At 42.8% G+C, this 144,179-nt stretch overlaps 1 protein-coding gene and 5 long non-coding RNA genes across 6 annotated transcripts; 1 reads left to right on the top strand and 5 right to left on the bottom strand.

Annotated features, from left to right (window-relative positions):
• Window positions 1-83,388: 83,388 nt before the first annotated feature.
• LOC127321039 (uncharacterized) lies at window positions 83,389-86,170 on the bottom strand. Its single transcript, XR_011746751.1, has 4 exons — window positions 85,846-86,170; window positions 85,632-85,749; window positions 85,421-85,522; window positions 83,389-84,926 (listed from the first exon to the last, which is right to left on the bottom strand). It is a non-coding gene; the product is annotated as an uncharacterized lncRNA (long non-coding RNA).
• Window positions 86,171-87,892: 1,722 nt separating this feature from the next.
• LOC127321032 (uncharacterized) lies at window positions 87,893-102,883 on the bottom strand. The gene is made up of 5 exons (XM_051350081.2): window positions 102,764-102,883; window positions 102,067-102,668; window positions 101,853-101,970; window positions 101,646-101,747; window positions 87,893-89,846 (listed from the first exon to the last, which is right to left on the bottom strand). Exons 1-5 carry the CDS (start codon window positions 102,881-102,883, stop codon window positions 89,637-89,639), a joined length of 1,152 nt encoding a protein of 383 aa, XP_051206041.1. The 3' UTR covers window positions 87,893-89,636.
• On the bottom strand, window positions 91,492-93,563 carry LOC127321040 (uncharacterized). The gene is made up of 3 exons (XR_011746750.1): window positions 93,426-93,563; window positions 91,664-91,697; window positions 91,492-91,570 (listed from the first exon to the last, which is right to left on the bottom strand). It is a non-coding gene; the product is annotated as an uncharacterized lncRNA (long non-coding RNA).
• Window positions 98,517-99,607, top strand: LOC127321041 (uncharacterized). Its single transcript, XR_007863799.2, has 2 exons — window positions 98,517-98,661; window positions 99,303-99,607. It is a non-coding gene; the product is annotated as an uncharacterized lncRNA (long non-coding RNA).
• A 9,618-nt stretch (window positions 102,884-112,501) lies between the features above and the next one.
• LOC139831913 (uncharacterized) lies at window positions 112,502-114,140 on the bottom strand. The gene is made up of 3 exons (XR_011746307.1): window positions 114,070-114,140; window positions 113,928-113,974; window positions 112,502-113,105 (listed from the first exon to the last, which is right to left on the bottom strand). It is a non-coding gene; the product is annotated as an uncharacterized lncRNA (long non-coding RNA).
• Window positions 114,141-114,889: 749 nt separating this feature from the next.
• LOC127321026 (uncharacterized) lies at window positions 114,890-117,650 on the bottom strand. The gene is made up of 5 exons (XR_007863795.2): window positions 117,468-117,650; window positions 116,751-116,834; window positions 116,023-116,113; window positions 115,783-115,919; window positions 114,890-114,906 (listed from the first exon to the last, which is right to left on the bottom strand). It is a non-coding gene; the product is annotated as an uncharacterized lncRNA (long non-coding RNA).
• Window positions 117,651-144,179: the final 26,529 nt, after the last annotated feature.

Raw genomic sequence — 144,179 nt, 5'->3', positions numbered from 1 at the left:
AACAATATTCCTGGGATTGCGATGTATGGCATAACAGGCATCTGGACTTAAAAATCCGGGTGTTGACAAAGTTGGTATCAGAGCCATTGTTTGACCTTAGGAGACCCTAGTTAGAATGGACGTCTGAAAAACTTAGTTTCAAAAACCAATGAAGTGCATATTTGTGAAAACTTGTTCTTACCCTTATCCTTGAGATCCTTTTTCCAAAAAGATGAGAAATCTATACTCTACTTTCTTTGCAAGCCTACATAAAATTTTGCACCCCTGACTACTTCTCTAATTTACTCCTCCTCTCTGTTCACAGATGACGCACCAATGGGAGTCCTATCAGCTTGGTTCCGGAGGCGACCAAAGGTTCGAAAAGGAGTTGAAGCAACTAGTGGACTATCTAGGACACCCGTACCCCGAGTTCTTCGGAATACCACTCAAAGCTCAGTCAGGAGAACCACCTCAGTGGGATGTTTCTACTGATCTATGAAGGAAGCTTGATGCCCCGGTTTGGGAAACCATATGGTTGTCTGTAAAGGGAAGCACTTGGAAGGAGGGACTAGACAAAGCTATGCAAGAAGCAATTTCTCGCCTGTGTGGACAAAATGAGGACAAGATCAAGAACACTCGTTTCATCTACTACCCAAGACATGACTCCATGGGAAGACCGATGACCATGCCCCCACCACAACCAAAGATGAACCCCTATGAAGCACCTCAGGACTTCAGGCAGTACAAAACCCGCAGGGATTTGGACAACGCCCTCACCTCTCGCCAATCACCTCACCCGTGAAGAAGAAGAATCCACCCGGAAGGGTAGTATCACTCCAGCACTTAAGTAGGTGTGAGTTGTATCAGGATCCCCTTGTATCGTAGAGCGAATGAATGGTTCTTCAAACCAACGGGTGTTAGAATTGTAATGTGTGATGTTTGGTATGAATGAAAAAGTGTTGCTGGTTTTTACCCACTCAACACTACTCAAGTTTTCAAATTTTGAACTTTTGAACTTTAACTCAAACCAACCATAGAAAATTCCCTCTTATCTTATCATCTACTTCAATGTTCAGATGACCCCTCCTACCCGCAACAACTCCCGTGCCCAGGCCAATCAGATACGCACTGAACATGCCAAGATGACTGACACCATCAACATCCTTGCAATGGAGCGCAAGGCACTTCGCCATCAACACGCCAAGAAGGACTACCCAACCATGCCTCCGCGTGAAGATAGCATCACTGGAGCAGCTCATCCCAATACCCAACCATGCCCCCAGAGCCAAGTCCACTATGACTTGCTATGCATGTGGTGTTACTGGTCATTACTCAAACAAGTGCCCGATGAAAGCCGCCAACGATGCCCCAAGGACTGGAAGCAATGCTGTACCCATTGCACAAAAGGACAAGTCAACGGTAACCTGCTATGAATGTGGAACTGTGGGTCATTACTCCAATGAATGCCCCAAGAAGCTTGCCAAGATTGCCGCCAACACCGCTGCACCTGCACAGCAGCAGCGCCGCATCGCAACTAGAAGAAAGTTTGCTCCAAACTACCCGAACAACCGCAACGGTCGCTACTACAACATGACGGCCACCGAAGCGCAAGAAGCACCTCGGAATATGCCAAGTATGTTCCCTGCTACATCATATCGCCCAATCTCTCTTAGGAACCTAACTCCTCTTAAAATCTCGGGACGAGATTTGTTTAAGGGGGAAGGGTTTGTAACACCCCAAATTTCCAAATAAAGAGAAAATGAATTTCCTTTTACAAAAATGAGGACCAACAAAAACTTTTCTTAAATAGAGTGCTATGCTTAGTGCTCATACATATTACTTGTGCTTTTGCCCTGATAAGTGTTAGTATGCTTATGTGATAAGCCCTAAAACCCTAAAGTGGTCAGGTGAAGATCACAAGCCAAATAAAATTAAAAGAAAAAGAAATCAAATAAGAAAAACCCTAAACCCTAACCTTCTCAAAAATCCTTTGGATCTATTTTGAGAAACCAAAATAGAAGAAAAATACATATGTGGGCCTATAGCCCTAATATGGAGGTTTTGAACCTTACCTTTTCTTATTTTGCTAAATGGTGGTGAACCATTGCAAAACTTACTCCAACCCTAAACCTCATCCTTCTTGTCATCAATCTTTGAGAAATAAAATAAAAAGAAAAGATCTTATTTAAAGAAGAGGCATATATGCCTATGGCTATTTCATAAAACTTTACCCTAGGCTTTTCTAATTTATTTAGAGGATTGGAAAATCTTCTTAAACCTCATCTAGAACTTCGCCAACCCAGTCCAAAGTGAAACAAAAGATGGTGAAAAGAAAGTAATAATGCCATAGAGGCATATGAGAGCAAAATATCAAATTTGTGAAATTGAGGAGCTTGACCCTAAGACTTGTAATTGAATGGTTGGATCACTCCTATATACCATTTCAACTCTCAACAACATCAATTGGGTCAAGCCTAGCCAAATTAAAAATCAAATGCCACATATGCATAGAGGCATATGTGACACATAGCCATTCTCATCAATTCTTGTCCTATGCACTTCTACCCTAACCAAATGGTGTGAAACCATCTCTGAACCTAATCTAACCCTAAAGTGACCCTCAACCTTGCTCAAGTGAAGCAAGGGGAGCACCTTACAAGAATAAGAAGAATTGACATGTCACCTCGCATGCATTCTGGCCAATTTTGCAAATCTTTGAGCAAGACCATTTGAAATGGTTTCAATGGTTTGAAAATGTTTCTAAACTAATAGGAATGACATTAGAGTCAAGACAAGTCCAATCAAATGGAGAGAAATCCAATAGTGGGATAATTCCACTTTTCCCTCACATACACATAGGGCCAATTTATCAAACCTTGACCTAGGCACCAACCTTGTCTCAAAATGGTTGGACCCTTTTTCCCAACTCAATCTAACACCAAATAAACCTCACTCTTGTCAAATTGAAGCAAAGGGGACTAAAAGAATAAAAGCTAGAATTTCACCAAACCTTCACATAGGGCTTATGCCATTTTTATAAATTTTGACCCTGGACCACTTTGGCCTTCACCATTAGTTGTATAATGTTACTAAACACTTATTACAACTTTTCGAATCAAAGAAAACCAATTCAAACCAAATTCAAACTCAATTGGAGATCACATGTGATATTGGTCAAATCTGCCATTTATATTCTAGTCACTACTTTGAGCCCCTCTATTTCCAGTTTTTCAAACTAAACTTTCCCAACTCTTTGCATGTCTTCCAAGAGCACATCAAGGTGAACACTTTTTGTAAAGAGCACCATGCCAAAATCATCCTTGATCAATATCTATGCTCATGCAAAGTTGCAACCTTTAATTAAGTGGAACAATCTCCCACTTAGTGAACTTTGCAATATTTTGATTTTCTAAATTCCACCACCACACATGTTTGGCTCTGGTCTTTTGCAACTCATTCAAATACCCCATTCTCAAATTTTCGAATCAATTGCATCAAACCAAATTTGGTGAGTTACATCAAAATTCAATTATGGAACAATACCACACTATTTGAAATAGTGTCCTAGCTAACCCTACCCTGCCCCAAATCTCTCCACCTTGCTCCCTTGTCCCCTCTCTTCATCACTCCACCACAGAAACCCTAAGGGAGAGGCTAGCCGGCCATGGACATGGCCATGTCAACCCCATGCCGGCCATGTTCCTCCTCTTCTCTTCTCCTTCATCCCCAGCTCGGCCCCCCATGTCCACGAGCACCACCTCACCACCCTAGCCACGCTTAGCACCGCCACGGCCACGGACGCCGTCGACAACGCCCGCACCATGCGCGCCCAAAGCGGCCAGGACGCCGCTCGCGTCGCAAGTGTGCACGCGTGGACATGCCCTGGCCACGTGCAACGCCGACGAACGCCGCCTCCCCTGGACCCCCATGCTGCACGTTGAGCCTCACCGCCGCACCCAGAACCCTCCTGACACGGTCCCGTGTCCCCGCGCCGCCTGTCGCCGTCGACATCATCGCCATTATCCCGCGCCCGTGCCGCCAGAGCTCGACGTCGCGCGCGCCAACCAGACCGTCCCCCACCTCGTACCCTAGCTTCCTAGCACCGTCTGGACGCCGCCTAGCTAGTGCCTACCTCGCCGACCCGATTCCTTCGCCGGAGCCGCCGCGAGGTTGTCACCCTCGCCTCACCCCACACGGCCACCTCGCCATTATAAATACACCGTCTCCCGCGCCTCTGATACGTCTCCGACGTATCGATAATTTCTTATGTTCCATGCCACATTATTGATGTTATCTACATGTTTTATGCACACTTTATGTCATATTCGTGAATTTTCTGGAACTAACCTATTAACAAGATGCCGAAGTGCCAGTTGCTGTTTTCTGCTGTTTTTGGTTTCAGAAATCCTAGTAAGGAAATATTCTCGGAATTAGACGAAATCAACGCCCAGGGGCCTATTTTTCCACGTAGCTTCCAGAAGTCTGAAGATGAAACGAAGAGGGGCCACGAGGCAGCCAGAGCATAGGGCGGCGCGGCCCCTGCCCTGGCCGCGCGGCCCTATGGTCTGGGCCCCTCGCGCCGCCTCTTGACCTACCCTTCCGCCTACTTAAAGCCTCCGTGACGAAACCCCCAGTACCGAGAGCCACGATACGGAAAACCTTCCAGAGACGCCGCCGCCGCCGATCCCATCTCGGGGGATCCAGGAGATCACCTCCGGCACCCTGCCGGAGAGGGGAATCATCTCCCGGAGGACTCTATGCCGCCATGGTCGCCTCCGGTGTGATGTGTGAGTAGTCTACCCCTGGACTATGGGTCCATAGCAGTAGCTAGATGGTTGTCTTCTCCCCATTGTGCTATCATTGTCGGATCTTGTGAGCTGCCTAACATGATCAAGATCGTCTATCTGTAATTCTATATGTTGCGTTTGTTGGGATCCGATGAATAGAGAATACTTGGTATGTTGATTATCAAAGTTATATCTATGTGTTGTTTATGATCTTGCATGCTCTCCGTTACTAGTAGATGCTCTGGCCAAGTAGATGCTTGTAACTCCAAGAGGGAGTACTTATGCTCGATAGTGGGTTCATGCCTGCATTGACACCTGGGACAGTGACAGAAAGTTCTAAGGTTGTGTTGTGCTGTTGCCACTAGGGATAAAACATTAGTGCTATGTTCAAGGATGTAGTCACTAGTTACATTACGCACCATACTTAATGCAATTGTCTGTTGTTAGCAACTTCATACTGGAGGGGGTTCGGATGATAACCTGAAGGTGGACTTTTTAGGCATAGATGCAGTTGGATGACGGTCTATGTACTTTGTCGTAATGCCCAATTAAATCTCACTATACTCATCATGATATGTATGTGCATGGTCATGCTCTCTTTATTTGTCAATTGCCCAACTGTAATTTGTTCACCCAACATGCTGTTTGTCTTATGGGAGAGACACCTCTAGTGAACCTGTGGACCCCGGTCCAATTCTCTTTACCGAAATACAATCTATTGTAATCGTTTCTACTGTTCTCTGCAAACAATCATCTTCCACACAATACGGTTAACTCTTTGTTACAGCAAGCCGGTGAGATTGACAACCTCACTGTTTCGTTGGGGCAAAGTACTTTGGTTGTGTTGTGCAGGTTCCACGTTGGCGCCAGAATCCCTGGTGTTGCGCCGCACTACATCCCGCCGCCATCAACCTTCAACGTGCTTCTTGGCTCCTCCTGGTTCGATAAACCTTGGTTTCTTTCTGAGGGAAAACTTGCTGCTGTGCGCATCATACCTTCCTCTTGGGGTTGCCCAACGAACATGTGAAATACACGCCATCAAGCACATTTTCTGGCGCCGTTGCCGGGGAGATCAAGACACGCTGCAAGGGGAGTCTCCACTTCTCAATCTCTTTACTTTGTTTTTGTCTTGCTTAGTTTTATTTACTACTTTGTTTGCTGCACTAAATCAAAATACAAAAAAATTAGTTGCTAGTTTTACTTTATTTGCTATCTTGTTTGCTATATCAAAAACACAAAAAAATTAGTTTACTTGCATTTACTTTATCTAGTTTGCTTTATTTACTGTTGCTAAAATGGCCAACGCTGAAAATACTAAGTTGTGTGACTTCACAACCACAAATAATAATGATTTCTTATGCACACCTATTGCTCCACCTGCTACTATAGCAGAATTCTTTGAAATTAAACCTGCTTTACTGAATCTTGTTATGCGAGAGCAATTTTCTGGTATTAGTTCTGATGATGCTGCTGCCCATCTTAATAATTTTGTTGAATTATGTGAAATGCAAAAGTATAAAGATGTAGATGGTGATATTATTAAACTAAAATTGTTCCCTTTCTCATTAAGAGGAAGAGCTAAAGATTGGTTGCTATCTCTGCCTAAGAATAGTATTGATTCATGGACTAAATGCAAGGATGCTTTTATTGGTAGATATTATCCCCCTGCTAAAATTATATCTTTGAGGAGTAGCATAATGAATTTTAAACAATTATATACTGAACATGTTGCTCAAGCTTGGGAAAGAATGAAATCTCTGGTTAAAAATTGCCCAACCCATGGACTGACTACTTGGATGATCATCCAAATCTTCTATGCAGGACTAAATTTTTCTTCACGGAATTTATTGGATTCAGCTGCTGGAGGTACCTTTATGTCCATCACTCTTGGTGAAGCAACAAAGCTTCTTGATAATATGATGATCAACTACTCTGAATGGCACACGGAAAGAGCTCCACAAGGTAAGAAGGTAAATTCTGTCGAAGAAACCTCTTCCTTGAGTGATAAGATTGATGCTATTATGTCTATGCTTGTGAATGATAGGACTAATATTGATCCTAATAATGTTCCATTAGCTTCATTGGTTGCACAAGAAGAACATGTTGATGTAAACTTCATTAAAAATAATAATTTCAACAACAATGCTTACCGGAACAATTCTAGTAACAACTATAGGCCATATCCTTATAATAATGGCAACGGCTATGGTAATTCTTATGGGAATTCTTACAACAATAATAGGAGTTCACCCCCTGGACTTGAAGCCATGCTTAAGGAATTTATTAGTACACAAACTGCTTTTAACAAATCTGTTGAAGAAAAGCTTGGGAAAATTGATATACTTGCTTCTAAAGTCGATAGTCTTGCTGTTGATGTTGATCTTTTGAAATCAAAAGTTTTGCCTAATGAGAATCATCATAATAAAATTGTTACTACAGCAAATGCCATCCAAGTTAGAATTAATGAGAATATAAGATTAATGGCTGAACTGCGTGCTAGGTGGGATAGAGAAGAAAATGAAAAACTAGCTAAAGAGAAGAATGTAGCTAAAGTTTGGACTATTACCACCACTAGTAATGCTAATGCTACACATGTTGCTGCACCTCCTACTAATACTAATAAAAGAATTGGTGTTAGCAATGTTTCCACTTCTAATGCAAAGCGCGAAAAATTGCCTGAAACTGCTAAAACTGCTGAAACTGCCTGTGATAAAGCTGCTGAAATTTTTTCCAACATTGGGGATGATGATCCCATTGCTTTAGATTATAATGGTTTGAATTTTGATGATTGCCACATCTCTGAAGTTATAAAGTTCTTGCAAAAACTTGCTAAAAGTCCTAATGCTAGTGCTATAAATTTGGCTTTTACGCATCATATTACAAATGCTCTCATAAAAGCTAGAGAAGAGAAACTAGAGCGTGAAGCCTCTATTCCTAAAAAGCTAGAGGATGGTTGGGAGCCCATCATTAAGATGAAGGTTAAAGATTTTGATTGTAATGCTTTATGTGATCTTGGTGCAAGTATTTCTGTTATGCCTAAGAAAATTTATAATATGCTTGACTTGCCACCGCTGAAAAATTGTTATTTGGATGTTAATCTTGCTGATCATTCTACAAAGAAACCTTTGGGTAAAGTTGATAATGTTCGTATTACCGTTAACAATAACCTTGTTCCCATTGATTTTGTTGTCTTGGATATTGAATGCAATGCATCTTGTCCCATTATATTGGGAAGACCTTTTCTTCGAACTGTTGGTGCTATCATTGATATGAAGGAAGGTAATATAAAATATCAATTTCCTCTCCAGAAAGGTATGGAACACTTCCCTAGAAAGAGAATGAAGGTACCTTTTGATTCTATTATGAGAACAAATTATGATGTTGACACTTCATCTCTTGATAATACTTGATACACACTTTCTGCGCCTAGCTGAAAGGCGTTAAAGAAAAGCGCTTATGGGAGACAACCCATGTTTTTACCTACAGTACTTTGTTTTTATTTTGTGTCTTGGAAGTTGTTTACTACTGTAGCAACCTCTCCTTATCTTAGTTTTGTGTTTTGTTGTGCCAAGTTAAGCCGTTGATAGAAAAGTAAGTACTAGATTTGGATTACTGCACAGTTCCAGATTTCTTTGCTGTCACGAATCTGGGTCCACCTCCCTGTAGGTAGCTCAGAAAATTAAGCCAATTTACGTGCATGATCCTCAGATATGTACGCAACTTTCATTCAATTTGAGCATTTTCATTTGAGCAAGTCTGGTGCCATTTTAAAATTCGTCAATACGAACTGTTCTGTTTTGACAGATTCTGCCTTTTATTTCGCATTGCCTCTTTTGCTATGTTGGATGAATTTCTTTGATCCACTAATGTCCAGTAGCATTATGCAATGTCCAGAAGTGTTAAGAATGATTGTGTCACCTCTGAATATGTTAATTTTTATTGTGCACTAACCCTCTAATGAGTTGTTTCGAGTTTGGTGTGGAGGAAGTTTTCAAGGATCAAGAGAGGAGTATGATGCAACATGATCAAGGAGAGTGAAAGCTCTAAGCTTAGGGATGCCCCGGTGGTTCACCCCTGCATATATTAAGAAGACTCAAGCGTCTAAGCTTGGGGATGCCCAAGGCATCCCCTTCTTCATCGACAACATTATCAGGTTCCTCCCCTGAAACTATATTTTTATTCCATCACATCTTATGTGCTTTTTCTTGGAGCGTCGGTTTGTTTTTGTTTTTGTTTTGTTTGAATAAAATGGATCCTAGCATTCACTTTATGGGAGAGAGACACGCTCCGCTGTAGCATATGGACAAGTATGTCCTTGGTTTCTACTCATAGTATTCATGGCGAAGTTTCTCCTTCGTTAAATTGTTATATGGTTGGAATTGGAAAATGATACATGTAGTAATTGCTATTAATGTCTTGGGTAATGTGATACTTGGCAATTGTTGTGCTCATGTTTAAGCTCTTGCATCATATGCTTTGCACCCATTAATGAAGAAATACATAGAGCATGCTAAAATTTGGTTTGCATATTTGGTTTCTCTAAGGTCTAGATAATTTCTAGTATTGAGTTTGAACAACAAGGAAGACGGTGTAGAGTCTTATAATGCTTTCAATATGTCTTTTATGTGAGTTTTGCTGCACCGGTTCATCCTTGTGTTTGTTTCAAATAAGCCTTGCTAGCCTAAACCTTGTATCGAGAGGGAATACTTCTCATGCATCCAAAATACTTGAGCCAACCACTATGCCATTTGTGTCCACCATACCTACCTATGCTACATGGTATTTTCCGCCATTCCAAAGTAAATTGCTTGAGTGCTACCTTTAAAATTCCATCATTCACCTTTGCAATATATAGCTCATGGGACAAATAGCTTAAAAACTATTGTGGTATTGAATATGTAATTATGCTCTTTATCTCTTATTAAGTTGCTTGTTGTGCGATAACCATGTTTACTGGGGACGCCATCAACTATTCATTGTTGAATTTCATGTGAGTTGCTATGCATGTCCGTCTTGTCTGAAGCAAGAGAGATCTACCACCATATGGTTAAGCATGCATATGTTAGAGAAGAACATTGGGCCGCTAACTAAAGCCATGCTCCATGGTGGAAGTTTCAGTTTTGGACATATATCCTCAAATCTCAAATGAGAAAATTATTAATTGTTGTTATATGCTTATGCATAAAAGAGGAGTCCATTATCTGTTGTCTATGTTGTCCCGGTATGGATGTCTAAGTTGAAGAATAATCAATAGCGAGAAATCCAATGCGAGCTTTCTCCTTAGACCTTTGTACAGGCGGCATAGAGGTACCCCTTTGTGACACTTGGTAAAAAGAATGCATTGTGATGATCCGGTAGTCCAAGCTAATTAGGACAAGGTGCGGGCACTATTAGTATATTATGCATGAGGCTTGCAACTTATAAGATATAATTTACATGATGCATATGCTTTATTACTACCGTTGACAAAATTGTTTCATGTTTTCAAAATCAAAGCTCTAGCACAAATATAGCAATCGATGCTTTTCCTCTATGGAGGACCATTCTTTTACTTTCAATGTTGAGTCAGTTCACCTATTTCTCTCCACCTCAAGAAGCAAACACTTGTGTGAACTGTGCATTGATTCCTACATACTTGCTTATTGCACTTATTATATTACTCTATGTTGACAATATCCATGAGATATACATGTTACAAGTTGAAAGCAACCGCTGAAACTTAATCTTCTTTTGTGTTGCTTCCATGCCTTTACTTTGAATTATTGCTTTATGAGTTAACTCTTATGCAAGACTTATTGATGCTTGTCTTGAAGTGCTATTCATGAAAAGTCTTTGCTTTATGATTCACTTGTTTACTCATGTCATATACATTGTTTTGATCGCTGCATTCACTACATATGCTTTACAACTAGTATGATCAAGATTATGATGGCATGTCACTCCAGAAATTATCTGTGTTATCGTTTTACCTGCTCGGGACGAGCAGAACTAAGCTTGGGGATGCTGATACGTCTCCGACGTATCGATAATTTCTTATGTTCCATGCCACATTATTGATGTTATCTACATGTTTTATGCACACTTTATGTCATATTCGTGCATTTTCTGGAACTAACCTATTAACAAGATGCCGAAGTGCCAGTTGCTGTTTTCTGCTGTTTTTGGTTTCAGAAATCCTAGTAAGGAAATATTCTCGGAATTGGACGAAATCAACGCCCATGGGCCTATTTTTCCACGAAGCTTCCAGAAGTCCGAAGATGAAACGAAGAGGGGCCACGAGGCAGCCAGAGCATAGGGCGGCGCGGCCCCTGCCCTGGCCGCGCGGCCCTATGGTCTGGGCCCCTCGCGCCGCCTCTTGACCTACCCTTCCGCCTACTTAAAGCCTCCGTGACGAAACCGCCAGTACCGAGAGCCACGATACGGAAAACCTTCCAGAGACGCCGCCGCCGCCGATCCCATCTCGGGGGATCCAGGAGATCGCCTCCGGCACCCTACCGGAGAGGGGAATCATCTCCCGGAGGACTCTACGCCGCCATGGTCGCCTCCGGTGTGATGTGTGAGTAGTCTACCCCTGTACTATGGGTCCATAGCAGTAGCTAGATGGTTGTCTTCTCCCCATTGTGCTATCATTGTCGGATCTTGTGAGCTGCCTAACATGATCAAGATCGTCTATCTGTAATTCTATATGTTGCGTTTGTTGGGATCCGATGAATAGAGAATACTTGTTATGTTGATTATCAAAGTTATATCTATGTGTTGTTTATGATCTTGCATGCTCTCCGTTACTAGTAGATGCTCTGGCCAAGTAGATGCTTGTAACTCCAAGAGGGAGTACTTATGCTCGATAGTGGGTTCATGCTGCATTGACACAGGGACGGATGTGAGAAAGTTCTAAGGTTGTGTTGTGCTGTTGCCACTAGGGATAAAACATTTGTGCTATGTTCAAGGATGTAGTCACTAGTTACATTGCGCACCCAACTAAATGCACTTGTCTGTTGTTAGCAACTTAATCGGAGGGTTCGGATGATAACTTTGAAGGTGGACTTTTTAGGCATAGATGCAGTTGGATGACGGTCTATGTACTTTGTCGTAATGCCCAATTAAATCTCACTATACTCATCATGATATGTATGTGCATGGTCATGCTCTCTTTATTTGTCAATTGCCCAACTGTAATTTGTTCACCCAACATGCTGTTTGTCTTATGGGAGAGACACCTCTAGTGAACTGTGGACCCCGGTCCAAATCTCTTTACTGAAATACAATCTACTGCAATACTGTTCTACTGTTTTCTGCAAACAATCATCTTCCACACAATACGGTTAACTCTTTGTTACAGCAAGCCGGTGAGATTGACAACCTCACTGTTTCGTTGGGGCAAAGTACTTTGGTTGTGTTGTGCAGGTTCCACGTTGGCGCCGGAATCCCTGGTGTTGCGCCGCACTACATCCCGCCGCCATCAACCTTCAACGTGCTTCTTGGCTCCTCCTGGTTCGATAAACCTTGGTTTCTTTCTGAGGGAAAACTTGCTGCTGTGCGCATCATACCTTCCTCTTGGGGTTGCCCAACGAACGTGTGAAATACACGCCATCAGCCTCCATCTCCACACAAACCTTGATCCTCTCCCTCCTCTCGATCTCCTCGCATCCTCTCCCCTTCGAATTAGCGACCACCGCCGCCCAATTGCACGCCGGAGACCCGCACGCCGACGCAGAAGCCGCCGTCGATTTACACCGCCCCAGGAAACGCCACTGCTACCAGAAGGTTCCTCGTCATCGACAACGTCGCTGCGCACCCCTCCGATGATCGCCGGAGCTCCGACGACCGCTCCGACCCCCTACCTCCGCCGCGCCAGAGCTCCCCTCTCATCGTCGACGACGACGACGCCCAGCCGTCCGATCTGCTCCTGATCCCACGCCTCTCAGCCCCCGTACCGATTCGGTGAGTTTCACCCACTGACGGGTGGGTCCCCCTGTCAGCTGGCCCGCTGCGCACTGGACGCACTGCTGGGCCGGCCCAACTCTGCCCCCTGACATTTTTAAATCTTTGGGCCCGTTTAATTTCCCGCCGGCCCTGTTATTCAAATCCAGTTTAATAAATTGTAAATGAATTTGAATACTGCCTCCACTTTGAAAATCAATAGATTCAAATTGGCTAAACCAAATTTAGTGAATTTTATACCGTTGGAAAGCTCGTGAAAATATCTATCAAATGCCACTGGTCCCATCTCAAATTTATTTGTAGAATTAACATAGCAAAATAAACAAGACAGGGACTTTTCTGCCTTAGAATAATTCTTAAAAATCAACCAAAATCGATATTGAGTCAATTCCAACTCCAATAGCTCACTTTTGACTTACACTAATTGTTAATGCAAGAAAATGGTGTGGTCACTTTGCATGATCATGCCCTAGTTTAAGTAGTGGATAATATGGCTAGTTTAACTAGTGGGTATTGTCCAAAACTATTAAGTAATTCATATGAAGTCCTATACTTCATTTAAATCTTTGTCTCAAATGAATTCATGTGAAGTTTGGACCCTTGGCCAAACTCACTTATATGAATTACTTAGAGATTTAAATCATATGTAGTATTATTAAATGGTATGAGGTACTCTACCTCATTTAAATCTATTTCTCAAATAATGATAATGAATGGTTGACTTGAGTCAACATGATTTCATGTATGATTGTTTGAGAAATTAAATCTTAAGAAGTTGTCAATGAGAGAAAAGTATTTCTCAAACACTAGATGGAAACTATCTGTTACAAATGCTAGGAGAGGAAATTATTTTCCTCAAGCAACCCAACCATTGCATCCCAATGGTAGTATTTGTGGGAATAGAATAATTGGTGTGAGCACAAGTAAGGTTAGAATCACCAATGAATAGTTGATAATGTTAAATCACCTCAATGATAGTTGTTAACCTAGTTACAACTATGTGTTAAATCATATGAGAGGTTTCCCTCTCATTTAAATCTTGGTCTCAAACATTTTAACATGAGGTGTTGACCATGGTCTATATAATCTCATGTTGAGTATTTGGTGACATTAAATCACTACCAGGGTAGTATTAAAGTGTATGAGGTATGGAACCTCATTTAAATCATTTTCTTAAATGCTGAGTATGAAGAGGTTGACTTTGGTCAACCTAGGTCATATTTTGTTCATAAGAGAAATTAAATCTTAATAAGATAATGAGAGGAAATTTTTTTTCTTAAATAAGAGGAACACATCCACCCACTTAATAGTAGTGTGTGACGCTAGTTAAGTTGTGTAAAACTTGTGTGTGCCTAGTTTAGTATGTAAATTTTGGTATGATGATTGTGTACCCCATATTCGTATTTTAGACGCTAGTACCGGAGACCATCAGGAAGAGGAGGCCTTCTACAAGGAGAAAGGAGAAGAGAACTTGGACCCTCACTTCAACCAAGGCAAGCTAGACTATTGCAAGCTGATATTTCTGCAAGCTAACACTGATAGAAACTATCCTATCGCAAGCTATACTCTTGCAAGCTCATACCAATGCAAGTTATAATGTTGCAATATGATCTTATTGCAAGCTAATATTCTTGCCAAGTGCAAAGCCCCCTTGGGGCAAGGCACCATGCTTCTTACCTTTTCTTATATGAACCCATCCCAAGTTTTTACCTTACAAATCTTTACTTGTTTTCTAAATGAGTTACTGTTATAGTTAACTATGGTCAAAGTACAAGTTGGTTATTAGAGTAGTAAAGTTAGTCTCCCTCAAGCAAAGCAAGAGAATACTCTTGCCAAGTGCAAAGCTCACCATGAGCAAGACATTACCCCTTTTACTTTATGCTTATGATCCTATTTCCCAGTTTTACCTTACAAGCTTTTTTTTACTTTTGTTTTATCAAAGTACGTTTTGATTCATGATTCACTTGGTTAGTATTGGATTAGTACAAGAGTATCAAAGTTAGCCTAGAAGCCAAGCAAAATACTTAGCACCCCTCACACATAGATGCTAGTGCTAGATTGGAAGTGACTACTCTAGCTGAGAACTTGTGAAATAAAATGACTTTGAAAACCTTGGAATGATGAGTCATTCTATTGAATGATTTTGAAGGTGAATATGATCCGTGAATGACTCGGTGAATTTTACAAAAACACTGATGGTTGGGTTCGGATGCGATACCATTCCAATTTTACATGTACCCCCACAATACCTGAATCTGGGTAGGGCTTAACTGGAAGTTTGTGTGTCTTAGTATGGGTTCCCTCTAAACAAGCGTCATCGGGGTTATGCCAAAAGCTGCCTCTACCACAATAGAAACGATATGATATGATGCGAAAGGAGGTGAACGTCCGGCCCAAGCCCTGTGCAGTTCCCAGGCTGACTGTCTGTCTTCACTGGGAGGCCAAGCTCATGGGGAGAGGTGCCTATACTAGGGTACGTAAATGAAAGGTTATGATTGGTAGTTCGCGTACTACGTACGATAAATCAGGGCCAGTTACCCCTGACGAGCTATTGCAATTGTTGTGGCACAAGTGTACAACCTCTGCAGAGTTAAACCTATTCGAATAGCCGCGTCCTCGGTTATGGACAGTTGGAAAGGCCATACTGTTCCGTCATCAGAACTTTTCTCAAAAACTATAGATGGTAAATGGTGACTTGTGATTTTGAATTTGAAAGGTGATTCTGACTTTGAATCACAACAGAGTTGTGGGAATGACACTAATGTTCCCACTTGAGTTAGTTAGTACCTGAAGAGTTGTTTACTAAAAGGTTTGTGAACTAAAATTGGCTTTATGCAAAATAAACTAGAGCTTAGCACCCCTTACTAGAATTGTTAGCACTTACATTAGTATTAGTTTGCGAGTACTTTAAAGTACTCACAGCTGTGTCCCTGGCTATTCAAATGGCCAGACTATGAAGAGGAGCAGAACTATCAAGATGACGACCCGTAGGACGCCTACGACAACTAGGGAATCTTCTGACGTCAGACGTTGGCCTGTGGACTAGCGAGTCCCTTCTACTTTACGCTTCCGCTATGAAACCATGAACTTTGTGTATGATTGATCAATAGATCAACTCTTTGTGTAATATGGATCAGGTGATCTCTATTTGTAAGACGACTATGGTATGTAATGAATGATGACTTATGATATTCAACTGTTATGTCTCGCAACAACAATATTCCTGGGATTGCGATGTATGGCATAACAGGCATCTGGACTTAAAAATCCGGGTGTTGACAGGCGCCCTCACCACATGGCGGCGCGGCCAGGGTAGGACCCGCGCCCCCCTATGGTGTGGGTCCCCCTTGGCCCCCCTCCGGCTCTCCTTCGGTGTTCTGGAACATTCCGGGGGGAATAAGATCGTGGGCTTTTGTTTCGTCGAATTCCGAGAATATTGCCCGAACAGCCTTTGTGGAACCAAAAACAGCAGAAAACAGGAACTGGCACTTCGGCATCTTGTTAATAGGTTAGTTCCGGAAAATGCATGAAAACGATATAAAGTGTATATAAAACATGTGAGTATTGTCATAAAAATCGCATGGAACATAAGAAATTATAGATACGTTTGAGACGTATCAAGCATCCCCAAGCTTAGTTCCTACTCGCCCTCGAGTAGGTAAACGATAACAAGGATAATTTCTGAAGTGACATGCTACTATCATAATCTTGATCAATAATATTGTAAAGCATATGAGATGAATGAAGTGATTCAAAGCAATGGTAAAGATAATGACTAAACAACTGAATCATATAGCAAAGACTTTTAATGAATAGTACTTTCAAGACAAGCATCGATAAGACTTGCATAGGAGTTAACTCATAAAGCAATAGATTCTTAGTAGAAAGTTTTGAAGCAACACAAAGGAAGATATAAGTTTCAGCAGCTGCTTTCAACTTCAACATGTATATCTCATGGATAATTGTCAACACAAAGTAATATGATGAATGCAAATAAGCAAGTATGTAGGAATCAATGCACACAGTTGAAACAAGTGTTTGCTTCTAAGATAGAAAGAATTAGGTAAACCGACTCAACATAAAAGTAAAAGAAAGGCCCTTCGCAGAGGGAAGCATGGATTACTATTTTTGTGCTAGAGCTTTTATTTTGAAAACATAGAAACAATTTTGTCAACGGTAGTAATAATTCATATGTGTTATGCATAAGACATCCTATAAGTTGCAAGCCTCATGCATAGAATACCAATAGTGCTCGCACCTTGTCCTAATTAGCTTGGATTTACATGGATTATCATTGCATTACATATGTTTCAACCTAGTGTCACAAAGGGGTACCTCTATGCCGCCTGTACAAAGGTCCAAGGAGATAGATCGCATTTCATTTCTCGTTTTCGATAGATCTCAACTAAGGACATCCATACCGGGACAACATAGAAAACAGATAATGGACTCCTCTTTAATGCATAAGCATTCAACAACAGATAATATTCTCATAAGAGATTGAGGATTGATGTCCAAACTGAAACTTCCACCATGATACATGGCTTTAGTTAGTGGCCCAATGTTCTTGTCTAACAATATGCATACTCAAACCATTTGATCATGATAAATCACCCTTACTTCAGACAAGATGAACATGCATAGCAACTCACATGATATTCAACAAAGGTGTAATAGTTGATGGCGTCCCCAGAAACATGGTTACCTCTCAACAAGCAATTTATAAGAAATAAGATACATAAGCTACATATTCTTTACCACAATAGTTTTTAAGGCTATTTTCCCATGAGCTATATATTGCAAAGACAAGAAATGAAATTTTAAAGGTAGCACTCAAGCAATTTACTTTGGAATGGCAGAGAAATACCACATAGTAGGTAGGTATGGTGGACACGAATGGCATAGGTTTTGGCTCAAGGTTTTGGATGCACGAGAAGAATTCCCTCTCAGTACAAGGCTTTGTCTAGCAAGGTTGTTTGAAGCAAACACAAGTATGAACCGGTACAACAACACTTACATAAGAACATATTGCAAGCATTATAAGACTCTACAGTGTCTTCCTTGTTGTTCAAACACTTTTACCAGAAAATATCTAGACTTTTAGAGAGACCAATCATGCAAACCAAATTTCAACAAGCTCTACAGTAATTCTCCACTAATAGGTTCAAAGTACATGATGCAATAGCTTAAACATGATTTATTTGGAACTCAAAACAATTGCCAAGTATCAAATTATTCAAGACCATTTACCAATTACCACATGAAGCATTTTTTGTTTCCAACCAAATAGCAATGAACGAAGCAATTTTCAACCTTCGCCATGAACATGAAAAGCTAAGAACACCAGTGTTCATATGAACAAGCGGAGCGTGTCTCTCTCCCACACAAGCATGATAGGATCAGATTTTATTCAAACACAAAACAAAAATAAAAACATACAAACGCTCCAAGTAAAGCACATAAGATGTGACGGAATAAAAATATAGTTTCACTAGAGGTGACCTGATAAGTTGTCGATGAAGAAGGGCGTGCCTTGCACTACAAGAAAAGTTCTGATAGACAACGTCTCAAAATCGTCCGCTAAGGGGTATTTTTCGTCGCCTATGGGCCTAACCCGACGATATGGGTTCTGTTGTCGAAACTGCGTCAGGCAAAGTCCTACCACGTTTTTTTCGGTCCGTCGCGCTTGGGCGCCCTTCCGCCACGGAAAATCGGACCGTTGCAGAAGTGTTTCCGGGAGCCCGTTGACTGCTGACGTCATGCAAACTGACACGTGGCAGACGCCGTTAACTGGCAGTTAACGGCGTTAACCGCTGAAACCCCGTGGTAGATGGTAGGCCCACACGAGGCCTGCCACGTCTTAAGCGGGCCGGCCCATTAAGTTTGCGGGCCGGGCCAGCTGACTTAGTTTGACCGGTCAACTATATAGCTGGGCTGGTCCATTAGTTACGTGGGCCGGGCCTAACCTCTAAGGTTGACTGGTCAAAAGATTAATGGGCCGGCCCACTAAGCATGTGGGCCGGGCCGAATGCACTCGTTTGACCGGTCAACAGGCAAAAGGGCCGGCCCACAAAACATGTGGGACCCACTTTCATGTTATCGGGCCGGCCCATTTACCAAGTGGGGTCCACCTTAAAGCAAGTGGGCCGGCCCAAGAAGTTATTGGGCCGGCCCAATTAGCATGTGGGTCCCACTTTCCTGCTATCGGGCCGGCCCATTTAGTACGTGGGGTCCACATTAGATCAAATGGGCCGGCCCACCAAGCCAGTGGGCCGGGCTAAAAGCACAGGTGGGTCCCACTTTCCTGTTAATGGGCCAGCCCATATAGTATGTGGGGTCCACCATGTAGCAAGTGGGCCGGCCCAACAAGATAGTGGGCCGGCCCAGTAGTGGGTGGGGTCCACCTTAAAGAAAGTGGGCCAGCCCAATTAGAGTGTGGGGTCCACCGCAAATCAAGTGGGCTGGCCCAATAAGTAAGTGGGCCAGCCCGTTTAGTTGCTGTTTATATGCCGGCATAATAGGCGCTTTAGGATTTTGCGGGCCGGCACATATGTGATTTTGGTTAATTGGGTCGTTTAAGGGATGGGAATTCGTGTTTTAGATACTGAGAATATTTACGCAGCAATGATTTCTGTCGGATAGCCTCACTTACCACAAGCAACAAAGAAAAAATGCACGAAAGAACTATAAAAACTAACTAAATATTACATCAGCTGCACGGCTTTGAAAAAATATTACAGAACCCAGAGAAATTGAATGGTAATTAAACCTAGCAATACAATGAAGCGATCCGGCAATCTTTTAAGTTGTCCATGCAGCACCTATATCTGAAACAAAGACATTACAAGTTAAGACAGCAACAATGGAAAGGCAAAGACACTACAATATTGTTTGCCAAAGAATTTGGAACTCATCATTTCGTCGTTATAACAAGATCATTGTAATGCGCACAATAAGCAAACAAAGAGTGCATGCCACATACCAACAGCCAATATAACAGAGCATGTTAGAATGAAACAACAGACTTACTACTATCGAGTCTCATGCAAACCAACATGTTCAGGGAGTACAAAATTGGCATGAACAACATAGTAGCAGGCTATAAATTTTGTAACAACGACTGAGCAAGATGAAGTTATGATGGCTACATCTACAGAGCAGGGAATGTAAACCAAAAATAGAAGTTACGATGGCAAAAGCTAAAGAGGAGGGAATGTGAACCAACATGTGCCAAGTGCAATTACTTCATTTTGGCCGTGAACTAAATAATACTCCTGAACTTATAGTGAAGGGGATGCAAATCAAGATGTTTCGGGATATAAACTTGTAATGAGTAACACATAGAGGATAGTTAATGCTGGAGCTTAGGATGGACCAGATACAGAATATAGTGGGATCACCTGTGAACTTGTATAAGAGGGAATGCAAACCAATATGTTCAGCATTCCATATGTGAGCGTCATGCCAAGTCAGAGAAACAAGTCAATAATGCAGCTTTTGAAGAACAAGATGGCACGCAAAATTATTATCTAGTAGTATGACAAGTTTATTTGTACTACAGGCTAGATAGCAGAGTGATAGCATGCCAAACTAAGTCCTTACTTTGTTAGCTTACAATGAACTAGATACAAAACAATGGCATCACCTGTAGTATAGGGAATGCAAGCCAACATGTTCATGGAGTAAAAAATTGGCGCAAACAACATAGTAGCAGGCCATAAGTTTTGTAACAACGACTGAGCAAGATAAAGTTATGATGGCTAGATCTACAAAGCAGGGAATGTAAACCAAATATAGAAGTTACGATGCCAAAAGCTATAGAGCAGGGAATGCGAACCAACATGTGCAATTACTTAAAATTGGCCATGAACTAAATAATAGCAGGATGTTACTATAATACCTATAATTTTTGTAACAACGACTGAGCAAGATAGAAGTTATGATGGCTACATCTACAGAGCAGGGAATGCAAACCAAAATGTTCAATCGCTTAAAGTTAGCAATGAACTAGAAAATAGCAAGGTGTTACGGTCATAGCTAGGAATGAACTAAAAGAGCTTAAGACAAACAAGCATCTGAACCCAGAACATGGCGCTAAAACAAGGGACTTACATTAGGAGAAGCACTCTGTGGGAGTTACAGTAGATCTTCCTGGGGTTGATAGATCCGGTGATGAAGTACGCTACATGTGCTACTTGGGGTTGGAGAGACAGCCATTACACTTCATGGTTACTCATCTCGTCTGCAAAAATGTAACGGCGCGTCGTTAGCACAAACAGGTTCCCGCAAGATTAAACAAGAACTTGCAGGCAAGCAATAGAAAAGCGACAGTAGAAGAGTTTAGATCATGCACGGCGCCGGTGAAGCAGATCCGGTTCATGCACAGCGGTGTCGGTGAGCAAGATCCGATGCGGTGCATGACGGATCCGGCGAAGCGGCTCCGGTGGGGTGGACGATACCGCAGCTGAAGCGACTGCGGTAGACTGTTGGATGAGCATATGGTTTCGAGGTTCGGCGGGGATGATCCGGTCCGGTTGATGACGGCATCGATGAAGCAGCTCCGGCAGGCAGCCGGATGACGAGGATCGCGAGGGCTCGGGTAGGCCAGGGAAGTCTGGCGGGGATGTTCCGGTGCGGTGGTCGTGGAGGTGGGAGAGAGGGACTTGTGAAATTCCGGTGGGTGGTCTGAGGGAAATGAATTTTTTTTGGGAGGGTTTCCGGGCTAGGGAGGTGGTGATCCAAAAAATGACGGTCATACCCCCCCCCCCACCAAACGACTTTGCTGTCATCTCCACAGGGGTAGAATGGGAATTTGGAAGCGTGTGAAATTTTTGTATTTTGTGGGCGGGAAGTTTTGCCGCTATGAGATTTTGAATTTGGCTAAGGTCCAACTATAATGATAAAAAATTGTGAGACCGTACTAGTACCTCTGTTCAAGGCCGACTGCAAAATCAAATCATCATCACCTTGAATACCGGTTACTATCATCGTGATCTATCTTCTTATCCCATTCAAAAACCCGTCTGAAATATTTCAGGATTGGCGGGAGATTTTGCCGCCTGACTGAGATTTGATTTTGAATATGGCTATGGTCAAGTAATATAATATAATACTAATATAAAGACGGTACACCTGGTTAATTACAGTACTAATTGCTCTGCTCCGGCAGTCAAGGCCAACAGCCACATCAAGCCATCATCATTACAAAAAAATCAGTCAAATCTAGAAGCTAGTATAGGAAAAATTCACAGCAACATAATAAATCCAGAAAACTAAGTACGGAGTATAATACATAAACTGCATACAATAGCCAAAAGCAGCCAATAACAATGTTAATGTTCACGACAAACTAATCTGAAAATAATACAAGACGCAATGTATGGCCACCATGAAGATTAGGATACCCCAGGATGAATGAATCTGATCTTCATTCAGCATATATTTCTTCGTCACTCCATTCTCTGATCTGAAGGAAATATTCATTGAACTCCTTCCGTCTGCAGTGTGCAACCAATACATCCTCCAAACGGTATGGCCTTTGTTCATTTCTCATACCGTAGTTTCCTAATCTATCCACACGTATTGGTCACTCATCCTAGGCCTTTATATCATCAAAGTACTCTCTGATATAACCCAAATCTGCGTAGTAGATGCAGCCAGGTCGAAGTGTCGGGTGCACTCTGGTGTCGACGGAGATACACCGGATATAATGGACGAAGAAGGCACGACTGACAATGTTATTGACAGCATGGAGAGAGCGGCTCTCAGTGTCCACACGGTAGACCAATGATTGACCTTCCTCCAAATGCTTGTTGTCCAACAACACAAGCAGCAGAGCACCATCCGACTTCACAAGGTAGAACTTGTTATTTCCAAGTTCTAGAAATGAAAATAGTGTATCCATGTTGACTGTGCTCGCTCACTGTTCCAACTGGACATTGTTGGTGCACACTAATTTTTCGAACTCAAAATTGTTCACAGCTATTGCATACAATTCGCCATTGAACGGGGTAATGCAACGCAGAGAATGGTGCTCGGTCGAAAATCTTCCTTCTCCCCAATCTTCATCTATACCCTTAGTTGGAGTGCTCTCATCGACCCAAGCAATTTCCGCCGGGTAATCTTTGGAAACGAAGACCATAGTCGGGGACTTCATTACAGCGACTGACTTCAGAATAACATATGGCATATGCGCCTCAAACCAGTGGGTTCAGAACCCGTATCTTGTGCGGCTGGTTCTTCTGGGCAAGCACGATGACGCCACGGCAAAAGCCGACGAAATAGTATCTAAAATATATTGATGAAGATAACATTCAGCACTAAGATGTTTACGATTGAAAATAAAAATAGATTAACTCTATAGATATGGAGGAATTTGAACCTTGCATGAACTTCCGTTAGATCGATGGTGACGTAGCGGGATGTGCGGAGGTGGAGGAAGGTGAAATCAGCAGCGCGTGGAAGGGTGTGTTCTACCATGATCCATTCGTGCAGGTGCACGTCGGGCTCAGGTAAACCTGAGCGCCAATTTCTACAAACTTGCCTCAAAGCAGAGTAGGTGTCCATGTACTCCTCGTTTGCCAGTAAGCAGTCTCCGATCTTGTGAAGTGGTCCGTCAGCCCTGAGAGAGGCCCAGTCCACGGAGGCGCGGCGCTTGGATGCGCCGCCCTCGGAGGCGACGGTCTCGGGGGCGACGGCCGCCGGCGCATTCTTCTTGTCCATCGCCGGCAGGGAACGCGCGTAGGGCGGTTGGTGTTTTTTCATTCGATTTGGAGAAGTTGATGGGACGTGAGAGGCGTGGTTGCGTGCGTGAGTGAGAATGAGACTGTGTGCAGAGGGAGGGACAGAGGGGCTCTGTACAGGCAACGTGACGGTTGGTCTCGGCAGTTTCTCAAAAAAGCTAGACGTTTGGTCTCAACACGCGCACCGCCTAACCGCTGCGCACCACGACACGCGTCCGTGGTACTGCACGTCTGCACCGTTACGTGTACTCAGTTCTACTGTCGAGCCTTACACTGGAAAAATATATGTACTCAGTTTTCCCCTCGAGTACTAATACTGGCTAGTGCAATATACTCAGTTTTACCCTCAAGTGGCTGGTCAACAGAGAGTCAACAAATGGGATTAAGCTAGTATCTAATTGAGTAATTTCATGCGCAAAAAAATAAAATCATAGTGCCTCCTACTCATGGAGTCTTGTTAAGAAGAGGAGGTCTAACACGTGGAATACAGAATAGCACACCACATGTCCGAAATGATGGAAAGGGCTAGGCAATCCACTTATAGATCTCAACAAAACCACATGGAACTATATTAAACTTATGCAGTAGCCAACGCAACCAAAATTCAGAAGTGCAGGCTGAGTCCCAACACATTTGCTTCGGTGTCCCCCCTTCGTTCAAACTGTAGTGAACTAAAACATATGAATGGCAAAGATCTCTTTTTAACTCTTCGTAACCAAGGGCGTAATGATGAAAAGTGAATAAAAAGACATAAGTGTAAGCTCTCAAGTAGCCAGTACGGTCCATTTGAGTCTATATTGTTCAGTAGTCAGACACGCAGACAACATTGTACATTGAAAACCAAAACGTTCGTGGGTAAAATATTTCGCCAGCCACATTGGCTGTTAGGAACATTAAGTACACCTAGTATATCTATACGATGGTATATAGGGCTTGATATGGGTTTTTACGGGCTAAAAAAAGAAGGCACATGGCAAAAATTACCCCTTCATGTTTTGGTGAGGGGGGACACCGAAGCAAGCCTCGAGTCCCAAAGGCACAACACAATACGGAAACTTCCAAACTTACATAAAAGGGGCTATGCAACCCACTTATACACACATTAACAGCCATCCTCGTGTGTGACAAGAGAAATTCAACACTGGATTCGGAGGTAGGCACATGAAGCTTTACAAGGGCCAATGGGGCACCAACAAATTATGGATGAATTGAACCACACCGTCAACAATTCAAACTCGAGACCTTGGCTCTAATACCATTTAAGTTCAAACTGATTGAAAAGGCTAGGCAACCAATTTATAAAACATCCACAGGAACAACTACCAAGTTGATCCCAGCCACAGATAAAATGCATCCACCAACAAAATAGGAACATTGCCTCAGTCTCAGGAAAAATTTCACAATACCAAGGTACTCACATGTCAATGTCAGTGTTCATCTCCAATTATCTATGCCATTTTATTAGTCTTTGAGAGATTATAACGAACTTGATTGGCCTCCTGCAGTAGGGCATCACATGCTTCTGATCTCGATCTCAACATGTCAACTTGGTTTCTTAACACATCTGCTGCAGCTCGTTCTATTTGGAGTTGTTCCTCCAGAACTTGTGCAGAGAAAGACTTGGACTTGGACTTGGACTTGGACTTGGACTGCAAAAACCCAGCATTTCGCAGGAAAGTGTTTTTGGTGATATCTTTATTTTTAAGTACCATGGTAAATGTCTCCATACATTCTTCTAGAGTTTTTTCCATACCGTCTTTCCCGGGTTTTGCCATCTCCAATTTCATATTTGCCTGAAAAGTTTTCAGTCGTGTAAAAATTAAAGTTATTACAGAGAAACATGCAAACGGTAGATTTAATGTGTATGAACTACTTTTAATCCTACAAGTTGGTATGCCTGATTACACATCAAATGCATTTTCACAAAAACGTCTACAAGATCATATTGACATGCCCATTATTGCTCCTACAAATTAGCAAGTGTGTCGTTAAAAAATTTAAATCATAAAGAAGACTTACAATAACACTTTCTGCGAGTTCTCCTATCACATTATGTTTGTTCTTCTGGCATGCCTCGAACTGCTCTGCCAGAGTCATCTCTTTGTCTGGTTGCATGTTGTTTGCATGATCTACTTTCTGCATTTTTGTACAATCATATAGAAATCAAATAACGTGGTTGAAATGGAGGATGCAAATATAACATGCACATGGAGTTCTACACAATTTACAAGTAACATATGTAGCAGTATAGACCAGCGGGGCATTACTTTTTGCCAGAGATGCCCAACCAAGTGACGAGATCTTGTACGGCTTGGTAAACGTTGTTTCAAGCGGTTAGCCTGGTTCCTTTTAGACAACGTCTGCAAAAGGAGACTAGTGAGACACTGGCGCAAAATAAGTATTCGGAATTTAATCTGGTTTCACGGTCCTCATAAGCCATACCACATTCTTTGGATCAGACCAGTGCTTGACAAGATCTCCCCACTGCTCGTCAGTCATACAGGGTGCAGGAGACTTTGTTCGAACATTGGCAGTAATCTGGCTAGTGAAGTATGTCGCCTTAAGCTTATAGCGGTGCTGGCGCAACAATTCTTTGAATATGGAAGCGATGACAAACTTTACATCCTCATTATCCTCATCGAATTCAAACCTTAACTGCTCACAACGGTTGAATGATTGGTGAGTTATATAGCATAGAAACAACAGTAAGCTACAAGAAATGGGACAGATCAATGTGGAATAATTTATCATTACCAGGAGAAGCATGACTTACATGTAAATTATGCACTAAACTCTCGAACTGTGAAGGGGTGTCAACATGCTGCTTCCACAATGGGAAGGTAGGAAGTTCATTCCTGATAAAATAGCCAATATGTGATACAAGATATGAAGATTCATGCGGATGAAGTGGCCTTCTGCCACCTACAATAGATGTGATGCGAAATCTTGAACCCATTCCGGAAATCTTAGCTGCAAGTTTTCTTCCTACCGTTGGCCCCCTCGTTTTTATTGATCGTGGCGAACCTACCAAGTTAAGCATTACATCAAGCTATCATGGTATATAGATACATAAGGGAGCATTAAGCTACAAGTCTTTAAAAAAGTATTACCTTTTTTGGCGTGGGTCTCATCATCGGGAGAGGAGTTGTCTTTCGCAGGACTAAGGGTCGGAGGGAGATCATCACCAGTTCTTTGGTGTTGTGGCACTTGTTTGGACATTTGAGGCTGTATCATCTCGGGACTAGCATCATGTGTCCTTGGCCATTATTACCTACCACCACTCCTGATGGTGCCAATTGTTGGCTCGAATTTGCTGTGGAAACTGGTTCTGTTGGCAATTGTTGCTGAGAAACAGTATTGGCAACTGGTGGTTGTGGAATGTGTGGGCTAGTACATGCTGGGGCTACTTCTGTCTGATTCAATGGTTTGTGGTTTTTATGAGACCTTTTACTGTTATCATTCTCGACCTGTTCGCCACCTCGTGTCAGTCTTTTGTTAGACCTTGTAATAGGAGGAGCAGCACGAGCATCAGGCTTAACCCTTTTTTTATTACGCACTGTCACCCATCCTCTGGTATCAGCCTGAGGTTCCTGTTGAGTGTTCTTCCTCCTGTTCGTTCTTGAAAAGTTCTTGCCCGAATCTGCAGATGCCTGTCACACATAAATGATATTTCAATGTACAATATTATATGATCATGATATGCAGATGGAATGGAAAAACAGTAAGGCAACATATGCCAAAACATATATGATGTGTTAACTAAGCAGGAAAAATTGTAGTAATGAGATTGAACATGGCATGGGTAACATATTTGGTAGGACTGGGATACAACAAATGGAAGTTGGGACAAATAATTCAACGACAGGACAGAGAAAACTCACCTTGTTGTGTTGCAGAGGATAGTCGACCAGGGCATCTTCCTGAGTTAGCTCGCCATCACAATCAGCAGGATCAAATTGTGAATCAGAGGAATGTTCCGTATCCTTTGTGATGGAGGTGGGTGGCGTTTTTGCACTAGACCTTGTAGAAGGATGTAGTGTTAGGCTGTTGACTGCCAAAACCCACCGGCGGGCAGCGGCCTGTCAACACTAGTAGAGCCGGGAAGAGCCTAGAGCTGCGGCTGGCGGAGACCCCTCCGAGCGACGGCCCGCAATGCTCTTCTGGTCACACGCGGCGATGCGAAGTGCAAGGGCGTGCCACCTGACCTATACCTGGTCAGGAAGGTGATGGGGATGCCTCGCTTAGTTTCCTGCATGGCATACACGTAAACATTAAATACGAGCCTCGATCGGCTCTCAGGTTATCCTGTGAATCGGCTCAAAGAGCCGATCCACCCATGATTCGTACGGGGTGCACGAATACTTGGTGATCCTGCTTGATCAAGATAAAGCTAATGAGATCTACGACGATTTAGGGTTTTCACCGCATAATCGGATCATCCTACTCCAGGTTGGGCCTCGCGGCCACGCACGGTGATCGTAAGCCGATCCTAAACAAGGCCTAAAAACCAACATGAATGTTGATCCTCGGAACATCCTGTTTAGGACTTGCGAACGCCACCCCACGTGCCGTTGGATCCTCCCCCCCTTTGTAAGGCCTAACTATTGCAGATATTAAACTAATCCTTGTAGAACAAGGAGCAATCGTAACGGATCAGATCTACTAAATAAAGAACAAGCAGGGTGCCGCCCCCACACCTGAGATAGATGTGAGGGCGGCTAGACATGCAAGGGTTGCACTACGTAAGCATGTTATACGAAGAGCTATGCTAACCCTAACACATCTATGATAACTACGTTGCTCGCCATCAAAGACGCTTCAGTACGAGCAACGCATGAACAACGTGGAGCTTGTGCTGCCTAGATCGCAAGATGCGATCTAGGCAGCATGTCGCTTACCTGATAGAAACCCTCGAGACGAAGGAGTTGGCGATGCGTCGAGATTGGTTTGTTTTGGGTTGAACGTGAGTTGTTGTTTATTCCATAAACCCTAGATACATATTTATAGTCCAGCGGACTTTCTAACGTGGGAATATCCCACCGTGCACGATACAAACTCTAACTTTTGATCTACGGTATAATCTACTATAACTAAAGATACACGGGCAATCTAGCCCAAATTCTCCGTGCAAGGCCGCTTCAAAGATCTTCCACGTGTAATCTTCCAAGCCCATCTCTCTTACGGCCCACCTCTGGATTTGTCCAAAATCTGGTGATAACACATGCCCCCCGGGTTTTGGAAATAACATTTCCAAAATCATTATACTTTCCTTTCGAAGGGTCATGTCGTGGCAGAGCAGAGCTGTTGCAGTATCCGTTATCATTATGCCCTGTCTTCTCAGCTTCTCTGCAAAATTCGATAGCTCTGGCGTCATCTCCTTGGAAACTGTAATGACATTAAATTTCCACCAGGCTTCTCATTATTTAACTGTGCCGATCGATTATCTTTCTCCATCCCCTTCCTCTGTTCCAGCCATCGGCACCCAAAAAACCCTCTTCCCCCTCAGCCATGTCTTCCTCTTCCTCCTCCTTCTCAAACCTCTTCCCCCAATCCTCGCCGAAGAAAAAGAAAGAGGACAAGGTGAACCCCCTCTCCCCCGACAATGAGAAGAAAGAAGGAGAAGTTGCGAAGGCCCAGGCCTTCCCCTCCGCCAAGCTCCCGCCGAAGAAGCGCTTCCGCATGTGGGCGGACAGCGAGGATGAAGATGACGACGAAGAAGAAGAAGAGGAGGAGGAAGATGAATCTTCCTCTTCCGCCGGGTACCCGCCAACCAAGCGCTTCCGCTCCTGGGCGGACAGCGAGGACGATGATGATGACGAGGAGGAAGAGGCCCCGGTCACGGGCTGGGGTAGCAGCGACGAGGAGCTCCCTGGGAGCAGCGCCGACGACATCGACGGCGGTGACGACGAGGACAGCGACGACTAGTAGAATAAGACTAGTAATAGCAGTGCGCTAGGCACTAGATCCCTCTTTTGAGAGCCATCGGCTCTTTCTTGTAAAGCCGCTCCTCTGAATTAATGAAATTGTTCCTTTTGATTCGTCCTTTAATTGCTCCAATTTCATTCCTTCCGCCCGTCATGTTAAGACCGATAGCAATGTATCGAATTCCTCTTCTTTTGGACGCCCATGAAGCCGGACTCCCATGTCGATTAGCTTATAGGCCAAGAACTTCTCAATTTCAGGCTGCGATTTGGTGTCTGACTATAACTTTTCGCAATCCCTTAGCCGATGACCACTCATCGGCTATTTTGAGAATCTAGTCCCTTTCCTCCTCTTGTAGCAACAGGACGGTCCAAACTTGCAAAAAATCGACGGCCTCCTATCCCGATTCAGAGGAGATCACAATGCAGGGCCAGTTGACGCGACTTCAATTGGCTCTCCAAAACAGAGAAGCCATCAAGCCAGCTGCCCCCCGAGTCTCAGTCGAGGCAAGAACGGTAATGGATCAACCGAACGTGCCGCCTATGCAGAGTTAGCCGATTTCAACAAATCGGCTCCCCAAAGCAGAGAACCTTCAGGGTGAGCTGCCCCCCGAGCTTCTTCAGTCTACTTCGCGCCTTGGTCAGATCGGGTCCTTTCCTTTGGTGGAATTGATACAACCTGGTCATGATCTCATGAACTGCCCAGCTGAAGAGAGAATCCGGAGGTCCTTGAAGAGAGGATCTACCTCCTGCTCTTGGGTCGATGGCCACGTATCGGCTTCGTTCCTTAGTTCTGAAGTCGATGCCCTTGCATCGGCTAAAAATTTTTTTTTATTTGGCCGATTTTTCTTAATCGGCCCCCAATGTTCTACTGCACGTGTGTTTGCACAATGTTTGTCTGCACATGTTCATCTGACTATATGCCCCCCGAGCCGAATCTGCCAAATGACTGCAGATATCGGCTTTTATGGTTAGTCAGGGCACTGCACTTGCACGTCGGCTTCGTGAAGATTCATGCTGACTTGCATCTGCCGACGTGGCTGCTGCCCAGTAGATCATTGTTGAACACAAACAGAATATGTGCAGATGATAATTTTGGCCGATTGCTGGAATCGGCCTCCACATTGCTTGTTCGATGAAGGTTTTGTAATGTCCCTCCATAAATTTTTTGGGGCCGATCACAAGGATCAGCCTCGCCTGGTTTGCTCATTGGTTTAATCTTGCTACTCGGTTAGGCTGGATAAAACCAACCCAACCTCTGACTTGATGCGCCTGCTGTCATCCACCTTGAGTGCATCGTATAATCGTGGAGCACTAAGCTCTGTCGGCAAGACGAGCACCATGTTTGTACCAGCCGATGTTTCATCATCGGCTTTCTTTTGCTTTGGACGCCACTCCATTCTCCGTGGACGTCCTTCTTCATCCAGGGCTCGCTGAACCTTTGCAGCCAGATCAGGCCGTGCCTTCCTTAGCGTATGCAGGTATAACCTTTCGGCTTCCTCCAGGCCGCGTAAACGTTGAACCCTGCGTTTTTGTGAACGGCTGAGTCCGTCAGGGCACCACCTTGGACGGTGGTACCTGTCTTCTTCTTCTGGTCCCTCGTCTTCGGAATCCTCAAGATCTGCCCAACGAGTTGACTCAGCGCGTTTGCTTTGTGGCGGGAGAGGCCCTAAGCGCTCGAACACAGACACGTTGGCTGCCTCCTTCTTCTTCTTGTTGCATTCTGGGCAATTGCCGATTGTGGGCAATCGGCTCATTCCTGAATCCCAGCAGTGTCTGAAGAAAGGGCAGTCCCAGTGTCTGGCGTTGTCATCTTGCTCCCTTAACTTGTCCGTGGCACGGCGCTCGTGCTCCTCCTCATCGCGATCATGCCGACGATGCCTTCTGGCTTCTCTAGCCAGACGATCTCCTTCATCATCAAAGTTGGACCGTCGGCGTTGGTCGTACTGACTCACATATTTGTTGAGGAGGTGATCAGAGAGAGGTCGTTGATATCTTATGTTCTTCACTTCTCCCTCTGTGACGTAGCGCTTGCCATCATGATGGAGCCGATCGCGTGGAGCGGCCTCCTCTGTGTCCTTGCTATGAGAGCAGCTGCCCTCATCTCCATCTTTGCCAGAGTGGTTCCCAGGTCCTACCATGTTGATGCTGAACGTGGGACCTGGCTGGCAGCCCTCGGGGTAGATGACTTCTACCATGTTAACGGCGGGGAAGGGTTGGGTGTCGACCTTCATGGCGTACTGGTTGAAAATTAGACGCCCCTTCTCTATCGCCGCTTGGATGTGCTGACGCCACACCCTGCAGTCGTTGGTGGCATGGGAGAGCGAGTTGTGGAATTTGCAGTATGGCTTTCCGTTCAGCTCTTGCGCCGTGGGGAACTTGAGACCTTCAGGAATCGTCAACTGTTTCTCCTTGAGCAGGAGGTCGAAGATTTGTTCAGTCTTGGTCACGTCAAAATCAAATCCCCTGGGCGGCCCTGGTGGCTTTACCCATTTGCAGGACACGGGGGTTCCTCCCCGAGTCCACTCAGCCACTGCTACTTCTTGGTCTCCCGCAGGCACTTCACCTTCCTCTGTATCGACCATGACTACTGCACGCTTGAACTTGTCTTGGTACAGGTCTGGGTGGCGCTGTTCATATGCTGATAGTTTCTGAACCATGTGCGCCAGCGAGGGATAATCTGCTTGGGAGGCCATGTCCTTGAGCTGTGTTGCAAGGCCAGCTACTGCCAACTCGACTGCTTCCTTTTCAGTTATACGAACCGAATAACATCGGTTCCTAAGATTCCTGAAGCGCTGGATGTACTCTGTCACCGTTTCTCCGCGCTTCTGACGTAGTTGTGCTAGATCGGCAATGCTAGACTCGGAAGCTTCTGAATGGTATTGCATATGGAACTGTTCTTCCAATTGCTTCCAAGACTGGATGGAGTTTGCTGGCAAAGAGGTGTACCATCCAAAAGCCGATCCCGTGAGGGACTGTGAAAAGAGCCTCACGCGTAGCTGATCCGACACTGAAGCCGGTCCTAATTGCGCCAAATATCGGCCGACGTGCTCGATGGAGCTGGAGCCATCTGATCCACTGAATTTGGAGAAGTCAGGGAGCCGATATTTAGGTGGCAGCGGGATCATCTCGTACTCGTCGGGGTACGGCTTGGAATAGCCGATTGCCCTTCTTTTCGGCACCAGGCCGAACTGGTCTCTCAGTATGGTACTGATTTGATCCGCTGTGCTGGCTGCAGAAGTTGCACTCTGAAGATTCACCGGGGTGGCGTACTTAGCCAGCCATGTTTGCTTTTCCTGCTCTGAGCCAACTGCAGGAGCTGGGCTCTGGAGTTTCGTCGGGGTGGCGTAGTTAGTTAGCCACGTCTGCTTTTCGAGCTCTGTCGCTGACGTTTCTCCTGTTTTCGTCGGAGTCCCTGATGTTGTGGCCTGGTTTGAAAGTGCCCAGTTGCCACAATCTAGCACATACGTGCACGCGTATCCTTGAGGGATCTCCTTAGGCGCCTCGGTCAAGAACTGGTAGTCACTAGGATCTCCACCAATCTTGTAGACGACGAATGCCGGTGTAGCCGGCACTTCAGGTGGTGCTGCCAACGCATATGGCAGCGGTGGACGGGACTGGAGTGGCAACTCTCCTTGATGCGTCCCGAGAGCTGGTCCTGACGGCGAGTACTGGTGGCTCATGATCTCCTGGATCACGCGCAGAGCGAGACGCTCCAACACGTTGACCAAGTTTTCAGAGTGGCGGTGTAGCGAGTGAGCCACCAAGTAGTTGATCTCCTGCCGTAGGCCCCTGGTGCGTTCCTCCGACGGGGCAGAGAGATCTATCCCATCGAGTGCACCTTGTGGTGAGAATCCCTTCCATCTGATGCCATGGGAACGGGTTCTCTGAAAAGAGCCGATGAGGTCGGCTTCGAGGGTGACCTTGATCTCGTCATATTTCTTCTTGAGCTCGGCAGGCAGCTCCTCCTAGGTGACTGGCGTGCCGTCCGCCATCTCAGATGTAGATGGCGATGTGGTTGATGTAGACGATTGTCCCACCGGGCGTGCCAGAATGTGTTGACTGCCAAAACCCACCGGCGGGCAGCGGCCTGTCAACACTAGTAGAGCCGGGAAGAGCCTAGAGCTGCGGCTGGCTGAGACCCCTCCGAGCGACGGCCCGCAATGCTCTTCTGGTCACACGCGGCGATGCGAAGTGCAAGGGCGTGCCACCTGACCTATACCTGGTCAGGAAGGTGATGGGGATGCCTCGCTTAGTTTCCTGCATGGCATACACGTAAACATTAAATACGAGCCTCGATCGGCTCTCAGGTTATCCTGTGAATCGGCTCAAAGAGCCGATCCACCCATGATTCGTACGGGGTGCACGAATACTTGGTGATCCTGCTTGATCAAGATAAAGCTAATGAGATCTACGACGATTTAGGGTTTTCACCGCATAATCGGATCATCCTACTCCAGGTTGGGCCTCGCGGCCACGCACGGTGATCGTAAGCCGATCCTAAACAAGGCCTAAAAACCAACATGAATGTTGATCCTCGGAACATCCTGTTTAGGACTTGCGAACACCACCCCACGTGCCGCTGGATCCTCCCCCCCTTTGTAAGGCCTAACTATTGCAGATATTAAACTAATCCTTGTAGAACAAGGAGCAATCGTAACGGATCAGATCTACTAAATAAAGAACAAGCAGGGTGCCGCCCCCACACCTGAGATAGATGTGAGGGCAGCTAGACATGCAAGGGTTGCACTACGTAAGCATGTTATACGAAGAGCTATGCTAACCCTAACACATCTATGATAACTACGTTGCTCGCCATCAAAGACGCTTCAGTACGAGCAACGCATGAACAACGTGGAGCTTGTGCTGCCTAGATCGCAAGATGCGATCTAGGCAGCATGTCGCTTACCTGATAGAAACCCTCGAGACGAAGGAGTTGGCGATGCGCCGAGATTGGTTTGTTTTGGGTTGAACGTGAGTTGTTGTTTATTCCATAAACCCTAGATACATATTTATAGTCCAGCGGACTTTCTAACGTGGGAATATCCCACCGTGCACGATACAAACTCTAACTTTTGATCTACGGTATAATCTACTATAACTAAAGATACACGGGCAATCTAGCCCAAATTCTCCGTGCAAGGCCGCTTCAAAGATCTTCCACGTGTAATCTTCCAAGCCCATCTCTCTTACGGCCCACCTCTGGATTTGTCCAAAATCTGGTGATAACATAGGCCCAACGAGGCTGCAACTCGGCTATTATGCAGGATCGTTTGCCTCCGTTGCTCTTCGTACTCATTCTCGAGTGGAAGACCTAACATGCATTGGCGAGAAATGCAGATGAGATTTATCATGGAACTGTGCATATAAGAACAAATTAATAGTAGCAGTGAGACTGCTCAAAAGGTGTAATGACAAACAAACTATGGCTCAAAAATAATTGATGTTCATATTGTCAAGCTTCATGCACTAGCCAACGCAACCGGAAGTCCGGATTGATGGAAAGGGCAAACAAATTATGGCTCAAAAATAATTTATGTTGACCAACAGAGGGCAGCAGCAACAATTTTTAGGATAAGTATGAATGTCAAGCTTCATGCAGTAGCCAACGCAACCAAAAGTCCGAACTGATGGAAAGGGCTAAGCAATCCACATATAGACTCAAACACATAAGTTTCATTTCATGCCCATGGTTAACCATATGGAATGGCGTGTGCTTAATATAATTGCCTAGGGTCTTCCAAGTTCCAACAGATCGGTCTATTGGATGAACTTGCTAGAGCATGCAATTCGAAATGGTATCGGACCTACAAGGTCCTGAGTTCAAATCCTAGCAAGTAGCAACGCAGTATTCAAAATAAATACTTGCAGCCTTCCTAAAAAAATATCTAATGATACATGCCTAAGGCTCGGTCTATTGAATGAGCGGTTTTATCACTTAGCACCACAAGTTGGGAATTTTTATCACAAAACACCAACATTTGGGGAAATTATTTCACATAACACATTATTTGTCATTAGTTGGCTTGACAAGAGCATCACCCTACAGCGTGACACCAATTTACAGTACGTGAGCATGTTTGCTACAAACAAATGAATTTTGGTGTGAAATTTTGTAGACACTCTGTGGAAATGAGAATATGAGTCACACTTGTTACATATGCTACACACAAAATGAATTACCATATGACAAATATCCATTGAAATTATAACCACACAACAACATGAGATTTGGGTAATATATTCTATACCAGCATAAGGTTTTGATAATGTGTACCAATACAACTACCCTGGACATAAGATTTTTTTGAACTGTATGGACATAAGATTTAACAACTAGTGTTGACAAACAACTTTGTATTTAGCGTTTAACAGCAAATACCACAAAATAAAGTCTAATTGTCTTTCACCTGCTGTCACTCTTAAACTGACGGTGGCCTGAAGTCACTAATGGGCTATCAAACAGAGATCATGTATTATGCGAAACAATTACCCCAAATGTTGGTGTTTTGTGATACAAATTTCTAGGGTTGTGGTTCTGTGATAAAATAAAATCTCGAACTTCTGGTGTTAAGTGATATAAAACCTCATTGGATGAACTGGCTAGAGCATGCAATTCCACATGACGCACACAGAGTTGCAAATAGAAAAAAATACAGGCAGTTTAATACTATCAATAAATTGCTCTGCTAGCTTGACTGCTGATACGTCTCCGACGTATCGATAATTTCTTATGTTCCATGCCACATTATTGATGATATCTACATGTTTTATGCACACTTTATGTCATATTCGTGCATTTTCTGGAACTAACCTATTAACAAGATGCCGAAGTGCCAGTTGCTGTTTTCTGCTGTTTTTGGTTTCAGAAATCCTAGTAAGGAAATATTCTCCGAATTGGACGAAATCAACGCCCAGGGTCCTATTTTGCCACGAAGCTTCCAGAAGACCGAAGAGTCAACGAAGTGGGGCCACGAGGTGGCCAGGAGGGCAGGCAGCGCGGCCCCACCCTTGGCCGCGCCGACCTGTCTCCTGGGCCCCTCGCGACGCCCCCTGACCTACCCTTCCGCCTACAAATAGCCTTCGTCACGAAACCCCCAGTACCGAGAGCCACGATACGGAAAACCTTCCAGAGACGCCGCCGCCGCCAATCCCATCTCGGGGGATTCAGGAGATCGCCTCCGGCACCCTGTCGGAGAGGGGAATCATCTCCCGGAGGACTCTACGCCGCCATGGTCACCTCCGGAGTGATGTGTGAGTAGTCTACCCCTGGACTATGGGTCCATAGCAGTAGCTAGATGGTTTTCTTCTCCTCATTGTGCTTAATTGTCGGGTCTTGTGAGCTGCTGAACATGATCAAGATCATCTATCTGTAATTCTATATGTTGTGTTTGTTGGGATCCGATGAATAGAGAATACCATGTTATGTTGATTATCAATTTATATCTATGTGTTGTTTATGATCTTGCATGCTCTCCGTTATTAGTAGAGGCTCTGGCCAAGTTTTTGCTATTAACTCCAAGAGGGAGTATTTATGCTCGATAGTGGGTTCATGTCTCCGTGAATGCGGGAAGTGACAGAAATCTCTAAGATTATGGATGTGCTGTTGCCACTAGGGATAAAACATTGGTGCTATGTTCGAGGATGTAGTTACTGATTACATTACGCGCAATACTTAATGCAATTGTCTGTTGTTAGCAACTTAATACTGGAGGGGGTTCGGATGATAACCTGAAGGTGGACTTTTTAGGCATAGATGCATGCTGGATAGCGGTCTATGTACTTTGTCGTAATGCCCAATGAAATCTCGCTATACTCATCATAATATGTATGTGCATGGTCATGCCCTCTTTATTTGTCAATTGCCCAACTGTAATTTGTTCACCCAACATGCTGTTTATCTTATGGGAGAGACACCTCTAGTGAACTGTGGACCCCGGTCCAATTCTCTATACTGAAATACAATCTACTGCAATACTTGTTCTACTGTTTTCTGCAAACAATCATCTTCCACACTATACATCTAATCCTTAGTTACAGCAAGCCGGTGAGATTGACAACCTCGCTGTTTCGTTGGGGCAAAGTACTTGGTTTGTGCTGTGCAGGTTCCACGTTGGCGCTGGAATCCCTGGTGTTGCGCCGCACTACATCTCGCCGCCATCAACCTTCAACGTGCTTCTTGACTCCTACTGGTTCGATAAACCTTGGTTTCTACTGAGGGAAACTTGCCGTTGTGCGCATCACACCTTCCTCTTGGGGTTCCCAACGGACGCATGTTGAACGGAAAGACAATATGTCAATGATGGCGTGTAACTCACACGTTCGTTGGGAACCCCAAGAGGAAGGTATGATGCGCACAGTAGCAAGTTTTCCCTCAGAAAGAAACCAAGGTTTATCGAACCAGGAGGAGCCAAGAAGCACGTTGAAGGTTGATGGCGGCGGGATGTAGTGCAGCGCAACACCAGAGATTCCGGCGCCAACGTGGAACCTGCACAACACAACCAAAGTACTTTGCCCCAACGAAACAGTGAGGTTGTCAATCTCACCGGCTTGCTGTAACAAAGGATTAGATGTATAGTGTGGATGATGATTGTTTGCAGAAATGAGAACAAGATATTGCGATGATTGTATTTCAAGATAGAGAATTGGACCGGGTCCACGATTCACTAGAGGTGTCTCTCCCATAAGATAAACAGCATGTTGGGTGAACAAATTACAGTTGGGCAATTGACAAATAAAGAGGGCATGACCATGCACATACATATTATGATGAGTATTGTGAGATTTAGTTGGGCATTACGACAAAGTACATAGACCGCCATCCAGCATGCATCTATGCCTAAAAAGTCCACCTTCAGGTTATCATCCGAACCCCCTCCAGTATTAAGTTGCTAACAACAGACAATTGCATTAAGTATTGCGCGTAATGTAATTAGTGACAACATCCTTGAACATAGTACCAATGTTTTATCCCTAGTGGCAACAGCACATCCATAACCTTAGAGGTTCTTGTCACCCCTCCAGATTCACGGAGACATGAACCCACTATCGAGCATAAATACTCCCGCTTGGAGTTACTAGCATCAACTTGGCCAGAGCATCTACTAATAATGGAGAGCATGCAAGATCATAAACAACACATAGACATAACTTTGATAATCAACATAACAAGTATTCTCTATTCATCGGATCCCAACAAACGCAACATATAGAATTACAGATAGATGATCTTGATCATGTTAGGCAGCTCACAAGATCCGACAATGAAGCACACTGGGGAGAAGACAACCATCTAGCTACAGCTATGGACCCATAGTCCAGGGGTAGACTACTCACACATCACTCCGGAGGCGACCATGGCGGCGTAGAGTCCTCCGGGAGATGAATCCCCTCTCCGGCAGGGTGCCGGAGGCGATCTCCTGAATCCCCCGAGATGGGATTGGCGGCGGCGGTGTCTCAGTAAGGTTTTCCGTATCGTGGCTCTCGGTACTGGGGGTTTCGCGATGGAGGCTTTAAGTAGGCGGAAGGGCAAGTCAGGAGGGGGCACGAGGGCCCCACACCACAGGCCGGCGCGGCCAAGGCCTAGGCCGCGCCGCCCTAGGGTTTGGGCGCCTCGTGGCCCCACTTCGTCTCCTCTTCGGTCTTCTGGAAGCTTCGTGGCAAAATAGGACCCTGGGCGTTGATTTCGTCCAATTCCGAGAATATTTCGTTACTAGGATTTCTGAAACCAAAAACAGCAGAAAACAAAGAATCGGCACTTCGGCATCTTGTTAATAGGTTAGTTCCAGAAAATGCACGAATATGACATAAAGTGTGCATAAAACATGTAGATAACATCAATAATGTGGCATGGAACATAAGAAATTATCGATACGTTGGAGACGTATCAGCATCCCCAAGCTTAGTTCTGCTCGTCCCGAGCAGGTAAAACGATAACAAAGATAATTTCTGGAGTGACATGCCATCATAACCTTGATCATACTATTTGTAAAGCATATGTAGCGAATGCAGCGATCAAAACAATGTATATAACATGAGTAAACAAGTGAATCATAAAGCAAAGACTTTTCATGAATAGTACTTCAAGACAAGCATCAATAAGTCTTGCATAAGAGTTAACTCATAAAGCAATAATTCAAAGTAAAGGTATTGAAGCAACACAAAGGAAAATTAAGGAGAAAGCTCGCATTGGATTTCTCGCTATTGATTATTCTCAACTTAGACATCCATACCGGGACAACATAGACAACAGATAATGGACTCCTCTTTTATGCATAAGCATGTGGCAACAATTAATAATTTTCTCATATGAGATTGAGGACTTTGTCCAAAACTGAAACTTCCACCATGGATCATGGCTTTAGTTAGCGGCCCAATGTTCTTCTCTAACAATATGCATGCTTAACCATAAGGTGGTAGATCTCTCTTACTTCAGACAAGACGAACATGCATAGCAACTCACATGAAATTCAACAAAGAATAGTTGATGGCGTCCCGAGAAACATGGTTATCGCACAACGAGCAACTTAATAAGAGATAAAGTGCATAAGTACATATTCAATACCACAATAGTTTTTAAGCTATTTGTCCCATGAGCTATATATTGCAAAGGCGAATGATGGAATTTTAAAGGTAGCACTCAAGCAATTTACTTTGGAATGGCGGAGAAATACCATGTAGTAGGTAGGTATGGTGGACACAAATGGCATAGTGGTTGGCTCAAGTATTTTGGATGCATGAGAAGTATTCCCTCTCGATACAAGGTTTAGGCTAGCAAGGTTATTTGAAACAAACACAAGGATAAACGGCGCAGCAAAACTCACATAAAAGACATATTGTAAACATTATAAGAATCTACACCGTCTTCCTTGTTGTTCAAAACTCAATACTAGAAATTATCTAGACCTTAGAGAGACCAAATATGCAAACCAAATTTTAGCATGCTCTATGTATTTCTTCATTAATGGGTGCAAAGTATATGATGCAAGAGCTTAAACATGAGCACAACAATTGCCAAGTATCACATTATCCAAGACATTATAGCAATTACTACATGTATCATTTTCCAATTCCAACCATATAACAATTTAACGAAGAAGAAACTTCGCCATGAATACTATGAGTAGAGCCTAAGGACATACTTGTCCATATGCTACAGCGGAGCATGTCTCTCTCCCATAAAGTGAATGCTAGGATCCATTTTATTCAAACAAAACAAAAACAAAAACAAACCGACGCTCCAAGCAAAGCACATAAGATGTGATGGAATAAAAATATAGTTTCAGGGAGGAACCTGATAATGTTGTCGATGAAGAAGGGGATGCCTTGGGCATCCCCAAGCTTAGACGCTTGAGTCTTCTTAGAATATGCAGGGGTGAACCACCGGGGCATCCCCAAGCTTAGAGCTTTCACTCTCCTTGATCATGTTGCATCATACTCCTCTCTTGATCCTTGAAAACTTCCTCCACACCAAACTCGAAACAACTCATTAGAGGGTTAGTGCACAATAAAAATTAACATGTTCAGAGGTGACATAATCATTCTTAACACTTCTGGACACTGCATTAAGCTACTGGACATTAATGGATCAAAGAAATTCATCCAACATAGCAAAAGAGGCAATGCGAAATAAAAGGCAGAATCTGTAAAAATAGAACAGTTCGTAAAGACGAATTTTAAAATGGCACCAGACTTGCTCAAATGAAAATTCCCAAATTGAATGAAAGTTGCGTACATATCTGAGGATCACGCACGTAAATTGGCATATTTTTCTGAGCTACCTACAGAGAGGCAGGTCGGAATTCGTGACAGCAAAGAAATCTGAAACTGCGCAGTAATCCAAATCTAGTATGAACTTTTCTATCAACGACTTTACTTGGCACAACAAAACACAAAACTAAGATAAGGAGAGGTTGCTACAGTAGTAAACAACTTCCAAGACACAAAATAAAAACAAAGTACTGTAGGTAAAAACCATGGGTTGTCTCCCATAAGCGCTTTTCTTTAACGCCTTTCAGCTAGGCGCAGAAGGTGTGCATCAAGTATTATCGAAGGGTGGTACTTCTACAGCGGGGTGTGGATTTTTCTCAACCAAGCATAGTATATTGGATACATAAGTTTTAGCGTCTCCCTTTTCATTAGTCTTGGGCTTGCTACTCTCATCAAACAAATTTTCGGGAACAAGCCAAGCATAGTTACTTTCTAGTGCATCATTCATAGCTAGGAGTTTACATGGTATTGGTGCTTTGATCTCCCCTCCATCATCAATTATTAGTGTATCTTATTCTATCCATGTCCATCTTTTCAAGGAGACTAACAAAATTAGTATGAGAACCAAGCATATTAAATTTAGCAAAGACCTTTCTAGCTTCTCTTGCTAGACCACCAAATTCTCTAAGAAGGGTTTCTAAAACAAAATATTTCTTTTCCCCTTCTTCCATATCACCAAGTGTAAGGAACATGTGTTGGATTATAAGATTGAGATTAACAAATTTAGTTTCCAACAGGCGAACTAAATGTGCAGCAGCAATTTCATAAGTAGGTGCAAGGTCTACCAAGTGTCTATCTTCAAATTCTTCAATGGTACTAACATGATTGAAAAATTCTTCTATATTATTTCTCCCAACTATAGACTCACGTCCTACCGGTATGTCTTTCGTGGTAAAATTAAAAGGAAACATGATGAATCAAGTAAAGTAAATGCAAGTAACTAATTTTTTTGTGTTTTTGATATAGCAAACAAGATAGCAAATAAAGTAAAACTAGCAACTAATTTTTTTGTGTTTTGATTTAGTGCAGCAAACAAAGTAGTAAATAAAACTAAGCAAGACAAAAACAAAGTAAAGAGATTGGGAAGTGGAGACTCCCCTTGCAGCGTGTCTTGATCTCCCCGGCAACGGCGCCAGAAAATATGCTGTTGCCGTGGGAGTTGGCAATTTTCGTGGTGTAGCTTTTCTTCAGTTCCCCGGCAAAGGCGCCAGAAAATATGCTTGATGGCGTGTAACTCACACGTTCGTTGGGAACCCCAAGAGGAAGGTATGATGCGCACAGTAGCAAGTTTTCCCTCAGAAAGAAACCAAGGTTTATCGAACCAGGAGGAGCCAAGAAGCACGTTGAAGGTTGATGGCGGCGGGATGTAGTGCGGCGCAACACCAGAGATTCCGGCGCCAACGTGGAACCTGCACAACACAACCAAAGTACTTTGCCCCAACGAAACAGTGAGGTTGTCAATCTCACCGGCTTGCTGTAACAAAGGATTAGATGTATAGTGTGGATGATGATTGTTTGCAGAAAACAGTAGAACAGTATTGCAGTAGATTATATTTCAGTATAGAGAATTGGACCGGGGTCCACAGTTCACTAGAGGTGTCTCTCCCATAAGATAAACAGCATGTTGGCTGAACAAATTACAGTTGGGCAATTGACAAATAAAGAGGGCATGACCATGCACATACATATTATGATGAGTATTGTGAGATTTAGTTGGGCATTACGACAAAGTACATAGACCGCCATCCAGCATGCATCTATGCCTAAAAAGTCCACCTTCAGGTTATCATCCGAACCCCCTCCAGTATTAAGTTGCTAACAACAGACAATTGCATTAAGTATTGCGCGTAATGTAATTAGTGACTACATCCTTGAACACAGCACCAATGTTTTATCCCTAGTGGCAACAGCACATCCATAACCTTAGAGGTTCTTGTCACCCCTCCAGATTCACGGAGACATGAACCCACTATCGAGCATAAATACTCCCTCTTGGAGTTACTAGCATCAACTTGGCCAGAGCATCTACTAATAACGGAGAGCATGCAAGATCATAAACAACACATAGACATAACTTTGATAATCAACATAACAAGTATTCTCTATTCATCGGATCCCAACAAACGCAACATATAGAATTACAGATAGATGATCTTGATCATGTTAGGCAGCTCACAAGATCCGACAATGAAGCACACTGGGGAGAAGACAACCATCTAGCTACAGCTATGGACCCATAGTCCAGGGGTAGACTACTCACACATCACTCCGGAGGCGACCATGGCGGCGTAGAGTCCTCCGGGAGATGAATCCCCTCTCCGGCAGGGTGCCGGAGGCGATCTCCTGAATCCCCCGAGATGGGATTGGCGGCGGCGGTGTCTCAGTAAGGTTTTCCGTATCGTGGCTCTCGGTACTGGGGGTTTCGCGATGGAGGCTTTAAGTAGGCGGAAGGGCAAGTCAGGAGGGGGCACGAGGGCCCCACACCACAGGCCGGCGCGGCCAAGGCCTAGGCCGCGCCGCCCTAGGGTTTGGGCGCCTCGTGGCCCCACTTCGTCTCCTCTTCGGTCTTCTGGAAGCTTCGTGGCAAAATAGGACCCTGGGCGTTGATTTCGTCCAATTCCGAGAATATTTCGTTACTAGGATTTCTGAAACCAAAAACAGCAGAAAAACAGAATCGGCACTTCGGCATCTTGTTAATAGGTTAGTTCCAGAAAATGCACGAATATGACATAAAGTGTGCATAAAACATGTAGATAACATCAATAATGTGGCATGGAACATAAGAAATTATCGATACGTTGGAGACGTATCAGCATCCCCAAGCTTAGTTCTGCTCGTCCCGAGCAGGTAAAACGATAACAAAGATAATTTCTGGAGTGACATGCCATCATAACCTTGATCATACTATTTGTAAAGCATATGTAGCGAATGCAGCGATCAAAACAATGTATATAACATGAGTAAACAAGTGAATCATAAAGCAAAGACTTTTCATGAATAGTACTTCAAGACAAGCATCAATAAGTCTTGCATAAGAGTTAACTCATAAAGCAATAATTCAAAGTAAAGGTATTGAAGCAACACAAAGGAAAATTAAGGAGAAAGCTCGCATTGGATTTCTCGCTATTGATTATTCTCAACTTAGACATCCATACCGGGACAACATAGACAACAGATAATGGACTCCTCTTTTATGCATAAGCATGTGGCAACAATTAATAATTTTCTCATATGAGATTGAGGACTTTGTCCAAAACTGAAACTTCCACCATGGATCATGGCTTTAGTTAGCGGCCCAATGTTCTTCTCTAACAATATGCATGCTTAACCATAAGGTGGTAGATCTCTCTTACTTCAGACAAGACGAACATGCATAGCAACTCACATGAAATTCAACAAAGAATAGTTGATGGCGTCCCGAGAAACATGGTTATCGCACAACGAGCAACTTAATAAGAGATAAAGTGCATAAGTACATATTCAATACCACAATAGTTTTTAAGCTATTTGTCCCATGAGCTATATATTGCAAAGGCGAATGATGGAATTTTAAAGGTAGCACTCAAGCAATTTACTTTGGAATGGCGGAGAAATACCATGTAGTAGGTAGGTATGGTGGACACAAATGGCATAGTGGTTGGCTCAAGTATTTTGGATGCATGAGAAGTATTCCCTCTCGATACAAGGTTTAGGCTAGCAAGGTTATTTGAAACAAACACAAGGATAAACGGCGCAGCAAAACTCACATAAAAGACATATTGTAAACATTATAAGAATCTACACCGTCTTCCTTGTTGTTCAAAACTCAATACTAGAAATTATCTAGACCTTAGAGAGACCAAATATGCAAACCAAATTTTAGCATGCTCTATGTATTTCTTCATTAATGGGTGCAAAGTATATGATGCAAGAGCTTAAACATGAGCACAACAATTGCCAAGTATCACATTATCCAAGACATTATAGCAATTACTACATGTATCATTTTCCAATTCCAACCATATAACAATTTAACGAAGAAGAAACTTCGCCATGAATACTATGAGTAGAGCCTAAGGACATACTTGTCCATATGCTACAGCGGAGCATGTCTCTCTCCCATAAAGTGAATGCTAGGATCCATTTTATTCAAACAAAACAAAAACAAAAACAAACCGACGCTCCAAGCAAAGCACATAAGATGTGATGGAATAAAAATATAGTTTCAGGGGAGGAACCTGATAATGTTGTCGATGAAGAAGGGGATGCCTTGGGCATCCCCAAGCTTAGACGCTTGAGTCTTCTTAGAATATGCAGGGGTGAACCACCGGGGCATCCCCAAGCTTAGAGCTTTCACTCTCCTTGATCATGTTGCATCATACTCCTCTCTTGATCCTTGAAAACTTCCTCCACACCAAACTCGAAACAACTCATTAGAGGGTTAGTGCACAATAAAAATTAACATGTTCAGAGGTGACATAATCATTCTTAACACTTCTGGACACTGCATTAAGCTACTGGACATTAATGGATCAAAGAAATTCATCCAACATAGCAAAAGAGGCAATGCGAAATAAAAGGCAGAATCTGTAAAAATAGAACAGTTCGTAAAGACGAATTTTAAAATGGCACCAGACTTGCTCAAATGAAAATTCCCAAATTGAATGAAAGTTGCGTACATATCTGAGGATCACGCACGTAAATTGGCATATTTTTCTGAGCTACCTACAGAGAGGCAGGTCGGAATTCGTGACAGCAAAGAAATCTGAAACTGCGCAGTAATCCAAATCTAGTATGAACTTTTCTATCAACGACTTTACTTGGCACAACAAAACACAAAACTAAGATAAGGAGAGGTTGCTACAGTAGTAAACAACTTCCAAGACACAAAATAAAAACAAAGTACTGTAGGTAAAAACCATGGGTTGTCTCCCATAAGCGCTTTTCTTTAACGCCTTTCAGCTAGGCGCAGAAGGTGTGCATCAAGTATTATCGAAGGGTGGTACTTCTACAGCGGGGTGTGGATTTTTCTCAACCAAGCATAGTATATTGGATACATAAGTTTTAGCGTCTCCCTTTTCATTAGTCTTGGGCTTGCTACTCTCATCAAACAAATTTTCGGGAACAAGCCAAGCATAGTTACTTTCTAGTGCATCATTCATAGCTAGGAGTTTACATGGTATTGGTGCTTTGATCTCCCCTCCATCATCAATTATTAGTGTATCTTATTCTATCCATGTCCATCTTTTCAAGGAGACTAACAAAATTAGTATGAGAACCAAGCATATTAAATTTAGCAAAGACCTTTCTAGCTTCTCTTGCTAGACCACCAAATTCTCTAAGAAGGGTTTCTAAAACAAAATATTTCTTTTCCCCTTCTTCCATATCACCAAGTGTAAGGAACATGTGTTGGATTATAAGATTGAGATTAACAAATTTAGTTTCCAACAGGCGAACTAAATGTGCAGCAGCAATTTCATAAGTAGGTGCAAGGTCTACCAAGTGTCTATCTTCAAATTCTTCAATGGTACTAACATGATTGAAAAATTCTTCTATATTATTTCTCCCAACTATAGACTCACGTCCTACCGGTATGTCTTTCGTGGTAAAATTAAAAGGAAACATGATGAATCAAGTAAAGTAAATGCAAGTAACTAATTTTTTTGTGTTTTTGATATAGCAAACAAGATAGCAAATAAAGTAAAACTAGCAACTAATTTTTTTGTGTTTTGATTTAGTGCAGCAAACAAAGTAGTAAATAAAACTAAGCAAGACAAAAACAAAGTAAAGAGATTGGGAAGTGGAGACTCCCCTTGCAGCGTGTCTTGATCTCCCCGGCAACGGCGCCAGAAAATATGCTGTTGCCGTGGGAGTTGGCAATTTTCGTGGTGTAGCTTTTCTTCAGTTCCCCGGCAAAGGCGCCAGAAAATATGCTTGATGGCGTGTAACTCACACGTTCGTTGGGAACCCCAAGAGGAAGGTATGATGCGCACAGTAGCAAGTTTTCCCTCAGAAAGAAACCAAGGTTTATCGAACCAGGAGGAGCCAAGAAGCACGTTGAAGGTTGATGGCGGCGGGATGTAGTGCGGCGCAACACCAGAGATTCCGGCGCCAACGTGGAACCTGCACAACACAACCAAAGTACTTTGCCCCAACGAAACAGTGAGGTTGTCAATCTCACCGGCTTGCTGTAACAAAGGATTAGATGTATAGTGTGGATGATGATTGTTTGCGAAAACGAGAAACGATGTGCAGTAGATTATATTTCAGTATAGAGAATTGGACCGGGGTCCACAGTTCACTAGAGGTGTCTCTCCCATAAGATAAACAGCATGTTGGCTGAACAAATTACAGTTGGGCAATTGACAAATAAAGAGGGCATGACCATGCACATACATATTATGATGAGTATTGTGAGATTTAGTTGGGCATTACGACAAAGTACATAGACCGCCATCCAGCATGCATCTATGCCTAAAAAGTCCACCTTCAGGTTATCATCCGAACCCCCTCCAGTATTAAGTTGCTAACAACAGACAATTGCATTAAGTATTGCGCGTAATGTAATTAGTGACTACATCCTTGAACACAGCACCAATGTTTTATCCCTAGTGGCAACAGCACATCCATAACCTTAGAGGTTCTTGTCACCCCTCCAGATTCACGGAGACATGAACCCACTATCGAGCATAAATACTCCCTCTTGGAGTTACTAGCATCAACTTGGCCAGAGCATCTACTAATAACGGAGAGCATGCAAGATCATAAACAACACATAGACATAACTTTGATAATCAACATAACAAGTATTCTCTATTCATCGGATCCCAACAAACGCAACATATAGAATTACAGATAGATGATCTTGATCATGTTAGACAGCTCACAAGATCCGACAATGAAGCACAATGGGGAGAAGACAACCATCTAGCTACAGCTATGGACCCATAGTCCAGGGGTAGACTACTCACACATCACTCCGGAGGCGACCATGGCGGCGTAGAGTCCTCCGGGAGATGAATCCCCTCTCCGGCAGGGTGCCGGAGGCGATCTCCTGAATCCCCCGAGATGGGATTGGCGGCGGCGGCGTCTCAGTAAGGTTTTCCGTATCGTGGCTCTCGATACTGGGGGTTTCGCGACGGAGGCTTTAAGTAGGCGGAAGGGCAAGTCAGGAGGGGGCACGAGGGCCCCACACCACAGGCCGGCGCGTCCAAGGCCTGGGCCGCGCCGCCCTAGGGTTTGGGCGCCTCGTGGCCCCACTTCGTCTCCTCTTCGGTCTTCTGGAAGCTTCGTGGCAAAATAGGACCCTGGGCGTTGATTTCGTCCAATTCCGAGAATATTTCGTTACTAGGATTTCTGAAACCAAAAATAGCAGAAAACAGCAACTGGCACTTCGGCATCTTGTTAATAGGTTAGTTCCAGAAAATGCACGAATATGACATAAAGTGTGCATAAAACATGTAGATAACATCAATAATGTGGCATGGAACATAAGAAATTATCGATACGTTGGAGACGTATCAGTCAACCACACGCATCAAGCAAAATTTCTGGCGCCGTTGCCGGGGACCTGAAGAAAAGTTGCACCACAGAGATCTCTAACTCCCACGTCAACTTCGCGCCAGCAAAAAAATTTCTGGCGCCGTTGCCGGGGAGATCAAGACACGCTGCAAGGGGAGTCTCCACATCGCAATCTCTTTACTTTGTTTTTGTCTTGCTTTATTTTATTTACTACTTTGTTTGATGCACTAAATCAAAATACAAAAAAATTAGTTGCTAGTTTTACTTTACTTGCTATCTTGTTTGCTATATCAAAAACACAAAAAAATTAGTTACTTGCATTTACTTTATCTAGTTTGCTTTATTTACTATTGCTAAAATGGGTACTCCTGAAAATACTAAGTTGTGTGACTTCACAACCACAAATAATAATGATTTCTTATGCACACCTATTGCTCCACCTGCTACCACAGCGGAATTCTTTGAAATTAAACCTGCTTTACTGAATCTTGTTATGCGAGAGCAATTTTCTGGTGTTAGTTCTGATGATGCTGCTGCCCATCTCAATAATTTTGTTGAACTTTGTGAAATGCAAAAGTATAAAGATGTAGATGGTGACATTATAAAATTAAAATTGTTCCCTTTCTCATTAAGAGGAAGAGCTAAAGATTGGTTGCTATCTCTGCCTAAGAATAGTATTGATTCATGGACTAAATGCAAGGATGCTTTTATTGGTAGATATTATCCCCCTGCTAAAATTATATCTTTGAGGAGTAGCATAATGAATTTAAAACAATTGGATACTGAGCATGTTGCACAAGCATGGGAAAGAATGAAATCTTTGGTTAAAAATTGCCCAACCCATGGACTGACTACTTGGATGATCATCCAAACCTTTTATGCAGGACTGAATTTTTCTTCGCGGAACCTATTGGATTCAGCTGCTGGAGGTACCTTTATGTCCATCACTCTTGGTGAAGCAACAAAGCTTCTTGATAATATGATGATCAATTACTCTGAATGGCACACGGAAAGAGCTCCACAAGGTAAGAAGGTAAATTATGTCGAAGAAACCTCTTCCTTGAGTGATAAAATTGATGCTATTATGTCTATGCTTGTGAATGATAGGACTAATATTGATCCTAATAATGTTCCGTTAGCTTCATTGGTTGCTCAAGAAGAACATGTTGATGTAAACTTCATTAAAAATAATAATTTCAACAACAATGCTTACCGGAACAATTCTAGTAACAACTATAGGCCATATCCTTATAATAATGGCAACGGCAATGGTAATTCTTATGGGAATTCTTACAACAATAATAGGAATTCACCCCTGGACTTGAAGCCATGCTTAAAGAATTTATGAGTACACAAACTGCTTTTAACAAATATGTTGAAGAAAAGCTTGGGAAAATTGATATACTTGCTTCTAAAGTCGATAGTCTTGCTGCTGATGTTGATCTTTTGAAATCGAAAATTATGCCTAATGAATATCATCATAATAAAATTACTACTACAGCAAATGCCATCCAAGTTATAATTAATGATAATATAAGATTGATGGCCGAATTGCGTGCTAGGTGGGAAAGAGAAGAAAATGAAAAAGAAGATAATATAGCTAAAGTTTGGACTATTACCACCACTAGTAATGCTAATGCTACACATGTTGCTGCACCTCCTACTATTAATGGTAAAATAATTGGTGTTGGCAATGTTTCCACTTCTAAGGCAAAGCGCGAGAAACTGCCTGAAACTGCTAAAACTGCTGAAACTGCCTGTGATAAAACTGCTGAAATTTTTTCCAACATTGGGGATGATGATCCCATTGCTTTAGATTATAATGGTTTAAATTTTGATGATTGCCACATCTCTGAATTTATAAAGTTCTTACAAAAACTTGCTAAGATTCCTAATGCTAGTGCTATAAATTTGGCTTTCACGAAACATATTACAAATGCTCTCATAAAAGCTAGAGAAGAGAAATTAGAATGCGAAGCTTCTATTCCTAGGAAGCTCGAGGATGGTTGGGAGCCCATCATTAAGATGAAGGTCAATGACTTTGATTCTAATGCTTTATGTGATCTTGGTGCAAGTATTTCTGTTATGCCTAAGAAAATCTATAATATGCTTGACTTGCCACCATTGAAAAATTGTTATTTGGATGTTAATCTTGCTGATCATTCTACAAAGAAATCTTTGGGGAAAGTTGATAATGTTCGCATTACCGTTAACAATAACCTTGTCCCCATTGATTTTGTTGTCTTGGATATTGAATGCAATGCATCTTGTCCATTATATTGGGAAGACCTTTTCTTCGAACTGTTGGTGCTATCATTGATATGAAGGAAGGTAATATTAAATATCAATTTCCTCTCAAGAAAGGTATGGAGCACTTCCCTAGAAAGAGAATGAAGTTACCTTATGATTCTATTATTAGAACAAATTATGATGTTGACACTTCGTCTCTTGATAATACTTGATACACACTTTCTGCGCCTAGCTGAAAGGCGTTAAAGAAAAGCGCTTATGGGAGACAACCCATGTTTTTACTACAGTATTTTGTTTTTATTTTGAGTCTTGGAAGTTGTTTACTACTGTAGAAACCTCTCCTTATCTTAGTTTTGTGTTTTGTTGTGCCAAGTAAAGTCGTTGATAGTAAGGTTCATACTAGATTTGGATTACTGCGCAGAAACAGAGTTCTTTGCTGTAATGAATCTGGGCAAAATTCTCTGTAGGTAACTCAGAAAATTATGCCAATTTACGTGAGTAATCCTCAGATATGTACGCAACTTTCATTCAATTTGACCATTTTCATTTGAGCAAGTCTGGTGCCTAAATAAAATTCGTCAATACGAACTGTTCTGTTTTGACAGATTCTGCCTTTTATTTCGCATTGCCTGTTTTGTTATGTTCGATGGATATTTCGATTCTATTGACTTTCAGTAGCTTTGTGCAATGTCCAGAAGTGTTAAGAATGATTATGTCACCTCTGAACATGTATATTTTGATTGTGCACTAACTCTCTAATGAGTTGTTTTGAGTTTGGTGTGGAGGAAGTTTTCAAGGATCAAGAGAGGAAGATGATACAACATGATCAAGGAGAGTGAAAGCTCTAAGCTTGGGGATGCCCCGGTGGTTCACCCCTGCATATATCAAGAAGACTCAAGCGTCTAAGCTTGGGGATGCCCAAGGCATCCCCTTCTTCATCGACAACATTATCAGGTTCCTCCCCTGAAACTATATTTTTATTCCGTCACATCTTATGTGCTTTGCTTGGAGCGTCGGTTTGTTTTTGTTTTGTTTGAATAAAATGGATCCTAGAATTCTTTGTGTGGGAGAGAGACACGCTCCGCTGTAGCATATGGACAAGTATGTCTTTAGGCTTTACTCATAATATTCATGGCGAAAGTTTCTTCTTTGTTAAATTGTTGTATGGTTGGAAACGGGAAATGCTGCATGTGGTAGTGAATAATAAAATACTTGTAGAATATTGAGCTTTGATAACTTGATTCTTTGCAAATGTTTTGAGGTATTTAGATGGTAAGGCTTGCTGGATAAATAAGTTAAAATTAGTAGTGGATTGTTGTCTTTAAGCTTGTGCCATACTACAAACTCTATTTAAATAGTTGAAGGCGTAGTTGGACTTGATAGCTTTCCATGTCTGAGAGTTCATCGTAATAACTAAGTTGTGCTGAAGGTCGATGGAGCTAGCGGGGTACTTGTGCCACCGTGAACGGCCCTCCTTGGAGTAAATTTTAATCATGCTCTTAATGTTGAACCTGCTAGTTGTTTGCAATAAGCTTGTGAGTTCTTTTTGACTAATGTTAAGCTACGGTTTTTGGCACTTCCACCATCCAAATTTGCTAGCCTCTTTGGTACTGTGCATTGCCTTTTGCTCACATTGAGAATTGTGCATACTTCGCCAGTACATCCAAACCCGTGGGAGAACTTTCTCTTGTTCTCCTACACATAAGCCCATACATCTCCTCAAAACAGCCACCATACCTACCTACCACAGCATTTCCATAGCTGTTCCGAGATATATTGCCATGCAACATCCATTTTTACATTACATGCCATGTTGTCATTTATTATTTATATATTTCTTTGCATGATCATATACAGCTGATGTGTGGTTTACCCATGTTACGCTAGATCATTGCACATCCTACTACACTGGCAGAGGCATACAGTTTCATACATTATGTTTCATTCATTATGAGTTATTTGTACCAAAAAGTGTGTTGTCATATTAGGATGTTGCCCCTAAAAATGAAAAGAGCCGTGGAGGCCATCAAAAAAAAGAAAAAAAAAGAAGAAAGAAAAAAAATGAAAAGAAAGAAAAAAAGAAAAAAGGAAAAAAAAGAGAATAAAGAAAAAGGGGGCAGCATTACTATCTTTTATCCACACTTGTGCTCATGTTTTAGCACCCGCATTATTCATAGTCATCATTTGTGCTCATGTTTAGCACCTACATTCATATGAGAGAGTTTTCATGTTTTACTAGTATAACTATGTGGGGAATTTACACTATAGAACTTGGGTTGTATATTCCAATGATGAGCCTCCTCAAAAGTGCTCTAGGTCTTCGTGAGCAACCAAGCTGGATGCACCCCCACTAGTTCCATTGGAGAGCTTTCATACACATATAGCTCTATGTGCATCCGTTGCATGGCAATCACTACTCCTTGCATATCATCGATCATAAGGCTTCCTCTTGTCTAATGGTCATTTACAGCTTTGCAAGCCTTTCTTCCATTTGGCCTTCCAAACCCCCATTAACATTCTTTATGCCATAACATCCTGGTGCTAATACCAAATGCTTGCTCTCACCGGTTGAGTAGACTTTGAAACAGTTGATTCATGACGTTCATGTTTATGTTTACTTGACTGAATCCTTCTTATGTTGTGAAAATTTACTTGATGCTTGGAATGAAGGATAGAACTTCTATGCTGAATACTTAATACATCTTTAATGAACTTTGTACGGTTGCATGCCTTTAAAGCAATAGTTCATGAAAACTTCTAGCTTGTCTAACTCTTGCATTATCATCTCTTATATCAATATAGATACTTGCTTTGAATCATTTGATCTCAGCTCATATGCTTTACAATAGTATGATCAAGGTTATGATGGCATGTCACTCCAGAAATTATCTTTGTTATCGTTTACCTGCTCGGGACGCGCAGGAACTAAGCTTGGGGATGCTGATACGTCTCCGACGTATCGATAATTTCTTATGTTCCATGCCACATTATTGATGATATCTACATGTTTTATGCACACTTTATGTCATACTCGTGCATTTTCTGGAACTAACCTATTATCAAGATGCCGAAGTGCCAGTTGCTGTTTTCTGCTGTTTTTGGTTTCAGAAATCCTAGTAAGGAAATATTCTCGGAATTGGACGAAATCAACGCCCAGGGTCCTATTTTGCCACGAAGCTTCCAGAAGACCGAAGAGTCAACGAAGTGGGGCCACGAGGTGGCCAGGAGGGCAGGCGGCGCGGCCCCACCCTTGGCCGCGCCGACCTGTCTCTGGGCCCTCGCGACGCCCCGACCTACCCTTCCGCCTACAAATAGCCTTCGTCGCGAAACCCCCGCATCGAGAGCCACGATACGGAAAACCTTCCAGAGACGCCGCCGCCGCCAATCCCATCTCGGGGGATTCAGGAGATCGCCTCCGGCACCCTGCCGGAGAGGGGAATCATCTCCCGGAGGACTCTACGCCGCCATGGTCACCTCCAGAGTGATGTGTGAGTAGTCTGAAGGAGATATGCCCTAGAGGCAATAATAAAGTGGTTATTATTTATATCTTTATGTTTATGATAAATGTTTATATATCATGCTAGAATTGTATTAACCGAAACATTAGTACATGTGTGATATGTAGACAAACAAGAAGTCCCTAGTATGCCTCTTAAACTAGCTTGTTGATTAATAGATGATTAGTTTCATAATCATGAACATTGGATGTTATTAATAACAAGGTTATATCATTGTATGAATGATGTAATGGACACACCCAATTAAGCGTAGCATAAGATCTCGTCATTAAGTTATTTGCTATAAGCTTTCGATACATAGTTACCTAATCCTTATGACCATGAGATCATGTAAATCACTTATACCAGAAAGGTACTTTGATTACACCAAACACCACTGCGTAAATGGGTGGCTATAAAGGTGGGATTAAGTATCCGGAAAGTATGAGTTGAGGCATATGGATCAACAGTGGGATTTGTCCATCCCGATGACGGATAGATATACTCTGGGCCCTCTCGGTGGAATGTCGTCTAATGTCTTGCAAGCATATGAATGAGTTCATAAGAGACCACATACCACGGTACGAGTAAAGAGTACTTGTCAGGAGACGAGGTTGAACAAGGTATAGAGTGATACCGAAGATCAAACCTCGGACAAGTAAAATATCGCGAGACAAAGGGAATTGGTAATATATGTGAATGGTTCATTCGATCACTAAAGTCATCGTTGAATATGTGGGAGCCATTATGGATCTCCAGATCCCGCTATTGGTTATTGGTCGGAGTGAGTACTCAACCATGTCCGCATAGTTCTCGAACCGTAGGGTGACACACTTAAAGTTGGATGTTGAAATGGTAGCGCTTGAAATATGGAATGGAGTTCGAATATTTGTTCGGAGTCCCGGATGAGATCCCGGACATCACGAGGAGTTCCGGAATGGTCCGGAGAATAAGATTCATATATAGGATGACATTTTATGTGAAATAAAATGTCGCGGAAGGTTCTATGGAAGGTTCTAGAAGGTTCTAGAAAAGTCCGGAAGAAACCACCAAGGAAGGTGGAGTCCACATGGGACTCCACCACCATGGCCGGCCAGCCCTAGATGGGGTGGAGTCCCAAGTGGACTCCACCATAGGGGGCCGGCCACCCCCCCACATGGGAGGTGGAAATCCCACCCTTTGGGTGGGAGTCCTAGTTGGGCTAGGTTTCCCCTCTTATGGAAGGTTTTGGCTTCGGGTCTTATTCGAAGACTTGGACACCAACACTTGGGATCCACCTATATAATGAGGGGCCAAGGGAGGGGGCCGGCCACCCCAAGACCACAAGCTGGCCGCCCCATAGAGTGGCCGGCCACCCCTCCCAAACCCTAGCCAAGCTCCTCTCCTCCATATTGCCCGCATAGCTTAGCGAAGCTCCGCCGGACTTCTTCACCGCCACCGACACCACGCCGTCGTGCTGTCGGATTCAAGAGGAGCTACTACTTCCGCTGCCCGCTGGAACGGGGAGGTGGACGTCGTCTTCATCAACAACCGAACGTGTGACCGAGTACGGAGGTGCTGCCCGTTCGTGGCGCCGGAACCGATCGTGATCAAGATCTTCTACGCGCTTTTGCAAGCGGCAAGTGAACGTCTACCACAGCAACAAGAGCCTCCTCTTGTAGGCTTTGGAATCTCTTCAAGGGTGAGACTCGATACCCCCTCGTTGCTACCGTCTTCTAGATTGCATCTTGGCTTGGATTGCGTGTTCGCGGTAGGAAAATTTTTGTTTTCTATGCAACGTTATCCTACAGTGGTATCAGAGCCGTGTCTATGCATAGATGGTTGCACGAGTAGAACACAATGGTTTGTGGGCGTTGATGCTCTTGTTATCTTTAGTTTGAGTTCTTTGCATCTTTATGGCATAGTGGGATGAAGCGGCTCGGACTAACTTTACATGACCGCGTTCATGAGACTTGTTCCTCGTTCGACATGCAACTTGTATTGCATAAGAGGCTTTGCGGGTGTCTGTCTCTCCTACTATAGTAGAGATTCAATTTACTCTTCTATTGAAAACATTAGTATCAACGTTGTGGTTCATGTTCGTAGGTAGATTAGATCTCTCTCGAAAACCCTAAACCACGTAAAATATGCAAACCAAATTAGAGACGTCTAACTTGTTTTTGCAGGGTTTGGTGATGTGATATGGCCATAATGTGATGATGAATATGTATGAGATGATCATTATTGTATTGTGGCAACCGGCAGGAGCCTTATGGTTATCTTTAAATTTCATGTTGAGTAGTATTTCAAAGTAGTTGTAATAGTTGCTACATGGAGGACAATCATGAAGACGGCGCCATTGACCTTGACGCTACGCCGACGATGATGGAGATCATGCCCGAAGATGATGGAGATCATATCCGTGCTTTGGAGATGAAGATCAAAGGCGCAAGAACAAAAGGGCCATATCATATCACATATGAACTGCATGTGATGTTAATCCTTTTTATGCATCTTATTTTGCTTAGATCGCGACGGTAGCATTATAAGATGATCCCTCACTAAAATCTCAAGATAATAAAGTGTTCATCCTTAGTAGCACCGTTACCAAGTCTTGTCGTTTCGAAGCACCTCGTGATGATCGGGTGTGATAGATTCAATAAGTACATATGACGGGTGCAAGACAGTTTTGCACATGCAGATACTAAGGTGGCCTTGACGAGCCTAGCATGTACAGACATGGTCTCGGAACATGTGATACCGAAAGGTAGAGCATGAATCATATGGTTGATATGATGAACACTTTGAGTGTTCGCCATTGAAGTAGCACCTTTTCTCGTGATGATCGGGTTTAGGTGCGGTGGATTTGGTTCGTGTGATCACTAAGACAATGCGAGGGATATTGTTTTGAGTGGGAGTTCACTTAGGTTTTTAATTATGTTGAATTAAAATTTGAACTCAATTTGTCATAAACTTAGTCTAAACTATTGCAAATATATGTTGTAGAGATGGCGTCCCCAATCAATTTTAATCAGTTCCTAGAGAAAGAGAAACTTAAGAGCAACGGTAGCAACTTCACCGACTGGTTCCGTCATGTGAGGATCTTCCTCTCTGGCGGAAATCTGCAATTTGTGCTTGATGCACCGCTAGGTGACCCTCCTGCAGAAGATGAATCCGATGAAGTAAAAGTTGTTTACGCGACTCGGAAAACTCGGTACTCTCAAGTTCAGTGTGCCATCCTGTGCAGTCTGGAATCCGATCTTCAAAAACGTTTTGAGCACCATGATCCTCATGAGTTGATGAATGAGCTGAAAGCTATATTCGAGACTCATGCGGCCGTGGAATGCTATGAAGCATCGAAACATTTCTTCAGCTGTATGATGGAAGAAGGCAGCTCCGTTAGTGAGCACATGCTCGCCATGACCGGGCATGCGAAGAAACTCAGTGACTTGGGAATAGTGATTCCTAACAGACTGGGGATTAATCGTGTCCTTCAATCACTGCCACCAAGTTACAAGAACATTGTGATGAACTACAATATGCAGACCATGAACAAGGAGTTACCTGAACTCTTTGGCATGCTAAAAGCTGCTGAGATTGAGATCAAGAAAGAGCACCAAGTGTTGATGGTCAACAAGACCACCAGTTTCAAGAAACAGGGCAAGTCTAAGGGAAAATTCAAGAAGGGTGGCAAGAAAGCTGCCACGCCTCCTATGAAACCTAAGAACGGCCCTAAGCCTGATGCTGAGTGCTATTACTGCAAGGAGAAGGGACACTGGAAGCGTAATTGCTCCAAGTATCTGGCTGATCTGAAGAGCGGCCTTGTCAAGAAGAAGAAAGAAGGTATATTTGATATACATGTTATAGATGTTCATTTCACTGGTTCTCGTTCTAGTACAAGGGTATTTGATACTTGGTTCGGTTGCTCATATTTGTAACTCGAAACAGGAACTAAAGAATAAACGACAACAGCTGAAAGATGAAGTGACGATGCGCGTTGGAAACGGATCCAAGGTCAATGTGATCGCAGTCGGCACACTTCCTCTACATCTACCTTCGGGATTAGTTTTAAGCCTAAATAATTGCTATTATGTACCTGCGTTGAGCATGAACATTATATCTGGATCTTGTTTAATGCAAGACGGTTATTCATTCAAGTCTGAGAATAATGGTTGTTCTATTTGTATGAATAATATCTTTTATGGTCGAGCACCACAAAAGAATGGCTTATTTCTGTTAGATCTCGATAGTAGTGATACGCATATACATAACATTGATGCTAAGCGAATTAAACTTAATGATAATTCTACTTATATGTGGCACTGTCGTCTTGGTCATATTGGAGTGAAACGCATGAAGAAACTCCATACTGATGGATTACTTGAATCACTTGACTTTGAGTCACTTGATAGATGCGAAGCATGTCTAATGGGAAAAATGACAAAGACTCCATTTTCTGGTATGATGGAGCGAGCTACTGACTTATTAGAAATCATACATACCGATGTGTGTGGACCAATGAGCGTAGCATCGCGCGGTGGTTATCGTTATGTTCTAACCTTCACAGATGATCTGAGTAGATATGGGTATATCTATTTCATGAAACATAAATCCGAAACTTTCGAGAAGTTTAAGGAATTTCAAAGTGAAGTAGAAAATCAACGTAACAAGAAGATCAAATTTCTACGATCTGATCATGGAGGTGAATATCTGAGTTATGAGTTTGGCATGCATTTAAAGAAATGCGGAATACTTTCACAATTGACACCGCCGGGAACACCTCAACGTAACGGTGTGTCCGAACGTCGTAATCGAACTCTCTTAGATATGGTTCGTTCTATGATGTCTCTTACTGATTTGCCTTTATCATTTTGGAGTTATGCATTAGAGACAGCCGCATTCACTTTAAATAGAGCACCATCAAAATCCGTAGAAACGACACCGTATGAATTATGGTTTAATAAGAAACCTAAGCTATCGTTCCTGAAAGTTTGGGGTTGCGAAGCCTATGTAAAGAAGTTACAACCGGACAAGCTAGAACCCAAAGCGGAGAAATGCGTCTTCATAGGATACCCTAAGGAAACTATAGGGTACACTTTCTATCACAAATCCGAAGGCAAAATCTTTGTTGCTAAGAACGGAACCTTTCTTGAGAAAGAATTTCTCACTAAAGAAGTGACTGGAAGAAAAGTAGAACTCGATGAGATTGATGAATCTATACTCGTTGATCGAGTAGCGCGATGCGGAAGTTGTACCTGTACCGCCTACACCGGCAACAGAGGAAGCTAATGATAATGATCATGAAACTTCGAACGAGGAAACCATCGAACCTCGCAGATCGACAAGGGAACGTGCCACTCCTGATTGGTATGATCCTTGTCTAAATGTCATGATTGTGGATAACAATGATGAGGACCTGCGACGTATGAAGAAGCGATGATGAGCCCGAGATTCCAACAAATGGCAAGAAGCCATGAAATCCGAAATGGGATCCATGTATGATAACAAAGTATGGACTTTGGTAGACTTACCTGATAGCCGAAAGGCTGTCGAGAATAAATGGATCTTCAAGAGAAAAACAGATGCTGATGGTAATATTACTGTCTATAAAGCTCGACTTGTCGCAAAGGGTTTCCGACAAATTCAAGGAGTTGACTACGATGAGACTTTCTCACCTGTAGCGAAGCTAAAATCTGTGAGGATTTTGTTAGCAATAGCTGCATTTTTCGATTATGAGATTTGGCAGATGGATGTCAAAACGGCGTTCCTTAATGGAGACATTGAGGAAGAGTTGTATATGGTACAACCCAAAGGTTTTGTCGATCCTAAAAATGCGACAAAGTATGCAAACTTCAGCGTTCAATCTATGGACTGAAGCAAGCATCAAGAAGTTGGAACCGACGCTTTGATAAGGTGATCAAAGACTTCGGGTTTATACAATGTCATGGAGAGGCCTGTATTTACAAGAAAGTGAGTGGGAGCTCTGTAGCATTCCTGATATTATATGTAGATGACATATTATTGATTGGGAATGATATAGAACTATTAAGCAGTGTTAAAGGTTATTTGAATAATAGTTTTTCAATGAAAGACCTTGGTGAAGCATCATATATATTAGGCATCAAGATTTATAGAGATAGATCAAGACGCCTAATAGGGCTATCACAGAGTACATATCTGGACAAGATTCTAAAGAAGTTTAGAATGGACGAAAGTAAGAAAGGGTTCTTACCTATGTTACCAGGCAAGGTATTGAGTAAAACTCAAGGACCGGCTACGGCAGAAGAAAGAGAAAGGATGAGTAACATCCCCTATGCCTCGGCAGTAGGATCTATCATGTATGCCATGCTATGTACTAGACCGGATATAGCACATGCTGTTAGTTTGACTAGCAGATATCAAAGTGATCCAGGGATGGAACACTGGACAGCGGTCAAGAATATCCTAAAGTACTTGAAAAGAACTAAGGATATGTTTCTTTGTTATGGAGGTGACCAAGAGCTCGTTGTAAACGGTTACACCGATGCAAGTTGGAACACTGATCCTGATGACTCTAAGTCACAATCTGGGTACGTGTTTATATTGAATGGTGCTGCGATAGCTGGGCAAGCTCGAAGCGGTGCACGGTGGCGAAGTCTTCAACAGAATCAGAGTACATAGCGGCTTCAGAGGCTTCATCAGAAGCGGTATGGATGAAGAGGTTCATTGTAGAGCTCGGTGTGGTTCCTAGTGCATTGGACCCATTAATCATTTACTGTGATAACATGGGTGCCATCGCCAATGCACAAGAGCCAAGGTCACACAAGAGGCTGAAGCATATCAAGCTGCGTTACCACTCGATTCGCGAGTACATCGAAGATGGAGAAGTAAAGATTTGCAAAGTACACACTGATCTGAATGTAGCAGATCCGTTGACTAAAGCTCTCCCTAGGGCAAAGCATGACCAACAACAGAATGCCATGGGTGTTAGGTATATTACAATGTAATCTAGATTATTGACTCTAGTGCAAGTGGGAGACTGAAGGAGATATGCCCTAGAGGCAATAATAAAGTGGTTATTATTTATATCTTTATGTTTATGATAAATGTTTATATATCATGCTAGAATTGTATTAACCGAAACATTAGTACATGTGTGATATGTAGACAAACAAGAAGTCCCCAGTATGCCTCTTAAACTAGCTTGTTGATTAATAGATGATTAGTTTCATAATCATGAACATTGGATGTTATTAATAACAAGGTTATATCATTGTATGAATGATGTAATGGACACACCCAATTAAGCGTAGCATAAGATCTCGTCATTAAGTTATTTGCTATAAGCTTTCGATACATAGTTACCTAATCCTTATGACCATGAGATCATGTAAATCACTTATACCAGAAAGGTACTTTGATTACACCAAACACCACTGCGTAAATGGGTGGCTATAAAGGTGGGATTAAGTATCCGGAAAGTATGAGTTGAGGCATATGGATCAACAGTGGGATTTGTCCATCCCGATGACGGATAGATATACTCTGGGCCCTCTCGGTGGAATGTCGTCTAATGTCTTGCAAGCATATGAATGAGTTCATAAGAGACCACATACCACGGTACGAGTAAAGAGTACTTGTCAGGAGACGAGGTTGAACAAGGTATAGAGTGATACCGAAGATCAAACCTCGGACAAGTAAAATATCGCGAGACAAAGGGAATTGGTAATATATGTGAATGGTTCATTCGATCACTAAAGTCATCGTTGAATATGTGGGAGCCATTATGGATCTCCAGATCCCGCTATTGGTTATTGGTCGGAGTGAGTACTCAACCATGTCCGCATAGTTCTCGAACCGTAGGGTGACACACTTAAAGTTGGATGTTGAAATGGTAGCACTTGAAATATGGAATGGAGTTCGAATATTTGTTCGGAGTCCCGGATGAGATCCCGGACATCACGAGGAGTTCCGGAATGGTCCGGAGAATAAGATTCATATATAGGATGACATTTTATGTGAAATAAAATGTCGCGGAAGGTTCTATGGAAGGTTCTAGAAGGTTCTAGAAAAGTCCGGAAGAAACCACCAAGGAAGGTGGAGTCCACATGGGACTCCACCACCATGGCCGGCCAGCCCTAGATGGGGTGGAGTCCCAAGTGGACTCCACCATAGGGGGCCGGCCACCCCCCCACATGGGAGGTGGAAATCCCACCCTTTGGGTGGGAGTCCTAGTTGGGCTAGGTTTCCCCTCTTATGGAAGGTTTTGGCTTCGGGTCTTATTCGAAGACTTGGACACCAACACTTGGGATCCACCTATATAATGAGGGGCCAAGGGAGGGGGTCGGCCACCCCAAGACCACAAGCTGGCCGCCCCCCATAGAGTGGCCGGCCACCCCTCCCAAACCCTAGCCAAGCTCCTCTCCTCCATATTGCCCGCATAGCTTAGCGAAGCTCCGCCGGACTTCTTCACCGCCACCGACACCACGCCGTCGTGCTGTCGGATTCAAGAGGAGCTACTACTTCCGCTGCCCGCTGGAACGGGGAGGTGGACGTCGTCTTCATCAACAACCGAACGTGTGACCGAGTACGGAGGTGCTGCCCGTTCGTGGCGCCGGAACCGATCGTGATCAAGATCTTCTACGCGCTTTTGCAAGCGGCAAGTGAACGTCTACCGCAGCAACAAGAGCCTCCTCTTGTAGGCTTTGGAATCTCTTCAAGGGTGAGACTCGATACCCCCTCGTTGCTACCGTCTTCTAGATTGCATCTTGGCTTGGATTGCGTGTTCGCGGTAGGAAAAATTTTGTTTTCTATGCAACGTTATCCTACATAGTCTACCCCTGGACTATGGGTCCATAGCAGTAGCTAGATGGTTGTCTTCTCCTCATTGTGCTTAATTGTCGGGTCTTGTGAGCTGCTGAACATGATCAAGATCATCTATCTGTAATTCTATATGTTGTGTTTGTTGGGATCCGATGAATAGAGAATACCATGTTATGTTGATTATCAATTTATATCTATGTGTTGTTTATGATCTTGCATGCTCTCCGTTATTAGTAGAGGCTCTGGCCAAGTTTTTGCTATTAACTCCAAGAGGGAGTATTTATGCTCGATAGTGGGTTCATGTCTCCGTGAATGCGGGAAGTGACAGAAATCTCTAAGATTATGGATGTGCTGTTGCCACTAGGGATAAAACATTGGTGCTATGTTCGAGGATGTAGTTACTGATTACATTACGCGCAATACTTAATGCAATTGTCTGTTGTTAGCAACTTAATACTGGAGGGGGTTCGGATGATAACCTGAAGGTGGACTTTTTAGGCATAGATGCATGCTGGATAGCGGTCTATGTACTTTGTCGTAATGCCCAATTAAATCTCACTATACTCATCATAATATGTATGTGCATGGTCATGCCCTCTTTATTTGTCAATTGCCCAACTGTAATTTGTTCACCCAACATGCTGTTTATCTTATGGAGAGACACCTCTAGTGAACTGTGGACCCCGGTCCAATTCTCTATACTGAAATACAATCTACTGCAATACTTGTTCTACTGTTTTCTGCAAACAATCATCTTCCACACTATACATCTAATCCTTTGTTACAGCAAGCCGGTGAGATTGACAACCTCGCTGTTTCGTTGGGGAAAAGTACTTGGTTTGTGTTGTGCAGGTTCCACGTTGGCGCCGGAATCCCTGGTATTGCGCCGCACTACATCTCGCCGCCATCAACCTTCGACGTGCTTCTTGACTCCTACTGGTTCGATAAACCTTGGTTTCTACTGAGGGAAACTTGCCACTGTGCGCATCACACCTTCCTCTTGGGGTTCCCAACGGACGCGTGTTGAACGGAAAGACAATACGTCAACCACGCGCATCAACTGCTATCATAACCTTTGTAAAACGTACTACCACCATCCCGAAGTTTTTACCAAAAATCATTATTAACATGCAAAATACAAATTTAACATCATTAAATAGATAACGAATATATTTTCGTACGGTATCTACGAAATATTATATTTCTTGATAGATTGTTCTGAAAGTTTGGTCAAACTTTACTTGGTTTGACTTTTATAAATAAGCCTTCAGGTCTGGGTGTGTCTATGTCTCAGTCAACTGAGAAATTCTTAAGTCTCAGTCACTTCAGAAAAGTGCAACTGCAGTTCAAAAAAATGTGCAACTCGGATCAGTTGCACTTTTCTAGTAGAAAAGTGCAATTGCACTTTTTTGACAGAAAAGTGCAGCTCAAGTGCATTTTTGTGAGTGACTGAGATTTTAGAAATTCTCAGTTGACTGAGACAAGTATTCAGACCCCAAAAAAGTACCGCACAAAAGTGATATTTGGAAAAGAAAAGCATAACGAAAGCGGACATAAGCTCTGCCTCTCCATCAGCAGATGTAAGGTTACGATCAGCAGAGTTCCGAGATAAACAAAAAAAAGGCAATTTAATACGATCAACAAATTGCTCTGCTAGCTTGACTGCTATCATAACCTTTGTAAAATGCATACTTCAAACCCCCAAAACATATCACACAGAAGTGATTCTCGGTAAAGAAATGCATAGCGAAAGCGGACATAACCTCGATCTTCCTCTCGATCAGCAGATGTAAGGTTGAGATCTCATATAGCTACGCGGCAAACAACTATCTACACTGATCTAATATCAGCAAGAATGCATTGCAAGAAAGCAACGAAAACTAGTGTCAGAAATCAAATGCATATAACAAAAGCGGACATGTAAAGTATTCATCAACCTTCGTCTAAGGCCAGGGCGGATTTACTCTTTGGTTGGGGGTGGTCGACTTTGGGGCCGCGTTTTTTGCCCATCTCGATCTCCGGTGAGGTGGACTACAGAATCGGGGAAGCAGATCCGGAGCAGATATGGCGCGGTCAACGTCGGCGTCGAGGAAGCTAATCCGGCTTGCTAGACAGCAAGGGAGGTCCGCCGGTAAAAACGTGGTCGGTCACTACGGTGGCCGGTGAGGAGGCAGTGATGGTGAGGAGGGGCGGTGAGGCACTGCCGTCGTCGTGGGAGTGTGCCTGGTAGAAGCATGAGAAAGATGTGGTGTTAATATTGTGCTCTACAGGGAAATATCCTCTGTTGACCGATGTTTTATAGGCCGACGGGCAAACCGCAGGTTTTGGGGTATCTTGAAAATGGGACGCGCAAACAATTTCGGCGCGTGTTTTGCGGCAGAGATGAAAGTCACCCATAAGAAACTTTCCTCATGGAATACCTTTTGCTTGTTGGTTGGTCGTGTGGACAACATATATATGGGAGATGCCCATAGCTAGCTAGGACATTCATATCAAACTCGAGTGATTATCACTAAGTTTACAATGAATATATTTCATGACAGTTGCTATTGGCCGGATAGTAGAAAATATATTTCATTACTTCCCATATTAGTTAATTTATATTATTTCAATTGCTAAAATATTTGCATATTCTTTTAGAGTTCTAAAAAACACACTACACAATGACAATGGATATTACCACTACCTTCTAGGTCCCGGCCATCAGATTTAGGGCTCCTTTAATTCATAGGATTTGCATAGGAATTGTGTAGGATTTGGTTCCTATGGAAAAATTTCCTATACATGTTGTTTGATTCATAGGAATATATCCTATAGGAAAAATACCTATGGAAATCTTGTAGTGTAATTCCTATAGGAAAAAAACATTAGCTCATACCTCATGAAAAATTCGTTTGCTTCAATCAAACACACTTCACCTTCCTATGGGATTCAAATAGACATGCCATTCTAATCCTATGACTTTCCTATTCCTATGCTTTTTCTATCCTTTGAATCAAAGGAGCCCTTAGAGAAAAGTAGCTTAGCCAGAGATTTAGACCTTTGTGCAACAAATACATGAGTTGGTGATATGTGCAAAAGAACAGGTTAAGTGAGTGTTCTGTGCAACAATGACAACAATAAGTGGAGTTTCGTGCAAAGGATAAAAGGTGCAAAAGGGATCACAAGGAAGGAGAAAGAGAAAGGGAGAGCAGTGCCTCACGGGGCCGCTGTTATTTATGGTGAAAAGAAATGCTTCACTTTTTTCGGTGAGTGATGTTGACTGGCACACAGGGTTTCAGTTCCGTAGACCTGCAGTGCAGGCTACGCGCCCGTCTAATATTCTTTTTTTTTCAGCGACAAATGGGAGAGAGAGAGAGAGACTCTTGACGATGCGTCTTTACTTGACAAAGAAGATTGCTGGGAGTTTGCCTACCTACCGCACGTGACTTATGCTCACTGATGTGTGGGACCTACACGCATGGGAACCACACGCAAGTGACCGACCTACTTTATTCTAGGGTGCCCGTCAAGCTAATACATAGTCTGCAACATGAAACTCTATTCGCTTATAAAATCTGAGCTTTGAATCCAATTTAATTTAAGTCTATTATTGGTCATATCAAGTATAAAATTACATTCTGAAACTTGTTCAACGCTTTCTCATAAATTATTATGGTAGTTTCTGAAAATCAAATGCTAATTGATTTGAGAAAAAACATATATTATTGCACAACAATGGGATATTAAAATATCTATTTGTAAATAAAAATAAGAAGTCAATGTTGTGGTAAGTTAGGAGGTTCAAAGGGTAAACCAAATTTAATGTTTTGTTCAATCTCATAGTTAATATTACCAAGTTTGATTCACCCTGGACAGCATTGTTTGTTATAGTGTTCCCTAATTGGGCATGGTGGTGCATCTTGCCATTTCTAACACTATTGATGACTAGACTTTTCAAGTTTTCGGTATAAAAAATCATTTTTCATTTTCTAGATGATAAAAAATTGTTTATTTTGTGCATGGGGTAGATAAGATATGGGTCAAAATGGCGCATCTACATTTTTAAAATAAATTAGGCCATATTTTAATGCCAATTCCCAAATTTACGGTTTTTAGTGCTTTCTAGCTAGTCTCGCACATTTAAATGACTTTATGCTGATTTATTGAAAGTAATTCAAATTTGAATTGTAGGTGTGTTATAACTTGGTCCTACAAGTCCCCACAAATCATATTTAGATACATATTACTTACTATATATAGAAACCAGTGATAGTACTAAAATATTCAACCCCTTTGCAAAGATAATCATGTCGACCATTTTGACCTGGTTTTGAAATAAATAAATGAAAATGAAGAAAACCTAAAAAATGAAACCCTTCTACATGGAGTGTGCTTGTATGTGTTAGTTGACAGGGAAAATAATAAACATGTGATAGGGTAGTGAAAAACAAAATGTCTTCACAAAGCGGACTATCGTGTATGAAGATTCCTAGTTTGCAAGCCAAATGATATAGTTATGGCCATATTTGTGGCATAGTTTGTTACAATGTGCCCAAATTGGGAATGGTGGTGCATCTTGCCATTCCCAACAATGTTGCTGACATAGGCATCCCAAATGGGGCTACCGAAGATAGTACCCAGGGTTTACTGAAGGCCCACTACCCGAAGAATAAGAAGATTCGGAAGCCCAAGATATTATTAAGGAAAGCTAGAGTTGTAATAGGAAGTGTTATTTGTAATCTTGCGGGATGAGTTAGAAACCTTCCCGGACTCTGTAACTTGTACACCACGAATCCCTCGGCTCCGCCTCCTATATAAGGGGGAGTCGAGGGACGAAGAGATCATCGAATCATTGTTTTCCAAACCCTAGTTTCATAATCGTTGAGTACTTTTCGGCTGAAACCTTCGAGATCTACTTGCCCTCTACTTCCAACTAAACCCTAGTCTACAACCCGTAGGCATTGACAAGTTAATACCTTGTCAATTGCCGCCGTCTGTGGGAACTAGAGGCGTCAAGGATCCGATCTCGATGGCACGTTCAAGATCTTCGACTTCGTCAACCGCAAGCAACGCAATGGATCGAGGTAAACAGATCGCTACTGGTCCTGTCGATTTTGTTCCTCACCCGCCCTCCCGTTTGGATGCATATGCATATCTGGAGGAGCCTATGGAGATGACGTTCGGAAGATTTCACTTTCGCGTCGAGAAAGAAGGATCGTATCGTGTCGAAATTCCAATTTCGTCGGGATCGACGGCGGTCGATTCCGATTTTTCAAGCTATACATCGTCAACCAAATCAGGAGAAGAAGAAACTTCGTCGTCACGCTTCATCAGCACCAGGGCAAGAGAAAAACTCGCCAAGATCTTCAGCGACATGTCACTTGAGTCATCTGCGGACTCCTATATAAGCGATGGCTCAAGCAGTGTCGACAGCTACAACTTCATCGACAAATCTGCTACAGTGGGCAAGGTCTTCGCCAATCTTAATGATGGTGTCACCAAACCCAACATAGATCTGAATACAAAGTATCATCAGATTTATGTCATTGGAGAGCCAAGTCGTGACGAGAGCCAAGTCGTGACCAAGAAGAAACATCTGAGGCTTTCGATGATTTGGGAAATCCATACGTTGATCCCTCTGATTTGCGGCGAAGCGGCGGACCGTTGGATGGGAAAAGTGTGCGGCAGATGATAGCCACGTGGAGACAAGGGTAAAAAAGTATTTTAACATTGGAGAAGTTACGGTACGTGCGCCAGAAAAAGCGGAGGACGTGTGTCCCCCACTTGCACAACGTGTCAAGATAATGGATAAATTGGGCCCGCAAGGCAGCGGGAGAAGACTTCTCGCGATTTTTGACTCGCAATCATGGCTATCGTCAGCAATAACGTCACCTTGGCAGAAGAAAAAATTCGACTCAACAGCTTCATAAAAGGCGACATGGAAAAATAACGCTGAGCCTTTGACCAAATACAAGTTTTTGATCAAATGCTCGGGGGCTACTTTGAAAAAAAAGAAAAAAAAAAAGAGAAAAGATCCAGAAAGACAAAATAGAAATGGCGTGAGCCTATGATCAAATACAAATATTTGTTCATAGCCTCGGGGGCTACTCCCATGGGGAGCGCTGTTCGCGCACCCGAGAAATTATAAAACTTCGGGAGATAAAAAGAAAATATAGCGGCATAAGGCGTGGAGCCTACAACCAAGTACAAGTCCTTGGCTGTAGCCTCGGGGGCTACTCCCATCGGGAACGCTGTTCACGTGCCCGATGAAATCATAAAAAAGAAGGAAAGAAAGAGAAAAAGAAAGATAGCAGAGCAAAAGAGTATATTTCGAGTTATAAATAACTCTGCATATACTCCCATCGGGAGAGCAATATAAGTCATCTTTGACTCGATAAAATGTGCCATTCCAACAGCCGAATAAGCAATCGACAATATATTCTCAGAACGCCAAAGTTGCGATCAATTTCTGAATGCCACAAATTTGCGAAGGTAAGACCCCAGATCCGTTCTGTGTGGCGTGGCGCTGTCTCTGACGTCGGTTTGCTACTTTTATCCGTATCAACAGATACGAAGAAAAATCCTAACGGACGCGTTAGGTACCCGATAAATTTTACTGGGACTCGACAGAATGGTAAGACCTTAAGCGGCACCTGTCGAAGTTTACACCAGTATCCCGAGATCATGTCCAGGGACGTGATCTTGAAGTAGGTTTTTGCGGATTGCCACTAGAGCAGTTAACTAGTACCTGATCCGTCAGGTGAACAAGCCCCAACTACCATTATCCCTATACAATATAGAAGTTTATGTGAAGAAATATAGAAAAGTTAAAGTTGCCGAATAAAAATAAACAGTGGAGATTTTCCCTGACTCTACGATTCAAGCAAAATCTCGGGGGCTAGTGACATAGGCATCCCAAATGGGCCTGCCGAAGATAGTACCCGGGGTTTACTGAAGGCCCACTACCCGAAGAATAAGAAGATTCGGAAGCCCAAGATATTATTAAGGAAAGCTAGAGTTGTAATAGGAAGTGTTATTTGTAATCTTGCGGGATGAGTTAGAAACCTTCCCGGACTCTGTAACTTGTACAACACGAATCCCTCGGCTCCGCCTCCTATATAAGGGGGAGTCGAGGGACGAAGAGATCATCGAATCATTGTTTTCCAAACCCTAGTTTCATAATCGTCGAGTACTTTTCGGCTGAAACCTTCGAGATCTACTTGCCCTCTACTTCCAACTAAACCCTAGTCTACAACCCGTAGGCATTGACAAGTTAATACCTTGTCAGTTGCTGACTAGACTTTTCAACTTTTCGGTATATAAAACTCATTTGTCAATTTCTAGATGACAAAATAGGTTTATTTTGTGAATGGGGTACATAAGATACGGCTCAGAATGGCACCTCTATATTTTTAAGATAAATAAGGCCACATATTTGTGAAAATTCCCAACTCTTTACGTTTTTTAGTGCTTTCTAGCTAGTTTCACACATTTAAATGACTTTATGCTGATTTATTGAAAGTAATTCCAGTTTGAAATGTAGGTGTGTTATAACTTCGTCCTATAAATCCCCAAAAATCATTTTTGGATACATATTACTTACTATATACAGAAACATGTGATAGGGTAGTAAAAACAAAATGTCTTCACAAGACGGACTATCGTGTGTATGAAGATTCATGCGCTTTGGTTTTCATTTTTTGATTTTTTCTGAATGTTTATGCCCATTTGAATCTTGGTCAAATCCTAGGTTTGACCAAGATTTAAGCAAGTTTAAAACACATGAAAATGAAAAGGTAAGCTTGGATCCTTATTAGTCATTCTAGAATGAAGCTTTTGGGGGGTTCTTGAAATCTCAATGTTTGAAACCCAAAACCACTTCTCTTCATGGTTGACTTCATAAGACAGAGTTTAGGGTTAGGGGTAGATACATGATTTGTCGGGTTTGAATATGTCTAGACCTTGTTTATCAACTTGAATGCTTACTATATATATGTCGTAAGAATACTATGTGCTTTGGTTTTTCTTTTTTCTTTTTTTTCTGAATTTTTATGCTCATTTGAATCTTGTTGTTGGTCAAATCCTAGGTTTGACCATGATTTAAACAAACTTAAAACATGAAAATGAAAAGGTAAGCCTGGATCCTTCCTAGTCACTCTAAAATTAAGCTTTTGGGAAGTTTTTGAAATTTCCATTTTTGAAAGCCAAAACCACTTTCTCTTCATGCTTGACTTCATACGACAGAGTTAAGGGTTAGGGGTAGATACATGCTTTTTTCTATTTTGAATATGTCTAGACCTTGTTTATCAACTTGAAGGCTTACTATATATGACATAAGAAGGCTATGTGCTTTGGTTTTTCATTTTTCTGGTTTTTTTTTTTGAATTTTATGCCCATTTGAATCTTGGTCAAATACTAGCTAGCTAGGTTTGACCAAGATTTAAACAATTTTAAAACATGAAAATGAAAAGGCAAGCCTGGATCTTTTTTAGTCACTCTAAAATGAAGCTTTTGGGAGGTTCTTGAAATTTCAATGTTTGAAACCAATACGACTTCTCTTCATGCTAGACTTCATAAGATCGACCGAGTTTATGGTTAGGGGGTAGATACATGATTTGTCTGGTTTGAACACATGTCTAAACCTTGTTTACCAACTTGAATGCTTACTATATGACATAAGAAGACTATGTGCTTTTGTTTTTCATTCTTCTATTTTTTTGAATTTTATGCCCATTTGAATCTTGGTCAAATCCTAGGTTTGACCAGGATTTAAACAAGTATAAAATATGAAAACGAAAAGGTAAGCCTGGATCCTTCTTAGTCACCCTAATATGTACCATCTTTTGGGAAGTTTTTGAAATTTTCATGTTTGAAACCCAAAACCACTTCTCTTCATGATTGACCTCATAATTAAGACAGAGTTTAAGGTTAGGGGCAGATATATACATGATTATCTGGTTTGAATATGTCTAGACCTTGTTTATCAACTTTAATGCTTACTATATATATGACATAAGAATGCTATGTGCTTTGGTTTATCATTCTTTTGGTTTTTTCCTGAATTTTTATGCCCATTTGAATCTTGGTTAAATCCTAGGTTTGACAAAGATTTAAACAAGTTTAAAATATGAAAATGAAAAGGTAACCATGAATCCTTCTTAGTCACTCTAAAATGAATCTTTTGGGGGGTTCTTGAAATCTCAATGTTTGAAACCCAAAACCACTTCTCTTCATGGTTGACTTCATAAGACAGAGTTTAGGGTTAGGGGTTAGATACATGATTTGTCGGGTTTGGATATGTCTAGACCTTGTTTATCAACTTGAATTCTTGCTTTATGACATAAGAAAACTATGTGCTTTGGTTTTTCATTTTTCTGATTTTTTTTTGAATTTTGATGCACATTTGAATCTTGGTCAAATCCTATGTTTGACCAAGATTTAAGCAAGTATAGAACATTAAAATGAAAAGGGAAGCCTGTATCCTTCTTAGTCACCCTAAATGAAGTTTTTGGAAGGTTTTTGAAATTTCCATGTTTGAAACCCAAAACCACTTATCTTCATGCTTGACTTCATAAGACAGAGTTTAGGGTCGATAGGGGGGTAGATACATGATTTGTCTGGTTTGAATATTTCTAGACCTTGTTTATCAACTTGAATGCTTACTATATGACATAAGAGGACTATGTGCATTGGTATTTCATTTTTTGATTTCTATGCCCATTTGAATCTTGGTAAATCCTAGGTTTGAGCAAGATTTAAACAAGTTTAACATGTGAAAATGAAAAGGTAAGTCTGGATCCTTCTCTTAGAAACTCTAAAATGAAGCTTTTGGGAGGTTCTTGAAATTACCATGTTTGAAACCCAAAACCACTTATGTTCATGCTTGACTTCATAAGACAGAGTTTAGGGTTAGGGGTAGATACATGATTTTTCTGGTTTGAATATGTCTAGACCATGTTTATCAATTTGAATAATTACTATGTGACATGAGAAGGCTATGTGCTTTGGTTTTTCATTCTTTCGATTTTTTCTAAATTTTTATGCCCATTTGAATCTTGGTCAAATCCTAGGTTTGACCAAGATTTCAATAAGTTTAAACATGACAATGAAAAGGTAATTAATCATGGATCCTTCTTAATTAACCAGTCAGTCTAATTAAAATGAAGCTTTTAGGAGGTTTTTGAAATTTCCATGTTTGAAACCCAAAACCACACTTCTCTGCTTCATGCTTGACTTCATATACAATTAAGACAGAGTTTAGGGTTAGGGGGTACATGATTTGTCTGGTTTGAATATGTCTAGATCTTTTTTATGAACTTGAATGTTTACTATATGACATAAGAAGACTATGTGCTTTAGTTTTTAATTTTTTTTTGAATTTTGATGCACATTTGAATCTTGGTCAAATCCTAGGTTTGACCAAGATTTAAACAAGTTTAAAACATGAATGAAAAGGTAAGGCTGGATCCTTCTTAGTCACTCTAAAATGAAGCTTTTGGGAGGTGTTTGAAATTTCCATGTTTGAAACCAAAAACCACTTCTCTTCATGCTTGACTTCATAAGACGAAGTTTAGGGTCGATAGGGGGTAGATACATGATTTGTCTGGTTTCAATATGTCTAGACCTTATTTATCAGCTTGAATGCTTACTATATGACATAAGAAAACTATGTGCTTTGGTTTTTCATTTTTCTAATTTTTTTTGGAATTTTGATGCACATTTGAATCTTGGTCAAATCCTAGGTTTGACCAAGATTTAAACAAGTATAGAACATGAAAATGAAAAGGGAAGCCTGTATCCTTCTTAGTCGCCCTAAAATGAAGTTTTTGGGAGGTTTTTGAAATTTCCATGTTTGAAACCCAAAACCACTTATCTTCATGCTTGACTTCATAAGACAGAGTTTAGGGTCGATAGGGGGTAGATACATGATTTGTCTGGTTTGAATATGTCTAGACCTTGTTTATCAACTTGAATGCTTACTATATGACATAAGAAAACTATATGCTTTGGTTTTTCATTTTTCTGATTTTTTTTGGAATTTTGATGCACATTTGAATCTTGGTCAAATCCTAGGTTTGACCAAGATTTAAACAAGTATAGAACATGAAAATGAAAAGGGAAGCCTATATCCTTCTTAGTCGCTCTAAAATGAAGCTTTTGGGATGTTCTTGAAATTTCCATGTTTGAAACCCAAAACGATCTTTCTTCATGCTAGACTTCATAAGATCGACAGGGGGTAGATCTTTACATGATTTGTCTGGTTTGGATATATCTAGACCTTGTTTATCAACTTGAATGCTTACGACATGACATAAGAAGACTATGTGCTTTTGTTTTTCTTTTTTTATTTTATTTTTTGTGCCCATTTGTATCTTGGTCAAATCCTAGGTTTGACCAAGATTTAAACAAGTTTAAAACATCAAAATGAAAAAGGAAGCATGCATACTTCTTAGTCACTCTAAAATAAAGTTTTTGGGAGGTTTTTGAAATTTCCATGTTTGAAACAAAAACCACTTCTCTTCATGCTTGACTTCATAAGACATAGTTTAGGGGTTAGGGGGTAGATACATGATTTGTATGGTTTGAATATGTCTAGACATTGTTTATCAACTTTAATGCTTACTATATGACATACAAGACTATGTGCTTTGGTTTTTGATTTTAATTTTTTTGAATTTTCTGCCAATTTGGTTTGACCAAGATTTAGACAAGTTTTACACGTGAAAACGAATAAGTAAGCCTGGTTCCTTCTTAGTCACTCCAAATTGTACCAATTGATAGGTGTGTTAACTCTGCTTCATGGAAAAAATAATGTCATGTAAATGAGTTAACTTGGATTTCCTACCCTTGAATCCATAGGAAACTTTGTTCTCATGCACTATAATAATCAACCGAGTTTTTACACCAACAGGTCTGTCACTTACGTGTGGTGCCCATGCGTGAGGTCCCACACTTCAGTGAGCACAAGTCACGTGCAATAGGTACGCAAACTCCCAGCCATTTTCTTTGTCAAGAGAAGACGCATCAGGATTCAGGATGCGTATTGGGAGTCTGTGGATCCTTCTGGATCCTTCGGTTGTCCCTCTCACAAAAAAAACAAATCTCTCTCATTCTCAGCCTCGCTCGACTCGCTCGCTCGCTCGCTCGCACCTCCTCCTGCTCACTGACAAACCCTGCACAATAGTCAACATCGTCACCCGAAAAAGGGGAGACACCATAATGCTCTCCCTTCTTCTGTCCTTCCGAGTGATCCCTCTTCCTCCGAGTTTCACTAGCTAGACGGGCAAACACACATGTGCTGCATAGTAATAATAAAAAGGTGAGTAGAAAAATCGACCTACGAATCTATAATTAAATAGGTTAAACTAGGGTTTTGCCCAGTACTACAGATCAAGGTTCAAAAAAATCCAACTACGGGGTTCGAACAACCCCATTTCTAATCCAAGAATTTTTTCGACCTCATCCAATGGCCTCAAACTATAGGGTTAGCATCTAGTGCAGTATGTGTGAACATGTATGCACTATGTGTGCTATAACTTGTATGTCTTTCAAATTTGAACCAAATTTGAATAAGTTTGAAATATTTGAAATGGGGCTTTTGCTTTAAACGTTTGAAACCCAAAACGACTTCTCTTCATGCTAGACTTCATAAGACCGAGTTTAGGGTTAGGGGGTAGTTACATGATTTGTCTGGTTAGAATATGTCTAAACCTTGTTTATCAACTTGAATGCTTACTATATGACATAAGAAGACTATGTGCGCTTTGGGTTTTCATTTTTCTATTTTTTTATTTTATGCAGATTTGAATCTTGGTCAAGTCCTAGATTCGACCAAGATTTAAACAAGTTTAAAACATGACAATGAAAAGGTAATTAATCCTGGATCCTTCTTAATTAACCAGTCAGTCTAATTAAAATGAAGCTTTTGGGAGGTTTTTGAAATTTCCATGTTTGAAACCCAAAACCACACTTCTCTGCTTCAATTCATGCTTGACTTCATATATAATTAAGACAGAGTTTAGGGTTAGGGGGTACACGATTTGCCTGGTTAGAATATGTCTAGACCTTGTTTATGAACTTGAATGCTTACTATATATATGACATGAGAAGACTGTGTGCTTTGTTTTATTTTTTATTTTATGCCCATTTGAATATTGGTCAAATCCTAGGTTTGAGCAAGATTTAAACAAGTTTAAAACATGAAAATGAAAAGGTAAGTATGGATCCTTCTTAGTCACTCTAAAATGAAGCTTTTGGGAGGTTTTTGAAATTTCCATGTTTGTAACCAAAAACCACTTCTCTTCATGCTTGACTTCATAAGACGAAGTTTAGGGTCGATAGGGGGTAGATACATGATTTGTCCAGTTTGAATATGTCTAGACCTTGTTTATCAACTTGAATGCTTACTATATGACATAAGAAAACTATGTGCTTTGGTTTTTCATTTTTCTGATTTTTTTTTGAATTTTGATGCACATTTGAATCTTGGTCAAATCCTAGGTTTGACCAAGATTTAAACAAGTATAGAACATAAAAATGAAAAGGTAAGGCTGGATCCTTCTTAGTCACTCTAAAATGAAGCTTTTGGGAGGTTTTTGAAATTTCCATGTTTGAAACCAAAAACCACTTCTCTTCATGCTTGACTTCATAAGACGAAGTTTAGGGTCGATAGGGGGTGGATACATGATTTGTCTGGTTTGAATATGTCTAGACCTTGTTTATCAACTTGAATGCTTACTATATGACATAAGAAAATTATGTGCCTTGGTTTTTCATGTTTCTGATTTTTTTGGAATTTTGATGCACATTTGAATCTTGGTCAAATCCTAGGTTTGACCAAGATTTAAACAACTATAGAACATGAAAATGAAAAGGGAAGCCTGTATCCTTCTTAGTCACCCTAAATGAAGTTTTTGGAAGGTTTCTGAAATTTCCATGTTTGAAACCCAAAACCACTTATCTTCATGCTTGACTTCATAAGACAGAGTTTAGGGTCGATAGGGGGGTAGATACATGATTTGTCTGGTTTGAATATGTCTAGACCTTGTTTATCAACTTGAATGCTTACTATATGACATAAGAGGACTATGTGCATTGGTATTTCATTTTTTGATTTCTATGCCCATTTGAATCTTGGTAAAGCTAGGTTTGAGCAAGATTTAAACAAGTTTAACATGTGAAAATGAAAAGGTAAGTCTGGATCCTTCTCTTAGAAACTCTAAAATGATGCTTTTGGGAGGTTCTTGAAATTACATGTTTGAAACCCAAAACCACTTATGTTCATGCTTGACTTCATAAGACAGAGTTTAGGGTTAGGGGTAGATACATGATTTTTCTGGTTTGAATATGTCTAGACCATGTTTATCAATTTGAATAATTACTATATGACATGAGAAGGCTATGTGCTTTGGTTTTTCATTATTTCAATTTTTTCTAAATTTTTATGCCCATTTGAATCTTGGTCAAATCCTAGGTTTGACCAAGATTTCAATAAGTTTAAACATGACAATGAAAAGGTAATTAATCATGGATCCTTCTTAATTAACCAGTCAGTCTAATTAAAATGAAGCTTTTGGGAGGTTTTTGAAATTTCCATGTTTGAAACCCAAAACCACACTTCTCTGCTTCATGCTCGACTTCATATACAATTAAGACAGAGTTTAGGGTTCGGGGGTACATAATTTGTCTGGTTTGAATATGTCTAGATCTTGTTTATGAACTTGAATGTTTACTATATGACATAAGAAGACTATGTGCTTTGGTTTTTAAATTATTTTTTTTTGAATTTTGATGCACATTTGAATCTTGGTCAAATCCTAGGTTTGACCAAGATTTAAACAAGTTTAAAACATGAAAATGAAAAGGTAAGGCTGGATCCTTCTTAGTCACTCTAAAATGAAGCTTTTGGGAGGTTTTTGAAATTTCCATGTTTGAAACCAAAAACCACTTCTCTTCATGCTTGACTTCATAAGACGAAAATTAGGGTCGATAGGGGGTAGATACATGATTTGTCTGGTTTGAATATGTCTAGACCTTGTTTATCAACTTGAATTCTTACTATATGACATAAGAAAACTATGTGCTTTGGTTTTTCATTTTTCTGATTTTTTTTGGAATTTTGATGCACATTTGAATCTTGGTCAAATCCTAGGTTTGACCAAGATTTAAACAAGTATAGAACATGAAAATGATAAGGGAAGCCAGTATCCTTCTTAGTCACCCTAAATGAAGTTTTTGGAAGGTTTTTGAAATTTCCATGTTTGAAACCCAAAACCACTTATCTTCATGCTTGACTTCATAAGACAAAGTTTAGGGTCGATAGGGGGGTAGATACATGATTTGTCTGGTTTGAATATGTCTAGACCTTGTTTATCAACTTGAATGCTTACTATATGACATAAGAGGACTATGTGCATTGGTATTTCATTTTTTGATTTCTATGCCCATTTGAATCTTGGTAAATCCTAGGTTTGAGCAAGATTTAAACAAGTTTAACATGTGAAAATGAAAAGGTAAGTCTGGATCCTTCTCTTAGAAACTCTAAAATGAAGCTTTTGGGAGGTTCTTGAAATTACCATGTTTAAAACCCAAAACCACTTATGTTCATGCTTGACTTCATAAGACAGAGTTTAGGGTTAGGGGTAGATACATGATTTTTGTGGTTTGAATATGTCTAGACCATGTTTATCAATTTGAATAATTACTATATGACATGAGAAGGCTATGTGCTTTGGTTTTTCATTCTTTCGATTTTTTCTAAATTTTTATGCCCATTTGAATCTTGGTCAAATCCTAGGTTTGACCAAGATTTCAATAAGTTTAAACATGACAATGAAAAGGTAATTAATCATGGATCCTTCTTAATTAACCAGTCAGTCTAATTAAAATGAAGCTTTTGGGAGGTTTTTGAAATTTCCATGTTTGAAACCCAAAACCACACTTCTCTGCTTCATGCTTGACTTCATATACAATTAAGACAGAGTTTAGGGTTAGGGGGTACATGATTTGTCTGGTTTGAATATGTCTAGATCTTGTTTATGAACTTGAATGTTTACTATATGACATAAGAAGACTATGTGCTTTGGTTTTTAATTTTATTTATTTTTTTTGAATTTTGATGCACATTTGAATCTTGGTCAAATCCTAGGTTTGACCAAGATTTAAACATGTTTAAAACATGAAAATGAAAAGGTAAGGCTGGATCCTTCTTAGTCACTCTAAAATGAAGCTTTTGGGAGGTTTTTGAAATTTCCATGTTTGAAACCAAAAACCACTTCTCTTCATGCTTGACTTCATAAGACGAAGTTTAGGGTCGATAGGGGTAGATACATGATTTGTCTGGTTTGAATATGTCTAGACCTTGTTTATCAACTTGAATGCTTACTATATGACATAAGAAAACTATGTGCTTTGGTTTTTCATTTTTCTAATTTTTTTTGGAATTTTGATGCACATTTGAATCTTGGTCAAATCCTAGGTTTGACCAAGATTTAAACAAGTATAGAACATGAAAATGAAAAGGGAAGCCTATATCCTTCTTAGTCACCCTAAAATGAAGTTTTTGGGAGGTTTTTGAAATTTCCATGTTTGAAACCCAAAACCACTTCTCTTCATGCTTGACTTCATAAGACAGAGTTTACGGGTTAGGGGGTAGATACATGATTTGTCTAGTTTGAAAATGTCTAGACCTTGTTTAATTACCAACTTTAATGCTTACTATATATATGACATAAGAAGACTATGTGCGCTTTGGTTTTTCATTTTTCTTATTTTTTTTGAATTTTGATGCACATTTGAATCTTGGTCAAATCCTAGGTTTGACCAAGATTTAAACAAGTATAGAACATGAAAATGAAAAGGGAAGCCTATATCCTTCTTAGTCGCTCTAAAATGAAGCTTTTGGGATGTTCTTGAAATTTCCATGTTTGAAACCCAAAACGATCTTTCTTCATGCTAGACTTCATAAGATCGACAGGGGGTAGATCTATACATGATTTGTCTGGTTTGGATATATCTAGACCTTGTTTATCAACTTGAATGCTTACGACATGACATAAGAAGACTATGTGCTTTTGTTTTTCTTTTTTTATTTTATTTTTTGTGCCCATTTGTATCTTGGTCAAATCCTAGGTTTGACCAAGATTTAAACAAGTTTAAAACATCAAAATGAAAAAGGAAGCATGTATACTTCTTAGTCACTCTAAAATAAAGTTTTTGGGAGGTTTTTGAAATATCCATGTTTGAAACCCAAAACCACTTCTCTTCATGCTTGACTTCTTAAGACATAGTTTAGGGGTTAGGGGGTAGATACATGATTTGTATGGTTTGAAAATGTCTAGACATTGTTTATCAACTTTAATGCTTACTATATGACATACAAGACTATGTGCTTTCGTTTTTGATTTTATTTTTTTTGAATTTTCTGCCAATTTGGTTTGACAAAGATTTAGACAAGTTTTACACGTGAAAATGAATAAGTAAGCCTGGTTCCTTCTTAGTCACTCCAAAATGTACCAATTGATAGGTGTGTTAACTCTGCTTTATGGAAAAAATAATGTCATGTAAATGAGTTAACTTGGATTTCCTACCCTTGAATCCATAGGAAACTTTGTTCTAATGCACTATAATAATCAACCGAGTTTTTACACCAACGGGTCTGTCACTTACGTGTGGTGCCCATGCGTGAGGTCCCACACTTCAGTGAGCACAAGTCACATGCAATAGGTAGGCAAACTCCCAGCCATTTTCTTTGTCAAGAGAAGACGCATCAGGATTCAGGATGCGTATTGGGAGTCTGTGGGTCCTTCTGGATCCTTCGGTTGTCCCTGTCACAAAAAAAACAAATCTCTCTCATTCTCGGCCTCGCTCGACTAGCTCGCTCGCTCGCTCGCTCGCACCTCCTCCTGCTCACTGACAAACCCTGCACAATAGTCAACATCGTCACCCGAAAAAGGGGAGACACCATAATGCTCTCCCTTCTTCTGTCCTTCCGAGTGATCCCTCTTCCTCCGAGTTTCACTAGCTAGACGGGCAAACACACATGTGCTGCATAGTAATAATAAAAAGGTGAGTAGAAAAATCGACCTACGAATCTATAATTAAATAGGTTAAACTAGGGTTTTGCCCAGTACTACAGATCAAGGTTCAAAAAATTCCAACTAAGGGTTCGAACAACCCCATTTCTAATCCAAGAATTTTTTCGACCTCATCCAATGGCCTCAAACTATAGGGTTAGCATCTAGTGCAGTATGTGTGAACATGTATGCACTATGTGTGCTATAACTTGTATGTCTTTCAAATTTGAACCAAATTTGAATAAGTTTGAAATATTTGAAATGGGGCTTTTGCTTTAAACGTTTGAAACCCAAAACGACTTCTCTTCATGCTAGACTTCATAAGACCGAGTTTAGGGTTAGGGAGTAGATACTTGAATGCTTACTATATGACATAAGAAGACTATATGTGCGTTGATTTTTCATTTTTTTTGTTTTTTCTGAATTAATGTTTATGCCCATTTGAATCTTGGTCAAATCCTAGGTTTGACCAAGATTTAAACAAGTTTAAAACATAAAATGAAAAGGTAAGCCTGGATCCTTCTTAGTCATTCTAAAATGAAGCTTTTGGGGGGTTCTTAGAAATCTCAATGTTTGAAACCCAAAACCACTTCTCTTCATGGTTAACTTCATAAGACAGAGTTTAGGGTTAGGGGTACATACATGATTTGTCGGGTTAATTTGAATATGTCTAGACATGCATGCTTGTTTATCAACTTGAATGCTTACTATATGACATAATAAGACTATATGTGTGTTGGTCAAATCCTATGTTTGACCAAGATTTAAACAAGCATAAATCCTGTAAATGAAAAGGTAAGCTTGGATCCTTCTTATTCACTCTAAAATTAAGCTTTTGGGAAGTTTTTGAAATTTCCATGTTTGAAACCCAAAATCACTTCTCTTCATGCTTGACTTCATAAGACATAGTTAAGGGCTAGGGGGTAGGTACATGCTTTTTCTGTTTTGAATATGTCTAGACCTTGTTCATATCGTTCAACTTGAATGCTTAATATATATATATATAAATATGACATAAAAAGGCTATGTGCTTTGTTTTTTTTTTATTTTTCTGAATGTTTAATGCCATTTGAATCTTGGTCAAGTCCTAGGTTTGACCAAGATTTTAGCAAGTTTAAAACACATGAAAATGAAAAGGCAAGCCTGGATCCTTCTTAGTCATTCTAAAATGAAGCTATTGGGGGTTCTTGAAATCTCAATATAATGTTTGAAACCCAAAACCACTTCTCTTCATGCTTGACTTCATAAGACAGAGTTAAGGGTTAGGGGTAGATACATGCTTTTTCTATTTTGAATATGTCTAAACCTTGTTTATCAACTTGTTGAATTAATGCTTATTTTATATGACATAAGAAGGCTATATATGTGCTTTGGTTTTTCATTTTTATGTTTTTTTAATTTTATGCCCATTTGAATCTTGGTCAAATACTAGCTAGGTTTGACCAAGATTTAAACAATTTAAAAACATGAAAATGAAAAGGCAAGCCTGGATCTTTTTTAGTCACTCTAAAATGAAGCATTTGGGAGGTTCTTGAAATTTCAATGTTTGAAACCAATACGACTTCCCTTCATGCTATGCGCGCATGGCATACCTTGCATATCATTCGTGCATATATTTCAATATATATTTGAACATATTCTTGGGGATATATATATATATTTCAATCTCTCTCTCTCGATCTATATATCGTTGGTGCCCAAGAAACACACTTATATATATACGCATGCACTTTATGCGCAAAGGCGCGGGTGCCTCCAATAATGTGTGTGTGCACTCGATCGATGATCCCTAAACCTTAAACCCTAAAACCCTAATCCCTAATCCCTAATTATACCCTAAACGTACACCCTAAACACCCTAAACACTAAAACCTAAACCCTAGACCCTAAACCCTAAACACTACACCCTAAGCCCTAAACCCTAAACACTAAACCCTAAACCCTAACCCTAGACCCTAAACCCTAAACCCTTGTGACGCCCCTGAACCGGTATCCTGAGGATTCCAGCGATCCCGCCGAAATCCGCACAATATCGATTCAGAGACGCCCTCCGACACGACGTGCGCGAAGAATCACACACGTGATGCCAGAGGAATTAACACGAGCGGTAACATTACAGCAGGATTACAATAGAGCCCACAAGATACATATATTACAACAATGACTCCAACGAGTCAAGATACAAATATACAATACAAAGATCCAAATCATACATAAGATCAAATACGTCCGAGTACGGACAAGATACAAATTGGACTAAGAGTCCTGAAGATAACCAGTGGCGTCCATAACCCTGCCCAGGCCAAGACGGAAGGGTAACCTTGCTAACGTCGTCATCTTGTACCTGTCAAAGTCGGGCCATCGGTTGCCGACAAGAGGGAGGAAGCAAAAGAGAAAGGGGAAAAGGCGAGAGTAAGTACCAAGGAACGAACTCCGGCACGTACTTAGCGAGACTAGAAATGGCTATGCTCGCCGGGCGAGTATAATATATATATCGCCGGGGGCTATATGGTAGGTTTAGCGGCAGCATAACTATAACCAATAGAGACACGCTACAACATCCGTCTATTCAGATAAGATAAGAGAGCGCACAAGGTAACAGATAAATACTACACAAACATAACCCAGCCGATTACACATATCCCCTTCAAAAATTGCGAAGAGGCAATGTAAAAGGCACTCAACGGTGGATAAGTTTTATTAGGTATCGGTTGTAGTAATGCTATATTACTACGCAAGTTATTAACAAATTATTATCAACAAGAGCGGTGTAAGTTGTTCTATGATCAAGCCATACAATTCCAAGTCGTCCATAACCGCGGACACGGCTTATCGATAAGATGTACACCCTGCAGGGTTGCCCAAATGTAACCATACGCATGCTCGAACCCACTTACTACAGGTGGAGTCTCACATCAAGACCGTTCCCAATGCAAGAGAAAGTTTAATGGGAGCCACCCAACTAAGCTACCCGTGACGAAGTTCGGCCGTACTCCGATACGGACCCAGAGGTTTGCGACATAGTCCAGGCGGGCACTTACGACCAGGCACAAGATAAGTCTATCCGCGTTATGAGTACAGTACAGAAATAAACACCCGAAGGCAACAAGAAGTAAATCGTGCATATCGTGCATATGGGCAAATAAAACCAAGGTTGTGGCTCCCAATAAACAGACTCGAGGAAAGGTAGTGGGTGATGGGGGTCCCACTCCCCCACGTACGGGTAGAGCGCTCAATCTCGGAACAGATAACAAGAACTCGGGTCCTAGGGGACATTAGCAAGTCAAAGTTCCGATGCTTTCGCAAAGGGGCTCACAGATGCCTCTGCTTACAATTTTAGTTGTTAACAATTAAGTAAATCATGTGTATCTCCAACAACTGATATAGCATGTGATAACCTCCCAACAACCCAACATATCCCGATAACAGATCGAGATAAACAAAAGAGCCTAAACACGCCTACAACTCGCAAGGCTCAAACATCAAGCAACAGCTATGGGTAAGGAATGATACATATAGGATTATTATGGTAAACAAGTGGAATAGGACACGTGACTCGATAAAGAATCGCAACATAAGGATAGCAGTGCGAGGGAGAGAGTAAAATAGGTGAAGAGAGAGGGCTCGCCTGTGGAAAGCAGTAGAAGAACTTGTCGTATCTCACAACACCACTTCGTGATCCTATCCGTGAAGAAGCAAAGCGCTACAACAACGAACGGATGCACATCTTACTACTACGGCAAAAGAATCAGCATGATCATGATATGATATGCATGGCATGGCAAACATGATGCGGCGGTGCAACTTATCCATATTAATCGGAGTCGGAACCCTAGACAAACAAATCAAGGTTAGAGTTGCATTTTCTACCGACAAGGTTAAGTGTTGATTAGCATGGCATAACATGGCATTGGTGCGCTACTTTAATATTAAACGGAGCGGGGAAACCCTAGTCGGTGTCCAACATACTCCGCATATTAAGTGAGGTGAAATGCACAAACTATCACGTGAGACAACATGATGCGAGATGTAAACAAGAATATGGATGGCATATTATTGTTCCTTGCATTTTTCTGATTGAAAAACATATATAAAACATTTTATTTCTAGTTATAGTTTGGAAGATATGATTTTAGCAAGATATCCCATTTTCTGAAATTTCAGAGAAAACAGAGAAAGGGGCAAAGCTTTTCTCACCAAGGTAGCAGCTAGCCTAGGAGACTGACGAACGGGACCCAGGCTGATTGGATGCTGACTGGGATGGCGAACTGCAGAGGTGGCGCTGACGATGGGACCCGGCTGTCATTGGAACAGGAACAAAAGGAGAATATAAAAAGGATTGATTATACATTGCATGGCATGGGATTTGACCATGGGAGCTCACGGGTTGAATTCACAGGAAGAATACCAAATGAGCTACTGCAAGAATATGATAGGCAGCAGCTGCGACCCTTGATAAGCGGACCAAGAGGAAGACCCGGACCAAGTGGCCGGCCAGCCGCAACGATGAGACGACGCAGATCCGGCTGCCATTAACACAACGAACAAACAGAAGGCCTGAGGTTTCTGGCTGGAACCGAAATCGAAAACGAGCTGCAAGAATAAACGAAGAAGCAACGCACCAATGCATTGCTGATGAGCTTGTGCTGAACATGAATACGCAGGTGAAGAAAACCCACGCCTTGGACCTGGCCGACGCGGAGGAAGACCGAGGCGACGCACTTGAGGCGAGGACGTACGGAGACGGACGGTGCAGAAAGGTGCAGACGGGAACGTGCGGACGTCGGTGAGGAAGTACATGGCGAGCTGCTGGACTCGGACGGACAAGACGAGTTCGCGAACGGACGAGGCGTCGTTGGCGCGGCGCTACAGCCAGAGAGGAGCGATGGAAAACCACCGTGTTCTTGATTAGGAATGGCAACGGGTCTGCCCCGCGCGGGGACTGCCTTTTCTTCCCCGTCCCCGCGTTTGTGAAATTCACTCGTCCCCATCCCCATTCCCCACCTTGGGGACTATTTTTCCCCATCCCCATCACCCACCGGGTATAGCAGACCCACGGGTTCCCCACCCCCATCACAAGCAGTAGACAAATCATGAAAATATCGCAGAAATTCAAGCTCAAAAATAACTTAATACGTGCAGAGTCACATCACCACACACTGACACACATAAGACATAACGAGTACTTATGTTTGACTCACATAGTTCACACAACGACACCACCGAAGGGCGTGGCACACAATTTAACAGAAGGTAAGCAGGCATTAGTGACGGACATAAATGCGTGTTTAGCTGAAATTAAGCAAGACAAGCTAAATTTGTGGGATATTACTGATACATGCGGGGCTCCGCGGGGTTCGGGTATGGGGACTGCTGAAACGCCCCCGCCCCGCTCTCCACATCGGGGAGCATGTCTTGCCGTTAATACCCTCATGGGGATAAATTAGATACCACACCCGGCCCCTAATAGAGGAAAACCCCGTCGGGTTTCGGGTAAACGGTCCCCGTTGCCATCCCTATTCTTGATGGTGACAAACAGCGGAGCGAACTCGAGGCGCCGGGGCGTGCTCGGAGATGCGGAAGAGGGTGGCTTGATGTCGACAACGTCCGCGACGCGGGGATCATGCGCCGGCAGAGCTTGGTGTGGTGCTGGTGTAAGAAGATCCCGGAGATGGAGCTGCAGCGACGTGGCCGACGGGATACGGACGAACCAGAGTTCGTGCCGGCGGTCAGAAGCAAGTGAGGCGAGGTAGGGACGATGGAAAACAGAGAAGTGGCGGCGGGGATGGAAAGCAGCGGGGAGATGAAGAAAGTGGCGGCGGGGAGGAGAACTGGCAGGAGACTAGGGTTGCAGGGAGTCTTATAGGCGGCCAGAGACAAGGACGTCCATCCCATCCCCAGGTGCAAGACGTGGCACCGGTAGGATGCTTGCCGTACAGTGAAGAAGATGAACGTGAGAACAAGAGCTGGATTTTCGGGTGGTGTTGGGTTGGGCTGGTGGTCTTGAAACGTAGGTGGGCTGAAAAAGAAGCTCGCATGAAGAAGGGAGCCGATCATTTTTGAGAATAATTGGAGTCTGCCATATAGCATGAAAGAAATAGAAGAAGAAAGAAACCACGAAGAGCAGAGAGCGCGAGGGGAAAGAAAGAAAAATAAGGAAGAGTAAAATATTTGACAACTTTAATTTTGTTTAATTTAAAACAAGTTTACAAGGTATCGAAAATATTTGTTTTGGAGCTTTATTAACTAAGAAAAGAATCGATGGTGGGTTTTATAAACCATACAAGAATAAAATAAAGTAGAGTTTATAAAATAATTTTATTTTGTTAAAAGCATGGATGATATGATGCATGATGACATGACGATGCATAAAAAGAAAAGAACAAGCAAATCTAATATGGGTATTACCCGGGGCCGTTACAATCGACACCACTAATAAGGGATCGCGCCCCGAGATCCCACGTCCAGGTACGGGGGAGAGAGATGAACTATCGGATCTTCTGGCGATGTGTTGATCTCCTCGACACCACTAACAAGAATTCTTGCTCCATGCTGATCGGGCGACACCACTAATAAGAAGTCGTTGTTCCGCTGTTGATGATGCGTTTCTGTTGGATCCTCCGAAGATCGAACCTAATAGGTTAAGGCAAAGATCGTCCAACCCGCGTCGGAACCTAAGACTTGGAGAAACTCGGATAAGAGAGAAGACTCAAAACTCGCGTAGATAAGAGGAGAAAGAATATAGGTAAGGAGAAAAATCAGAGCTAATCAGATCTATCCAACGAATTTTAGAAAATAGTTTTGACACTAGACACAACAACGTCCGTTGGCAAGGTTATCCTACAGGCTGGACTAGTGGGGTACCGTCAAACCTGAGCTCTGATACCAACTTGTGACGCCCCTGAACCGGTATCCTGAGGATTCCAGCGATCCCGCCAAAATCCGCACGATATCGATTCAGAGACGCCCTCCGACACGACGTGCGCGAAGAATCACACACGTGATGCCAGAGGAATTAACACGAGCGGTAACATTACAGCAGGATTACAATAGAGCCCACAAGATACATATATTACAACAATGACTCCAACGAGTCAAGATACAAATATATAATACAAAGATCCAAATCATACATAAGATCAAATACGTCCGAGTACGGACAAGATACAAATTGGACTAAGAGTCCTGAAGATAACCAGTGGCGTCCATAACCCTGCCCAGGTCAAGCCGGAAGGGTAACCTTGCTAACGTCGTCATCTTGTACCTGTCAAAGTCGGGCCATCGGTTGCCGACAAGAGGGAGGAAGCAAAAGAGAAAGGGGAAAAGGCGAGAGTAAGTACCAAGGAACGAACTCCGGCACGTACTTAGCGAGACTAGAAATGGCTATGCTCGCCGGGCGAGTATAATATATATATCGCCGGGGGCTATATGGTAGGTTTAGCGGCAGCATAACTATAACCAATAGAGACACGCTACAACATCCGTCTATTCAGATAAGATAAGAGAGCGCACAAGGTAACAGATAAATACTACACAAACATAACCCAGCCGATTACACATATCCCCTTCAACAATTGCGAAGAGGCAATGTAAAAGGCACTCAACGGTGGACAAGTTTTATTAGGTATCGGTTGTAGTAATGCTATATTACTACGCAAGTTATTAACAAATTATTATCAACAAGAGCGGTGTAAGTTGTTCTATGATCAAGCCATACAATTCCAAGTCGTCCATAACCGCGGACACGGCTTATCGATAAGATGTACACCCTGCAGGGTTGCCCAAATGTAACCATACGCATGCTCGAACCCACTTACTACAGGTGGAGTCTCACATCAAGACCGTTCCCAATGCAAGAGAAAGTTTAATGGGAGCCACCCAATTAAGCTACCCGTGACGAAGTTCGGCCGTACTCCGATACGGACCCAGAGGTTTGCGACATAGTCCAGGCGGGCACTTACGACCAGGCACAAGATAAGTCTATCCGCGTTATGAGTACAGTACAGAAATAAACACCCGAAGGCAACAGGAAGTAAATCGTGCATATCGTGCATATGGGCAAATAAAACCAAGGTTGTGGCTCCCAATAAACAGACTCGAGGAAAGGTAGTGGGTGATGGGGGTCCCACTCCCCCACGTACGGGTAGAGCGCTCAATCTCGGAACAGATAACAAGAACTCGGGTCCTAGGGGACATTAGCAAGTCAAAGTTCCGATGCTTTCGCAAAGGGGCTCACAGATGCCTCTGCTTACAATTTTAGTTGTTAACAATTAAGTAAATCATGTGTATCTCCAACAACTGATATAGCATGTGATAACCTCCCAACAACCCAACATATCCCGATAACAGATCGAGATAAACAAAAGAGCCTAAACACGCCTACAACTCGCAAGGCTCAAACATCAAGCAACAGCTATGGGTAAGGAATGATACATATAGGATTATTATGGTAAACAAGTGGAATAGGACACGTGACTCGATAAAGAATCGCAACATAAGGATAGCAGTGCGAGGGAGAGAGTAAAATAGGTGAAGAGAGAGGGCTCGCCTGTGGAAAGCAGTAGAAGAACTTGTCGTATCTCACAACACCACTTCGTGATCCTATCCGTGAAGAAGCAAAGCGCTACAACAACGAACGGATGCACATCTTACTACTACGGCAAAAGAATCAGCATGATCATGATATGATATGCATGGCATGGCAAACATGATGCGGCGGTGCAACTTATCCATATTAATCGGAGTCGGAACCCCAGACAAACAAATCAAGGTTAGAGTTGCATTTTCTACCGACAAGGTTAAGTGTTGATTAGCATGGCATAACATGGCATTGGTGCGCTACTTTAATATTAAACGGAGCGGGGAAACCCTAGTCGGTGTCCAACATACTCCGCATATTAAGTGAGGTGAAATGCACAAACTATCACGTGAGACAACATGATGCGAGATGTAAACAAGACACTACAAGGAATCGGGTCTATTGCAACAAAAAAAATTGTCGCGATAGATACCGTTTTGTGGCAATATGCACCTATTGCCACGAAATGACGTTCGTTGGCAAGCGTTGCATTTACATGTATGGTAATAGGCTATTGCAACGAAAACGCAATTGTGGCAACAAAGCGATCTATTGCAACAACCATGTGGGAAGCTGCCACATGTTTTCCCGTCGCAGCACTCACTTGTCTCCACAATTTGGTTTGTGGAGATAGCTTGTCGCAACATGCAGCCGTGTCGTGGCGTTTGCCAGTTTGTGGCGATAGACATTTGTGGCAATAACCTATGCCAACGACCTACGTTTCGTGGCGCACTCTCTTTCGTGGCAATAGCGAGCCGTGGCGATAACCTATTGCTACATCTACTGGTTTGTAGCATTACCCATTTTGCCACGGATCGCTACGCTTGTGGTATTAACTTATGGCGACAAACATTCCATTTGAGGCGATAAAAAGGTATGGCAACGGTCAATTTCTATGTGGCGGGAAGCTAATGCGACAAAGTGAACTTTTCGTGGAGATAGTCTATTTCAACAAAATTCACCGTTGTGGCATTAAATACTTATTGCGGCGGCAGAAATATCTGTAGCAACAAGCTACTACCACAATTTGAAGTTTTTGTGGCCATACTCTATTTCAACAAAGTTTTATTCCGTGGCGCCAAATAGTTATCACAACATGCAAAAAAAATGTGGTAACAATTTATTGCAACAATATAACCGCCGTTGCTACATCCTAGCGCAACAAAGCATGTAGTCGTGGTGACTAGGATTTGACGCAACACTATATTTTCCGTGGTGCTAACCTAAGGCAACAAAAAGTGAGTTGCAGCAATAGCTTATCGCAACCATAAAAAAATACAGCCACTGAATTACAAAATTCAAATCCATAGGTATAATATGTACGTTCATACAAATCATGATTCTCATAGAAAATATCCATCAAATGCAACTCAAGTAAAATGTAGCCGTAGTTTGAGTCCATTTGCTACCATGGTGGTTGAAATCTCTAAAATATATGCGTTTTCCCAATACTTCAACCATGTCCAGCTAATTCTTTGGGTCCCGCAATCAAAAAAATGAAGAAAAAATTAGCCAACCGAATTAGAGCAAGTATCATCCTAGACTTACGCACGGTAGTGGCGAGCATGGAATGGCCATTCATCCTGTACAAGATTTAGCAATATTGAAGATTTAGCAATTTAACCCATACAAGGATTTTATGCATTATGGCAAATGCTAGGGACAGCTTAAGTGAGATAAAAAAACATTACCAGATTTGGGTTGTCCACGCTTGTTTATGTATTCTTTTATACTTTCTGTCCTTGTAAAAACAATAGAGTCTTTCCTTACTGCACAAAAAAAATCAAGGGACATAGCATTAACAAACCATGTTTGATTTGCACAATTCAGATAGGTGATCAAGAAGTAAAGATGTTGTGTACCAGCAGTATCCTCCATTGAATTCATCCTTGTGCCCTTGAGTATGTAAGATTAGAATTTGAGTCAGATTCAGCAAAAAAACACAAAACTTAAGCAGACATACTTCAACCCTTCAATATCTTGGAAACAATCTTTTAAAATGTCTTATATCATTGCTTGTGCTTAATACGCAGCCAGTTGAGTTTTTAGAATAAAAGGATGCAAGAATGAGTATGATAGTATTTATGTCCAACAAAATATTGGACAAGCTGAATGGATCACAATTTGTTTCCACCGGAGGTACCACAAAGAACATAACACGTTAGGTGTTCTTAGATTCCGCTACTAAAATTCAGTTTTTGCTAAACAGAGGGCTGATGATATTCTGTAAGAATAAGAAGACACAATGTTCAACTATAATTGAACAGTACATATCAAAACTTTCAACAGTACATATCAGCCCTAACAATCGACACAATGTTCAACTATAATTGAATAGTTTTGAAGTCCAAGCTTAATCTGATGTATAGCACGAAAATGTATTAAAAAGAAATCTAGTTTTAACTCTGGAAAACCTACAGGCAGATCACCAACGAAAGCATATCCGTATCCTACTTTATCATTCTTGCTAATCTTACTCAATAGACAGCAGCATTTTGGCAAGTGGATTGCATATATTGGATTGCTCCCATGAGTAATGTTGTGACGCAATGAACACAACGAGGTCCCAGATCACACAGTTTAAGATGATACGTTCTATCAATTCCTCATTCAGTTCCATCACCCATCTTGATCCCCATCTTATTTTTCTCTGTCGACTTTCATGTATATACCTTAGTTGGCTAGCTAGATTATCACCTAATTGTGTTTTTTCTTCGTATTTATAGCGTTGATTCCTTCTGGTGGATCCTATGGACACCTATGAATCCGCTTGGTACTGTTTGTACACTGGCATCACTTGCGGATAAAACAACCTGAAAATATTGGGTATGTTCTCTACGATTCTCTTCAACATTTCCATCCAAAAGATTACACACTATTATATTGACTATATGCCTAGAGAATATTTAGTGCATAATCATGATCGCAAGTGTACTTTTGCAGACTATACTTTCAAAATCAAACCAAATATCTGATAGGAACAATTGTAGGACTAGAATCCAATAAGTGAGTTTGTTTTCCCTCCAATATAGAAAGTTGTTTGGCCACTATTGTATCGAAAGGACACGAATTGATAATCGAAGCAGGTTGAAACTCAAAGTAATCATATATTGTGCAATCCATTAGGCTCAAAGTTCATATATACTCTGTGCATAGCTGGGATTCAGAAGTAAACTTCCTATCTTGATGATCTTATTTTTTTCATGCTTTTGCGATCAGCCATTCCTTGAAGATTATGGCTCTATTATCTTGTAGCTGATCTTGTTTTAATTTATCTTTACATGTAAACAGAAGCAGCGACGGGCGAAGTGTGAAACTGCCCGCGCTACTGCCTACTGAAGAAGTGCCACGCCGGGTCGCCGGCGCTCCGGCCAGTTGCCAACCTCCCGCACCACCTTCTCACTCGGCCCACACCCAATAGGTCAAGACCACACAGCTCAATTCCCATTCCCCTTTCTTGATGCAGCTAAATCTAGCAGATGTGCTGAGATGAATTGCAAAAGAACTAATGCAAATCTATCAGATACGTGATGCGGCTGTACTATGGGACGAAGCGCGCGGCACGGCGGCACTCGCCGATGTGGTTCTACGATGGGAGGGGATTGGGAGATTGGGAGAAATAACCTGAGATATTCTCTGTGCGGGCGTGCTTCTATGTGTTGACGCCGCGATGACACCGTGAGCACGGACGAAGACCAGAGCTCAGATCCAATCGCCACCGTGATGGTGCCGTGATTTGGTTTAGAGTACAAATCGGGAGTAGGTATGGGTGCGTTTACGGGAAGGTTAAATAGGCTATTTTTTGGTGGGAACAAAATATTTGGACGGAGAATAATTGGACGTTTAGGCGGGAGGTTAATTTTTTGGCACAAACTATATTATTAACGCTAATTAGGTGGTGGGAAAGTAAATCTTTTGGAGGGAATGTTTACAACAATGAAATAAATTAGAAAACATATTTGAGAGCAGTATGAAATATATATGCTGCTAAAAATAATATTTCAGAGCGTTATGAATTGAGAAAAACGATTCGCTCGCTCCGGGTCGTCCCCCGCGGGTGACGACCGGGGCGAAACCTAGCTGCCCGCGCCGCCCTCGGAAGTATAGGCGGCAGCCCTAGAAGGTGGACTGCACGTGTCGCTCTACGGTGGGCAACGTGTTGGTGGTGGTGGTCTCACTCTTTGGTCATGGGGACGGCGTGGAGCGGACGGTGGGAGATCATGGTGTTGGCGACGCCTCAGTCGCGTAGTCCCGATTCAACTCGGTCACGTGTCCAGGATCATGTGTTTCTTCATGTACACTTAGGTTAGCAAAACTAGTTTTGAACTAGAATTTTAGAAATCATTTGAAAAACCAAACAGAAGGTTCATGGCTCCGAAGCCCTTTCATCCGCCTCAGCGACCTTCTTTGCCTCAGCGGTCTTCGCCGATTCTGCGTCCGCAGATTTCTTGGCCTCAGCCGCCCTCGTCAATTCCGCGTTCGTGGACTTCTTGGCCTCGGCCGCCTTCACCGCCTCCTGCTCTGCGGCCTTCTTGGCTTAGGCCACTTTCATCGCCGCTGCTCCCCGTGTGGGTGCGGGCTTCTTCAGCACCTTCGCCTTGGCCCTGTCGAAATAATTCGTCCATGTTACTCGAGTCGCTCGGAACTATTTGGAAGTAAAGAGGCCGGAGAAACTTACTTGACGACCGGGACGGTCTTCACGCCAGGATGGACGCGCTCAGTCGCCTTGAGAACGTCGCCTTCGGCCTCTGGAGACTGACGTGCGTCTCTAGAGGGGTCATCTGGTGGGCCCACTTGGCCCGTTGTTCGTCTAGAGCTTCAAGAGGTCCCTTCCCCTTCGGGGGGGGGGGGGGGAGGGGGAAGTCGCTTCCTCTTCTTAGTCCTCCGTGCCCTCCTCGCGCGATGGCTGCGAGGAAGACGTCGCTCCCCTCTTCGTTCCGCTGGTGCGACCTGCTAACTCTTTTCCAGTCACCTCATAGTCCGACTACGTGACCTTGTCATCGTCGTCCTCCTCCGCGGCGACTTCCCCGTCATCTTCCCTCAGCTCTTACGACTCTTGTCCGGGAAGGGGGGAGATGGTAGTAATATTGCAGTAAGTAAAGATGCAGTAAACGAACATGTAGCAGAACAGTAAATAAACGATGATTGCAGTATTTGGAAACAAGGCCTAGGGATCATACTTTCACTAGTGGACACTCTCAACATTGCAATCATAAAGGAATATAAATATAAGCACTTCACTATGCTATTCTGAATTACTCTCCGGCAAGATAACGAACACTAATTCATCATGTAGGCAAACCTTAAAGATGTATTCCCAAGTACTAATAAACACCCCACGCTGTCACTGTGAGCATTCATAGGAGGTACTAACACACCACAATTTCATAGAGACATCCAACTCAAATCATAACTCAGTGAATAAGTATTCTGTGAAATATAGCCTAAGAGACCCACACGGTGCACACACTGTCACCTTTACACACGTGGGACAAGGAGTCTCCGGAGATCACATAAGTAAAATCCACTTGAATAGCATAACGACATCTAGATTACAAACTCATCATATGGATCTCAATCATGTAGGGCAGCTCATGAGATCATTGTATTGAAGTACATGGGAGGGAGATTAACCACATAGCTACCGGTACAGCCCTTAGCCTCGGGGGAGAACTACTCCCTCCTCATCATAGGAGACAGCGATGGCGGTGAAGATGGCGGTGGTGTCGATGGAGATGACTCCGTGGGCAATTCCCCGTCCCAGAGGTGCCGAACAGTAGACTTCGTCCCCGAATTGGAGTTTCGCGATGGCGGCGGCTCTGGAAGGTTTTCTGGTGTTTTGTCAATCTGTGTCGATGTTTTAGGTCAGGGAGCTTTAAATAGGCGAAGAGGCGGAGTCGGAGGGGCCACGGGGCCACCTCACACTAGGGGGGCGCGCCCCCCCGGCCGGGCCGCGCCGCCCACACGTGTGGGGCCCCAGGGCTCCCCTCTGGTCCCCTTTGACTTTCTAGAAGGTTCCGGAAAAATAAGATGTTGGACGTTGATTTCGTCCGATTCCGAGAATATTTCCTTTGTAAGATTTCTCGAAACCAAAATGCAGAAAACAAGAATCGGCACTTCAAAGATCTCGTCAATAGGTTAGTTCCGAAATGCATAAATATGACCGATGACCCACAAGTATAGGGGTGTATCGTAGTATCTTCGATAAGTAAGAATGTCGATCCCAACGAGGAGCGTAAGGTGTTGACAAGCAGCTTTCGATGAAGGATTCAACGTAAATGCTCACAGATAAGTATTCGTGGGGTTTTGATGTAACATTGAATAAAGTACGAGTAAGTAAAGTGCGAGAGTAACAATTACAATGAGTGGCCCAATCCTTTTTAGCACAAAGGACAAGCCGGTTTGATTACTTATAATGACCAAGCGTTCTCGAGGACACACGGGATTTTAGTCTACTGCTTTCGCTACATACAGCTAAATAATCTTCATTGTTATGATAAGTGTTGTGTAGGTGAACCTATGCTAATGTACCGTCCTTCCTAGGACTAATACATACTTGTGATTATACCCTTGCAAGCATCCGCAACTACAAGAAAGTAATTAAGAATAAATCTAACCACAGCCTTAAACTCGAGATCCTCGCGATCCCTCCCCGCATCGATATACCAACGGGGGTTTAGGTTTCGTCACTCCGCAACCCCGCAATTAGCAAACGAATACAAGATGCATTCCCTAGGCCCATAAATGGTGAAGTGTCATGTAGTCGACGTTCACATGACACCACTAGAAGAATAACACCACAACTTAAGTATCATACCATTGAATATTACTCATCCATAGTTCACTACTAACATTTAGACTTCACCCATGTTCTCAAGAACTAAACGAACTACTCACGAGACATCATATGGAACATGATCGAGGTGATATGATGATGAATAACAATCTGAACATAAACTTGGTTCAATGGTTTCACTCAATAGCAACAACAACAAGTATAGATCGATACCGGGAGAGTTTCCCCTATCAAACAATCAAGATCAAACCCAAATTGCTACGGCGGTGACGGTGTCCAGCGGTGATGACGGCGGTGATGATGGTGGAGATGATGATGATGGTGATGGCGATGATGTCCAGCTCGATGACGGTGACGATGGCGTCGATTTCCCCTCCCGGAGGGAATTTCCCAGCGGATTTCGCCGCCACGGAGAGCTCTTTTCTCTCTGGTGTTCTCCGCCCGCAGAGGCGGGCTGTAACTCTTCGCGAGGTACCCTCTCGTGGCTTAGGTCTTCGGACGAAGGGTTTCGCGAAGAAAAGGAGGCGAAAGGGGTCGTGGCCCCCAAACCACATGGCGGCGCGGCCGGGGCATGGGCCGCGCCGCCCAGGGTGTGGGCCCACCAGGGTCCTCCCGGCCCCTCCTTCCGCTTCCTTCGTCATCTTGAAAAATAGGATTTTTGGTATAATTTCCTTCAACGCTTGATCTTCCGAAATATTGCGTTCGACGGTGCTTTTTCCAGTAGAATCCTGCTCCGTGCTTGATCCTCCAATAATGATGAAACATGCAAAATAGATGAAATAACATAAGTATTGTGTCCCAATATGAAATATATCAATGAATAACAGCAAATTATGATATAAAATAGTGATGCAAATTGGACGTATCAATGACATATAATGTGTATAAAACATGTGAGTATCATCATAAAAGTAACATGGAACATAAGAAATTATAGATACGTTTGGGACGTATCAGTGGGTCAAGGGAGTATTCTCGTAATCCCTATTCCCCGCCCATTAGCGCGTCGTTATACGACCCGCACACGGGACCATTCGTTTTGGGTTGGCTCATTTTATTCCGTAGGGGTTTCTTTGGATCTTTGTTGTTTCCTTCGCCTGTGTCGGTTTTCGGTTTTTTTTCTTTTTTCTCTTTCTTTCGGTTTTTAAATAAAATTTAAATCCGAGCAAATTTGAAATTCGAGCAAATTTCAAATTTAAGCAAATTTGAAATTCGTGCAAATTTTAAGGTTGAGTTGAGGAAGAAGACCGCACGCCCTCTTTACATAGGCCGGAGGAAGACGACGGCCGCGGGACGCATGGCATCACCATTACTGTGTTGGCGGAGGTGGGCGACGACCGCTCGGCAGGCGAGGCATCGCCATTAACGTGGCACAGACTGTCGAAGCGACGCCTCGGCGCCAGTCACTGGCGCACCTGAGAAGACGCATCGACGCAGGGTCGCTGCCAGGCGGGCCCGACGAAACATCCACGAGACGCGAGCGTACACTTTGCGCGTCCGCAGAGACACATCCGAGACGCATATTTGTGCCAGGTTTGCGTCATCGCGGGCGATCCAGTCACTTTGCATCCCGTTGGAGGTGGTATCGACGCATTTTTCGATCCAAATAACGCAAACGGTCGCGACCACTAACTCCGCTTAACCGGACCTAGATTTTGTTACCAAAAGGGCCGATGGTCGACCCGCTAAAAATTAGGTCCAACGTGGATCTAACTCTTTCGTCCCTAGGGTAGAACCGCCCCTCTCCACGGCGACACAGTCACAGGAGGCGCACGCCTGCGCGCCGCGGAGGCAACGCGCCGGCATCGAATAAGCTCGTCGACGTAGAGCAAGCCGCCTCACCCTGCGGCCTCCCGCGTCCTCCTTTCGCACCTGTTTGCAAGTCGTCCAGCCGCCGCAACGGGCAAACCGTCGCCGCCGGAACGCCGCGATGCTGCGTGAGGTGCTCGCAGCCGGGGAGGGTCCAGATCTCGCGGAGCACGCCGTCCCCTACCTCCTTCACCAGTAGCAGTCCTCCGTGCCGGCATCTCCACCTCAGACTCTTCTCCCATCTGCCGAGCTGAGGTGCATTCTTCAATCGCCCAGATTGATTCTTGGTTGTAACTGAACCTGCCCAACTTCCTATTTGATTTGACATGAACTAGTGACCTGTAATTGGTACTTCTGCTTCCTATTTGATTTCAATCCATATCTGTGATCCTTATGAGAGAGAGAGGAGAGTGCAGTGTTGGTGTCGCATAGTGATAAGGACATGTTGTGTTGTCCAATTAGTATTCCAGCCACAGGATAGATGAAGAAGTGTCAATAAAGGACATGTTCTGCTGCTGCTCAAAACGTCCCTTGTTTCCTGAAAGTTCCTGCTGAAAACTTTAGCATTGCTATAGTGATAGGAAAAACTGAACAAAGTGGATGAGATACTCCAATTTTGTAACCCTTTGAATGATTATTATTTTCACAGAGCAAGCTCTGTTTCTTTCTGTATAAATGCCCCACAGGGAGATTGTGAAATTCACATAGCTACTGACTCCACCACAATATCTTGCGAAAATTTATTTGTGAAGTTGGTACTGTTATGACTGTTTTCCATATGAATTAGTTCTAACTGTTAAACAATAGCAGATATATATATATATATATATGAAAATCTACATTTACATTCACCTATCGGATAATATTTACTGATATAACACTTGTTGGTAGTGCAGGGGTCATGTACGAGTCTGAAGCTGAAGAACTGAAGTTCGTTTTAGTGAGTGGTTTGCTGCTGGGTTTTCATGTCTATATGAAGGAAGGGCTTCTGGTATTAGAGAATGGTACTTTGGTGATCTCTGTGTTATCACCTTGAGGATTGCAAGCCTCGTAGCTAGGGGCTTTGGTTCTCACATGCAGCTTCGCAACATTGTTTCTGATCATGTGTGTGAGTGTGTCGACATCTCGCTCTCTAGCTCTTAAATGTCTTTGCTGCTATGGTTTTTCCATCGCCAGTTCAATTCGAGTGTTTGATGGCCAACTGATTCAGTGTTCCCCTGAGAACTTAGTGAACTTAGTAGCAGTACTAGTTCTTTCAAAAAAGAAACAGTACTAGTAGCTGCTATTAATTATTCTTGATTGATCTCTTTTAGTTTGTGAATTCGCAAATTCATTAAGAAATTGTTTCCTTTTTTCCAACAATTTTCTAATCCAGTTTAGTACCCAATCAGTGATTTCTTGTGTGAAATTAAAGATAGAAGAGTTGTGTGTTGATTTGCTGCTCCGCTTCTAACTATGGCAGCAGCGTCATCAAGCAGCAGCCGCCATTCATCACGAGCAAAGCCACGCACGAGAGCAGCCATTCATCACGAGCAAAGCCACGCACGAGCAAAGTCACGCAGCAGTAGCTCTCAAAAGGGCTGAACCTAGGTTTACCCGCTGCCCTACTGAAATAGGTCCGGTCCAAACCTGAAACCTCAGATTAGCCTACAGGTCCACCGGTCCAGTAATAGGTCCAAACCTGATCGGACCACTTGCATCATGAATGGTTTATCGAAGCAGATGCGGCCATGGAAGAAAATCCCTCTGTACTGTATTTGTTTTGGCTATTTTCTATCGTATCAATAGTTGTGTCAGCTAAAAGAAACGAAAAATGGAAATTTTCTACTTGCTAGCAAGGTGGGTTACGGTGGGATTTCAATTGTATTTCATATCGCTGGATACCTGTTGGGCTCCTAATCTGTAGAGCACTTTCCCTAGACAATCTATTGTCATGTGATATTTGTGTACCATGTGGCTAAAATTCAGCTGCATGTTACGTTTAAAGAAAATAAAATTGGTACGCGTTTTTTCCCATTCCCACAGGTATTAGCAATCCTACTACCTCACGTACCTTAGTTTAGAGGAAATAAATCCGACTACTAAGATGCATGTCGATCACCTGGGAAGGACACCCATCGGGTGAGATTCAGTTATAGAGAAATTTGTGGGATTTGTTACTTATTAGGATAATTAAGGGGTATAATTAGATCAGGAGAGTGAGGCTGCCAAGACTTTCCTATTTGCTCTCTAGTATTACGTTGATCACGCAGGGGCACTAATGTCCAACAACAATGAAATTTGCTCTCTTAGTTTGTGCGTTAATATTCGTGCAAGAAAACTATACACCTTATATTGAGGGAGTAACATTAATCCGGTTTGACCGTGTGGGCCTTCTAAAAACATTGCAATAACATATCCAATATGGCAACAACAAACTGTTGTGGTGATTAGTGTGAAATATCACCACACCTGTATATTCTGTTGCAATATCTATTTTCCATTGCCACAACTAAATAACTTCTGGCAATGGAAAAAATTTGTGGCAATATATCTAAACGATTGCCGCAAATAGAAATTCTGTTGCAATATTTATTTTCTATCGCCACAAAGGGAGGCCCTTCTGGCAATGGAATTAAATTGTGGCCATACACCCAGAATATTGCATCGAATTGTCATTTTGTTGCAATACCTATGTTGTATTGCCACAAATAGAAATTTTGTTGCGATATCTATTTTCTATTGCCACAAAAAAGGACCTTCTGGTAATGAAAAGAAATTGTGGCGATATACCCAGAATATTGCATCGAATTGTCATTTTGTTGCAATACCTATGTTGTATTGCCACAAAAAAGGACTGTATGGCAATGGAATAAAATTGTGGCGATATATCTAGACTATTGCCACGAACTGTCATTTCGTTGCACTAACTAGCCTCTATCGCAACAATTTGTTGGGTTAATGCAACGCTGTAAAACATGTGGTAATACACGCTCCTATTACCACAAAACCAAACTTTGTGGTAATATCGTGAATTATTGCAACAAAAAATTGGTATTGCAATAAATTTTGTTGCAATAGACCGGAATTCCTGTAGTGAGAATATGGATGGCATATTATTGTTCCTTGCATTTTTCTGATTGAAAAACATATATAAAACATTTTATTTCTAGTTATAGTTTGGAAGATATGATTTTAGCAAGATATCCCATTTTCTGAAATTTCAGAGAAAACAGAGAAAGGGGCAAAGCTTTTCTCACCAAGGTAGCAGCTAGCCTAGGAGACTGACGAACGGGACCCAGGCTGATTGGATGCTGACTGGGATGGCGAACTGCAGAGGTGGTGCTGACGATGGGACCCGGCTGTCATTGGAACAGGAACAAAAGGAGAATATAAAAAGGATTATACATTGCATGGCATGGGATTTGACCATGGGAGCTCACGGGTTGAATTCACAGGAAGAATACCAAATGAGCTACTGCAAGAATATGATAGGCAGCAGCTGCGACCCTTGATAAGCGGACCAAGAGGAAGACCCGGACCAAGTGGCCGGCCAGCCGCAACGATGAGACGACGCAGATCCAGCTGCCATTAACACAACGAACAAACAGAAGGCCTGAGGTTTCTGGCTGGAACCGAAATCGAAAACGAGCTGCAAGAATAAACGAAGAAGCAACGCACCAATGCATTGCTGATGAGCTTGTGCTGAACATGAATACGCAGGTGAAGAATACCCACGCCTTGGACCTGGCCGACGCGGAGGAAGACCGAGGCGACGCACTTGAGGCGAGGACGTACGGAGACGGACGGTGCAGAAAGGTGCAGACGGGAACGTGCGGACGTCGGTGAGGAAGTACATGGCGAGCTGCTGGACTCGGACGGACAAGACGAGTTCGCGAACGGACGAGGCGTCGTTGGCGCGGCGCTACAGCCAGAGAGGAGCGATGGAAAACCACCGTGTTCTTGATGGTGACAAACAGCGGAGCGAACTCGAGGCGCCGGGGCGTGCTCGGAGATGCGGAAGAGGGTGGCTTGATGTCGACAACGTCCGCGACGCGGGGATCATGCGCCGGCAGAGCTTGGTGTGGTGCTGGTGTAAGAAGATCCCGGAGATGGAGCTGCAGCGACGTGGCCGACGGGATACGGACGAACCAGAGTTCGTGCCGGCGGTCAGAAGCAAGTGAGGCGAGGTAGGGACGATGGAAAACAGAGAAGTGGCGGCGGGGATGGAAAGCGGCGGGGAGATGAAGAAAGTGGCGGCGGGGAGGAGAACTGGCAGGAGACTAGGGTTGCAGGGAGTCTTATAGGCGGCCAGAGACAAGGACGTCCATCCCATCCCCAGGTGCAAGACGTGGCACCGGTAGGATGCTTGCCGTACAGTGAAGAAGATGAACGTGAGAACAAGAGCTGGATTTTCGGGTGGTGTTGGGTTGGGCTGGTGGTCTTGAAACGTAGGTGGGCTGAAAAAGAAGCTCGCATGAAGAAGGGAGCCGATCATTTTTGAGAATAATTGGAGTCTGCCATATAGCATGAAAGAAATAGAAGAAGAAAGAAACCACGGAGAGCAGAGAGCGCGAGGGGAAAGAAAGAAAAATAAGGAAGAGGTGGACAGATTTTATAAAATATTTGACAACTTTAATTTTGTTTAATTTAAAACAAGTTTACAAGGTATCGAAAATATTTGTTTTGGAGCTTTATTAACTAAGAAAAGAATCGATGGTGGGTTTTATAAACCATACAAGAATAAAATAAAGTAGAGTTTATAAAATAATTTTATTTTGTTAAAAGCATGGATGATATGATGCATGATGACATGACGATGCATAAAAAGAAAAGAACAAGCAAATCTAATATGGGTATTACCCGGGGCCGTTACAACCCTAAACCCTAAATATATTTCAATCTCTCTCTCTAGATCTATATATCGTTGGTGGCCAAGAAACACTTTTATATATATACGCATGCACTTTATGCGCAAAGGCGCATGTGCCTCTAATAATGTGTGTGTGCACTCGATCGATGATCCCTAAACCTTAAACCCTATGTTTGACCAAGCTTTAAACAAGTTAATTTAAAACATGAAAATGAAAAGGTAAGCATGGAACCTTCTTAGTCACTCTAAGATGAAGTTTTTGGGAGGTTTTTAAAATTTCCATGTTTGAAACCCAAAACCACTTCTCTTCATGTTTGACTTCATAAGATAGATCGAGTTTAGGGTTAGGGCCAGGGTAGATACATGATTTTTCTTGTTTTAATATGTCTAGATCATGTTTATCAACTTGAATGCTCACTATATGACATAAAAGGCTATGTGCTTTGATTTTTTTTTATGCCCATTTGAATCTTGGTCAAATCCTAGGATTGACCTAGATTTAAACAAGTTTAAAACATGAAAATGAAAAGGTAATAATGGATCCTTCTTAGTGATTCAAAAATGAAGCTTTTGGGGGTGCTTGAAATCTCAATGTTTGAAACCCAAAACCACTTCTCTTCATATGGTTGACTTCATAAGACAGAGTTTAGGGTTAGGGGGTAGATCGATACATGATTTGTCGGGTTTGAATATGTCTAGACATGCTTGTTTATCAACTTGAATGCTTACTATATGACATAAGAAGACTATATGTGCGTTGGTTTTTCATTGTTTTTTTGTTTTTTCTGAATTAATGTTTATGCCCATTTGAATCTTGGTCAAATCCTAGGTTTGACCAAGATTTAAACAAGTTTAAAACATATAATGAAAAGGTAAGCCTGGATCCTTCTTAGTCATTCTAAAATGAAGCTTTTGGGGGGTTCTTGAATCTCAATATAATGTTTGAAACCCAAAACCACTTCTCTTCATGGTTGACTTCATAAGAAATAGTTTAGGGTTAGGGGTATATACATGATTTGTCGGGTTTGAATTTGTCTAGACATGCTTGTTTATCAACTTGAATGCTTACTAGCTATATGACATAAGAAGACTATATGTGCATTGGTTTTTCATTTTTTGTTTTTCTGAATGTTTATGCCCATTTGAATCTTGGTCAAATCCTAGGTTTGACCTACATTTAAACAAGTTTAAAACATGAAAATGAAAAGGTAAGCGTGTATCCTTCTTAGTCACTCTAAAATGAAGCTTTTGTTGGGAGGTTTTTGAAATTTCCATGTTTGAAACCCAAAACCATTTCTCTTCATGCTTGACTTCATAAGACAAAGTTTAGGGTTAGGTGTAGATACATGATTTGTCTGGTTTGAATATGTCTAGACCTTGTTTATTAACTTCAATTCCTACTATATGACATAAGAAGACTATGTGTGCTTTTGGTTTTTCATTGTTTTTTGATTTTTTCTGAATGTTTATGCCCATTTGAATCTAAAGGTGAGAGAGCACGTTAATGGTTATTCTAACAAAGGTCATGCTTGGTATCTTACCTATGTATTATGCTACATCACAAATGTAAAATGAAAATATGTGCATCTCTATAAACCCTAAACCCTAACCCTAACTATATAGAAAAAGATGAACAATCCATGCTTTTTGATTGCCTTTTTTGTTTGGCTTGATTTCAAATTTAGTGGGGAGGGGGGGTAGGGGACGAGTGTGTTTCTTTCGATGCATCTCTCGTATTTTCTAGTTTTTGGGGGTCACACAAATTCAGGGTAGCATACTGCCCACCCCCTCCCTTCACGCGCGGAAAAAGTGAGTTACTAACTTGGCTTTCCTACCCTTGAATCCATACGAAACTTTGTACGGAGTTCTAATACAGTATAATGATCACTCGAATTATTACACCAACAGGTCTGTCACTTACGTGTGGTTCCCATGCGTGAGGTCCCACACTTCAGTGAGCACAAGTCACGGACAATTTTTTGCATATGTTGCAAAGGATAAAAGGTGGAAGAGGGATCACACGGAATGAGAAGAGGAAGGGAGAGCAGTCACGGCCTCGAAATGCTTCAACCTTTCCGGGAAGTGATGTTGACTGGCACGCAAGGTTTTTCGATCTGCGCAAACCTGCAGTGCGGCGATTTTGACAGAAATAACCCTTTTGGCAAAGAAAAGCACGGACTGACCCTCTGAGCAATCTATTTCACTGGACTAACCTTTTTGTGTGGCTCATTCTGTGTTTTTCTTCGCCAAAAGGGTTACTTTGTCAAAATCGCCCCCCTGTAGTGCAGGCTAGGCCCCCGTCTAATATTCTTTTTTTTTCAATGACAAAAGGGGGGAGATAGAGAGAGAGAGTCTTGACGACGTGTCTTCACTTGACAAAGAAAATTGTTGGAAGTTTGCCTACCTACCGCACATGACTTGTGCTCACTAAAGTGTGGGACCTGCATGCATGGGACCCTCCAGCCCTCTTAGGGCAGACGTGTGAGACGCAAAATATGGTTTTTAGTTTAGTAAGGCAAAAAAATAAGCCTTGGAGGGCCGAGGCGGGGCGGCCGTCCGCCATTTTATACCTTTACGCCCCCCACACCTCGTTTCATTTGTCATGTCTACCAAGGAAGAGCTCAGAGGAGAAGATGCAGTCCTAGCTTCTCGACCCCCTGGCGCCCCACGCATAAATACTACTACCAGAAGTACACTATCTCTAACAATCCTGCTTGCGAAGGGAGATCTCGGAGGAGACGATGCAGGCTCAGCGTCCCCACCGTTGATGAGCCAGGACACAAGGGTTACTACGCCTCTTTTAATTACCTTCGTTTTGCTGGTAATACTCGGACTTATATCTGTTATCTTCTGCAGGAGAGGGTCGATATCGCCGGAGAAGATGATGTGAGGCAGATGATCAAGCTCGCAGGAGAAGATGATGTAAAGGAGATGGTCAAGCTCGGAGCAGAAGATGATGTAAAGAAGATGGTCAAGCTCGGAGAAGATGATGTAAAGGAGTTAGTCAATCTCGGAAAAGATGTGGTGGCATTGGACCAACCGCGGTCGTTGGGCGAGATCCCGGAGATTCACTTACCTCGTTTGCACTGGTAATGATATGCCTGATCTATAACATTTTGAACATTTTTCGTCGGCTTACACATGAGCTATCTCGGCTTAGGGTCAACAAGGCCCCGGAAGCGGAACTTCCGCATCTCGGCGCCGAGAACTCCGAGTTACGCCAGAAGCGCCCTGGGGAATCGCACGCGCAGGCGCAGCACATCCGTTCGCATGATCTCTCATCCTTCGACGTCAGGTTCCAGCGAGAGGTCGTAGAAGAAGATAAGTTGCCAGCTTCCCCGCCGTTCAAGAGGATGAAGGAGCTGAAGACGGAGGTTAATATTAGCTGACTTTGGGTTGCTGGTTTTTGGTACTTCGAGTCACTGACATGTAGACACCACTTAAGTCTGTCCTACATGTTAGTGACCACATTCGTTAATCAGCTAATTTGTGCATTTCGTTTGCCGGTAACGCTCGATATGTTTGTTGTTACCTTTGGCAGGATCACTCCCTTGCTTATCCCGTTTCGGAGGATGAAGTTGGATCTTGCCAGCATGCGGGAGGAGAACAGAGAGTTAGGGATCAAGATATTTCGGTACAGGCAGGCGGTGTCTTTCCTAGAAGTGGATGAGATCACGGCCTGCGCTCGTAGGAGTTGTGACGAGGCCATTCATCTGGGAGAACGGATCAAAGCTTGTCTCTTTCATGGAAGTCGCAGAACGCGTGATTTTCAATGCTAGAGAGGCGCGGGAACGACTTCTGGTGGCTGAAGATCTCGCATAGCAGTTTAATCATGTGCGTTTATTAGTTGCCTACTACTTTTGTAATTATTCACAATTAAGTATGAATCAATGGCTTGCCTTTTGTGTGACGGAGGAAATTGCACATACCACCACTTGTTGGTGCAGTTTTTGCACATAACACAATTTGAGATTCTTTTTACACAAATAACCAGATTTTGACGTAAACTTTTGCACAAAAAACAACCTTACTCCATGTTTTCTTTTGTCTTCTAAAGACATGTAGGTGCTTCGAAAAATACCTCCGTTCCAATGCTTAAAGCTTAGTATATTTTTCTTGAAAAGTCAAACCAAGTAAAGTTCGACCAAACCTATCAGCACATATAATATTTTGTAGACACCATATGAAAATATAATTTATTTTCTATCTAATAATATTGATTTTGTATCTTGCATATTAATGCATTTGGTAAAAACTTAGTCAAACTTTCTATCTAATAATATTTTCGACTTTGTATTATTTTTATTCATTTTCCCCCTGGTTGTCATGTTTTCCATCCGGCTTCCACAGCCCATCCATCCGTAACCCACATGCGCGTGACACGAGTAGTGGGAGACATGGTGCCCAAAGGGATAGCTTTTATTAATGGTGGCGACGGTTCCCTAGGCCAATGCGGCGATACGTCTCATCGTCGCTAGTCGTGCCTTCCCCATGCGGCCGTATTAATGCACACCACTGCTCCTTTGCGCCTCCGCGGCTGATCAAGTAAGTTTGATCATAAAAGATGATCACATAAGCTCGATGATTACCTATAACCTAAAAATTATCTTAATTTATAAACGAAGACATAAAATAACTAGTTGTTTGATTAGGAAAGACAAAGGAAATTTATATTGAGATTGAGTTCATTTCATAGTTGTTATAGACACATAGCAATATTACCAAGAGATAGGATTGTAGAGAAAGCAATCCATAGGTATTTTGGAGGGTTCTCAATCCTTTGAATCAAGCAAGCTCTATAGGAAAAATCCCTATGTGTGAAAATCCTACTCCGTACAAGATACCTTTAGAAATCCTTTGAACCAAACAAACTCCGATTCATATTAGTTGACTATAATATGGATATATCTAGACACATTTTAGTTCAAGATTCATCCATATCATTTGACAAGTAATATGAATCGGAGTGAGTATATTAAATGGAGTAGTATATATTGTTCGAAAAAATTAAGTTATACTGTACTAATAAAGAAACCATTTCTGAGGTCAAACTGATTTGACGGACAAGAATCGCACCAGGACGTAGTGGGGTGCTATCCTAGCCGAAGTTTTACTCGGCGCCTCGATCTCGAGCTTGAAGAATAAAAAAAGTCATATCCACTCCTACTCTTCACCTCCATCGTTTCCATCCTTGGCTCTCCACTTCCATCATCGTTCTCCACTCGCCAAGCGCTGCTAGCAATTTTTTTCATCCTTTAGATCTCCCATTTGCATAGCTTTCTCTCCTCACCCCTCCGCAGAACTGCAGCACTCCTCCTTCCCGCTCGACTCTCCTACAAAACTCCAATCACACATACTTGCTTCCGCCCTCTTAAATCCTTCTCGTCTCCATGGCGGCATCGAACGACGACCAGCTGTATGGCGACTGGGGGAAGCTCCCCGCCGAGCTGTTCAATCTCATTTCCCAGAGTTTGGATGTTACAGTCGACGTCCAGCTGGCCGCATGCTCCAAAACGCTATGCCGCCATGTCGCCGACAACATGAATCTACACCATTGGGATGGACCCTGCTTGCTGATGCCCGATTCTGCCCATTGGCACTATGATGATAGTAGTGCGCACCACACGGTGTACCACGTTGTGCCCCTCGACCATCCTCGGCGCACAGCCATCCTGCCGTTCATGGACAATAGATTCTGGGTTGGCATGAACGGCGACTGGATCGCCGGCGTGGACAGTGGTGGGAACTGGTTCCTCGCGAACATCTACACGCACCAAGAAATCTCCCTACCATCATCGAAAACTTGCAACATTTTTCGGGAGGAATGGATTGGCTTCCCCGACTTGCCTCCTGAAAGGTACATGACGTATGGGCGTGCCATGTTTTTGTTGAAGATTGTAATTTGCGAAGTGCCCACAAAAGCTGGACATTACTCAGATTACGAGCTCATGGCTCTATCCAATTCTGGACTCGCTTACCTGGCTAATGGTAGCCAGGAGTGGAGGTTATTCTCTCTTGCTAGTTGGGGTGTAGATTACAGTGACGCCATCGAGCACAACGGCTTCATTGTTGCGGTGGATGGGTGGACCGGCACCACATATTGCTGGGATCAATCACAGGCCGGTAATTCTTCAATCCATATGATATACTTCGCAATAAATTTTAATATCAAGCCCATTCATGATATATTGTAACTGAATTAACTAATTGGTCAATAAGATTTTTTTTCACCTTTCAAATGACTGTGCACCATTTAATTATCCTAACCTGACTGAACCATTGCTACAAACGAATTACAGTAGTATATGCAATGCACTAATCTGTCAACCCAAACCAGATTATTGAAGTATATGAATGCATTCCTGAATTAGTTACTGCATGCTCTTATCAGAATATGAATAAGGAGCTTAGCCCTGGCCTCTTCATCAATTGATGCATGCAAACTTTCAATTTATTTGAATATTCGATGTACTCAAAGCATTACAATCATGGATCAGATAAGGTTGAGACATGTATCTACCATCAATGAATATGAGTGTAATTAACATACATCTCAAATGGGAACAATTTTATTTCTTCGAGTTTTTATACAAGTATAATGACTGCATCCTCCATTTGATCCTACAAATGTGAAGTTGCAGCTACTGGTATTTTTGTCTTCCTGAGCCATTCAAACACTATTTTTTGTCTCCGTTTACAATGCAGATGCCCACCTTGCCCTGCCATTCGTGATCCCTTCACCGATGAAGGAACCGTCTGGCAGATGGTTTTTAGCTCGATCAGCCGATGGCAAGCGCTTGATGATCATCCATGATGATCGGTATATACGTAGCAATGATCACCTTGAGCCTGCAGAAGTTCTGCATCATGGTAATGGCCTTATCCTGCGAGAGTATCCTGCCCCTATCATACATATTTTTGAGAAAGATCTATCCCTGATTGGACCCAATTGGAGTCGAGTTGACAGCATTGGCACACACTCTCTGTTCATTGGACTGAATTATCCAATGAACCTGAAGATAAATGATGGCACTGCTCCTGATGGAACATTGACTCCGTTCATGAGGTCAAATTGTGTGTACATCGCGTACTATGCATTTCGGGAACCATCATTTAGTTGTATTTGTCGTTGTAACCTGCAGCAAGGGGAAAATGAGCTCATGGGAGTTATCACCCTTCCAGAAGATGGTTGGGGATTTCCCCGACAGGCGACAATGTGGTTTAAGCCTAGTCTAAAAAATATCCGCATGTTGATGCAACCCTAAACTGAGCCATGAATCTTTCTGAAGAAAATAATCTTTTTTGTACGATATGTTTGAACAATTCAGTAATCTGTTCCGTATCTTAAGATGCTCTTCCTTTTTTCTGAATCTTATATACCTGGACCCATTTCAGTGTGTCTGTTTACTCATTTTAGTGTGTATGTAGCCCAGATTGAGGTAATCTAATCTTATAATTTAAAACGGATGGTGATGAACTCTGTATTTCCATCCTTCGTAAACCGTGCATGTCTGTTTATTTTTAGTTTCATTTCAGCAACTGTTATTAGTATATGCACACCTTTTTTTTTAATGTTGAGAGGAGTATAAGGGCATTACAATGCTATATACTATATGGCGCTAATAGAGAACAAATGAATGTCAAAAGATTGTAAAATCCTCCAGGTACTCTCCTTGCAGCGCTAATTGCTGATGGCAGACTGACTTCCTGTTGGTTCCGGTGCTTTAGCTAGGACAGGTGAAAAGAGTTTCACGCCCTGCTTTCTTTTGCGTCGACAGTAGGCCTACCGCAGGAATTCACCTCTCCAACCGCCAAACGATGAGGAAATAACTCCTAGCGCCCTTGCAGTAGCGCCTGTGTTGGACGTGCCCTAATGTTTTCCTGCTAAAAGGTGCAATCTTTTAAGCACTTGGGTACGGTATTTCCCCACCAGCCTGGATGCAGGCCGCCAAACGCGTCTTAAGTTTTAAAATAGCATGCTAAATGAATTAGCGGCAGCCTCCTTCAAATGATGTGAACGCTATATCATGGTAATAGTGTGGTATATTTTAAATAGCATTTTCAAAATAATACTAAATATAGCCTAAAAATAAATAATTTTACTAGAGCGAATAGATATATATAGTCCAAAAGTGACTGAATCATACATACATAACCACATATAGAAATAGATCTCAAGTATTTTAGAAGGCTAACATCAACATTTCACAAGGCAACAACATAGTATAAATTATTTATTAAAACATATTAGCATTAGCGATATTATCTTCTGACTTAGAAGTGGAACCAACAGATTGTAGTTCATCACCACGAAAAAGTGAAAGCAACTTGCCTGAAAAAAATAGCGCGCTAACACTATGACGTTTTAGGGCGATATAGCATGCTGTTTCGCAAATAGCGCCTCAGCGAGCAAAATTACTAAGCGTGGACCCTCTAGATATGCTATAGCGCGCTTTTAGCGGAGAAATAGTTAACTGGGCTTCATTGAGGCCCTGGTTTGACAAAGCAGCATGAGTACGCATCTAAAAAAAATCTGCCTGAGGACGCATGCTTGTAAAAAAGAGAGAGCAGACTACAATTACTTCAGTCCCGAACTCTCTATCTCTCCCACCTACTTCACCTCTTTTACACTAATGACTGCCATGAACGGCTCGCCTCCTCCCTCCACCGGCAGCTGCCTGGCGGTAACGGCCGCCGACACAGATGAACATCGCCGATATTTCCTGAACTCAGCCGATTTGATCCACCGCATCCTCCAGCAGCTTGATGGACGTCCAGTCTCTTCTATCCAGATCGTGACTAGAGAAGGATCTACGGATACATCCGTTTCTTACCCTTTGGCAGCGTCGGTTCCATCTCTTGCGGTACTTTCTTCTCCGCTGGAAGCACCATCTGGCTCGGCACTGATTTCCCTGCGGCGGCACCAGCTTCTCCGGTTGCGCCGACCCCAACCCCCGCGGCACGGTCTTCTCCGGTGGCGGCACCACCAAAAGTGGCTGTAAGTTGTCCTGAACTCACTAGGATGCAGGTGTAAGTAGTCAATGATAGTTGGGGTTTTAACAAGTTCTTTTTTCTTTAATGATGGGAAACCGTAGTAGTATTCTTCTGCAAATGTTTTTTTAATGACGGGAAACAGTAGATGTTAAGTACTAGTTCTGGCAAAAAAAGATGTTAAGTAATAGTATCCATCACAGAGCAGGGTTTCGCAGTCTGAACATCTCTACTACTTAAAAAGACTCAAGGTTCCTTATTCTGCCAATAGCCCAATACGTTTGGTCGTTTTCGTCGTCCCTCCGTCCCCAGACGTACAAGGAAAAAAATCAGCGCAATCCAGCATGCATCAGCGCAGACAATCAGCTATCAGCCGAGACATACAAGGAAAAAAATCAGCCTAGACATACAAGGAAACCAATCAGCGCAGACGTACAAGGAAACCAATCAGCCCAGTCGTATCCCTATGAATCAGCTGGGCGGAATAGGAAATCATCTCTCCCCTCACGCTGCCGTCTCTTCTCACTCTTACGCTGCCATCTCTTCTCCGATGCCTTCCGTACGGCAACCACCTCGCCGCCCAGTGGTCTGCCGTCTCTTCTCCGACGTCTGCCTTCTTGGCAAACACTGGTTGCCAACACCGACGCCCCGAGGTCTGCCGCCTCGCCGACGCCCGAGGTCTGCCGCCTCGCCGATGCCCCGTGATAACACTGGTTTCCAACACCGACGCCCCGAGGTCTGCCGGCTCGCCGACGCCCCATGATCTGCCTCATTGGTCTGCCGCCTCTTCTTTGACGCACAGGTTGGCTCTCCAACCAGTCGAAGACATCGCCTCTTCTTATCCTTCATCTTCATGCTGCATGCAAAAAATCAGTTCTGTAAGAGCTGTGGCACTGTCTACATTCATGAGAGCAAACTTGCACATGTAGATTTTAAAAATTAGAAATCAATTGCTACATGCTATTAGTCTGAAAAATAAACATACATTCAAATTCAGTATACAAGGAATCCACTTGTGGCCCAGCAAACATCGCAGACACATCCACTTGTGCCACTACTTGATTGGTGATAACCACAACAACTCCAAACTGCAACTCAACACTTTTAAAAGCACTTGAGCCAACTATCTAGCATGAACTTAGTGTACTTTGAACGAGTAACGAATTAACAATGCCTTGATTTTTTAGAAAATAAAAAGTGTTTCTTGTCTTTGCAAAAAATATGGTTGTAACTAAAATTACTGCTTTTGTGTGTGCAGTCTGAGAATTTATAAATACATCAAGGTTTCGATTCTACTGTTAAGTGTCATCACCTTATAGTATCATGCCGAAATGAAAAGTAAATGCTTGGATGTGAAAAATGTTATAATAATTACTCACGGCTAATGGTGTGTTTTTCTTAGAGCAGTGATAGTCGAGGCTAAGCTGCAATAAATATCTGCCTCTATGCTTTTCACACTGAAAAAATGGGAATGGAATAATACTCATGTTTCAGAGGGGCAACATCAAACATGTATGACGGGCAGAAAACATATTCTTCTTCTATGCGAGGAGGCAGAAAATAGATGTTGCTCGCTGAACTTGTGCATTGGCATGTAGTATTTGAGAAGGCAGGAAAGCATGTTCAATGTCCTGCGTTGATCCGTTGATTACTTCAGATAAAGTTTCAATTGTCATACCTGGTGTTTGGTTATCATTGAGTGAGTGGTTATCATTTAGCATTTGCCTGGGGGTGCAAATTTCATAAGCCATCATTAGATCTTGACATTCAATAACAAGTGAAAGCAACAATTTCTTAGTGGTTAAAGCACATTATTTTACCTGCTCAGTCGTTTCATATGAGCCATCATGAAATTGTTTACGAGACAATGCTCCCAGTGATGTAAAAAATGGTGAACCTGCCAAACAAATAGTTAAGTGTTAGAAGGCAACAACTGAATATCACTTTTCAACAATTTTGCACGAGATGCACAAATATTTTGGTGGTGCAAATTTTATAGACTCTCACATCAGAGCTCAATAACTTTTCCCATGTCTGATATCTCATGTTTTTAAAAGGCACATGCATGTTTTTAAAATTCAGAGTACTCTAAAATACTTAGAGAAAGTTTGGTCGTAATTGGTCGTCGTCGTCCTTCGTTGCCCACCCGCCTGGGCCAAGCGTTAACATGGGCCGAATGTAATCTCGCCAGGAAATATAAATCACGCTAGGTATGCAATCTCGTCAGGTATGTAATCTCGGCAGGGAAAATCTCGCCAGAAATCTCGCCAGGAAATATAAATCACGCATGAATGGAATCTAAACAGGAAATAAATCAAGAATGACCGATGAATTAGGAAATCTCGCATGGAAATAAACCAAGAACGACCCATGAATCAGGAAACACCCATGACGCATGGTATGAATCAGGAAACACCCATGACGCATGGTATGTAATCCTTCCCAGTAATCACGCATGAATCCTTCCCGAATCGTGCGCTGTAATCACCATTAAAGGACGCAGGTTAAAATTAGGATTCACGCCGGGAAATAAATCACGCCAGGTTAAAGGAATGAACCATCTTACCATAGCTCCAGGCTAAGGTCATCTTCATCTCGGTCGAGTTCATCCATCTTCGATCGCCATGCTCGGTCAATACACTGCTCAGTCGCCACGCCTCCAAGAGGGTAATGGCACCAAGGTAAGTTCCAGCATCACGTTTTACTCATGTTCTTAGCATCACGTTTTACTCATGTTTCTCCATTTATAATGCAGTCATGTTACATTCTGCAATGTGGAACAATTGCATATCTACAACAGATCTGGGAGGCAAGCTGCGAAACTTATTTCTCGGTCGAATAAAAAACAATAGAGGAGGTGATCTAATCTACCATGCTATCCTCGTCGACGAAAATGTAAGTATTCCAACAATTATGATATGTGTAAGAGGTGAATAATGAGTTGGCACCAAATTTAGGGAACTACCCGTCAACTCCAAATACCTAGCCCTTTATTTCCATTGAATTACTTCAAACATGATTTGTTGGTGTATGAACAGAGGGCACTCAGTTCACCTATAACTCCATGGATACCTTAATGTCTCATGTCTCCAGTAGCTTTAGGTGAACTTGAGCATCACAGTGAATTAATTAATCTAGAGCAGCTCAAGTCTCTCCCTGATTCAGGGGCAGCTTAGCTTAGCATGTGATATATAATTCAGTTAAAGTGTTATAGTGCAAAACAAAATCATGTGTTATATAATTCAGTTAAGCTTCTGTGTTATGACTACTTCCAAGTGTTATGACTACAAATAGCTAATCCTTGCCACGACAAAACTTTTCTAGGCAAGCACACATCAGATGTGAGAAACATCAGAAAGTGCAAGCATGCCAAATGCAACCTGCTCAACATACTTAAACTGAAATTTCTACACAGCACCATGCTATTTGTTTTTGAGAACCCTTGAGCTGGTTATTAGTGCATATTCAGGAATTTTATAAAATCTGCAAGCATGCCAAATAGCACGAATAAAAAACAATAGAGAATTACTCACCTTGTCAATCCTTGATGGCAGACTCGATTTCTGCGGGTGCTAGATTTGCGCCAGGCCGTAGTGGCGAGTTGCTGGAGGCAAGCACACCGGAATAGGTAGGCGCGAGATGGCCGTGGTCAGCACACCAACTCTCACCGCTGACCAAATGCAATTAGCGTTATGCAAACAATAAAGCTAACAGATATTAAACAAAATGAAGACAAACAATAAACTGAGCCAAACTAAATCAGGGTTTCTTACCAGAGAACAAAGAAATCAATGCACTTCCTTGTCATGAACCAACCAGCTAATATGGACCAACCAGCTAACATGGAGTATGTATCATGCATTCCTGCAAGCATGCAAGCATGCAAGCATGCAAGCAATGATATTAAACGTAAGATTACTATTTGGCGTAGTACCATGCAACAGAGTAGTCTTCATTAACTATACTGAACTCTCGTCCAGTGATCCTAAATTCGAGTCTATCAAACATATAGAGAAAAGGCACATCTTAGAAAATTAAATTACCAATTAATTCACAAAATTTTAATGCTTAATTGCTTATGAGTTGAACAACAAATTTTTTGAGGATCGTTAATACCCACTAATCCAACACAAAATTCGAGTTTCTTGGCCTATTTGTGGAAACCAACAATGCATATACGGCAGGATATCATCAACTAAAATAAACACAAGTTGAAACCCTCAAGTTTCCTGAACACCCCAACCCAATCAAGTAAAACAAACGCATAAGAACTAATAATACAATATCTAAAAAAATTTGCCAAACGAGCACATCAACAGATATTCAGAGCACTTAGCATGACCGCTTGTGAAAAAACTAACCAAACAATGTTCAGAAGATATAATTGTCTTAAGTGTACTGAGAAGGCAGCAATGAATAATCAGAGCACTAGAAGCATGTCAAAATATGAAAAGACACAATCCAAAATTCCAAACTGTACTAACAAGCGATTGTGCTTTACCAATGAAGAGGCTGCAGAGCTATGAAGCAAAACTGTTAATGGATTCAATAACTAAACCTTCAGACACTTCCCAATCCATAAAACCTGCAAAATAAGAAGTCATCCAAAATTTATAGTGCTTTGAAAGTGAAATTTAGCTTTACAAAATATCTTAGGATAGTGGACATATTACAACACTTGATGGTAAAAGGAAATACTGTCTTATAATAGTGAACAGATTTCAACAAAATCCCATATATTCTTTGGACAGTTAAATTATGTAAAGCAATAATATTGCTCGTGCAATTGCAGACATATAGCTACTCCGTGCAATTTAGCTACTGTTCACTATTATAAGCACCACCATTTTTTGTCGTCTCTCATCCGAAAATATGCCTCTGTTCACTATTATAAGATGCTTTGAAAGTGAAATTTAGCTTTACAATATCTTAGGATAGTGGACGTATTACAACACTTGATGGTAAAAGGAAATATCAGACTGCTTAGTTGGTTACATGAATAAGCAAGCATGCAACTGCTCACGACCAGTGACAGGTAAGACATGAAATTGAAGTTCATCATCACATACCACAATACTATAATTAACCACGCAGGAACAAAATCTGATACTAAGTTGCACAGATCAATAGGAAAGCAAGCAATCACATGATTAACAGGAAAGCAATCTTCTACTAGATCTTTGAAGCCATGGAATCAATCATACTCAGACCCACGGACCTGAACACAATGCACGCGCATACACCATGGCTGGATGGGAAATTTCGCCGGAGGGAACTGTTCGTACTTGCTCACGCCCGCGGCCGCCCCTGGCTAGAGCTTGCCCAGCCGCGCCATGGCCGAGCTCGCCTTCGCCGCCCCTCGAGGAGCTCGCCCGCGCCGCCCCATCGCGGAGCTCGTCGGCGCCACGCATCTCGCCGTGGTCGCCCGCGCCGGCTATGGCGTACCTCGCCCGTGCCGCCCCTGGAGGATCTCTCCCGCGCCGCCCCTAGCTGGCTCGCCCGCTCCGTGCCATGGCCGAGCTCGCCCTCGCAGCCCCTCGAGGAGCTTGCCCGCGATGCCCCGTCGCGGAGCTCGTCTGGCACCTGGCCGTGGTCACCCACTCCGGAGCTTGCCCTCGCCGTCCCTGGTGGTTGGAGGAAACGCGGTGGGGGAATGGGGAATTGAGTGGGAGAGGGAGAGACCGGAGTGGGAGAGAGAGAGAGTGGTTTTTTTTTTTACAAAGCATTTCATGTTACAAAGCGGAGGAGGCACCACTTCCGTGCGAGAGATTTTTTTAGGGTTGTTTTTATTTTACAAAGCGGAGGAGGCACCACTTACTTGCGAATTTACAAAGTATTTTCTATTATATTATACCCCTACACTACCGTGATTCCCTTTATTTATTCGGAACGCGAACTACTTTTTTTAGATGAACGTGAACTACTTCTCGCATGAGAAAACAAAATGAAGACTTAAATTAATCCTTACTCCCCTAAACTTTAATGACAGCGAGGAGCGTATCCGCCTTGGAACGTTCGACACCACGCACGAGGCGGCGCGGGCCTACGACGCCGTCGCCTGGCGCCTCGGCCGCCCGCGCCAGCAAATGAACTTCAACGACATTTGGACGCGCGAGCAGGAGGAGATGCTCGCGCCGCCATCGCCGGCCGTCACGACCGAGCAGCAGCGGCGCGCTCGCGAGCTCGAGCAGCGCCTGCACGTCGCGGAGCAGGCCGAGCGCCTCCGCCTCGAGTAGGCGCACGCGTTCCCGGAGGACGTCACCACCATGGAAGCTTTCTACGCTCAGAAGAAAGAGGAGAAGGCGAAAGCGGCGACAAAGAAGAAGGCCGACCGCGAGAAGCGCCGAGCTGAGTCGGCGGCGAGGAAGGCCGAGAGGGCGGAGAAGGCGGCGCGGATGGCGAGGAGGGCGGAGGAGAAGAAGAGAGGCACCGGACCGTCCACGAACATGCCCACCTCCTCCTCCTCCTTCGAGTGGACGACCACTCCGGTCTCCGACACGACTCCAACTAGCGGATCGTCGGACCACGACTGGGAGGACTCGGAGTAGATTAGTTTAGTTTAATTTAAATAAAATGTGGGTGTTTGTCGAACTTCTAATATATTTCGTAATTTTCAGTTAAAGTTTCGTACTTTATTTGATTCATTTTGAACGATATACAATCAAACTAGCCGGTCGCGTGGCCGCGCGCGCTGTATTTTGCCGCATCCGCCGGAGGGCCAATTTTACCGCCCGTGCACGCGCTGCATTTTGGTGCGTCCGGCGGAGCAAAGTTCGGCCAAACGCGCGCCAACCATTTACAGCGCGGTGGAAGAGAGGTTTAGCACGCCGATTTTTTGAGCGTTTGCTCTTACCCCAAGCAGAAATTTCAAACCCACTTCAACAGTAAAACAAAATGTCAAATGGTTATCCCTGCATAGGAAAACCAAACCTCCATAGCAAATGAGGTATTTGACGTATGCCAAATCAAAAAACCCGCAATGCTTCACCATGCTCATCCTTAGATAAAAACAACATATTTTTCTGAAGCTCAAACTGCATTAAATTGAGACTAACACACTGAATAAATTTGCAAGTGACTAAATTTAGTTTTAAGATAACAATTTGTTTACACAAAATATCAAATGAACAACAAGCAACAGGCAACACAGTGCCTCCCTTATTTATGCAGCTTGCAACAATACGCAGTATATCCCCTTCGTTGTACTCTAACAGTGATATTCTGCAATACAAAAATATAATTAAACAAACTCAACACCAAAAACATGAAAATTGTAAGTACGGGCATTGTTGTGACTATGTATTAAGTTCTTCTATGATACATTTCAACCAACATTCGGTCCTTTTTTTATTGTCTACACTTTGCTACTCTATGTACCCACCTATAAATCTATTTTCAAAATTTCATATATGATATTTAGATTATATATGTATATTGAGAAATATAATTTGAGGACCCGTAGCAACGCACGGGCATTTGTACTAGTACAAATATATGCTCCATGTTACCTGTTTCAGAAAGTCTGAAAGCTTGCTCAGTACATGTAAAATCAAATTGTCTTGCTGCTGCTAGATTTTGTGCAAACTAATTAAAGAGATAGCTAGATGCATTTTCTCCATGTATGTTACGTTCTGATTTATATGCTGTTGATTGATATATACCGTGCTTAACTAGATGCAGAAGCAAACTCGCTCCAACGTCAATGAGCAACTACGTCTTAGGACTGTCGATTGTACATGTCCTCTGCACCCCCCCCCCCCCGAGTTCAGAATTCAAAGAAATTCACTAGCCAAAAAGCCAAAGGTGACGGGCAGGCGTGATGCAGCAATTCAACGTTGTATATTAAAAGGGCGAGGGAAAGGCCGCCCTAAACGGGTTGGTCACTCGGCGGACCCTCCTCAGCCCTCGCGCTTCTATGTGCAACTGGACGGCAACGATGACATGTATATGTTGGTCATCCCCAGAGAATTCAAGTAATGTCTGAAAGGGATTCTTCCCAGGCCTATCAAGCTCAAGACCAGCGTAGGCTGTGCCTGGTATGTGCACATCGATGAGTACCAGGATGAACTGGTCTTGAAGGATGGTTGGTTCGGGTTTGTAGAGGCGCATGAACTGCAGCTCGATGACATTCTCGTCTTCGAGATGAAAGACACTTCCTTGATGAATGTGTTGATCTACGACTGTAACACCTCCACCCAGAGGGTAATATTTTGTGCTGACCACCCTTAGTTGCATGCATGATCTGCAGTGCTTTTAGGAAGAGGGGATCAGAAACACCTCAATATTTTATTGAATTAACTAGATGCTGCTTTTGGACCTGGGGTAGTGCCCTGCTGATGTTCATGCTGAACTTGGTTTTTGTATTAAGCTGAACTGGGGCTCAGATACAATGTGATGAGACTTTGTTAATTAGCTAATATAGTATATGTTAGACATGTTTTATTTTACTTTAATTTACTGTGATATGCTGCGGTAGTTTCAATGTGCGGTCTGATGATTTGTATTATACCTAGCTACATGGAGCTCAACATTTTATTTTAGAAAGTGTAAAAGTGACCAATTTTTTTGATCTGATTGTAGCGAATGATTGTAGCGAACACAAGTGCAGATGGTCAAACCCCCAAAACTTCTCATATTCATTGTTACATGGTGGAGATATAAAGGTATTTTACGCACTGGTTTAATACTCAACTGCTTACATCCATGTTTATTTGCAGTTTTTTTTGACACCTCTTAATGCTCCCTCCAATCCATTTTTTTGAGATACTGTTAGTTGTAGAGATATCCATTTTATCATCAAGTAATGAGGATCAGATGGAGTATCGTTTTCATTTTACCAAAATAAATGGATATACTGTATAGTACAACGTATCCTGAGGCCCTTAGCTCTGAATGCAATTTCTGTGTGCACACTGATCGAATCATAACCCACACGACCTGTCTCACTGGTATGTAGGTCCGGGCCCCACCAGATACTGATAAAGCCCAGTGACCCGCTGGGTGAAGTTTTCTGTGTGGATTCCTGCGTACCTAGCTTCGTTCCTCCAAGAAACGTGCATTTTTTTGACCGGGGGGACACGCGCATTTATTCCCTTGCTGGTGTATCATTCTCAGTTTCTCACAGCCCCCTCATGTTCAGATCTCCCCAGATCCCTCGCCGTCCATCTCCCCTGAGTCCTCTCCCTACACCACCGGCGTCCACCACCGCTCGGACTACGCGGCTTGGACTCCGTCCTTTACGGATGCGGCGACGTCGCACCTAAAAACTCCACTAAGGCGGCGCGGCATCCCCGATTCTCTTGGTCCATGGCTGCAATAGCGGTATGTTTCCCCCGAATCACTAGCGTTGCCGGTCACATCTTTATTATATCTAAGCTGTATTGCCGGTTGCTTAGCATTGTTTGATATAGACTATTTCTCTCATCCAGTGTATATATTAATCCTCTGGTAAAGACTCGGGCTACACATGCACGCATGCTAGCTAGGTTGGGACTGGATCTAATGTGTACAATAATAATCGTTCAAATATGATATTGGTCAATCCACGGCCGATAATCACATATGAGGACACCGAGCATGCATGTCTGGCTTATGGACTCTTTAGGCCGACGCTGATTTTTTTTTGTTTGCTTGGTCGATCTGTACTGGCGGATGATGAACTGCAGATGCATTACTCTGATGCTAGACCTAGCCAGCAAGCATGCATGGCTCATGCTAGCTTGATTTCTATTCTCATAGCTACTATTTATATCGATTTGGCTTCTGCGATACAATGATACACTATGCTGAATAATTTGATGATACAAGGTTGTACATATCATCCTAGCTAGATTCAGAAGCTTATTGTTCAGACTGTGTGTTCGATAAGAACAATGATCCGCTGACTTTGCTAGGTGCCTTTGATTATGCATTTGCTTGGAATTACGGTCAGAAGCTAGAGGCATTATCTAATTGAGGCCTCTTTTTGCGGTGTTCAAACAAGAAGCTCAAGCTTGGAGAGAGCTTATCATGGAAGGAGACATACGTAGAGCCAGCCCCAGTGTGCAAGGTGTTTAGGCGCATCGATGAGGAGAATACCGCCGACAGCCTTACGCAAGGTACTATGTACATCGGAGTTAGAGGTGATTACCATCCCCGGTCGTGTTCTACCCTGGTTTTACGGTGGGTGTCCAGAGTCCATCAACCCGAAGATGTCCACCGCATGCACCTGGATTGTGGACCTGAAGCAACAAGATGGCAATGTTTTAATGGACGCAGGATGGCCAGAGTTTGTCAAAGCACATGACTTGAAGGTAGGATACCTCCTGACCTTCAAGAAGATTGACACCAAATCATTGCAGGTGCTCATATTTGGTAACAATTGCTGTGAGAAGGTTATATGGTGTTCAGGTTATCACCCATCGCTGGGGCAACAAAATGAATCACAGCTGTATTAAGTTGTGTTACAAATGTTCTATAGAGAGAGCTGGTCTATAATAGTATAATGATGCATTGTGGTGAACATGATGGTACCATTACTGGATTAGTGGATTGCCTAGCCCTTTCCATTAGTTCGGACTTTTGGTTGTGTTGGCTTGTGTATGAAGCTTGGCATGGTATCAGAGCCCAGGGTCTCGAGTTCGAGACCTGCCTTTCGTAATTTATCCTAAAAATTGGTGCTGCCCTCCGTTGCCCTCCTCGGAGTCCACGTATATGCCTCTTGAGAGTCTCCTTGTGTTGACCTCTTCCCTTCTTCCGGTCACGCGTGAGCAGGGGTGTTGAGATGTATAAGTGGATTGCCTAGCCCTTTCCATCAGTTCTGACTTTTGGTTGCGTTGACTAGTGCATGAAGCTTGACAAACCTTATTTATATGTACATCTCTCTAGTTGTACTATTAATTATTATGTGCTTATGTTGGCTGGATTGTGATGAACATGAGATGTTCTGTTGTTTCCGTAAAGAAAAAAACGTGATGTTTTTTCGAATCCTGCGCTGGATATGTTTTGCACAAACTAGTGAAGTGCCCACTGACAAAACATATTATGTGCAAATAGGCAACCCTCAGTAACGATCATGGGTTCAAGCGTCCAGGATCCAGTGCCTTGACATCAGCAAACACAGATGAACAGTTGGTTGACTTGTAGATTTGGACGTTGGATCGAAAATAGATAGCTAAGAACTAAGTATTGTAGCCTGTAGCATATGTACTGTTCATTGTCTCATTCCGGGTTCAAGTGCTACCCCATGTAGCACCACTTTTTTTTTGGGGTTAGCCCAGACAACCTTCCCAATAAAAAAAAGTACTACCTTCCCTGCATGGGCCAATTGTTTGTACTTTTGGGCTGCCGCCGGCCATGTACATGGTGATTGCTGTCAGCCTGCTTACTTCGCTGATAACAATCCAAAAACATTTAATGGGCCTCCGACTCATGCCATTGGGGCCCTTCCTAATTTAAACACGGAGATCCTATGATTGGCCCTCAAGAAACCGAGATTCTACATATAAAGTTATTTTTATTTCGTATCAATTATGATTATGATTCTTTTTAAATGCGCATAGCCAGTATGCGCATCTACATGGGATCTATATTTTGATATATTCATATAGTCGATTTCAAAATTTTCATAAATTATTTAAAGTTCCAAGATTTATTCTATCAGTTTGCAAGATCTTTGAGTGTATTTGTAGTTTAAAAAAATGACAAACCTCTTCATCAGATTGTTGTTAACAGGTGTAGTGTTGTGAACCCAAAATATATTACATACTTCCTCATAGATCAAATTTGAACTAATTAAGTTGAATTAAAACCTGGATCAACAGTTAGTATGGATTAGGTGCATGGAGTACGAAAAACAAATGAATAGGCAATATTTCAGTTTTTCCTTCAGTTGAGAATGCTAGAGCAGGACCCATTTAATTTGCCAGTAGCGTCCCTCAACATTTGAAGGTAAAGACAAATAGAAGGGATCGAAAAAAAGCAAGTATCCTACATATCTCGGGTTAAAACATATCGAGAAATCACATATTTCTTGTACATAGAGGCTGACATCGTGGACCCATCGACCAGCCGTGGAAAAAAAATCCAAGAAAGGAAGCAATTATCGTACAGAGAAGCTGACATGTGGGACGCATTTTGCAGCAGCGTCCTCAACTTTAACAAAGGCGGCAGGGGATCGAAAGAAAAAGCAAAGTTTCCAGAAATCAGCGGTCAAAAATAAATCCAAGAAATTAAATGTTTATTGTTCATAGAGGCTGACATGTGGGACCCACGAGCCAGCAGCGTCCTCAACGTTTCAAAGGCGGCAGGGGATCGGAAAAAAAGGCAAGTGACCATATATCAGGTGCCAAAAATAATCCAAGGAAAGAAACTTTTATTGTACATAGAGGATGACATATGGGTCCCGTTTTGCAGGAGCGGTCTCACCGTTTCCAAGGCGGCACTGGATCAAAAAAAAAGAAAGGAAAGGTTTATCGTTCAGAGAGGCTGAGATGTGGGACCCATGGGCCAGCAGCGTCCTCTTAGTTTCAAAGTGTTATCACCAGAATTTGACCGGATCAGAGGTGGGCCGCGATCAAGGTTGGGCTTGAAGAATATACATGGAAGAAATACGCGAACCGGCCTTGTACACGAAGTTTGGGCAGTTTGCCCTTGTATCTGTAAATATAATAGGATACGTGTCGGTTAGTTAGAGTTTGGCTCGTGCACGGTTGGGATTATTCCCACGTTAGAAAGTCTACGGACTATAAATATGTATCTAGGGTTATCAAGAAAGACAACAATCACGTTCATCACAAACCAATCTTGGCGCATCACCGACCCCTTGTTTCGAGGGTTTCTTCCGGGTAAGCATCATGCTGCCTAGATCGCATCTTGCGATCTAGGTAGTATACGTTTATTCGTCGTTCATGCGTTGCTCGTACTGAAGCCTTTTTGATGGCGAGCAACGTAGTTATCATAGATGTGTTAGGGTTAGCATTGTTTTACCGTGCTACATGCTTCCGTCCATGCAACCCTTAGACGTCTAGCCGTCCTTACACCTTTCTTAGGTGTAAGGGCCGCACCTTGCTTGATCATTGTTTAGTAGATCCGATCCGTTATGGTTGCTCCTTGATTCTTCAAGGATTAGTTTAATATCTGCATAGTTAGGCCTTACAAACGGGTTGAATGATCCAGTGGTACGTAGGGTGTAGTTTGCTAGCCCTAGACAAGATGTTCCGGGGATCAACTTAATGTTGGTTTTTAGGCCTTGTCTAGGGTCGGTTTATTATCACCATGCGTAGCTGCCAGGCTCAATCACGAGTAGGATGTTCCGATTATGTGGTGAAAACCCTAAATCGTCGTAGATCGTTTTAGCTACATATTGATCAAGCAGGACCACCATGTGATCGTAGACCTCATACGAACCATGGGTGGATCGGCTCCTTGAGCCGATTCACAGGACAACCTGAGAGCCGATCGAGGCTCGTATTTAATGTTTACGTGTATGCCATGCAGGAAACTAAGCGAAGCAAATCCATCACCTTCCTGATCAGGTATAGATCAGGTGGCACGCCCTTGCACCAGCATCGGGACGTGCGTACCAGGAGCTTTGCGGGCCGTCGCTCGGAGGGACCAGGGCCAGCCGCAGCCCTAAGGTTGTTCCCGGCTCTTCGTGTTGCCAGCCGTAGCTCGCCGGTGGTTTTCGGACGCCAACACATTCTGGCACGCCCGGTGGGACCGTCTTCGACATCAACTGCATCGCCATCTACATCTGAGATGGCGGAAGGTACTCCAGTCACGTACGAGGATCTGCCTGAGGAGCTCAAGAAGAAGTATGACGACTTCAAAGCTATCCTCGAAGCCGACCTCATCGGCTCTTTCCACAGGACTCGCTCGCATGGCATCAGGTGGAGAGGGTTCACACCTGAAGGCGCGCTCGATGGAGTGGACCTCTCCACCCCTTCAGAAGAACGCACCAGGTCCTTGCGTCAGGAGATCAATTTCATGGTAGCTCATTCGCTACACCACCATTCTGAGAGCCTGGTGAACACTTTGGAGCGTGTCGCCCTTCGGCTGCTCCATGAAATCTTGAGGCATCAGTACTCTCCGTCAGGACCTGCTCTAGGGACTCACCAAGGAGAGCTACCACTCCAGAGCCGACCACCGCTGCCGTTCGCGCTGGCAGCACCAGAGGTGCCGAGTACACCGGCATTCGTCGTCTACAAGATCGGTGGCGATCCTAGCGACTACCAGTTCTTGTATGAGGCGCCTAAGGAGATCCCTCACGGATACACGTGCACATACGTGCAGCAGCGTGCCAAAGAATCGGGCACTCACGAACCAGGCTGCAACAGCAGGGACTTCCGGAACAGCAGGAGGAGCCTCTGGACCAGATCTTGAGAAGCAGACGTGGCTAGCTAAGTACGCCACTCCGACGAACGTCCAGAGCTCAACTCCTGCAGCTAGCTCAGATCTTGAGAAGCAAGCGTGGCTGGCTAAGTATGCCACGTGATGGCGTGTAACTCACACGTTCGTTGGGAACCCCCAAGAGGAAGGTATGATGCTTACAGCAGCAAGTTTTCCCTCAGAAAGAAACCAAGGTTTATCGAACCAGGAGGAGCCAAGAAGCACGTTGAAGGTTGATGGCGGCGGGATGTAGTGCGGCGCAACACCAGAGATTCCGGCGCCAACGTGGAACCTGCACAACACAACCAAAGTACTTTGCCCCAACGAAACAGTGAGGTTGTCAATCTCACCGGCTTGTTGTAACAAAGGATTAACCGTATTGTGTGGAAGATGATTGTTTGCAGAAAACAGTAGAACAAGTATTGCAGTAGATTGTATTTCAGTATAGAGAATTGGAGCGGGGTCCATAGTTCACTAGAGGTGTCTCTCCCATAAGATAAACAGCATGTTGGGTGAACAAATTACAGTTGGGCAATTGACAAATAGAGAGGGCATGACCATGCACATACATATTATGATGAGTATAGTGAGATTTAATTGGGCATTACGACAAAGTACATAGACCTCCATCCAACTGCATCTATGCCTAAAAAGTCCACCTTCAGGTTATCATCCGAACCCCCTCCAGTATTAAGTTGCAAAGCAACAGACAATTGCATTAAGTATGGTGCGTAATGTAATCAACAACTACATCCTTAGACATAGCATCAATGTTTTATCCCTAGTGGCAACAGCACAACACAACCTTAGACCTGTCTGTCATCCTTGTCCTGTATCAATGTAGGCATGAACCCACTATCGAGCATAAATACTCCCTCTTGGAGTTACAAGCATCTACTTGGCCAGAGCATCTACTAGTAACGGAGAGCATGCAAGATCATAAACAACACATAGACATAACTTTGATAATCAACATAACAAGTATTCTCTATTCATCGGATCCCAACAAACGCAACATATAGAATTACAGATAGATGATCTTGATCATGTTAGGCAGCTCACAAGATCCGACAATGAAGCACAATTGGGAGAAGACAACCATCTAGCTACTGCTATGGACCCATAGTCCAGGGGTAGACTACTCACACATCACTCCGGAGGCGACCATGGCGGCGTAGAGTCCTCCGGGAGATGAATCCCCTCTCCGGCAGGGTGCCGGAGGAGATCTCCAGGATCCCCCGAGATGGGATCGGCGGCGGCGGCGTCTCAGTAAGGTTTTCCGTATCGTGGCTCTCGGTACTGGGGGTTTCGCGACGGAGGCTTTAAGTAGGCGGAAGGGCAAGTCAGGAGGGGCATGAGGGCCCCACACCACAGGGCCGCGCGGCCAAGGGGGGGGGGCGCGCCGCCCTAGGGTTTGGGCGCCTCGTGGCCCCACTTCGTTGACTCTTCGGTCTTCTGGAAGCTTCGTGGCAAAATAGGACCCTGGGCGTTGATTTCGTCCAATTCCGAGAATATTTCGTTACTAGGATTTCTGAAACCAAAAACAGCAGACAAAGAATCGGCACTTCGGCATCTTGTTAATAGGTTAGTTCCTGAAAATGCACGAATATGACATAAAGTGTGCATAAAACATGTAGATAACATCAATAATGTGGCATGGAACATAAGAAATTATCGATACGTCGGAGACGTATCAGCATCCCCAAGCTTAGTTCTGCTCGTCCCGAGCAGGTAAAACGATAACACAGATAATTTTTGGAGTGACATGCCATCATAACCTTGATCATACTATTTGTAAAGCATATGTAGTGAATGCAGCGATCAAAACAATGTATATGATATGAGTAAACAAGTGAATCATATAGCAAAGACTTTTCATGAATAGCACTTCAAGACAAGCATCAATAAGTCTTGCATAAGAGTTAACTCATAAAGCAAATTCAAAGTAAAGGTATTGAAGCAACACAAAAGAAGATTAAGTTTCAGCGGTTGCTTTTAACTTGTAACATGTATATCTCATGGATATTGTCAACATAGAGTAATATAATAAGTGCAATATGCAAGTATGTAGGAATCAATGCACAGTTCATACAAGTGTTTGCTTCTTGAGGTGGAGAGAAATAGGTGAACTGACTCAACATTGAAAGTAAAAGAATGGTCCTTCAAAGAGGAAAGCATCGATTGCTATATTTGTGCTAGAGCTTTTATTTTGAAAACATGAAACAATTTTGTCAACGGTAGTAATAAAGCATATGTATCATGTAAATTATATCTTACAAGTTGCAAGCCTCATGCATAGTATACTAATAGTGCCCGCACCTTGTCCTAATTAGCTTGGACTACCGGATCATCACAATGCACATGTTTTAACCAAGCGTCATAATGGGGTACCTCTATGCCGCCTGTACAAAGGTCTAAGGAGAAAGCTCGCATTGGATTTCTCGCTATTGATTATTCTCAACTTAGACATCCATACCGGGACAACATAGACAACAAATAATGGACTCCTCTTTTATGCATAAGCATGTAACAACAATTAATAATTTTCTCATTTGAGATTGAGGATATATGTCCAAAACTGAAACTTCCACCATGGATCATGGCTTTAGTTAGCGGCCCAATGTTCTTCTCTAACAATATGCATGCTTAACCATAAGGTGGTAGATCGCTCTTACTTCAGACAAGACGAACATGCATAGCAACTCACATGAAATTCAACAAAGAATAGTTGATGGCGTCCCCAGAAACATGGTTATCGCACAACAAGCAACTTAATAAGAGATAAAGTGCATAAGTACATATTCAATACCACAATAGTTTTTAAGCTATTTGTCCCATGAGCTATATATTGTAAGGCGAATGATGGAATTTTAAAGGTAGCACTCAAGCAATTTACTTTGGAATGGCGGAAAATACCATGTAGTAGGTAGGTATGGTGGACACAAATGGCATAGTGGTTGGCTCAAGTATTTTGGATGCATGAGAAGTATTCCCTCTCGATACAAGGTTTAGGCTAGCAAGGCTTATATGAAACAAACACAAGGATGAACCGGTGCAGCAAAACTCACATAAAAGACATATTGTAAACATTATAAGACTCTACACCGTCTTCCTTGTTGTTCAAACTCAATACTAGAAATTATCTAGACCTTAGAGAGACCAAATATGCAAACCAAATTTTAGCATGCTCTATGTATTTCTTCATTAATGGGTGCAAAGCATATGATGCAAGAGCTTAAACATGAGCACAATAATTGCCAAGTATCACATTACCCAAGACATTATAGCAATTTACTACATGTATCATTTTCCAATTCCAACCATATAACAATTTAACGAAGAAGAAACTTCGCCATGAATACTATGAGTAGAAGCTAAGGACATACTTGTCCATATGCTACAGCGGAGCATGTCTCTCTCCCATATAGTGAATGCTAGGATCCATTTTATTCAAACAAAACAAAAAAAAAAACAAACCGACGCTCCAAGCAAAGTACATAAGATGTGACGGAATAAAAATATAGTTTCAGGGGAGGAACCTGATAATGTTGTCGATGAAGAAGGGGATGCCTTGGGCATCCCCAAGCTTAGACGCTTGAGTCTTCTTAGAATATGCAGGGGTGAACCACCGGGGCATCCCCAAGCTTAGAGCTTTCACTCTCCTTGATCATGTTGCATCATACTCCTCTCTTGATCCTTGAAAACTTCCTCCACACCAAACTCGAAACAACTCATTAGAGGGTTAGTGCACAATAAAAATTAACATGTTCAGAGGTGACACAATCATTCTTAACACTTCTGGACATTGCATAAAGCTACTGGACATTAATGGATCAAAGAAATTCATCCAACATAGCAAAAGAGGCAATGCGAAATAAAAGGCAGAATCTGTCAAAACAGAACAGTTCGTAAAGACGAATTTTAAAATGGCACCAGACTTACTCAAATGAAAATGACCAAATTGAATGAAAGTTGCGTACATATATGAGGATCACGCACGTAAATTTTCAGATTTTTCTGAGCTACCTACAGGGAGGCAGGTCGGAATTCGTGACAGCAAAGAAATCTGTTACTGCGCAGCAATCCAAATCTAGTATGAACTTTTCTATCAAAGACTTTACTTGGCATAACAAAACACAAAACTAAGATAAGGAGAGGTTGCTACAGTAGTAAACAACTTCCAAGACACAAAATAAAAACAAAGTACTGTAGGTAAAAACATGGGTTGTCTCCCATAAGCGCTTTTCTTTAACGCCTTTCAGCTAGGCGCAGAAAGTGTGTATCAAGTATTATCAAGAGACGAAGAATCAACATCATAATTTTTTCTCATAATGGAATCAAAAGGTAACTTCATTCTCTTTCCAGGGAAGTGTTCCATACCTTTCTTGAGAGGAAATTGATATTTTATATTACCTTCCTTCATATCAATAGTAGCACCAACAGTTCGAAGAAAAGGTCTTCCCAATATGATGGGACAAGATGCATTGCATTCAATATCCAAGACAACAAAATCAACGGGGACAAGGTTATTGTTAACGGTAATGCGAACATTATCAACTTTCCCCAAAGGTTTCTTTGTAGAATGATCAGCAAGATTAACATCCAAATAACAATTTTTCAGCGGTGGCAAGTCAAGCATATTATAAATTTTCTTAGGCATAACCGAAATACTTGCACCAAGATCACATAAAGCATTACAATCAAAATCTTTAACCTTCATCTTAATGATGGGCTCCCAACCATCCTCTAGCTTTCTAGGAAAAGAGGCTTCGCGCTCTAGTTTCTCTTCTCTAGCTTTTATGAGAGCATTTGTAATATGTTGTGTGAAAGCCAAATTTATAGCACTAGCATTAGGACTTTTAGCAAGTTTTTGCAAGAACTTTATAACTTCAGAGATGTGGCAATCATCAAAATTCAAACCATTATAATCTAAAGTAATGGGATCATCATCCCTAATGTTGGAAAAAATTTCAGTAGCTTTATCACAGGCAGTTTAATGATTTTAGCTTTAGAGCAGTTTCTCGCGCTTTGCATTAGAAGTGGAAACATTGCTAACACCAATTCTTTTATTAGTATTAGTAGGAGGTGCAGCAACATGTGTAACATTAGCATTACTAGTGGTGGTAATAGTCCAAACTTTAGCTACATTCTTCTCTTTAGCTAGTTTTTCATTTTCTTCTCTATCCCACCTAGCACGCAGTTCAGCCATTAATCTTATATTCTCATTAATTCTAACTTGGATGGCATTTGCTGTAGTAACAATTTTATTATGATAATTTTCATTAGGCATAACTTTCGATTTCAAAAGATTAACATCAGCAGCAAGACTATCGACTTTAGAAGCAAGTATATCAATTTTCCCAAGCTTTTCTTCAACAGATTTGTTAAAAGCAGTTTGTGTACTAATAAATTCTTTAAGCATGGCTTCAAGTCCAGGGGGTGTGTTCCTATTATTGTTGTAAGAATTCCCATAAGAATTACCATAGCAGTTGCCATTATTATAAGGATATGGCCTATAGTTGTTACTAGAATTGTTCCGGTAAGCATTGTTGTTGAAATTATTATTTTTAATGAAGTTTACATCAACACGTTCTTCATGAGCAACCAATGAAGCTAACGGAACATTATTAGGATCAACATTAGTCCTATCATTCACAAGCATAGACATAATAGCATCAATCTTATCACTCAAGGAAGAGGTTTCTTCGACAGAATTTACCTTCTTACCTTGTGGAGCTCTTTCCGTGTGCCATTCAGAGTAATTGATCATCATATTATCAAGAAGCTTTGTTGCTTCACCAAGAGTGATGGACATAAAGGTACCTCCAGCAGCTGAATCCAATAAATTCCGCGAAGAAAAATTTAGTCCTGCATAGAAGGTTTGGATGATCATCCAAGTAGTCAGTCCATGTGTTGGGCAATTTTTAACCAGAGATTTCATTCTTTCCCAAGCTTGAGCAACATGTTCAGTATCTAATTGTTTAAAATTCATTATGCTACTCCTCAAAGATATAATTTTAGCAGGGGGATAATATCTACCAATAAAAGCATCCTTGCATTTAGTCCATGAATCAATACTATTCTTAGGCAGAGATAGCAACCAATCTTTAGCTCTTCCTCTTAATGAGAAAGGGAACAATTTTAATTTTATAATGTCACCATCTACATCCTTATACTTTTTCATTTCACACAATTCAACAAAATTATTGAGATGGGCAGCAGCATCATCAGAACTAACACCAGAAAATTGCTCTTGCATAACAAGATTTAGTAAAGCAGGTTTAATTTCAAAGAATTCTGCTGTAGTAGCAGGTGGAGCAATAGGTGTGCATAAGAAATCATTATTATTTGTGGTTGTGAAGTCACACAACTTAGTGTTTTTAGCGGTAGCCATTTTAGCAACAGTAAATAAAGCAAACTAGGTAAAGTAAATGCAAGTAACTAATTTTTTTGTGTTTTTGATATAGCAAACAAGATAGCAAATAAAGTAAAACTAGCAACTAATTTTTTTTGTATTTTGATTTAGTGCAGCAAACAAAGTAGTAAATAAAACTAAGCAAGACAAAAACAAAGTAAAGAGATTGAGAAGTGGAGACTCCCCTTGCAGCGTGTCTTGATCTCCCCGGCAACGGCGCCAGAAAAAGAGCTGCTGGCGTGCAGTTGACGTGGGAGATAGAAATCTTTGTGGTGTAACTTTTCTTTAGGTCCCCGGCAACGGCGACAGAAAAAGAGCTTGATGGCGTGTAACTCACACGTTCGTTGGGAACCCCAAGAGGAAGGTATGATGCGCACAGCAGCAAGTTTTCCCTCAGAAAGAAACCAAGGTTTATCGAACCAGGAGGAGCCAAGAAGCACGTTGAAGGTTGATGGCGGCGGGATGTAGTGCAGCGCAACACCAGAGATTCCGGCGCCAACGTGGAACCTGCACAACACAACCAAAGTACTTTGCCCCAACGATACAGTGAGGTTGTCAATCTCACCGGCTTGCTGTAACAAAGGATTAACCGTATTGTGTGGAAGATGATTGTTTGCAGAAAACAGTAGAACAAGTATTGCAGTAGATTGTATTTCAGTATAGAGAATTGGACCGGGGTCCACAGTTCACTAGAGGTGTCTCTCCCATAAGATAAACAACTGTTGGGTGAACAAATTACAGTTGGGCAATTGACAAATAGAGAGGGCATGACCATGCACATACATATTATGATGAGTATAGTGAGATTTAATTGGGCATTACGACAAAGTACATAGACCGCCATCCAACTGCATCTATGCCTAAAAAGTCCACCTTCAGGTTATCATCCAAACCCCCTCCAGTATTAAGTTGCAAAGCAACAGACAATTGCATTAAGTATGGTGCGTAATGTAATCAACAACTACATCCTTAGACATAGCATCAATGTTTTATCCCTAGTGGCAACAGCACAACACAACCTTAGAACTTTGCCATCCTTTGTCCCAGGTATCAATGTAGGCATGAACCCACTATCAAGCATAAATACTCCCTCTTGGAGTTACAAGCATCTACTTGGCCAGAGCATCTACTAGTAACGGAGAGCATGCAAGATCATAAACAACACATAGACATAACTTTGATAATCAACATAACAAGTATTCTCTATTCATCGGATCCCAACAAACGCAACATATAGAATTACAGATAGATGATCTTGATCATGTTAGGCAGCTCACAAGATCCGACAATGAAGCACAATTGGGAGAAGACAACCATCTAGCTACTGCTATGGACCCATAGTCCAGGGGTAGACTACTCACACATCACTCCGGAGGCGACCATGGCGGCGTAGAGTCCTCCGGGAGATGAATCCCCTCTCCGGCAGGGTGCCGGAGGCGATCTCCTGGATCCCCCGAGATGGGATCGGCGGCGGCGGCGTCTCAGTAAGGTTTTCCGTATCGTGGCTCTCGGTACTGGGGGTTCCACGACGGAGGCTTTAAGTAGGCGGAAGGGCAAGTCAGGAGGGGGCACGAGGCCCCACACCACAGGGCCGCGCGGCCAAGGCGGGGGCCGCGCCGCCCTAGGGTTTGGGCGCCTCGTGGCCCCACTTCGTTGACTCTTCGGTCTTCTGGAAGCTTCGTGGCAAAATAGGACCCTGGGCGTTGATTTCGTCCAATTCCGAGAATATTTCATTACTAGGATTTCTGAAACCAAAAACAGCAGACAAAGAATCGGCACTTCGGCATCTTGTTAATAGGTTAGTTCCTGAAAATGCACGAATATGACATAAAGTGTGCATAAAACATGTAGATAACATCAATAATGTGGCATGGAACATAAGAAATTATCGATACGTCGGAGACGTATCACCACGCCAGCAAATCTTCAGAGCTCCACTCCTGCAGCTAGCACTGCGGATCAGATCAGCACGATCTTGAGAGACCAGTTCGGCATGGTGCCGAAAAGGAGGGCAATCGGCTATTCCAAGCCGTACCCCAACGACTACGATATGATCCCACTACCACCCAAATATCGGCTCCCTGAATTCTCCAAGTTTAGTGGGTTAGATGGCTCCAGCTCAATCGAGCATGTAAGCCGATATTTGGCGCAGTTGGGCACGATCTCAGCTGCAGACGCACTACGTGTGAGGTTCTTCGCACAGTCCCTCACAGGATCGGCTTTTGGGTGGTACACATCACTGCCACCAGATTCGATCCGGACTTGGAAGCAGTTGGAGGAACAATTCCACATGCAGTATCACTCAGAAGCTTCCGAGGCTGGCATAGCCGATCTAGCACAAGTACGTCAGAAGCGCGGAGAAACAGTGTCAGAGTACATCCAGCGCCAGATCGTGAGGAACCGATGTTATTCGGCTCGTTTGACTGAAAAAGAAGCAGTCGAGTTGGCGGTGGTGGGTCTCGCATCACCGATCAAGGATATGGCTTCCCAAGCAGACTACCCTTCACTGGCGCACATGGTTCAGAAACTGTCATTATATGAACAGCGCCACCCAGAGCTGTACCAGGACAAGTTCAAGCGTGCAGTAGTCCTGGTTGAGACAGAGGAAGATGAAGGGTCTGCGGGAGATCAAGAGGTAGCAGTGGCTGAATGGACTCGGGGGGCAACCCCCGTGTCCTGCAAGTGGGTTAAGCCACAAGGTCCTCCCAGAGGATTTGACTTTGACGTAACTAAAGCTGAGCAAATTTTCGACCTCTTACTTAAGGAGAAGCAGCTGAAGTTACCTGAAGGCCTCAAAATCCCCATGGTACAGGAGCTGAACGGAAAGCCATACTGCAAATGGCATAACACGTTCTCCTATACCACCAACGACTGCAGGGTGTGGCGTCAGCAGATCCAAATGGCGATAGAACAAGGACGTCTAATTTTCAACCAGTACGCCATGAAAGTCGACACACACCCCTTCCCCGCCGTTAACACGGTGGAGTACGCTTACCCCGAAGGGTGCCAGCCAGGTTTCTCGTTGAGCATTAACATGGTCGAGCCTGGGCACCACTCTGGTAAGGACAAAGGCGAGGGCAGCCGCTCTCGCAGCAAGGACAAAGAGGAAGCCGCTCCACGCGATCGGCTTCGGCACGATGGCAAACGCTACATCACAGAGGGAGAAGTGAAGAATGTGCGATATCAACGACCTCTCTCTGATCATCTCCTCAACAAATATGTAAGTCAGTACGACCAGCGCCGGTGGTACAACAGCGACGATGAAAGGGATCGTCTAGCTAGCAGGGACGCCAGGAGACATCGTCGGCATGATCGCGATGAGGAGAGATACGAGCGCCGTGCCAAGGAAAGGTCAAGAGAACAAGACGACGTGGACAAGCACTGGGACTGTCCTTTCTTCAAACACTGCTGGGATTCAGGAATGAGCCGATTGCCTACAATCGGCAACTGCCCAGAATGTAGACAGAAGAAGAAGGGTGCAACAGACGTGTCAGTGTTCAAACGTCTTGGGCCTCTCCCATCTAGGAACAAGCAAACTGAGTCCTCTCGGGAAGAAGACCTCGAGGAGTTAGAAGATGACTACGAAGAAGAAGAGGACAAGTACCACCGGCCAAGGTGGTGCCCTGACGGACTCAGCCGTTCCCAAAAGCGTAGGGTTCAGCGACTGCGTGGCTTGGAGGAAGCCGAAAGGTTATACCTGCACACGCTAAGGAAGGCGCGGCCCGATCTGGCCACGAAAATTCAACGAACCCTGGACGAAGAGGGTCGACCACAAAAGATGGAGTGGAGCCCCAAGCAAAGGAAAGCCGATGATGAGACATCGGCTAGTACAAACATGGTGTTCATCCTTCCAGCGGAGTTTTGTGCTCCAGGATTGGACGAAGCGCCTGTGGCACAACTTGACTGCGGCCCACGGCCGGTTATCTTTGAGAAGCCACGTGAAAGAAGCTACAGACACCTGAAGGCCCTGTACTTACGAGGTTATATCAATGGGCAGCCTGTCAATAGGATGCTGGTGGACACCGGAGCGGCGGTCAACATCATGCCATACTCCATGCTACGTCGGTTGGGACGCTCTAGCTCGGATCTGATCAAGACCAACGTCACACTGAGCGATTTCAACGGCCAAGCATCTGATGCACAAGGTGTTCTGAACGTGGACCTGACCGTAGGGAGGAAAACCATCCCTACGACATTCTTCATTGTCGACAGCAAGAGCACTTACGCTGTCCTGCTAGGGAGAGATTGGATCCACGCCAACTGTTGCATTCCATCTACGATGCACCAATGCTTGATACAGTGGGATGGAGATGAAGTAGAAGTCGTCCATGCAGACGATACAGCCGAGGTTTCAACGGCTGGCATGAACGTTTGGGAGACGGAAGGCCAAGAGCCACTCTCATGCATCACTTTGGACGACTGCGAGTACATCGACGTGTCAAAAAACGGGGTGAGGCTGGTCTTATCCACTGGCCTGACCGTGTAACAAGAGCAAAGTCTATGAACGTACATGGGAAGGCCGATCCTTGTTATCGGCCCCAAAAAATAAACAGTAATGATCTTGTCTCGAGCATGTCACGTAGTCATAGTGAAGCACGAACAAGATGTAAACCTCTTTTGAGCAATGCAATCAAGATGGGGGCCGATTTCAGCAATCGGCCCATATTATCTTTACCACACGTTTCCCCTGTGTTCAGTGTCGATCTAACAGGTGACGGATAGCTAGGGTACGGGTTTACATCGGCTTGTGAGCTCAAAGAAATCGGCATTGGTCATGTCTGCAGAGCCGATGTTCAGGGCTAGTTCTTTGGATAACTGCAGAGCCGATATCTGCAGTAACCTGACAGATTCGGCTCGGGGGGCACATAATCAGAGGAACATGTGCGATACATGGGCAGTGAAATGTGAGGGGCCGATGGAAAAGTCGGCCAGTAAAAAAAAAATTTTTTTGAGGAGATGCAACGTACCAACGAGCCATGAATTATATTTTTCATGATCTGATCGGCAAGTTGGTGGAAATCTACATCGACGACGTGGTGGTCAAGTCTGTCTCCATGGAAGGACACTTGGATGATTTGCGACGCATCCTAGACCGAACTCGGAAGTTCGGACTCAGAATGAATCCAAAGAAGTGTGCCTTTGGTGTGACGGCCGGTCAATTCCTAGGTTTTCTTGTTCATGAACGAGGAATTGAGATCGGCCTGAAAAGTCAGGAGGCAGTACGTACCATGCAGCCGCCTACCACGAAGAAGGAGCTCCAACGTCTGATCGGCAAGATCAATTTCGTCCGGCGATTCATCTCTAATCTCTCAGGACGAATTGAGCCGTTCATGGCGTTGGTCAAGATTAAATCTGATGACGAGTTTCACTGGGGGGCAGAACAGCAGCAGGCGTTTGATGAGATTAAGCGGTATCTAACAACACCGCCTGTGCTAGTTCCGCCTCAGCAGGACAGGCCGTTCTACATCTACCTATCAGTAGCTGACACGTCCATTGCTTCAGTGGTGGTGCAACTCTACGAGGGCGTTGAAAAGGTTGTGTTCTACCTCAGCAGGAGGATGTTGGATGCAGAGACAAGGTATCCCGAGGTCGAGAAGTTATGCCTCTGCCTGTTCTTCACCTGCACCAAGCTCCATCACATCCTTTTGACGGCAGAGATTATCGTCATATGCAAGTCAGACGTTGTCAAGCACATGCTGTCGGCTCCTGTTTTGAAAGGCAGACTTGGTAAGTGGATGTTTGCGTTATCGGAGTTTGATCTCCGGTATCAGCCTACGAAAGCAGTCAAGGGACAAGCGTTGGCTGATCTCATAGCTGAACGGATCAATACTAATATAGCAGCACTATCCATACGTGCATGGGCTATGTTCTTCAATGGATCGGCTTGTGACGATGGTTGTGGCATCGGCATTCTGCTCGTGTCGCCTCGGGGGGCAACATACTCCTTCTCCATCAGACTATCTACCCCTTGCACAAACAATGTCGCTGAGTATGAGGCAGTACGCAAGGGACTGGAGTTGCTGCTGGAAGCCGGGGCAGAAGCGGTGGAGCTTTTTGGAGACTCGAAGTTGGTGATTTTCCAGCTCACGGATGAATACAAGTGCGAGAGTGAGTCACTCTTCCCATATTGGATGGAATGTCGTGAGCTGATGACACATTTTCGATACATCAATTTCAATTGGGTCCCAAGATCTCAGAATACCGATGCCAATGATCTCGCGCAAATGGCGTCAGGGTACAAGGACATACCAGATGGGTCAGAAGTTCAGGTGCAGTTCCTGGAAAAGGATGACTGGAGAGCCGATATCTTCAATTACTTGAAGGATTCGGCTCGGGGGGCACCTAAACGGATAAGATACAAGGCCATGAAATATGTCCTTATAGGAGACGATTTGTTCTACAGGACGTTGGAAGGGTTACTACTCAAGTGCCTGGGACCAACTGAGTCTAATCGGCTCTTACATGAGGTGCACGAAGGCGCCTGTGAAACTCACCAATCGGCTCATAAGATGAAGTGGCTGATTAGGCGATCAGGGTTTTATTGGCCCACTATGCTTGAGGATTGCTTCAAGTACTACAAGGGATGCCAAGCGTGTCAGATGTTCGGGAAAATTCAGATGGTACCCGCATCAGCAATGAACCCCATCATCAAGCCTTGGCCATTCCGAGGTTGGGGCATGGATATGATCGGCAAAATCCATCCTGCGTCGAGCAAAGGCCACGAGTGGATCCTGGCCATTACAGATTACTTCACCAAATGGGTGGAGGCCGTCCCTATGAAGAAGGTAAAATCAGAAGATGTTATCAAATTTGTCAAAGAACACATCATTCATAGGTTCGGGATTCCCCAAACAATCACGACCGATGGAGGTTCGGTCTTTATTTCTAAAGAATTCAGAAAATTCTGCGATGACATGGGGATTAAGCTGATCCGATCATCTCCATATTATGCTCAAGCCAACGGGCAAGCTGAAGCGTCTAATCAGAGCCTGGTCAAGCTGATCAAGAGGAAGATTGACGAGAACCCTAGGGTGTGGCATGAAACACTGTCAGAAGCTTTGTGGGCCTACCGCATGTCATGCCATGGAGCCATAAAGACTTCGCCTTACCAGCTCGTCTATGGGCAGGAAGCCGTATTGCCTTGGGAAATTACGGCTGGATCAAGACGTGTCACGTTTCAGAATGATCTAACAGCTGAAGAATATGCAGCTCTGATGAGTGACACTATTGAGGATGCAACGGAACTTAGACTTTGGTCGTTGGAAAAGATTAAAGAGAATAAAGCCAGGGTGGCTCGTGCATACAATAAGAAGGTGAGACCAAAGGAGTTCCAAGTTGGTGATCTAGTGTGGGAAGCCGTGTTGCCATTAGGAATCAAGGATAAAGCATATGGCAAATGGTCTCCTAATTGGCACGGTCCATACAAAGTCGTTCAAGCCTTGAAGGGTAATGCATACATGCTGGAGCAGCTGGACAGCGCTAAGTTCCCAGTAGCTGTCAATGGTCAGCATCTCAAGAAATATTTCCCAAGCATGTGGGATGACCAGTAAAATGGGGGCCGATTCAAGAAATCGGCCAGTAAAAAAAAATTATATACAAATCATAGCCGATGCGCAGACATCGACTTGAGAAATATAGATATCAGTACAGCCGATGCATGGACATCGACTTTAGAATAATGAAAAAGCCGATGCATTACCATCAACTCTAGACAGAACAAGCTCAATTTGACCATCGACTCTAGACAGAACAAGCCGATGCAGGTTAACAGGTCAGGTTCAAGCCAGAGCCCATGGCATTTGAGATGATTTTCTCGATTGGATTTGCTGAATCTGTGCGTTTGGGATTTGAGGTTGGCGTGGACACAAATTGGATCTGTTGACCATGTGAACAGGCAACTTTTATGGCCTTAAAGCATGTTTATGGCATAAGCCGATGCCCTGCCATCGGTTCTTTGCGCATCGACTTCGTTTGACAATCGGCAAAATCGACAAAGAAGCAAAATTATTTGGGGCATATTTCTTCATTAATAAAGGATTTCTTACAAAGAAAGAGCCGATTGCTCAAGGAAGGAAGAACAAAAGGAAGGCCTATTGGCCGATTTACTACTACTGCTAGGCCTATGCTACTAGGTCCTAGTCTACGGGCCGTTGCTGCCCTCGTCGTCGTCGTCGGAGCTCTCGTCGGCACTGCTGCCGGGGGGCTCCTCGTCACTGCTCCAGCGGCCCCCAGGTGGGGCCTCATCATCCTCATCGTCGACGTCGTCGTCGTCGTCGTCTGACCCGGCGCGGAACTGCTTCGCCGGCGGGTAATCCTCGAGGGAGTCGGTGTCGTCGTCTTCCTCCTCCTCTTCCTCGGAGAAGGTGTACCCGTCCCAGGAGAACGAGTCATCCTCGCTCTCCGATTCCAGTTCCCCATCGGCGAGGAATTGGAGCTCTTCGTCTCCGCTGGTCAAGGACTTGTCGTCCTCGGACCAAATGGAGGAGGCACTACAAGAAAAGTTGCCATGGCCGACGAAGTTGAAGTCGCGCCGTGGTTGCTGGTGTACCATGGCCGACGATTTTTGGTCCCTCCGTGGTGCATGTCAAAACTTTTTTTTCTCGTTTTTGAGGCCACCTAGCCCGACGAAAGCGGCCAAAACGTCGCGTATGGTGGCCCGGGACGTGGTGCATCTCGAAATCTCGGGTTCGCCGGCCGAGTCAACGCAAATCCGCACCGCCGAGGGATGTAGGGCCCAGATGGGAGCCTCTCTGGCATTGTTTTTTTTCTCGATCGCGCCATCTCGTTCAACGTTCTCCGATCGAGCCGTTTACGATGCAGGATCATGGGTCCCGCATGTCATCCTCTATGAACCAAAATTCTTTCTATTCTTGGATTTTTTTTGACCCCCTGATTTCTGGCTACTTCCTTTTTCTTTTGATCCCTTGCCGCCTTGGAAACGTTGAGACCGCTGCTGCTAAATGGGACCCGCATGTCATCCTCTATGTGCAATCAACTTTCTTTTCTTGGAGTTTTTTTTGGCATCTCAAATTTGGTCACTTGCCTTTTTCTTTCGATCCCCTGCCGCCTCTCAAACGGTGATACCGCTGCTGCTAACTGGGACCCGCATGTCATCCTCTATGTACAATAAAACTTTCTTTTCTTGAATTATTTTTGGCACCTCATATTTGGTCACTTACCTTTTTCTTTCGATCCCCTGCCGCCTCTCAAACGGTGATACCGCTGCTGCTAAATGGGACCCGCATGTCATCCTCTATGTACTATAAAACTTTCTTTTCTTGAATTATTTTTGGCTCCTCATATTTTTTTCACTTGCCTTTTCTTTCGATCCCCGCCGCCTCTCAAACGGTGATACCGCCGCTAAATGGGACCCGCATGTCATCCTCTATGTACTATAAAACTTTCTTTTCTTGAATTATTTTTGGCTCCTGATATTTTTTCACTTGCCTTTTTCTTTCGATCTCATGCCACGTTTAAAACGTTGAGGAACCTGCAGGCTCATGGGACCCGCATGTCATCCTCTATGTACTATAAAAGTTCATTTTCTTGGTTTTTTTTCACCCTCTGATTTTTGGCAATTTCTTTTTTCTTTTGATCCCCTGCCGCCTCTCAAACGGTGATACCGCTGCTGCTAAATGGGACCCGCATGTCATCCTCTATGTACTATAAAACTTTCTTTTCTTGGATTATTTTTGGCACCTCATATTCGTTCACTTGCCTTTTTCTTTCGATCCCCTGCCGCCACTCAAACAGTGAGACCGCTGCAGCTAAATGGGACCCCCATGTCATCCTCTATGAGCAATCAACTTTCTTTTCTTGGAGTTTTTTTTGGCACCTCATATTTGGGCACTTGCCTTTTTCTTTCGATCTCATGCCACGTTTGAAACGTTGAGGAACCTGCTGGCTCATGGGACCCGCATGTCATCCTCTATGTGCTATAAAAGTTTCTTTTCTTGAATTATTTTTGGCTCCTCATATTTTTTCACTTGCCTTTTTCTTTCGATCTCATGCCACGTTTGAAACGTTGAGGAACCTGCTGGCTCATGGGACCCGCATGTCATCCTCTATGTGCTATAAAAGTTTCATTTGTTGGATTTTTTTCACCCTCTGATTTTTGGCTATTTCCTTTTTCTTTTGATCCCCTGCCGCCTTGGAATCGTTGGGTAAGCTGTTGACTCATGGGACCCGCATGTCATCCTCTATGTACAATCAACTTTCTTTTTCTTTTGATCTCAAGCCGCATTTGAAACGTTGAGACCGCTGCTGCTAAATGGGACCCGCATGTCATCCTCTACGTACAATAAAGTTTCTTTTCTTGGATTATCTTTGGCTCCTGATATTTTGTCACTTGCCTTTTTCTTTCGATCTCATGCCGCATTTGAAACGTTGAGTAAGCTGCTGGCTCATGGGTCCCGCATGTCATCCTCTACGAACAATAAAAGTTTCCTTTCTTGGAGTTATTTTTTACCCCTAATTTCTGGCTATTTGCCTTTTTCTTTTGATCTCCTGCCCCCTCTGAAACGATGAGGACGCTGTTGGCAGGTCGGTCCCACATGTCATCCTCTATGAACAATAAAAGTTTCCTTTGATGGATTTATTTTGAACCCCTAATTAATTTCTGGATATTTCCCCTGCCGCCTTGGAATCGTTGAGGATGCTGCTGCCTCATGGGTCCCGCATGTCATCCTCACAGAACGGTAAATCTTTATTTTCTTGGATTTTGTTGACCAAACGATTTTTGGCTTATTTTTTCTTTCGATCACGTGCAGCCTTTAAAACGTTGAGGACGCTGCTGGCTCACGGGTCCCACATGTCAACCTCTATGAACAATAAACGCTGAGGATGCTACTGCCTCATGGGTCCCGCAGGTCATCCTCTCAGAACGAAAATGTTTCTTTTCTTGGATTTTTTACCAACAGATTTATGGTTTATTTTTTCTTTCCATCCCCTGCCGCCTTTAAAACGTTGACGATGTTGTTGGCTCATGGGTCCCCGATGTCAGCCTCCCCGTACAAGAAACATATGATATCTTGATTATTTTGCAGACAATAAACAATGTATTGCGCTCTGAGCTATTTCAAACGGATAATTAAATCTTTATTTTTACATAAACAAACTTATATGTTGAATCTCCTTGTTTTTTTGTCT

This window comes from Lolium perenne, chromosome 6 (assembly GCF_019359855.2).
Source record: "Lolium perenne isolate Kyuss_39 chromosome 6, Kyuss_2.0, whole genome shotgun sequence".
Classification (NCBI taxonomy): Eukaryota; Viridiplantae; Streptophyta; class Magnoliopsida; order Poales; family Poaceae; genus Lolium; species Lolium perenne.
The sequence above is the reverse complement of the archived record's forward strand: the minus strand, read 5'-3'. Positions and strand labels throughout refer to the sequence as shown.

Bases quoted from the DNA above. Each gene is read 5' to 3' on its own strand.
- LOC127321032 (XM_051350081.2), bottom strand. From the start codon at position 102,883: ATGATCGGCTCCCTTCTTCATGCGAGCTTCTTTTTCAGCCCACCTACG. The intron at 102,669-102,763 runs GTACGGCAAGCA...CTGCAACCCTAG, and splicing joins TCACGTTCATCTTCTTCACT to TCTCCTGCCAGTTCTCCTCC. The intron at 89,847-101,645 runs GTGAGAAAAGCT...TCGTTGTTGTAG, and splicing joins CTAGGCTAGCTGCTACCTTG to CGCTTTGCTTCTTCACGGAT.